General features: G+C 35.3%; 1 protein-coding gene across 1 annotated transcript; it reads left to right on the forward strand.

Annotated features, from left to right (window-relative positions):
• The first annotated feature begins 830 nt into the window (after positions 1-830).
• On the forward strand, positions 831-74855 carry LOC118204025 (uncharacterized). The gene is made up of 5 exons (XM_085821829.1): positions 831-899; positions 32566-32978; positions 43338-43747; positions 52241-52389; positions 74495-74855. Exons 1-5 carry the CDS (start codon positions 881-883, stop codon positions 74695-74697), a joined length of 1194 nt encoding a protein of 397 aa, XP_085677955.1. The 5' UTR covers positions 831-880; the 3' UTR covers positions 74698-74855.
• Positions 74856-144179: the final 69324 nt, after the last annotated feature.

Genomic DNA, 144179 nt, shown 5'->3' on the forward strand with positions numbered 1-144179 from the left:
TTCACTATACAGCAGGGTTACGTTCCGAAACTATACAGCAGCGTAAAATTTTACCTGACAGCTGTCACTGTCAGGTAAATTTGGCACTTATTACTCATGACATTTCCATGCATTTTGCTATCCCTGAGTGTTTTGGAATGCCTTGAGTGAAAATGTCCCACGGAACAAAAAATTTCGAAAACCTCTGCCTTATACTCTCACTAAGAGGCTTAGTGGTAGAGAATAGACGTAGGAGAACGTTGCCGTATCCCAGGCAAATTCCAGCCCCATTCAAAATTAGGAAGGATATTCTCCATTTTCGCAAGTGCAAAATCGGTAGTAGTGCGCCTTGTGTAACGAATGCATCGAGTTGCAAGTATTCGGGCATTTCAAATTGCAACATCGTATCTCGAAACTAACAAATATCTAGAGGAGTCAAAAATAACAAATTTCTAAATATTGCTTAAATTGATGATTTGTTATAGAACCTTCTAGAAATGAACGGTAGAATATTGGGTATTTTCATTAGGATTAAGTACTGTTGTCATCGATAACAAATGAATTATATGTTTGTATATATACATCAAACTTCTTAATAAAATTCTTATACGAGGGTGAATATGAAAATGTCCGCCTGAAAACTTCAGTAGAGTAGCAAATTCGATTGTTTATGAAAATAACACTTTGAATAAAGTGATAAAATGCGAAGAAAAAAATTATTGTTTTGTCAAAAAATTGATTGCAGCTATACGTACTGTAAAATCTCGATACTGATTGGTAGTTTAGTAAGACTCCCTCTCTAATCAAACCGAAAGTTCGTTAGTGAGGCATTATCAAAGATAAGGAGAATGTATTTATATCTACGGAAGGAAAACTACAAACATTCTTTCTTCTCTGCATCATGTTTTCGATTCTTGGTAGTAAGTGAAATTTTTACTTCTCCTTTCGCTTGCATTCTTCTTGATATTTTGAAGGAGATAAGATCAGTCTCAACTTCATGCATTGTTAATTCTTTTTTGAAAGAAAGACAGGTTAAAATCTGACCCTGAATACCTTGCTGATTTCTGATATTCATCCACACGTGCATTCTCTTCGTTTTCCTTCAGTACTCCTAAAAATAAATAAGTAGCATAAACTAAATCTCTGTACCTCGTCTATTCGTTGGCAGTAGTTTATGGAGTGTGATTTATAATATCCCCTTCATTATTTATTTGTCATCTCTGAATTCAGAAATTATACTTATCCTGAAAATGATCAGTTAATTTAATTTCTCAGATTATTATTATTATTTCCCTTTTTTCAAATGGCCGGACTCTTATTTCACAAGCATTTATAGGGAATTACCGAACCCATCGGTTATTTAGCCATTTCATCACCAAAAGCATAGCTGAGGTTGCGCAGATTAATATTCTTTGAATGTGCATTTTTGAAATTCATTCATTCGACTCTTAAGGCAATCATTTCGCTCTTTTCTGGAAATTAAAAGGGGAAATAATGTGGACACGGAATAAGATAGGACTTGGAAATGGAATATCCAGGACAGGGAGGTACAAATAGACTCTTTCTTATCTCCATGCACCAAGATCTGTTTATAAAGATAGTACTATAATAAAACTCACTTATGCTTTCTGAAAAGGAATATACTCGTTTCAGAAGAGCATAGTAGTTACAACGATCAATTAGTACCTTTATATCTCTTCTTTGAGGTAAACTTCCAGTCATAACCATAGTACAATATTCTTGTCACTGAAAAAGTATTCTACAATTTTTCATTGTTTAATTCTTTTTTAAAAAATTCATAGGCTTCTATGAATATTCAAATGCTTTTATGATTTATTTCATAGGTTTTTATGACTTATTCTCCAAATTTAAAGTATGCAAATTAATAAGAAACTTCGATTTTACACATATACCACAGGAATTAGCAATGTGATATGTAGAAACAAATAATATTGAAGACAAAAACCACTTGTAATATTAGCTGACTTATTTATACATACTTCTAATATCGTATTAATTCTTCCTTTGTATCTATTTTCATAAACGATATAGACCGCTTAATTTTTTCCTCTAATTTTCAAACAATCAAATTATACGAGGAAGTTTGGCAATCTTTTCACTATTACTCACTAGCAGCTTTGCTGTCAGCCTTCGTCTGGCTTTTAAATGTACCGGGAAAACGGCTGAAGAGAACACCAAACCTTAAATTTAAAAACTGCGTAGAATTTTACTCCGCAGAACAACTTCATAAAAAAAAGTTATTACGTATAACAAAATTACAATGAAATAAGCAATATCCCTTAATACAAATAATAACTATCCTAATAAATGAATTAACCAACTTCCCTTTGCAAAATCTTAGAACTCAAATGGTATAAAGGAGGTTAAGAACTATGTTTCCTAAAAAAATCACTCAAAACTTTTCAATATCTTAAAGACAGTGATATGAGCAATAAATAACATAAAAGAATACCCAAAAAAAATTCTGAAGTATAATTAATGATATTTTATCTTATGTTTTCAAGAGAAAAAAATTACAATGAAATAAGCTATATCCCTTAATACAAATATTAACTATCCTAATAAAAAATTAACCAATTTTCCGTTGTAGAAAAAAATCATGCAAAACTTTTCAATATCTTACAAATAGTGAAATAAGCAAAAAATAATATGAAAGAAACTCAAAAAACAAAAAATTCCGCGCAGAAATTTTACTCCGTAGAACAACTTTATCAAAAAAATGTATTATATATATATATAAATGACAATGAAATATGCCAATCTCTTAAAAAAAAACAGTGACATAAGAAATACGATAAAAAATTGTTGCCAAACCCATATTTCTAAAAGAATGAAACTATTCAAAATGATGCGATTTCATCAAAAAACAATCAACAACAATAAGAAAGGAAAACTGTTGCCAAAATCACATTTTTAAAAATGTGAGATGTGAGAAGTGTACTCGGAAGCTTCATTTAAAAATTTTTAAAAAATACAAAATATTATCATTAATCTAAAATTCTTTTTGTAAAAGCAGTCGCAAGGGTGAAAGTTTAACGTGTCCAAAAACCAAAGAAAAATAAAATGCACACTTTTAAAAATAAACTTTTTTAGAAAAAATCCAGTTGAAAAGGTGTTAAGTTCCCTTTGTTAAATAAATTCGTATTTAATCGATTTATTTTAAGTTCGTAAAATAGCTAAGTGCCTAAAATGGAGTGTGTAGAGTAAAATCTCGCTTTCCTATTTCATGCTCATTATGTCTCAAAATGACTCGATTTCGTCACAAAACATAAAATTAAAAAAAAAAATGCTAATTCGAATTTGGAAAAAATCGCTTCGAGGTGCACTGGCTCTTATCTAGATGCACCTATGTACCAAATTTCGTAGCCGTGGGTCTATTAGCCAAAGAATGTCTATGTATATTCTTTGTATTAGCTTACGCGCAGCGCGAACGAAAGACACACACACAGACAGACTCTTTCTTTTATTATATGTAGAGAAGATGGAGATGATATTAACTTTCTCCTTCACAAATCCATTTTTGGCAAAAATGGGGAAGTTTTTCTTTTATGTTGGTAGTTGTACATGCATGTGTAAAAACAAATGAGGAATTCGTAAAATTGAAATAATGTGTAATTTTCGTCCTGAATTTATGTGATACATTGATGGTCTTTTAGACGCTTATTCTCTTTAAAACTTTTTTTCTTTTTTTCCCCATGTCAGTAGTTGTAAATGCAGAACGCAGTTGTAAACCAAAATGTGAACCATGAAATATGCAGCGAAGAGTTCAGAAAATTCAAATAATATATAATTTTGTTATGAATTTATGTAATGGATTTACAGTTTTTTAGACTCAAAAAACTTTATAAAAAATTAAAATTATCTTTTTAAAAATTATCTTTGACGTCAACTATCTAACTCTAAAGTAAGCAGAATACAAATCAAATTAAATACTGTCAAGATTACACAGCCGTTTTTTCGCTGACTTCAGTGCTCCTTAGCAAGCAGTGATAATATGACTCATTTTACCTCTGGATAAGCAGGATTACTTTTAGCTTACTCACATCTTAAGAAAGTACTTAGCTTGCATCTTAACAAAGTACTCAGCGTACCTTTTTGCTATTTAATGAAGAAAATATGTATGTATAATACAGGTATAAAAAAACGTTAAATTAAATAGTAATTTTGATTTAAATTAGCGGTAGTGAATACGGTTTCAGGATTTGATTGTTTTTTTATACATAAATTTCATTAAAGATGTGTAGTGTAATGTTAACTTAGTTACGTACGACTACTTGTTTGTGGCATCGCTTCGTTTCTGGTAAACACACTTTACTCCCGAAATGTTAACGTAAATGCGCGAAACTGTTAGTGCAAATTGCAGAATTTCCGCGAATATTCGCTATTTACATCGCTATCGCCCCATAAATTTCGCTTTCCATTTTCCCTGAAGAACTTTTACTATAGCATCTTCTAAATCAGAATCTTAAATGAGTTTGGAGAGGAAAGAAGAAATTGTAGAATTGTGTTTTGCATTCAAACTGGTACCGAAATTGCTAATTTAGAAATAGTAAATGAAAATAAATCCTAAGATAATAACTTTAGAAATTTTTGAAGAGTATTGTAAATTTGATAAGCAAGGCATATGCATTATTAAATAACTCTATAATGCAAATTTTCGGTGAGAAACAGTTCAGTCCAGTTTTGTGTCAGGAAATTTAATTCCACGCAACAATTCACAAATATGGCTGTTCAATGCTCAGGATTTTCATCTTACGTTCTGTTATACATATTGTTATGAAATGTCCAGCTGCGGTAAGATAACTTCCTTGCAAAGTGGGTTTAGGGTTACCAGAAAGTTGCAAAGAAAGGCAGGGTTGCCAGATTTGGCGTGAAATCGCCCATTTGCAGACAAAATTAGGGATATGCCATAGATAGAGCGAGAACATTCTAGAACGAATTCTTATCGGTTTATCCCAGAATGTTCTCGAAGGCAGGTCAAAAGCTATATAAATCCTGCTGTACGCGGAGTAACAGCGTTTCAAGAGTGTATCGTGAGTTTTATCGTGAAGAATATCTTGAGATTTAGTGTTTTCTCGTGTAGCTGACTTCACCGTTATAGCCTGACAGCCGAAGGCTGTGTTACTGATTGTTTCAGGGTGTTTATCGTAGTTTTTCCACGATTGTAAACGTTTCTTCGGAACTCTCCTGTGAAATACTAGCGAATAAATTGTGTTTTGATTCTACGTCAAGTGTTGTCGTCAATCACTCCAAATCCACGAACACGTAGAACAGTGTTTCCCGACCTTTTTTGTGCTATGCCCCACCTAATCCTCTCTAAAATTATTAAGCTCCCGCTAGTATATACAAAATTTTCAATATTTAAAAATTGAAATGTTCGCAAAAGAAACTTGAATGATAGCTTTTAGGAAGAAATGACTACGAAATTTTGTGAGCAAATACAGTAAGTAAACTTTCAAAACATGGAAAACTGAAATTCAAGAACAAACTCATTTTAGTGAAATATTTTTTTAATATTATTTTAAGTATTAGTAATTTGTATTATTTAAATTTAGCGAGTTCCTTGCGCTTGATATTTGCTGCAAAGAGATTTTATGTCAGGTTCCAATTTAGATAACTTGAGTCTCAAGTCTCCTGGTTTCATTATATCCAACAGATTTTTTTTTAGAAGCAAATCATTTATAGCACTAAATCCGCATTCAGCAATATATGAAGATGGAAACAGTAACAATAGTTCTCTTGCAAATTTTGTGGTATTTGGATATCGGATTCTGGTTTCCTCACAAAGCTATGTCATCGCTCCTTTTATATTAAATAAAGATTTAATTGACTCCTCATTTTGCATTTCTGCGAGTTCTTCCTTTTACTGCATATTTGAAATATCAGCCAAATACACTACCATTGGCTGCATCATCCAAGTTGAGAAATCAATTTTGTTTCAGTAACAAAATCTTTTAAATCAGCCGATAATTTTTTCAGATGATCGACAATAACAAGTATAGCAGTAGTCATGTCACATTTTTAGAGCCAACGAAACTTTTCAAAATTTTTGTGGTAAATAGTATATGCCTGACATAATTCAACAAAGATAATGAAACCGAATATCTTCGCTTTTGCATCGATATAAGTTTTATTTGCTCCTTGAAGTTGTTTATTTAATATATTTAATTTTTCAAAGATATCGGCTAAATAACTCACAAATGGCTTGTTATCATCCGTTAACGGATTTTTCATTTCAGGTTTGTCACTTAAAAAATAACTAAGAGTATCAAATAGCTCAGTAAATCTTTCCAAGCAGTTCCCTTTCGACAGCCTTCTTACTTCAGTGTGAAGTATAAGTCTCATATAGTCTTCATTTTGTTCTTCATAAAATAACTTGAAAAGACATTTACATTTGGCCCTAGCTTTTATAGCATTGATACACTTAACCAGGTTTTTATAAATAACACAATGCACAAGATCCATTTCTGAATTCTCATCTTTTGTCAATTTTAAGCAACTTTTTTTCAAATTCCGTGATTTATTTTATTTTTCAACCATCATATTAGGAGTACCATCTGTAGTATAAGATGTATTATATTTTTTATATCTAAGTAATTTTTTAGCTTACTGTAAATATCTTTGGAGGTAGTGGTGCTTTCTAATGATTTACAGAAGAACATTTCTTCAGCAAAATCCCCTTTATGAATATATCTTACATAAGTAACAAGTACTGCCTCACTGTCTCTCAAAGTTGGTTCATCCATTTGCATCGAAAATTTTCTTGTTTTCAGCTTTTGAACAAGTTGTATTTCAATATCCTCACTCATTTCATCTTTCTTCTGCAAACAGTATTGTTACTTAGTGGCACAGCTTTAACGTCTTTGCAATCCTTTTCTAGAACAGTTTTAAATGCTGATATTGATGGTTTGATTAAGTTCTCCCCTATAGTACGGCTTTTCCCAGATTAAGCGATGAGTAATGAAATTTGGTAAATAGCCTCAAGAGCACGATTAAGAGTTGCATTATGAGCAGTAATTAGAGACTTTAAGGAAAATTTTTGAAAAAAAGAGTAATATTAAAGTGTGAAAATAATTCAAATCTGAATTAATATCAGCATTATGTTTCGCCTTCAAATGTGCTTCAAGACGACCTAGTTTCATTCCTTCGTTAGTCAGGCATTACTGGCATAAAAGGCAAAAGGTGACCATTTAATCGACCGGGTACGAAACCAAATTTTAAATATACCTCCGAATACTGACGAACGGTTTTCTTGCTTGCACCCCTCATTTCACTAAGGGCTGAAAGAAATAAATATAAATATAAAGAAAGCTGAAAGCAGCTGCTGTTTCCACTCAAGAAAAAAATAATATATCGATTGCCATTTCTACAGTAAAAAATAGAATTCATTCATTGGCTGAAATGTGCGAAAAACGTCTGGAAAGCATAATGTGTCAGTTATTTAAATGCCCTTTAAAAGCATTTAAATGTCCATGTCTACAGCGAAAATTCTTCATAAAATATTTAAAATGCACCGCAATTGAAAAACTTTTTACGTATGCATCACTTACATTTTTTTTATTTTGGGGAATAAAAAATGAAATTTCGAAAATTTTTGACTTCTTGAAGCATACATAGAAGTTTGAACTTCCTTTGTCCCCTTAAACTCTGGACAGTCCATTTTCGAATTGCCCCCTTAACAGTCGCATTGCCCCCTTGTGGGGCGTGGGCCCCACGTTGGGAAACACTGACGTAGAACGTAACAATATTAAATAATACAAAGGGAAATCCGTTTACTACCAGTGCCTTTATCCTCCAAATGCAAAATAATTTATCAAAGAAAGAAAAAAAATGATGATATATTCAGTCAAATACGACACAGCATACGAGAGTTATCTGCCTAAAAGGGTAAAATGCCTTGGTGGAGCACATTTTAAGGAAAACTAGCTTGTATTCATTTTAAATATGAGAAGGGGATAAGAAAAATATCCATGCATTTAGCCCATTTCCCAATTCAAACCTGGGTCACACTACCAGTGTTTAGACGTTTTATCCAATCTATTACTCGTGGTTATAGAATTATAGGAAAAGAAGGAAATGTGAATTTGAAAATGAAGTTTTGTTACTTTAGAGGGTATTAGAATTTTCCAAAAAATCATATTCATACAAATGTAATATTGTGAGTATTTTGGTGCTTACAATATTATTTGGTGAAGCCGTGAATAAGTTAAATAACTTAATAAACTTTATGCTTCTAAACTAGCAATACCTGAAATAAACTCATAAAGGCCAGTTAATTAAACATTTGCGTGATCGTAATTAAATGGGAGTAATTTTCGTTGTGTTCTATCCATTCCGGAACCGAGCTAAGTAAGGATCGGACACAAAGATAAAGGTAATTCACAAATAAAAACATAACATAAATTTCAAATTAATACCATGTTTATCAAGTCTTTTCATGTCAAAAGGAATTTCACATTATTACTTCTCAAAAGATTATCTATTATACTATCATATTTAATTTAATTAAAATTTTGGTACCAAATTATAAATATGACATACTTAGTTACTATTTCAATACAGCTATTAAGGTAACTGAAGAAGGAAATAGGTACATTTTCTCTTTTGCTTTAAACATTAACACCTGGACGAATAATTATTCCATAAAAATTTACATTATTAAATATGAGGAGCTTTCAGCCTAAATTTACGTAACTTACAAGAATAAGGGAAATAGGCGAAAATTCCAAATAATTCCTAATAAATAAAGTCTGCCCAGCATACAACTTTTCTAAATTATTGTTCATACTAATTTTAATAACCGTATGCCAATCAGGGAGATAAAAAAATAAAGGAAGACTTAACTGGTTGAAAACTTTCCCATTTTTTTAATACCCCACTGGAGATTCGTAGTTAGGCCACGTCGTAAATTCAATCCGGAGGGCTACACAAATCCTTGTGTCATGATGAGGTCGAAAAAATCACGGAGAAAAACACAATATCAGGATGCAACTGGCGGCTACCTCGTCATAGCTAGCTAGCTGGTGAAAACTGTCCTGGGTTCGTTGGAGCTTATGCTGACTCATATCTATTCCAACCGCAATGGAAAAAATTCAGACCTCGTTAGAATGGGAATCCAACTATTTGTTCCAACTTTTATCGCAAAATTAAAAGTTTTGTTCAAAATTCAAATTTTCATACATAAATCTTGTCTTTGGTTTTGCTATATAATCTGCTTACAGCACTAAATGTTATCATAGTTTATGTTCAAGAAAAATAATTCTCTTAAAAAAGACCGCTGTGAGTATTTTTTTTCCTTTAAGATTTTGACATAAAACTATTAAGAATCGAAATTGGTTAAATCAAATATGAAAAATGACGCTGATTGTAATGAGGAAACGTAGTAAATGTAACTGACATACTATAATTATATCTCACTTCTGGCTTTCTCAGATGAGACTTTTTAAAAATTGTTCCATTTCAGTCTCTGTCTATGGGTCAAAGAAGGAGAATTCCTATTTCAGCTTTTCGATCAGTATCAAGGCTACATCCAAAAAAATGTGATCGAAGTTCTCGTGACTGTGAAATATGTATGAAAGGATATCACAATGACACTCCTTAAACTTCGCTTTCAGACAATGCTTCGATACAGTACTAATATGTGACACAATAGTGATATCTAATATTGTAAACGTGGTTTTATTTTCATTTGATTACAATCCAGTATTGTTGTTATCTTGAGGCACAGCCACGTCGATCTATATATAATCACGGTTTCTATACAATAGTTTTTCAATCAGAATTTCTGTTTCTCACAAGAGAGAACACAGTTGTACACAGCTACTGTAGTCTCACAGTTGAGAACTCTACAACTGAAGAAACGAAAATTGAGGGCTAGTATTAAATATAATTTAAAAATATATTGCTGCTTCGAAGATTCATGAATATCGCAAATAATGCTCCAAGCAGTATTTTAAATAAAATAAATTCATTATTTTACTGGCTGATTTTTAAAAAGTGGTGTGGAGAAGAATGTTGAGCTATATACGGTGAAAACGATTTTTTATGACCATCTACCAAATATAGTAACTATATGATCAGGTCTAAACTTCTGAAGCCCTATTTAGGAGGTCGAGAAAGTTGACTTAACATAAATGAATAAATAAATGGAAATAAAAAAGTATAACAATTAATAATTAAAATGAAAATAATATATAGAGAAATAAAATAATATATATTTAAATAAATAAATAGATAAATGAAAATAAATAATTTACTTAAATTAATGATATAAAACTAAACTAATAAACTAAAATACTTCAGTTCATCTAGTTTGGCACTCCAGCTGGAAAACTTTTACTTAAAAACTGTAAAACACCTGAGCCAGACTTCGGTAGTCTGCAGCTGAATTTAAGCTATATATCAGAGCTGACGAAGCTTCATGTCAGTAAGAGCAGCACGTTTGAATTCAGGTATGTTCGAGAGCCGCATCAAAGTTTTCTAAAAGCCACAAGTTCATATTTCCATTATTATAGAAGTAGTGGAGGAGGTTTAAATAGAAAGAAATCCCTGATAACTTTGTAAAAAGAGTCTAAACTAATTAATTACTTCTTTTTGGACACTGAATAGTTTTAGTTTACCATGTTTCATGCATACATTTTATATGCACGAGCCGCACAAATTGCCTGCGAGAGCCATATCAGGCTGGCGAGCCGCACTTTGGCCACCCTTGCTATATATGATATTCAAATAAAGGATACATTCTCTGTTTCCACTTGAAATAAGAAGTTTTTCTTAAACCGAAGTCCGCTTTTCCATCTTTTTTTCCTTTGTTTCACACATAATTTATTTCAAATTATTTAAAATACACAAATTTTATTTTTTGATTTCTGCTTCTAAAAAGATCAGCAAGAGAGTTTTCTATCTCATAGTAAGATAGTCAAGAAGCAGAACGGATGTAATGCGCATTCAATGCAGTCAGCTCGTTAGATACAAAATACACTTTTAAGTTTGATGAATTTTGATGATTTTTTGCGGGGTAGTAACTATTTGTTTAATCTCTCCCCCACCCCACCCCACCCCCAAAAAAATTCTTCCATGACACGAAGGAAAGCCTGAATGGAACGATTTTTAATGTTCTCACCGCGAACATTTAAGGAAAGAAAAGGGCCTAAAGTGGATGCATTTTTGTTGCTACATCCAAAACGTCTGAAAGCGAAAAGGCTGAAATAAGACATCATGATTTACATATGCATGCTCACACTTTTGTCCAAAAAGTACTTTGAAACTATCATTTTTGTATCATATCCTTAAAAGGAATATTAAAATAAAAATTAAATCTCCAATAAAATGCTCACTAGATGAATATACCATTAAAATTGTGAAAATTTTATGAACATCTAAAAATTTAAAATGCGTAGTTAATCGAAAACATACACTTTTTTTAATAAGAAACCGTAAAAGAGAAGGAGGATATTTAACTACAATTTTCATTTGCATATTTACGTTTAAAAAATAAATATCAAATAATGATATATTTGAAAGAATAACTGATAAACTTTGTGAAATGCTCAAATAATAGAAAGATGATTTTTAAGAAAAATATTATTGTCTAAAATTTGTAAAGACAAATTAAAAACTATGCTTAAAATTTTTATTTCTTATTCCTAAAAGACCTTATAGACCAACCGTTCATTATACGCATATAGTTCCAGTTACAAAAATAATTCAAATACGGAATATATTCATGTTACAATATTTATTAATTTCAAAAAATTAATTTTGTAAAAATTATGAAATCTTATTTTTTGTATGGCCCACTGGTTCTTATAATTATATTTAGTAAATATTTATACTCATTCCAAAAAATAAACACAAAATATTTGACTCTATGGAAAAAGTTCCCCAGTGGCTGAGCTCTAGTAAAGATAGCAAACTTTGCTTGCCTTTATTCATGTGTTCGGCACCGGTTAAATCTCCGAAATAAAAATTGTTCTGAGGGATGTTTTATTTTGTATCTATTAACAATAAAAATTCATAGTCATGCACAAGTCACATTTATTCAGTTTTAACTAAAATAATAGGAAGCGATGGATACATTAAAGATATATACAAGTGCGCAAGGGATAGTAAAAATAAAAGGAATGAAAGAATAGAACAAAAGGATTATAGAATACAGTTTTTGTCCATGGTTGACGCGCGCCTTGGCGTTGCTAAGGTTTATTTTTCAAATGCTTGATTACTTTACAACAATTCCACCTTTAATGTTGCATTTGGAAAAACGGTGGAAATCAGATTTAGCTCACTTCTTAATTTCATAAATTTTGGTTTTGGGCAATGGCTTGGTGAAAATATCTGCAATCATGGAATTTGTATTGCAGTATGTTATCTTGATTATTTTATTTTCTTCCACTTCTCTTAAAAAGAAATATTTAAAATTAATATGTTTTAGCCTGTCATTGATTTTTCCCTATTTGATAAGAGCTGTTGTGGACTTATTGTCCTCAAATACCTTAATGGGTTGTTTTCGGAATAGTCCGAAATCTTTAAAGAGGTCTAATATCCATTTGAGCTCTTGAGCAGAAGTAGCTGCAGAAATAAACTCGGATTCGGTATTTTGTGGAACAAAATATTGAGCTGTTTCCTAAGAAAAATAAATTTCGCACGTTTGATCATCTAGTGGTTAAATCAGATGCATAGTAAGCATCTGTATAACAGGAAAGTGTTGGTGGGCTATCAGAGTCAATTTTAATGTCCTTTGTAGAGTTTAGATATTGAATCACTCTTAAAACTTTTTTCCAGTTCTTCTGATTTAGAGATTCATTTTTCCTGCTTAATAGATTCACTCCTAGAGTAATATCCGGTCTGATTACAGTGGTTATGTGTAGTAAGGCTCCGATGGCTTGCTTGCACTTGGTATTATCCTCTGGTGAAGAGGCGTTTTCTTCCTTTGGATAAGAAGTATCCATTGGTGTGTAAGATGGCTTGTGGATATCTGAACAAAAAATCTTCAATTTTTCTATTTTTGATTTTGGGTTCAATAGGAACTTGTTGTCATCTCTTTTGATGTTGATTCCTAAGTAGTTTCTGATTTCTCCTAAGTCTTTTACTTTGAAGAATTCGTTGACAGATTTGATTAACCTTTTGTTTTTATCTTTGCTTTTGCATGCTATATCGTCGACATGGACAATAATCATTATCGTGTCATTTCCATCTTCTTTAAAAACAAGCATGGGTCTGCCGTACTCTGGGAAAAGTTACTGCTCTTTAATACTTATTCGATCCTTTTATTCCATGCCCCAGCGGCCTGCTTTAATCCATAAAGAGATTTTTCAGTTTTCAAACCTTTTCTTCTTGTCCTAATATAACTTTGCCTTTCGGCTATTCCATGTATATTTCTTCTCCTAAATTTCCATGTAGAAATACTGTAGTGACGTCTATATGCCTCACGTGCATTTTACCATATGACCATATGCTGCGACAGCAAGAAAGGTTCTGTTGGTTGTATGTCGAACTACTGGTGCAAAGGTATGATTGCAGTCAGTTCCGAATTTTTGGTATAACCTTTTGCGACTAGTCGCGCCTTGTAACGAATGACTATTCCACCTTCGTTTTCTTTCAGATTGAAAATCCATCGACAGCCAATAGTTTTCATTCCTACTGGAAGCTCAACTAGTTCCCAAGTTTTATTTTGGGGTGAATTGACTTATTCTATTTCCCGTCGATAGCTATATATCATAATCAAATAATACCACACATATTACACAGTTTCAATACATTTATTTTCCATAGCGACACTCTAGCGCTAGGTTTCACCTCACAAATAAACATATAAATCGCAACTTCCAATGTACCGCATAAATCAAGTTTCTCACAGAATACATTTCAGTGCCAATTCCGGCGGCGCATGCGCCCTTAGCCAAGATTCCGCTCTGGCGCCAAGCATTTCTCAGCTAATACAAAACACTCCCGGCGTTGAAATTAACAATTTCAAAACTATTATTTCAATAAATGTAAATATAAAGGCACTACAATAAATTACTTCACAATAACAAATCACAATATTGAAAAATATACATTCAAATTATTACAACAAATACCAGTTTATAATAGAAATAAACCATCATTCTACAGGAAGTATACATATATCTCGAAAATTTCGTTTCCAATGTACCGATTGATACATTGATTAAGACTGCCTAATCAGCAAATGCTGATTAGGCAATCTTACAGTTACTACTCTTATTTTGTTATCCCTACCATGAAAAACCTCAGTTATTCTCCCCACTAACCATTTGGTTGAAGGCAAATTTTCATCTTTTATTAATACAAGAGTTCCCAACTGAACGTCATCCTTTAAAAATTTCCACTTGTGACGTTCTTGTAAATTATTAAGATAATCAAGTTTCCATAATTTCCAAGTTTTTTTGTGTATACTTAGTGATTCTTTGCCATTTAGAAAGTCTGTTTTCATTTATGTTGGATAAATCTGGCTCAGCTAGAGTTGTGATAGGTGTACCAACCAAAAAGTGACCTGGGGTCAAAGTTTCAAAATTATTGTAATCAGCTGAAATTGGAGTAAGAGGTCTTGAGTTCAATACTCCTTCAATTTCAGTTGAAACAGTTAAAAATTCTTCTAAAGTTAAACACTGATTACCAATAACTCTCTTCAAACGACTCTTAAATGATTTAACCTCGGCCTCCCAAATTCCACCGAAATTTGGCGACTTTGGAGGAATAAATTTCCACTCTATACCTTCAGTGGTATAAAAACTCGCTAAATTATCATCTGGACACTCAACCAATTTTTGCAATTTTTTGAGTTCTACACTAGTACCAATAAAGGTTTTAGAATTATCACTCATTATACTAGTACGTTTTCCCCTTCTAGAGAAAAAACGTTTAAAGCTCGAAATAAAAGATTGGCTAGTTTGGTCTGTCACAAAGTCTAAGTGTATGGCTTTTGTACTCATACATACATATACTACGACATAAATTTTGTTCAAAACTCCCTTACGTTGATTCTTAAACTTTATTGCAAATGGGTCGCAGAAATCAACACCAGTTATGTTAAATGGTTATGATGGTGTGACACGCTCTTTGGGCAACTTGGCCATTATTTGTTGAACTGTGATGGGTTTGTTCTTAAAACATGTCACACATCTGTAGATGATCTTTCGACAATTATTTCTGCCATTGAGTGGCCAGAACCTTTGTCTTACCTGATGTAACAGTGATTGTGATCCTAAATGAAAGTACTTCAAATGAAAATGCTCTAAAATAATAGTAGTTAAACAATGTTTACTAGGTAAAACTATAGGGTGCTTACTATTAGCGGGTAGGTCCGAATAGGGCAATCGCCCGCCCACTCTAATTAGCCCCATGTTATCAAGAAACACATTCAGCTATGCTAATTTACTTTTGAGGTTTACACACTTACCTCTTTTTAATTGATTTATTTCTTCTAGAAACTCACTTTTTTGGGCCTCTAATAAAATATATTCCTCAGCATTCTTTTTCTCTTCTAAAGTAAGTACTTCGTACCTCCTTGTCTGAGGGTTCTTAAGATTATGGATAAACCTGAAAATGAAACTTACAATACGAATAAGTTTAGTATAATTAGAAGACAAATTAAGAATATCATTAAAGAGGTTTGGTTCATTAAATGCAATTAAAACTAAGTTAGAATCGTTATGTAGTTCATTGTACTTTTTAAGTTTATTTGGACACACTTCTTCAACTACCTCAAATGATAAGCCCTGATGAGGAATTTCTGAGCATGTTAGAAAGTCACAGCATGACCACCATTTGGAACAGTTCACAAGAAAGTCAATTTGAACACCACGCGTCATAACATCTGCTGGGTTCTCTTTTGTTGAACAATAGAACTACTCTGTCGGCTGTGTTAACTTCCTAATCTCGTTAACTCTGTTGGCGATGAAAGATTTCCATTTGGTACTGGTACCTTTAATCCAGCATAGCACTATTTTGGCATCAGTCCAATAAAATATTCTCGAGGATTTCTTTTGATCGAGCAATTTTTTCACTCCAGAACCTAAACGCGCAGCTAGTAATGCACCAACTAATTCAAGATGAGGTAACGTAATTCTTTTCGCAGGTGCAACACGACATTTTGATGCGACGAAACTCACAGAAATTTCTTCTTGCTTACGCAGTTTTACGTAGACAACAGTACCGTACGCACTCTGACTGGCATCTGAAAAGCAATGGATCTCTATGGAATCGGCTTCGGGATTCAAAATGAATTTTGGAACTGCAATTTTACTTAGATGATGACACTCACAGCACCACTTTGCCCACTCTTGACTGATGTCTGTAGGTAGTTCATCATCCCATGTCAATTTTCGAACACAAAGTTCTTGTAGCAAGAATTTAAGTCTAACAGTAAATGGAGTTAAGGGATCAAAAATCTTCCCGGCAGTTTTCAAGATGAACCGTTTCGTATTACGCTTATTCTTAAGGAATTCCATCAAAATGTCTGTGTCTATACTCAGACTGTCTTCATTAGTATCCCAAGATATTCCCAAGATTTTAAGTGTCTCGTTTGAGTCATTGATTTTATGTGGGTGGATCTCGAACTCTTCTTTTTCTCATTTTCTCATCAGCTCAGGATCATTGGATACCCATTTACGCAAGTTCATATTTGCTGCACTCATAATTTGTTTAGCTGTACGCGATAAGCTTAGAGCCTCATCTATACTGTCCTATCTAGTAATAAAATCATCAACATAAACACAAGAATTCAATATTTCAAATACATCTGGCTGCTCATCTCGATATTTTCTAATGTGTTCTTTAATTGTTGCAGCCAACAAAAACGGACTTGACTTAATCCCAAAATTTACGCGCTTGAATCTATATGTCGCTAGTTTTAGATCATTTAATTGTGTGTTTTCCACAAACAGGAATCGCACTGCGTCTTGATCCTTTTCTGCCAAAGCAATCCGCAAAAATGCTTTTTCTACATCCGCTGAAATTGCAGCTTTGTTTAATCGGGAATTAATTAACAGATGGAACATATTAGGATTTAAATTTGTCCCTGTCCATATACAATCGTTAAGTGATAGCTGCTCGAACTCATGTGAGCTGCTATCAAACACTATTCTAGTCTTCGTTGAAGCACTGGTTTCTCTAAATAGCGGTTGGTGTGGTAGGTAAAATACTGGTTTACCGATAGGTATATTTCCATCTGACTGACACTCTTTCAATGATACCTTGCTTGAGATAATCATCTAATATTTCACTATATGTAGAAAACAGTGTTTTGTCATAATTCATTCGCTTTACAAGAGTTTTTAATTTATTTTCCGCTACTCGGTAATTATCAGCTAATTCCCTCCAGTCCCTTTTCCAAGGTAAAGTAACCTCGTAGAGACCAGCTTTAAAACAAACTGTATTATTAAATATTTCCAATGCTTTGTCTTCCTCATGACAGTAAGGATCATCTTTAATTCCTAATGATTCTAGTTCGAAAAACATTTTCAATTCACTCTCTGAATTATCATTTATTAACCCACAATACGATAAATTATTTCTCCGTGAATCATTTACATTTCCACTAACTATATATCCAAACACACTATTTTGTAATATCAAGCCTGTATTAGGAACATAGATTTTACCAGCTCGTAACATATCATAAAAGACTTCCGCGCCGAGCAACAGGTTTACGTTCTCTGGTATATAAATTCCGGATCCGCTAAATTCACCTTCTCAGCAATCGCAAGGTTACTAACATCGATAAACTTTGCGGGAGTTAAACTTGCTATTTTTGGAATTACCAAAACCTCTAGTTTCCTTTTATACGTTTGTTCCTGATTACAGATAAGGGCAACTGCTTTTCTTTTTATCGTAGTTGAAATACCTGATATACTGCAAACTCTGAGTTTGTGGTTCTGATCGGCATTTCTCAGCTTATACACTGACTACCAATAAGTATTTTGACACCTATGCAAATGACGATATCTGCGGTCCTAAGGTACGTCACGGACTCCGCCTGTATATATCGTGTAGGAAACAGCATCGGCTTTAATCGCATGCAAGATGCCTTGCAGTTCGGAGCTCTCTGATTTCGAGAAAGGTATAATTATCGGGTATCACAAATGTGGCCTATCCTTAAGGGACATATCTAGCGACCTGAAGTACCCAAAATCGACAGTGGGCTATGTGATTAAGAAGTTGAAGGTGAGCGGTGATTGTCGGAATGTGCCCGGAGTCGGCAGACCAACGAAACTGGGAGATAGAGACCGACGAGTGCTGTCCAGAGAAATTCGGAAGAACCGATGGCCGATACAACCGATGGCCCTCATCCGCGAGGAGTTTCAACAGGCATCCGGGAGTATTGTTTCAATAAATACCATCCGTAAGGAAGCACATCTGCTTGGTTTTCATGGTCGTGCTGCTGTCCATAAACCTTTGATCACAAAGTCCAACCGCGCTGCTCGGTTAATGTGGTGGAAAGCACGTCGAAATTGGACCTACGGTCCAAGAAGGGATCAGTGGAAACGGTTTTATGGAGTCACGAATCAAGGTTCACCCTTTACCGTTCGGATGGCAGGGTCTGAGTCTGGCGTCTACCTGGAGAACGTCTCCTGCCAGAATGCATTGTGCCAACAGTCAAGTTCGGCGGAGGTGGAATTATGGTCTGGGGGTGTTTCTCCTGGTATGCGCTGGGACCCTTGGTCCCCATTTCATGCTAAGCTCAACTACGATGTCTACTGCACTATTTTGGATGACAATGTGCTTCCTACGTTGTGGCAGTTTTACGGGTTGGACTCCTGTTACTTTCAGGACGACAATGCCAGTAGTCATGTTTCGACGTTAACCAAGGCTTAGTATGGTGCCAATGAAGTTCATCGAATGGACTGGCCTGCCCAGAGTCCAGATCTGAACCCTATCGAGAAGCTCTGGGACGAGTTGCATCGCCAAATTCAGGGGTGCACTACCCGTGCAAAATTGGTGAAGGAACTTCTATGTCTTCTCCAAGCCGAGGGGAAGAAAATACAAATAGCTGTCATACAAAGACTTCTGGAAAGTATGCCCCGGAGGGTCCACGCTGTAATTACCTCTCGTGGAGGCTCTACAAACTATTAATTTTGAATAAAGTTAGTTTTTCTTTTCTATCACAGGTGTCCAAATACTTATTGGTAGTCAGTGTACAAAACATGGGGTAAGGAATTGATTTCTTCGTCAACTGCTAATAACCACTTTTCCTTTTCTTCGGAATTCCATTTATCCAAGTCTAAAATTCTCAGGTATGTTTCTGATTGTGTGTGTTAAGAATCATAGGGTTCTGGTGGTTTCCTCTTCGTTTTCCTTTCTGATAGTCTTGGCTCTTTTGCGGATACAATTTTTTGTCTTTTCTCAGTTTCTTTGTCGTTTCAACGTGTTCATTCAACCTTTGCATGTAGGGAAATTTCAATATTTTTATTGGCTGATAATTCTTCGACAAATTTTACGCTTCTACTGATAATTATACGGTTTTCGCTTTTGTAGATCATATACCTCTTTGATCGTTGATCGTAAGCGAAAGAAGTTTCTTCATTTTATGTCTGATCTATTTTTTTTTCGGTTTTCTTTATGCATAGGCTGTGCAACCAAATTGTCTCATATGAGCTAAATTAGGTTTCTTCCACTCCATAATTCATATTAAGTCTTTCACAAGCTCTCGCCGGAAGACGATTCTGCATGTAATTTGCTCTTCTGGCAGCTTCACCGCAGAATTTGTTCGAAAGTCGGCCTTGGGACAGTAGTCACCTGGTCATCTCAGTAAGGTCTCTATTTTTTCTTTCGCTCATACCGTTCTGAAGAGATGGAAAGGGAACAGTAAGTTGATATTTTATGCCTTTATTCGATAGAAATTCCTTCATTTCCTTGCTGGTATATTCACTGCCGTTATCGGTTCGAAGGGTCTGTATGGTTCTTCCAAATTTATTTCTTGTTATACCGACATTTAAATTTATTAAGAACTTTATTCTTTTTAGTAAGCATATAGATGACAGTGTATCTGGTAAAGTCATCAATAAAAGTTACGCAATAAAGTTTTCCACCAATACTTGCAGTAGGCATAGGCTCGTAAATGTCACTATATATAAGTGGTGTGATTGTGCGAACACTAGCAGCTTTTGGATAAGGATGCTGCATTTATTCTTTATGCATTCTGAACAGCTATCATGAGTGCAATTATCTGATTTTATTCCTTCGACAAGATTTTTCCTTACTAACGTCGTATTGCATCGTAACTTTGATGGCTGGCATATTTGTATACAGTTTTTATTTTTACATTCTACTGCAATATTACCGTTTTCTGGAAATTTTGATTAGAGCAATTTCATATAAACTATTATCATCAGAATATGCGCGCATAATTATTTGTCTATCCTTTCTGACAAAACAATTTTCTTCTTCGAAAGTTATAGAATATCCCTTACTAGCAATTTGCTTAATGGAAATCAAGTTGCTCTTTAAATCAGGAACGTAATAGACATTAGTCAATCTAATTTTCTGTGATCCGCATTCATCTTCTAAATCAAGGTCAAAAATCCTCTGCCACGCGAATGTAAAATTTTCCATCCGTTAAAATGATTTTGCTTGAGAATCGTCGTATATCAGTTCTGTAAACAAACTTTTATCTCCTATTAGGTGACTACTCGCGCCGGAATCGACGTACAATATTTTTTTATATATATATTTTGTTCTGAGCAATACCGTGGAGTAACAGTACTTTGGTCTAGTGCCGATTGAGACCTGACCCTTGATTCACAGCTTCTTTTATCGGAAGTCTCAGAGTTTCAATTTTCCGACATGTTTGCTCACTCGAAGTTTTGATTTTGAGTTGTCAGGACAAGAATTGTAATTTTTGTTTTGTAATATAAAACAACGCTCACGAGTATGACCATTGCGTTTGCAAAAGGTATAAAATTTTCCTGGCCTATTATTATCAGAATTTCTTTCTTTTATTGCAGATTTAAACTCCGTTGAAGAATTAGAACTTTTGTCTGCTTGTTGTTCTAGCCTTCTGTTCTATTCGTCAGCGGATTTCGTTTTTAAGAGATCTGTAGTTATAAGGGTTTCTTCTCTGGATTCTAGGGCAGTTATAAGATTATTGTATGATTCGGGAATTGAAACTAACCAAAGTGCGGTTATATGCTGATCCGGAACGTTCTCACCGATAGCTTTCAGTCTTTTGACCAAGTCCATCATGTGAGTGATGTGTGCCATCATACGTGTTCAAACATTTTTATTGAATATAATTTTCTCAGAAGGTACAATTTTCTGCTCAAACTGGAGCGCGTATAAATTGACTTTAATTTATACTTAATAATTAATAATTAATGACTTAAATTAAAGTCAATTTATACGCGCTCCAGTTTCATCACTGACGTGAATAATCTGAGAATAGCCGTTTCATCTCTGACGTAAATAATCTGAGAATCTTCAATGTATAGGTTTATTATAGCTCGTGCTTGTTTATCCCTCTTTAAAAATTCATCGTCAGGTTTAGAAAGTGGAAGAGAATAAAGTAGGTCATCCAACCCATCGTTCATTAAAAGCATTTGAATCTTGAATTTACAACTAGCATAATTTTCGGAATTCAGTTTCGTTATTTGGGTGGAATCTTTCAGACCTGACTACGCCATTATTAATTCTTGTTTAGCAGTTTCCGAAAGTTTATATTATTATATGCACAGTTTTAAATTTTAGTTTCGGGATTTATAACATCAGTCTTATAATCAATTAAGCTAAAGATAGCAAACTTTGCTTACCTTTTATTGTGTCCAGCAGCGCCGGTTAAATCTCCGAAATAAACCTTGTTCTGAGGGATGTTTTATTTTGTATCCATTATCAATATAAATGCATAGTCATACACAAATCGCATTTATTCAGTTTGGACAACACTAAAAAAAGCGATGGATATATTAAATATACATACAAGCACACAAGACATGGTTGTTAGAATAAATGAGTTTCAAAAGATATTTTTCAAATGCTTGACTAATTTACAACACGACCAGGGCTCAAATTCCGCCGAACGGGCTGGCACTTGAGAGATTTTGTAGTTTTCCTAATTGTAGGGTGGATATGGACCAATTTTCGTTAATAATTATTCTTTATTCGAGGAGGTAATGTGTCGGTTTCGAAATATGTTTTATTAATAAGAGTAACTTTCAAATATTTATAAAAACGTCATATAGATGCATTATAAATTATATCACTTGCATGTATTACAAACCATAGCAATAGGATATATTAATTAAAAATAAAAATTTAAACTATTAAGGCACTTATCACTCTCGGTTTGCTCGGAAAAAACAATTATAATTTGAGACCTTAGGTCTTGTGTCACAGTAACATTTTCAGAACTACCTACTTGGAAATCCGTATGAGTGTTAAACACTCATACGGCCTTTGTGCGTCTCATAACATAATGTAAGGGCCGCCAAATTGGTAAAATTAAGCTACAGACTTTCTAATGCCTAAACTAGAATGCGGCAAACTTTACATTCGGTAACGGAATAGAAAATAATACAGTTATTTTCTAAACAGTACCTTTTCCTTTTACTTTTTTCTTCTTTTACTTATCTCAAGTGAACCCCTTAATTTTGAAGCTCCTGGCTAGAATTTTCTTTACCGAAAAGGTGAGGTAAAATTGAAAAACTAAAATTTGGAAGGAAGAAGAGCAACAATTAAGAATCTGCATAAATAAAAGCCAGGAAAATTCGTCCTGTTAATGTTAATCATTCGTTATTCGCCTCTTCTTTGCCTATCAAAGTTCTTCAGCGCGATCTCTACTAAAAGAATCAGTTACAGGGCGGAAATTTCATTAATTTTCTGTAGCAATCCCGAGGATTAGTCAAACGTTCGCAACACGAAACAGTTCAAATATCGAAATATTTCACACGGGAGTTCTTTTGTGATAGCGGTAGAGTATTTATCTGCGATGTAATACATCCACAATCAAATCCTAAGGTCGTTCAACGTTGCCAAGTACATCGGTAATGCGTACGCTGCACTTTCCATCTGTGCTGATAGATGGCAACACAAGCGTTAAACAACAGACCGTGAAATACAGGCGAGCCCATAGAGTATAAAGCCTTTCTAATTTGTGGACGAGCCTAACTACAGAGGCGGATGCATGAAGTAAAACATTGGTGTCGGAAGTGGCGGATCAGTATAAATGCATCTAAATCCCAAATATTGCTTTTAGGGCGCCACCGAAGAAAAGATATACATGTCGAGCTGACCTTATTCAATGAAATGATTCCAAAAGTCAGCAAAGCAACCTATTTAGGGGTTCGCTTTAATTCCACCCTGACCTCGAACCCACATATTTCCGCAACCATCGGAAAAGCAACTGGGGGGTTGCTCGAAAGCTTAATTCAAATATTAACCCATCATCATCATTAGACCTAGCGAGGAAAAAGAGAATTTATACAAGTACTCTCCGGCTTATTCTGACATACGCTTCCCCGGCCTGGTGTACTGCCTCCAAAACTGACTTTCTCAAACTACAAACATTTCAAAACAACTTCTTACGGAATATCATTACGAAAGAATAAATCTTACGAAAGATTTATTCGATGCGAAGATTTGCATAAAAATCTCAAAATTGAAAATATAAAATCTCACATTAGAAGGATAAATAATAATTTTTTCACTAAAGCATTCACTAACAACACCGTACACTACGCAGACAACTTTAAATATGAATTGCTTGACAAAGATTTCAACTTAAGACTATATGCGACTCATCTATTTACATTTGACATTTAATCTTACCATAATCTCACATCTGAGTGTAACACCAACACAGGTCATACAGCCAAGGGCCTTATTTTATACACTTCCTAAGGAAATTCGCCCATTAGCGGCAAAATAAATAAGGTTATACGCGCGTGATATACCCATTATGGGGCAAATCAGGTGCTGGTCAAAAATGTAGTTGTCGAGCTGCTTAGGCTGGTGCATCGCGCTGACACCATCCTAAGCAGACTAGTATCATAGTATCTGTCGCGTTTGCTTACTAGAACTTTACTTCCACGAACGCCCTCTGGCGAAAGAGACTAAAAGTAGTCAGTTGAACGGCTGACGCGTCTAACAGATGTATAACGATAGACCGTCTCCGTATAAAATATGCTTGTAATCATTATAACTTGTAAATATTTTGTAGATATCTTTCATACGAATTAAAATTTCTTAAAAAGTTTATAGCTGTGTTTCGAAGTGAATCGAAGTTCATCATAGAGACGGATACCTACAAGAAGGAAAAGCAGGCAGTTCAGGGCAGCCCTATTTAGAAGGTAAGTGAACTTTCACTTATCTATTTAATGATCAAAAAATTTTAATAGTACAAAGTTGATAAAATTTTTTAACATGGCGCCCGAACAGGGACTGCCAGTAACTGCTGTTTTCCTAACTATTGAAACTGTCTAAATTGATATCAGTTATATAGATAATATATAAGCATAAATAATTAGTGAATTGCTGATACTTGTTGAATTATTGAATATTAAATAATGACGGAATTCATCGATACATTGAAAAGGAAACGCCGCCACATAAGGGCTGCCGTTACAAAATTAATTGGCCGAATCGAAACTGAATTACCAAAAACAGAAGTGAATGTAGAGGAGCTAGAAATTTCCTTAGAACTCTTAAATGAAATATCGAACGAGTTAAAACAAATAGATGCCGATATAGAAAAATTAATAGACATAAATTATCTTGACCAGGAATTAAACGGTGTTGACGAATATCGTGAAAGAATAACTACATTTAAATACAAATACAAATAGCTAACAAAAAATTGAAAGAAATTAATATAGAACAACAAAAATTTAGTGTTTTAAGAAGCACTGAACAGTTAAGTGAAAGTATAGAAAACGTTAAAATTGAAAGTCATAATGTGAAGCTTCCTAAACTTAGGATTCCGAAGTTTTATGGCGAGAGCTGCGAATGGCTGACATTTTGGAACACTTTTTCATCAGCCATACACCAAAATAAAACGCTTGACGCTATAAGCAAATTTAATTATTTGAAATCCTTTTTGGGAGGCACTGCTTATAACACCATTGACGGTTTCGATTTAACCGAAGAAAATTACGAAACTTCAGTTAAACTCCTCACAGAAAGATTTGGAAATAAAGATGTACTGATCAACGCCCATATAGATAAATTACTGAAAATAAGACCTCTAAAGGATTCTAATGACATTCAAAATTTCCGTAAGTTATTCAATTATATACAGAAACATATTCGATGTCTTGAATCATTAAATATTACCTCAGAAACATATGGAGCTTTATTAACACCTATTTTGCTTAAAACATTGCCCGCAGATTTGGTTTTGGAGTATAATAAAACAGTTCGGAAATCAAATTACGATTTGAATCACCTAGTGGAATTTCTTTCTGAACAGTTAGTTGCGCGGGAACGTACATTCCAGACGGTCCAGCCAAAGGCGGCGCCGCAAAAGCATAACAAACTGAGTGAAACCAGACCTACTGCGAAACACACAGCTTCAGAGTTGACGAACGCAAGTTTGCGGGGGGGGGAACAAACACCATGTGTTTTCTGCGACTCTTCTGATCACGAGTCTATAACGTGTAAACAAGCATCTTTATGGTCTACTGAGAAAAAAAGGGAGAAATGCAAAGCGAAATTAATATGTTATCGCTGTTTACACCCACGGCATCTTAGTTTTAATTGCACTTCTAGAATAAGGTGTGAATTATGTAAACAACGACATGCCACTATAATGTGTTTTAAAAACGAAAACGGAGAAATTAAGGAAGAACAAATTGAAAATAAGGCCTTAACGAATAATTCATCCTATGAAAGCGTAATCTTGCAAACTTTAATTGTCAGTGTTGACGGAGATGGTGAAAGCAATTTTATACGAATAATTCTGGATACCGGAAGTAGCAGATCATATATCAGCACATTTCTTGCGGAGAAATTAAAACTAAAATCTTTAGGTCAGGAAAGTGTGACTCATGGGCTTTTTGGAGGAATAGAAAAAAGGGAAAATCACAACAAGTATCTGATTATGTTAAATAATCCAGATACAGGATTCACATGTGGAATGGAAGTTTTGAGCCAAAATACAATATGCTCACATATTCCAAAATTGGAGGATAGGGACTGCATAAAGAAACTAAGAGGTTACAAAATTTTTCCCAGTGATGTAACTAATGAGAATTCTTGTTTATTTGAAAAACACCCTAACGAAATACACATGCTTGTAGGAGCAGATTATGCCGCAAAACTCTTTACAGGGGAAATAAAACACGTAACGGAGAGTTTAGTAGCGATGAATACACACCTTGGTTGGACAATATTAGGGAGAACAAAGGTAAAGGGAAAGAATTTTAATGAAGTTCTTTTATCACTACACATTAGTGACAGAAAAATTTGTGACTTGTGGTCTCTTGATTCTAACGGAATAACTGAACCAGCTCTTTCGCAAACAAAACAAGAAATAGAAAAGGTTACAGAAAATTATTTTATCCGTACTTTAGAAAGAGATGACACTGGAAGATATCAGGTGTCTCTTCCATGGCTTCAAATTCATCCTGAGTTTCCACATAATAGAATCCTTGCAGAAAAGCGTCTGAAGTCTTGCGTGAAAACCCTTCAGACTAAGAATTCCCTAGAAGCGTACGAAACTGTTTTAAAAACTGTTTTAAAAGATTGGGTAAATGAGGGAATAATTGAACCTATCGATATTTCGGAGGCAGAAAAGATCAAAGGGCATTATCTGCCACATAGAGCAATGTTTCGGGAAAATTCGACTACCAAAATTCGACCAGTGTTCGACGCATCTGCAGAGGAGAAAAATTCGGTATCTCTGAACGACTGCCTGGAAAAAGGTCCTAATTATCTTGAATTGATCTCCAAAATTTTGATAAAATTTCGAGAGGGGAAGTATGGAGTAATTTCGGATATAAAAAGAGCATTTCTTCAGATAGATGTGAATCCAGCGGATCGAGATTTTCTCCGATTCCTATGGTGGGAGAAAGGACAGCCTGAAAAACTGACTATATATCGGCACCGAAGGGTTGTATTCGGCGTAAACGCCAGCCCCTTTTTACTCGCTGCCACGATTAACTACCATTTGGAAAATGTACCAAAACATCATCAGGAAATAGCTTCAAAGCTAAAGAAAGCCATGTATGTGGATAACTGCGTAGCGAGCGTGGAATCAATTGAAGAATTAAACTCATTTATCAAAGGATCTCGAGAAATAATGGCTACTGCAAAATTTGACCTAAGAGTTTGGAAACATAATAGACTTAAAAATGAAACTTCAATTCTAAACCTTTCTGATAAAGATTATGAAGATGTGTCAGTATTGGGATTGAAATGGGACTTGTTTGACGATACTTTGTCTTGTCACGTAAAATATGAAGAAAACCCTGTATTGAGCAAAAGATCTGTTCTTTCCGAATTGAGTAAAATCTTTGACCCAATTGGGTTTACTAGTCCAGTTACTCTCATGCCTAAACTGATTCTGCAAGAGTGCTGGAAACAGAAAATTAACTGGGATACTAATTTGCCGAATGATCTAGCAAGGAAATTTTTCATATGGTCATCTCAGTTAAAATATTTGAAAGACATCAAAATTCCTAGATTGCTTCCCAAAATAGACGAAAGTACCACTCTGCATGTATTTTCGGACGCAAGCAAGGACGCGTATGCGACCTGCATTTTCCTTAGACACAGCGGTGAGAGTGGAGTCACCTGTCAATTGATACAATCTAAAGCGAGAGTTGCTCCGCTAAAAGCACTCACCATACCTCGACTAGAGATACTCGCTTGCACTATTGGAGCCAGACTCTCTCATACAATAAGAGAAGACTTTAAAAGAGGAATTAAAAGAGGTTCCAGTTTTTTACTGGACGGATTCCACAAATGCTCTCTTTTGGATAAAAAAGAAAGAAAATTGGTCCACTTTTGTAGCCAATCGAGTAAATGAGATTCGAAAATTGAGTAACCCAGATCACTGGCATTACATTCCCGGAAAGTTTAATCCTTCGGATTTGCCATCTCGCGGTTGCTCTGCAAAAGAATTGAAGAAATCCGAATGGTGGAAAGGACCAGATTGGATTTATCGACCTCCAGAAGAGTGGCCTATTGCAGATGGTGAACATCCTGACTTCGATATAGTAAATGGAGAGAGAAAACGAACTGTGGTTTCAGCCAGCAATAACACGAATACAGATAAATTTAACCTTTTTGACAATATTTCAAAATTCGAAAAGATCATAAAGGTCGTATCTTGGATCTTTAGATTTATTAAAAATGCTACAACACCATCATCTGAAAGAACTCATGGGAGAATTTCAGTCGAAGAACTAAAAGGAGCTGAAACAGTGGTTTTCCGACTCATCCAACGAGAATCTTTCGAAGGATTGAAAGATAAAAGAATACGTGCTCTAGAACCTATCATGGACTCCAATGGCCTTATAAAAGTGAAAACACGTATCTTTCAGAGAGACGATGATGCTGACTTTCGTTACCCCGTGTTACTTCCCTCAGAACATCCATTAGTATTAAAACTGATCAAATCTGAACATGAAAGGCTAAGTCACGCTGGAGTACAATTCGTTATGTGCGCTTTGCGTGAAAAATATTGGATCATAAAGAGTAGGAAGACCGTACGCAAGGTTATCCAAAACTGTGTACGATGTCGAAGGTTCGACTCTGATTCATATAAGACTCCTCAAGCGCCACTACCTGAAGACAGGATAAGAGATGCTTTAATTTTTGAGATTATTGGTGTTGATCCGATGGGTCCCTTAATTTTAAAAGGAGGCCAAAAAACATGGATCGTCATTTTTACTTGCGCAATATATAGAGCAGTTCACTTAGAGCTAGTCTCATCTCTATCAACCGAAAGTTTCCTGCACGCGTTCAGGCGATTCATCGCTCGAAGGGGTAGACCTGTCACTGTATACTCTGACAATGGAACCAATTTTGTTGGATCAAATAATTTGTTTAAGACCATAGATTGGAATTCTGTCTTAGAAAATGCAACAGTTAAGAAAATTGAATGGAAATTTATTCCCCCTTCCTCGCCATGGTGGGGAGGGTGGTGGGAAAGATTAATTGGAGTACTAAAGAGAATTCTTCGAAAGGTACTAGGAAAATCTTCTCTGAACTACGAAGAATTGTTGACAATCATTTGTGATTGCGAGAGCATTATGAACAACCGTTCTCTCACGTATTTGTCAGAAGACGTAAAGGATTTAAGAGCTCTCACCCCAGCAATGTTTCTAACAGAAATTCCACAGACTGGAGTTTCTGAATTAGATCTTTTGGATTCTAAATCCATCAATAAAAGATACCTTTACAGAGCCAAATTGAGAAAAGATTTACGAAAAAGATTTCGATCAGAATATTTAGGACAACTAAAACAAAGCTCAAAATTCATCCGCGAACCGTCTTCTGTGAAAGTTGGTGATCTTGTAATTGTGTCCAACAACGGAAAAAGGATAAACTGGCCCTTAGCTAGAATCGTGGAAATTTTTCCATCCCACGACGGACACATTAGATTAGTGAAACTGAAAACTGCACAAGGGGAGATTATAAGACCTACTAAGAACCTCATACCTCTTGAACTCAACTTTACACCTGAGTCGGATATGCAAGTGAGGTACAGAACTCGACGTATGACGAAATCTCAAAAGACTTGAACTACAGGTCAATTGAGGTCCATCCTCTGTTGATACTGGACCTCAAGGTGGGAGTGTCGCGTTTGCTTACTAGAACTTTACTTCCACGAACGCCCTCTGGCGAAAGAGACTAAAAGTAGTCAGTTGAACGGCTGACGCGTCTAACAGATGTATAACGATAGACCGTCTCCGTATAAATTATGCTTGTAATCATTATAACTTGTAAATATTTTGTAGATATCTTTCATACGAATTAAAATTTCTTAAAAAGTTTATAGCTGTGTTTCGAAGTGAATCAAAGTTCATCATAGAGACGGATACCTACAAGAAGGAAAAGCAGGCAGTTCAGGGCAGCCCTATTTAGAAGGTAAGTGAACTTTCACTTATCTATTTAATGATTAAAAAATTTTAATAGTACAAAGTTGATAAAATTTTTAACAGTATCATAGACGAGCCTAACGCCTCGGGACTGCCGCAATGGATGACTTCAAACGTTACACGAACGCCCACCTCCCTTCACTGGGGGAAAACGACAAACTACGTCACACGCGCCGCAATGCCACACTCCAGAGTGCACAACGGACCCAGATAGGCCAGCACCTACTAACAGAAGGGTAACTTTCTGTTAGAAGGTGTTGGATAAGCACACCTATGCTCTGGAGCTGCAGCTCACTAAAACAATGATCAATCACATCAACACACAAGGCTTGCAACCACGCCCACAAAACGGGCTCAAAAATAAGTCTCACCTCTTCAAATCTCATTAATTCTTTGAAGACCAAAACGCCTCAGACGACCCTTCATTCAAACGAGCACAACAGCCCGAAATTGAAGTTCTTTTTTTCCCTCCCCCTAAGGTTTGCAGTAGCAGGCTCAGTTTTCCCAAATGCTTTGTATCATTTTATTGCAGACAGCTTTCCTAAAGGATTTATTTGCGGTTTCTTATCTTTATTTGTTAGAAACTCACTAATTAAACTCTATACCCAACCCGTGAACTAAATCACACTTTGGGGACTGATACAAAGCATCAGTCAGTGTCTCCCTAAGATGACAATTTTACACTCCTGCTGGGCTCAAGGATCCCACAACCAGCAATTTTTAGGCTTCCTCTTTCCCACCGCTACACACGGGCCAGTCAGAACCACCGTCCCGGCCGGACCGAGACCACGGTAGGGTGGGCATGAGAACTTGGAGTGATGACTGGCCGTTCATTATGGCTACCTGCCAGCATTACACGGGATGCCCCTCTCCTTAGGCTTTACACGGAATACCAAGGACGCAGTGACCAGGTGGATGAGGACTTACACCTCCCGGCCATGAAGAGTGAGTATAGACCCACCCCATGGACCATCGGGAACCGCTAAGTTCAAAATTTTATACCCCCGTGGCCGAGACTGCCTAGGTACAAATCCTAGCCAGTACTTCGCAGAGTACTCTACGTCGACCTCCGGGGGTATTTGTTAGAAAGAAGAAAGGATGTGATTTTAAATTTTCACACCTTTTTGCGCATTAATGGCTAGGGAGGGGAAGAAACTGCTATGAATCTCGAAAGGCATTTCGGGTGCTTTGGTATTTATAGCATAGAGGTTAGCGAAGGCTTTGGTTTAACAATTCCGACGGCCAACCAAACACGGGTACCACAAAGTAGTTCAAATATCGAAGACTGTCTCGGCATATCTTTTGTGATAGCGTGGCAGTATTTAACTGCCACATAGGGGATCCATGATCGAATCCTAAGGTTGTTTAACGTCTTCAAAGACATCGGGATGCCGCACTTCTCATCAGTGCTGATAAACAGCGACACGAGAAAATAGAAAAGCACTAGCGAATTTTACGCGTCTGGAACCGCCATACTCTCAAAGACCCTCAACGTATTTATTGAAGCCGATTGTTAACAGCTTCTTTCATCAGCTCAACAATTACTGAAACTGCATCAGGTGGTTTCAAAGGAGCCCGAAATAGAGTTTACCGAAAGCCCCATTTTTTTGCTGGAATTTTCATTGAACGTGAGACATTTTGCTCGAGGTTTTGCCCTGCTGGATATATATCGTTTGCTTTGTCCAATTTTGAAATCCTCTCTCTGAAAATTTCTAGAACGTTTCTTTAAAGAGAGTTGACTTTTTGGTCTTTTTGCTGAGTTTTTGCACTTGCAGTTTGCCCTGATAATAGCATGCAAATCCATAAACACACTAAAAATCGCTCAATGCATATTCAATAAGAGGCTGGAAATTCCTTTGTTACAATACAATGGAAATAAATGGTAGGAAATTTTATACTAAGTGTTGTCTAGTCTAACAACATGTTTCATTGACTAATTGCTGAAATATTCTACAGTTTTCGAGGACTGGCACATATTTTCATTTCTAGACACACGATTATCGCCGATGTAATATTTCAGTTAGTAATGCAAATATTTATAAAAATTATGGATTAGATAGAGCATAAATTTATTACATTAATCAAATATTATAAAAAAGAGATAAAAGTTTTAATCATACATTATATTTGCACTACAATGCTATGGAATTTACATAAAAATTAAAGATCTTCTCTATCAAGATGTGGCAACGCCAATTTATGAACGTGCGAGCTGGAGCAGGGAAAGCTTTCTTATGTATTTCAACATTTGGGAACTTATCGCACATTTAAAAAAAGTGGGGTATTTTTGGGGAGGGGGAGGTGCTGTCTTTAATGCGAAAGTACCGATTTACACATATAATTCGGTACTTTTGGGCTTCAGGCTATAAGAGTTATGTAGAATTAAGTAGAGTTATAAGAGTAATTAACTATAAGAGTTTCAAAACTTTAGCCTATAATTGTTTTGTAGATAAAAGATATATGAATACATCTGCAATAAGAAGCATGCAATTTATATGACCTCTTTTTGTAGCAGGTATTCTTTTCTGTGCTACCATAATTTGGGCAGGTGACCCTTGCCCACCAAAGGCAGAGCTACCTTTCTGTACTTGTACTCGCACATTAATAAAGGAGGCGTCTCCCGAGTATAATATGATGCTTGGAAAATGGCCGCAGACTGAGATGACCACAAAATCTACGCTATTTTTGACGACAACTGAAATTCCAACACAGTTTCCAGAAAAACTGAAGAATGGATCATTTTACACAGTAGTACAATGTAAAGTACCTAAGATTTTGACTGTCTTAGAAGAAACCGTTCCATCGGCTCTGAACAGAAAACTGGTGGATAAATTAATCCTCAAGGAAGTTCCCCCGAGCAAAGAACATACTTTGGCCAGATTACCAAACAATTGGCTTAAAAACGTGCGAATCAAGCAGTTTGAGGTGAGTACTTTGAAATTCTGTTGTCTTCTGCTTAAAACTGGAAACTCTAAAACATACTAAAATTAAGCTTTTTCCAAAAATGTAGTCTCTGAACTTTTTTAAGAAGTTAACTTCATAACACTTCTTATTTTATTTTTTATGTACAGGAATTAACTTCAAAATGTTGAAGTTAATGTTTGTAACACTCCACCATTTACTCAAACAAATATTTTGCTAAGTTAAGTTAAAACGTAAAGATGGAGCTAAAACGTTTCGTCATGTGCATATGGAATTTCCATTTATTTTAAATGCAGCCTTAATCGAACTCAGTGCATAGTCAAGACGTTAATAATATTAGCTTCGAAATAATGATCATGTGCGATAGTTCGATGTGCAACATTGGCTTCACCTCTAACCTGAAAAACAATGTGTGTGATGAGTGTGCTGCTTAAAAACGGTGTTTCAACTGCAAAATTTAAGCTAAAATCCACTTTTCAATCATTCGTCCAGTTGTTTCATGAGGTCAGATGTATCAGTAGCGTTTTATTAACTTGATATTGCATTACCCAAATAGATTTTCCCAACCTTAATAGAAGTCTGTGTTCCCGTTGTTCTCCCTGCATACAAAACGAAATTTGCTCCATATACGGCAAGCATCTTAGTACCGTTCAAACTGTCGCTTTTGGTTGGTAAAGAGCATATAGAAACATGTTTACTTATTGAAGATGCTTGGGGTTGAAACATTATTTTCAGGCAGCACATTATCAAACGTGCTTGTCATTTGATGGAGACGAGCTAGTGCTATACATCACGATAGTGCACGTGATTTTTTCTCGCTGTGTGATGGCACAAATCTAATTCTATCCTGTAACATTCGATAAGATGCATTTGAAAATAGATGGTTTATTAAAGGAAAAATTTTGGGAAAAATTTTAATGCCATTGACACCTTTTCATTTGACCAAACTATACATTGTTACAAGCTACAGGTTCGCGGATGTGTCTTCAAATATTCACTGGGTGAGCAGAGAAAAGAAAATTTATTATAAATAATAATGACACATAGCAAATTAAATAACAACAAATAGCTCAGGGCAAATATTAAACAGTTCCTCCTCAACACATTATCAGGTTCAATGTTTCTTCTAACCTTCTTCGGAAACATACAATGACCTGACTAGAACAGAGAGCTTACTAAAGCTATGTTCACTAATTGTAGTAAGTAGACAGGATACTAACGAAGGGTATACAAAACCCTTTATTTTTTTTCTTTATATACAATGACTTCCGTACTTCGGAATACAATGACCCTCCACTCGGGGTCTAACTTAAAAGATATCAAAATAAAACTAAACTCTAATTTAACTTTAGAATAAGATTGGCCTTATAATAACAGGAAGCGTATGTAGCACAGAGACTGTGAACACTACAATACGTTTAATTTATCAAGAGGATTAAAACCTCTGGCCTGGAAGGCAAAGTAGCAACTGCGTAACTTCTAAGGTAAGCGGCCTGCTTCGAACTCACGGCTTCCTCTCTTCTGCTTGGCAAAAAGGCCACACTTAAATACTTGGCGTTCGCCAGACAACTTTGCATAAACTCCTTCACGCTTATAATTCTGGCCGGAAGTAGAAAATAAGAAGTGATAGTAAAGATTTAAAATAAAATAAACGTTAGTAAAACTTAAGATCCTTACATACTTCCCGCCAGAGTTAATTAGTTTGAAACTGAGGTCTAAAACGACCTTGTTGAAAACTTTTAGCTCTAGAAACTAACGCGAGGCCAACCTTTTACAATCATAACTTAGCTAGAAACTAGAAAATTTTAAAAGAAAGAAATTTGTTACAATAGCAGCTCCCGGAATATACAACAATCTTTTTTCTTTTTCATCTGTACTGCATCAAAACAGGAGCTTTATTCAATTCTGGTTCCTTCCAGAGATCTGGAAGGAAAACTAGTTTAATGAAATGTTACAGAATGACATTGCAAATAACATATAGAATATACTTTTCTTAACATTCTTATTTCATTCATGACTATTTCAATTATCTCTCCCCGTGCTCTCTGACATGTGTTGTAAAAACACCAAACACGAATGTGTTTCTGTCTATGTGTTCAACACTTCCTCCTACAATCAAAACACTAACGTGTTAAAATTCAACATACGAGACCTCTTAACACACCCTAATTTCAACTCTAGACCCTGAGGTACTATTCTGAAAGTGGCTAACTCTAAAGTGTAGCGTCAGAGAGCCTAACTACATCATTCAACCTTTAACACATATTCAGCATGATTTAATCTTTACAGTCACACGAATAACAAATTTTTTAACATTACTTTCACTTTTACCATATCACGGTATTTCTAAACATTCAAAATAACAGTTCACATGTATACAAGAACATATCAAGATGCCGTTAATTTTACACATTTGAAAACATACATTAGTAGTACATTGTTAACTTCTATTCTTTTCAAAGCAAGTGCCAATTCTTTCTACATTGAAATAATACTACATTTCAAAACGTCTTTCAGACTAAAACTTCTTTCTTGTTAGAATGTTTTAAATAAAATTTATACAATAACTTTTTACAATATTTAAGTCTTTATACAACGCTATTATACATCAACTTTAGTTTTACGCGCGAGTAATTGAAAAACATAATAAGAAAATCGGTCACAACTCATTTCTCGCCCTTTTGGCGATAAAGGTAGACCTCGCATGAGGTAAAACTTCTTGAAATCTGCCACTTGCAGTAAGAATGAAAGATTAACTTAAGTTTGTAAAGTAACATAAAATTTTACTTATCTTTAGTAATATTCAGACATCCTTTTCTGGGCCCAATCTTTAAAGGTGCTGCAGACCGTAGCTTGGTTGATCCTCCTTCTTGTACGGGCTCGCGTTTCAGTGCTTTCCTCTGGAAGCTTCCGTTTTTCACCACTACGGCCACCCTTGAACATCTTCCTTCTGTCCTCTGCTTGTGGTCTTGGCCGTTTGAAGGCAGCTGGTCTTGGTGGAACCGGGAAACTTCTGTCGTGATCCTGCTTGGACCTCGTTGTTGGCCGTTCAAATTTTTCTTGTACTTTTTCCTCCGCCGCTGATGGCCCTTCCGCAGTTCGGCGACTTTTGTTGCGGAGAGTTCTGTCGGATGAGTCAATCTTCCGTTTCACAGCCGGGTTATAGTTGCCGTCCTTTCTCCCGGTCTTTTCCACATACGTCGTCCTTCTCCCTTCTTCATTCTGGGGGTGTTCGTGAACTCTGTTTTTTGGACGGTGGAACGGCTTCTTTTTCTTTGTACCTTCAATTTTTCCGCGGGGCAATTTTCTTTTCACTTGCTTCTGTCTCTCATTGGCTTGCCCTTGTACTTGTCGTTTTCCCACCTCTGGAACTTGTACCTGCGGTGTCTGCCGTACCGCAGTATCCATATTTGCGGAACAGGTTTCACCATTTCTTGCCTTTAACACTACAACAGCGTGAGTTATTTTTTCTATAACATATGGTCCTTCAAAGCGTGGAAAAAATTTGGCAGTTTTATCTTCTGGTGCTGAAGAAAGTGAATGCTTAATTTTTAGTACTTCATCCCCTACTTTATAAGTTACTCCCCGTCGTTTCAAGTCATAATACAATTTTTGTTTTCTTTGTGCTACTTCCGTATTCTTTTTTGCTTCTTTTATTAGTTTTTCTATATCACCCATTTTAAATTCTGGGGCTCTTTGTTGCACATAAAGTAGTTTATCTAACGGTGTTATAACCTTTCTGCCTAGAAATAACTCAGCAGGAGTTTTGCCCGTTGTATCATGTTTTGCGGTCCTAAGGGCGAAAGCAAATTCATTGACATAGTTATCCCAGCTTTTATGAAAATTTTTAACATAACTACGGATAATTTTCACTATATTTCTGTTGACCCGTTCCGCTATATTTGATTGCGGCCGATACGGGACCATTTTTAAATGACGTATGCCCAGTTTTTGGCACATGTCTTCAAATATATTACTTACAAATTGAGGACCATTGTCCGATATAACTTTTAGGGGCGCCCCGTATTTTAAAATATATTTATTTAAAATAGAATCGGTAACTAATTTCGCGGAGGCTCGTTTTAAGGGAACAATTTCGGTCCATTTACTAAAATGATCAACTATAACAAGGAGATAGCGACTTTTGTTTAACTGACTTTTTGGGAAAGGGCCCAATAAATCGATGCCGATTATTTCATTTGGAAATTCGGATTTAATACTATTTAGAAACCCGGCCGGGCGGAAATTAATATAATTAACGGCTTGACATGTTGGGCAGGACTGGACATACGCCCTTGTTAACTTTTGCAGTTCAGGAAAGTAGACTGCCTCGCGTACGCGTTGAGTAGTTTTTCGAATACCAGCATGAGAAGCTAAAGGGCTGTCATGGAGCTCTTGCAGGATATTTAATCTAAGACTAGCTGGGATAACAGGTCGAAATTCGTTGTTGGAATTCGTAGTTTTTGTATAAAATAATAGACCATCTATTAGTTCGTAATGGGCCGCCCTATTTCTTATCGCCACAATATCTTGGTGGCTAAAATTTTCAGGATCCTTCAAATACTCATAAATACTTCCAAACTCAGGATCCTTACCCAGTTCGGTTATTACAGTTTCTCGGGAATTTATTGTACACGCTGTCAGCATTGCAACTTTTACGGTATTACCCTGTTCGTCTAATTTAATTCGTGACAGGGCATCTGCTACGATATTTTCCTTTCCGGGGGTATGCTTGATTACCAGATTATATTCTTGCAGCTTGAGTGCCCATCTTATTAACCTTGGGGATAAATTTTTTCCAGAGTACAATCTAGTTACCGCCGCATGATCAGAATATACTGTTATCGGCGCCTTTCCAAAATAGACTCGGAACTTTTGCACTGCTAACAGAACTGGAAGTGCCTCTCTCTCGGTCGCGGAATAGTTTCTTTGTGTTTGATTTAAAGTTCGGCTAAAAAATGCCACTGGCTGCTGATTTTGCGAAAGTACCGCTCCTACCGCATAATCCGAAGCATCCGCTGAAATTTCTAAATTTTCATCCTTTTCAGGAAATTTCAACACAGGGGCTTGCGTTAATGCTTGTTTTAATTTTTCGAAAGCACTATTGGCTTCGGCCGTCCACGAGAATCTTGCCTTTTTCCTTTTTAATTTTAACAATGGCTCAGCGATAGCCGCAAAATCTTTTATAAAGGACCTATAATATGAACAAAGTCCTAGAAAAGAAGAGAGCTTCTTTGCCGTGTTTGGAGTCGGATACTTTTGTACAGCGATTATTTTTGATTCATCTGTCTCGATCCCTTTTTGCGATATTTTGTAACCTAAATATTTTAATTCAGGGGCTGCAAATTTGCATTTTTCGACATTAACTTTTAGACCGGCCTCATTTAATAAAGAAAACACCTGTCTTAAATCCTGTACATGTTGGTCTAGATTATCACTAGTAATAATGATATCGTCTAAATAGATAAATGTGGACTTTCCGAGAACAGGTCTTAACACAATGTCCATGCATCGCTGAAATGTTGCTGGGGCGCCTGAAAGACCAAACGGCATTCGCAAAAATGCATAAGTGCCAGACTTGGTTATAAAAGCAGTCTTAGGCACGTACTCAGGCCTGATCCCTATTTGAAAATAACCATTCGTTAAGTCTAAAGTTGTCATAAATTTGGTTGATTTTATGTTCCTTAAAATTTCTTCTATAATCGGTAACGGATATACCGGATATTTCGTTATGGAATTTAATTTACGGTAATCAATAGCGAATCTCCACCTTTTTGGATGCTCCAAAGGATAATCATTATTTTTCTTACATAAAACCACCGGACTAGCATAACTACTTGAGATAGGCGTTACGATCTTTTTACGTAGCATATCGGTAATATGCCATTCTATAATTTTTTCCTTATTCTTATCATACCGGTATGGTTTTTGACGAACCGGCATTGCATCTCCGGTGTCAATACTATGGTTAGTAACCTGGGTAAATCCTGGAATATCACTAAATAAGGAAGCAAATTCACTTACCACTTGTCGGATTCTATCTTGCTCGTCATTAGGCAGGTGGTCAAGATTTAACCTCGGCGGTTCAACCTTTTCTACACGCACTGGTTTCATCGTCAGCTTAAGAGACGCTTCATTAAAATCCAGTGTAGCTTGTGCGTCTGAAAGAAAGTCTATTCCTAGTATTAAGTGTGCTTGCAAATTCTTTACTATAAAAAACATCACCTTTACTTGTTCGTCCTTGATACGGATGTACAAAGGTACTTTACCTACGCACTTGCATTGTTCTCCTTGCGCCGCTAATACTGTTGTATTATCCGCATTATATATGCGGGATTTGCGAAAATACTTTCTAAAAAAGACTTCTGCCACACAGGAACACTGCGCGCCGGTATCCAGGAGTGCGGTGGCCGGGATATTATTTACCAAGACTTCAATCTTCGGAAGAGTTAAATTTTTCACCATTACTGTATTTAACTTGTAGGAAGAGGGGTTTTCGTGGCCTTCGGATTTCCGCACACTCTCGTCAGCAGGAATCCGTTTTAGTTTAAATTATTTTTTCTTTCGGTGCTTTCCTTCTTTCTCCACTGGCCTTGAGACTTTTTTCCTGGGTTGCTATTGAACTGTCGACGTTCGCCGGCTGTTTTTGAATGCTCGGGTTTCCTTGCCCACTGATTCGCTTTTTCTCCGTAGCCATGTGCTTGAGTTTGCTGTAGTCTTGGCGTACCAAATTGGTTTCGCTGTTGATATTGACGTCTTCTTTCGACGTCCGCCGTTCTTCTACTTTCAAACTGGATTGCTAGCTCAAATAATTTTTCCAGTGTAGTCGGATTTCTCAATTCAATAAAGTCTTGCACTTGGAGTAGTAACCTCGGCAAAATCACTTGAATTATTTCAGGATCCGGACGGTTTCCATACAAGAGCTGAAAACGTGAATTTTTCTTAAAATAAAACTGGAGAGGTTTTCCATTCTTTGTTCATATATACTGAAAAGTTCTGTTTCTAATTTCGCACGATCCCTTACAACAGGGAAGGCTTTTAGTAGGGCAGTCTTGAAATTTTCGTAGGTATAGGTGGGACTTCCTGCTTGACCCAAGAGACTTCTGCCGATACATTTGAACCAGTTAAGCGCTTGGCCCCTCAAAGCGCTGGTAGCTAAGGTAACTTTTTGAAACTCGTGCACGGGGTAGAGCATGAAGTGGTCATCCAATTTTTCCAAAAAACTGGTTACCTGTGAGTTTCCATTAAACGTTGCTTCTGGTTTCATCGAAGCGCGCATGGTCTGGACAATATACCCAAATCCTTCCAGGGCGGCAGCTGGCATTTCTGGATTCTGAGCTGTTTCTGCAGGCAGCACAGGTTCTTCTTGAAACTCGGCCATGGTTATTCTTCGTCGGGCGCCACTATCAGGTTCAATGTTTCTTCTAACCTTCTTCGGAAACATACAATGACCTGACTAGAACAGAGAGCTTACTAAAGCTATGTTCACTAATTGTAGTAAGTAGACAGGATACAGACGAAGGGTATACAAAACCCTTTATTTTTTTTCTTTATATACAATGACTTCCGTACTTCGGAATACAATGACCCTCCACTCGGGGTCTAACTTAAAAGATATCAAAATAAAACTAAACTCTAATTTAACTTTAGAATAAGATTGGCCTTATAATAACAGGAAGCGTATGTAGCACAGAGACTGTGAACACTACAATACGTTTAATTTATCAAGAGGATTAAAACCTCTGGCCTGGAAGGCAAAGTAGCAACTGCGTAACTTCTAAGGTAAGCGGCCTGCTTCGAACTCACGGCTTCCTCTCTTCTGCTTGGCAAAAAGGCCACACTTAAATACTTGGCGTTCGCCAGACAACTTTGCATAAACTCCTTCACGCTTATAATTCTGGCCGGAAGTAGAAAATAAGAAGTGATAGTAAAGATTTAAAATAAAATAAACGTTAGTAAAACTTAAGATCCTTACAACATAACACAAATACCATATATTCCCAAAATCTATCACAAAGCAAATTGCAAAATTGCAAAACCCAATTCAGGTAACTCTCTTTGAACCACTAACTCTCAGATCTGGTTAATAACTAGCTTTTCTGACTCATGGACCCATATTTATATGGCGTTGCACTATTTTCTGAAAGCTTTAGAGAAGTCCTAGGGTTTTGAAAATAGGTTCACCGAAGTTTCGAAAATGTCGCCAAGTTGCTGAGAAATCGTCAGATATCGATAATTTGGTAATAAAAAATTACCACAAAGGTCCTATAGGAGTCTTCTTGCACATATCATGTGTTCTAGGTAAGGTATTTTAACAGTTTAGACATCGTTGGATTTAGAATTGAAAGATCTGTAATCATACTTTGTAAGAAATAAATACATGGCCAGAAATTCAGCTACACACAAAGTAAACCCTAAAACCTTTAATCTAAACGCAATACTTGAACAAATGAATGAATAAATAAAATAATACGTAGTACACAAAAACAATAATATCAAAAAGATATAAGTGTTTGCAAAAATGTATAATATTTATACTGAACATGATTAGCGTTTGCATAATTCATAACATTATGACTCAATATTCCAATTCAACGTGCTATGGAAAACTCAATCTCGGGTCAGATTCTTTGTGAAAAAGGCTAAGATCTTAGTTCAGAACCAGACTAATGCTGTTCATCCTTTTAAGCCAAGTAACGGCTGGCTAAGAAATTGTAAGTACAAGCACGGTGTCCGTCAAACAGTTTACTTTGGCCGAGATGTTCAGCAAACAATGACTTTCAGCACTAGCAAGTACTGTACAGTACGCTACATAACATGTACGTAAAAGTGTTGCCTTTTCATTTTGATTAATAAAAACCTCTTTTTATTTAAAAATAGTTTTTTCTCACATTTTCAACATACAGTACCTACAGTAATTAGTTAAAGTGTGTGTAGACCCCTTCTTCGAAAAAAATCTAATTACCAGAAATTTTGTTTATCTGAATGGGGGAGTCTGGTTCCTATTGATTCAGATAATTGGAGTTCTGTTGTACTTCCTTTACTTCGTACAAAGAAGTAAAAAATGAACGATCATAATAGGTGTACACAGTCTTTTATTCAATTCACATCCTTTTCGCGTAATCAGAAGCGTGTACACGATTTATATTCTTATATCTAGATATATCTACATATAAGGGGCTAAAATGTGTGTTACCGATAGTTTATTGTTGCCACTCGGAAAAATGAGCGCGGAAATTAACGTTTTCACAGTTTTTAATTAATATCTTGGCCGATTAAAGTCCTACGAAGATGAGAATAAAACGCTTATTTCTGCATTTTTAATATTGATTTCGGAGAGATACAGTGGGTCATAAATTCAAAGCATGTTTTCCTCTTAAAAACCATAATGCTTTGAAGATACAAAAGATAAAAGATATAAAAAGTAATTAAATCTAATTGTTTCTGATTCACAGATTTAAGAAATTCTATTTTTAGCCATACATTTTTTATTTAAAAAATTTTAAATGGTACATTGCAAATTAAATTATGCTTGATTAGTTAGTTACAAATCACGAGAAAAATTACTTGGAAATAGGGCGGTGAATACTGAAGTTAAATGATACAAACAAATTTTAATTGCTATTTTTTCAAATAATATTATATTATTTTTAAAACTATAAGATTCATTTATGATGCATGATACAATAAAAATTATATATGGAATATATAAAAGTAAATCCTAGACTGCGTATTTTGCGTAGCTAAAAATGAAATCGCATCATTAGCGATTCTTTTATAGAATATTAGATAAATGTGCATTCAGACTAACATGGGAACGTTATATAGCTTCTCATGTTTAAAAAGGGAAAAAATCTGTAATATAATTCTATAAAATATTTAATGTTTTTAATTAGATAATTAGATGATGCATTTTTATTTAAATCAATCAACGGAAAAGTAAAAATGTTCATAAGAACTGAATCTAATTTGCTTTTTTCTACCAATGGCGGGGACCTGCCTTTTCGACATTGGCCATTAGACTTCATTAGACCGGTTTGAAATACGCATTCGATTGAAATGACCAAACAAGATGTACCAAGCAAAATAACCAAAAAACTGTTTCCTTTCCACATAGTTTTTACAAATTAATTTTACTGTATCTCGTGTGAAACACAAACAAGACTTCAAACTTAATAGTACGATTTTTATACGTTAGTGTTTGTATTACCTTTATTTTAAGGTTAGGGTGTTATAACAAATGAAATCTGATTGTCGAATGCACTGTTTAGGCTTTTCGAAACTTCTTTTGGAGAAAAGCAGAGGTAACATGAATACCTATTTCCTTACAAAATTAACGACAATGAAATTTTCTTAATTTAGGTCCTCAATTCTGTATTATCGGGAGATTTCATCTGGTACGGGAATCCTTTTGAAGAACAAGTTCACAGTCTTGTTTCGTTTACGGCTTCTCGCTGCTACCTCACCGGTGCTCTCACATACGACATGGCCGGAACTATCAATACTCGTGGTCTGGATTCTCTTTCTCGTATTGAAGTGATCGATTTCTCCTATAATCACCTGACTGTAGTTACAGGATCGGCCTTTCTGAAACCTCCCACAAACTTGACCACAGTTATTCTGTCTTATAACAGCATTGAAAAGATCGAAGGTAATGCTTTCCAACATTCACCTTTACTAAAACATGTGAACCTGTCGCACAACCTCCTGGAATCTGTCTCAAGAGCTATATTTGCTGCACCTGCTAGACAACTGGAACATCTGGATTTAAGGTAATTGCTTGATGTGCTTAATATGAGTTTTTATTTAGTTCACTCGTGGTGTTTCATTGTAGATGAAATTTTGTCATCGATTTTGAACCTACTTTCCTGGGTCACCGCTTTTTCGGATGGCACAGACTGTCTTTTCACCATCGATGGGGAATAATTGATATACTTTGCACTTTGTAATCGATTACGAAGTCTCGATTCGTATTACGTTTTATGCAGAACTAAGGTAATATTGTACATAGAAAATCTCGCAGAAAGGAAAAGAGCTTACCTTTATATTTAATTTTTTCCTTGTTATGTATGAGACTGGACGCAATACGAATAAATCTCTGTGATACAGTCAGTCGTTTCCATTATTCGAGTTAATTCATCGAGAGATCTTTCTAAGTCTTAACAAAAAGAAACTGGCTCATATTGCTGATACAATGATTGAAAGTATTGATATGCTTTGTTTAGTTCTCTTGTTAATTAAAAAATCGCAATTGCCTATGTAATGAGTCTAAAAAATAAGGAAAATTAATATATGTCTGTATTGTTGTTTAAGCAGAAATAATGCATGATTATAAAATATATATTAGAATCTAGTGATTGTATATGTACGATTTAAAATAATAATTACGTATATTGAAGCACAGGAGGAAAGCAATCACTGAATTTTATTTGTTTTAAAGCTTCGTAATCAATATACAACGTCCACTTGCTTATCGATGCTACTGTCTTTTGATGTTGAAGAACAGTTTGTGCCATCCGAAAAAGAGGCGAACTACTTCTTCCTGGTAAATTATCGAGCTCAAATTTTGTATGCACAACTGTTTTTCGATGACAATGCAATATGGTGAAGCAATTTTTCCAAAATTAAATTGAGATTTTTACTTCCTTCTACGAAGTAAAAAGGAAGTATTGTAATTTCGAAGCATTTCTCGTATCATATTTCAAAGAAAATATCCATTCTGACCGCTATAAATGCAATTTAACGATGTTTTTGCGTGACATTTGTACGTAAGAACAGAATAAAACACTCTTTTTCCCCCGAAAAAATTATAAAACTGATTTAAAATGAACGCTGAAGAGATTTGTTTCCTGACGTCTGTACGTACGTATGTATCTTGCATAACTCAAAAACGAGTAGCCTCAGAAAGTTGAAATTTTGTATATAGGACTACTATAACAAGTAAATGTGCACATCATATTTTGGTTGCAATCGGTCGCACCACAAGTATATAAATAATATCCACTCTGTTACTCGGCTTAGCCAGCTCAGTTTCTTTATTCTTATATGTTTGTAAATTGTGCATTTTTTGTTTTAAAAATGATTGAATTGTGTTGTTCTTATTTTCCGGGTAAGGTTTTCATGCCTTTAGTTAAGCTGCATGCAATAATTGTGGCATTATCAACAATTTAAAGTTTTTGAAGTGCGGCTAAGCCTAATTTTTGGTTACCATAGTAGCTATATTTGTTTACATTTGAAAGTTAGCAGAATATTGGATTTGTTACCAATCTAGAGAAACTAAGCTTCACAACAACAAAGTAACATCTTCTTTATTATTGCGAATTAAATTATGATTAATTAATTCTGAAATTATCATTTAAGTTATTAGCTTGGTTTTACGTAGAAACTGTAATTTTAATTGTAAAAATTGTTTTTACTTCCTTGTACGAAGTAAAAAGGAAGTATTGTAATCGCGAAAAATTTCGGTTACCATATTTCAACGAAAATATACATTTTGACCTCTATCGAATACAATTTGACGATGTTTTCCCGTGACATCCGTACGTAAGAACAGAATACAGGGCTCTTTTCCCCCTAAAACATTATAAAACTGATTTAAAAGGAATTCTGAACAGATTTTTTCGTGGCGTCTGTACGTATCGTACGTACGTATGTATGTATGTATCTCGCATAATTCAAAAACCAATATCTCAGAACGTTGAAATTTTGTATATAGGACTACTATAACATGTAGACGTGCACCTCGTATTTTGGTTGCAATCTGTTGAACCAAAAGTATATAAATATATATATATATATCCATTCTGTTACTCGGCTTAGTGAACTCAGTTTCCTTATTTTTATACGTTTGTAAATTGTTCATTTTTTGCTTTAAAAATGATTGAATTATGTTGTTCTTATCTTCCGGTTAAGGTTTTTATGCCTTTATTTAACCTGCATGCAATAGTCGTGGCATTATCAACAATTTAAAGGGTTTTTTTTAAGTGCGGCTGAGCTTCATTTTTGTTTAGCATGGCAGCCATATTTGTTTAAGTTTGAAATTTAGCAGAATAGTGGATTCGTTGCCAATCTAGAGAAACTAAGCTAGAGAAACTAAGCAATGAAGTAATGTCTTGTTTTATTATTGCGAATTAGATTATCCTTAATTCATTCTGGAATTATCATTTAAGTTATTAGCTTGTTTTTGCATAGAAACTGTTTTAATTGTAAAAATTGTTTTTTTAATTGTTTTAACTCTACTTGGTATTTTATGTTTTTCTATATCTTTAAATTTTTAATGAAAATATTTTGAACTTTTATGTATTTTTGCCTTGCCGCGAAGTGAGGACTGAATTAATTAGTAGAGCATGCGCATTAGGTAAGCGTCGGTGAATCGTCTGTGAAAAACTGTTTCTTTTTTATTTGTTTAATTTATTTAATGCACCATTTTAGATTTATTATAGTATTTGAATAGAACAGGTGACAGGTGACGGAGGACGAGGACGCCTGATGTTTAACAGAGGTAAACAGGCATATGCCCCGCGTCCTCCACTATCTAGTAGCAACAACTCCCTGGAGCCTCATCTGGCTGCCTCGGGAGTTTATTTGGATCTTAATGAGAAAGTTACGTGGCCATACAAGGGCGGTTGACATAGTCTACATTACGAGTGATGTGTATGACATTTGAAAGTTTTAAAGAAACTCTTAAGATACACAGAAGATATTCACAGACTACTAAGTAGAGTACTAATAATGCATTCATATGATGCTGTTAAAACATATAATGCTGGGCAAATGTGATACCATGTGATATATATAGAAACGTGTAATAATACTGGTAAGATCACAGGATGCAGAGCAGAGATAAAGCTGTGATACTAGTGAGAACACATGGTGCATGCCAGATATAAAGCACGCGTGTAACATTGTTAGATATAAAGCACGCGTGTATACTAATTAAAACACATGATGCAGGGCAGTTATAAGACAAATAATAGCATAAGTTGTAAATAATTATTAGCAATGAACTCTTGGTGTTACATATGAAACAGATGGTAGTATATGAGTAATAATACTTATGGGGAGACAACTCATAGTGCATGAACCTAGGCTAACACATGATAGGAGTGCATGATGCAGAGCAAATATGTTAATAGTATATACACATGATACAGAGCAAATATAGAGCTAATTACAAGGCATGATGCAGGGCAACTATAATACTGATAAAAACACATGATTTTGGGCAGATATGATGCTATTTAAAAGCACATGATGCAGGACAGAGATAATACTAATAAGAAACACATGATGCAGAACAGATAAATAACTTATTGGCACACATGGTACAGGGCATATGTTATACTAATAAAAACGCATGATGCGAAGCAGATATAATGCAAATGGTAGCATATGATGCAAATAAATATTAGGGTAAACAGTTGGAGTTAGAGCATATGATAGTATGTGTGTTGTAATATTTTAATGAGACAACTCATAGTGCACGAGCCTAGGCAAATACATGATAGAAACACTTTATGCAGAGCAGGTATTATGCTGATATATACACATGATGCAGAACAAATATAGAGCTAATTAATAAACGTGACACAGGGCAGATATGATACTAATAAAGCTACATGAAAATGCATTATGCGGTGCAGTTTAAGTTCTAATGAACACGTATGATGCAGATCAGATATGAGGAGAAAAAAAAAGAGGCCCTATGCCGCTGAGCAGGTATAGTACTATTAAAATCATTTGATGCAGGACAGATATGATACTGATGAATATATATGATGCAGAACAGATAAATAGCTTATAGGCTCACATGGTACAGAGCATTTGTTGTACTAATAGGAACGCATGATGTAAAGTAGATGTAATACAAATGGAAATATATAATGCAGATAAATATTTGGGGTAAACAGTTGGTGTTTCAGATAATACATATGATAGTATATGTATAAAAAATACTTATGATTAGACAACTCATAGTGCACGAACTTAGGCTGTCATACGATTGGAACACATGATGCAGTGCAAATATGATATTAATATATATACATGATGCAGAACAAATATAGGGCTAATTAAATGACATGGTGCTGAGCAGATTCAGTACAGGTGAAGAACGAGTAAATACACTTGGTACAAAGTAAATGTGATGCCAATAAATACACATGGTGCAGAGCTGATATGATACTAATAGCAAATCAGATATAATACGAATAAAACACATAGTGCAAATAAATATTAGGGTAGACAAAGATACATATGTTAGTATGTGAGTAATAAGTGCTAATAGAACCATATGATACAGAGAGCTGATATGATGCTAATAGGAGGACATGCTGCAGAGTAGTTATAATACTGACAAAAGCACATAATACAGTGCTTGTATAGAACTAATGAGACACATGACAACATTAAAGTTCATTAAATATTTGCTATTGTGCAAGACTTCTCAAACCAGTTTAAGTTTTGTTTAGGTATAAGATATCTTATAAGGTATTGCATGTGTAAATTGTAGTTTCCTGTCTAAATGCAGTGGAAAACCTTATGTTGAATAAATGGGCTGGCAGATATCCTGACCTAGTGCCGCGATAAATTTTATAATTTTACATATTGCATTAATGCTTCCTTTGTATTTGAATAGTACATGTGGTAATTCTTCAGATAATATAATGTTTGTGCACCCTGAATTTTAAAATAAATGAAACATAACGCTGTTAAGTGAACCAACTTAGCGCCAAAGTGTCGCTATGGTAAATAAATATAGTGAATTTTAAAGAGTGCATTTATTCTATTGTGGTTTATGCGCTATTGACGAAGTAGATTTAATTCAAAATTCGTTAGCTGTTAATTTAATACGTTTAAATGAAATGCAGGAAAATTGTGTATAATTTAATATTCAGTACGAGGAAGTCATGTGTTGTACACATCAGATTTATTTATTAAATGCTTAAACGATTTTTCAGACGTATATTCGTTTGACGAACAAACTAAGCATATCTAAATTTTACTATTCACACTATCGAATAGAATGGAATTAAATCTTTTTAACGAAACTTCTATGAAAACCGCAACTTTCTGAATTTTCGGCAAAGTTTTGGAAATCGGTGTTTTGGAAATCGTTTCGTAATTTGAGTGCGAGATCTTTTGGGTTAGTCTGAAGCTGAGTATTAAGATATTCTTGCGAGATGGCTTCTGTTAAATTAGGAAAAACTTTTCTGTGTTTGTTAACTACTGCTGCAAAATTTGAAGGGGAGGGCTTGAATTTCTTTAGTATTATCAACTATTTTCTTAGGACTTCCTGAGGTTTTCTTTTCTTTTCTCTGGTATTTACTTTTTTTAGTAGAAATTAGAGTAGCAATTACATATACTTTGAAGCGCCGGGTCATCTGAAGCAATTCCAGGCATCTCTTTGGATGTAGTCAATTTTCCTGAATAATTGGAATAAGCAGAATCATTATCGCTATCATAATCGCTGAAAGTAGCATGCTAAGGAATTTTTCCCCTATCAGGTGGTTCGCTATTACTGGTAAACAAGCAAAAATCATATTTACCAAAACTCAAGAAAAGCAGTCTTCATATTATAACTCAGAAATCATATTGTAACTCAGAATCTCATATTATAACTCAGAATCTCATATTATAACTCAGAATGCACAGAATTTATATCATTTGGGTTTTGTGATTTTGCACTAAATCACTATAAATGTCGGTTTCACTTTTCAAACTGTTAATATTATCAGATATTATAACTATTTCTATGTCTATGTCATAACACAATTAAGAGGCAATCGGCCTAGTGCAGCCTTTACCAATATATAAGTAGGGTGTCTTTAATGATGAGTTGAATCCAGTAGGATGGAACGTACTTTTTGCACCTAGTGCAGAATCTCTAGAAGAGAAGTAAACGTGGCCCCACGATGTGGGAGGATCTGCAGCTTGAGGATTTCTGCCGCTCGCCTATACTTGCCTTGAGAGAAACTGCGAATTAATCTTGATCTGCCAAGTTCAAAATCATCTCCATGGCTTAAAAAGTTAGGTAAAGTTTCTGCAAATTTGATTTAGCTGATTTAATTCTCTGAACTATTGTGGTTATTGATTTCATGAGATAAAGGGTTTTCTGATCTTTGAAAATGTTAATGATTTCTGCTAAATTTTCCTGTGGGTTTTTCTGCTTAACTTTGTCACTGTAAAGGTTTTTAGACATTTCTTGATTATGTCGACCTGAAGCTTGAATGAAGTCGGGGAAGTCATCTTTAGTGGGAATTTCTTGTGGTTTTTCTATCTTCTCTAAATGATTGCATCTTTTTCTGTATACCTTACAACCATGATAAGAGATATTATAACTCAGAATGCACAAAATTTATATCATTTGAAGAATTATCTAATCGTTGCCACATGTTCTATTCAAATACTATAATAAATCTGGAACGATGTATAAAAGAAATTAAGCAAACAAAACAAAAAAGAAACAGTTTTTCACAGGCGATTGAATATTTCTCATTCAATTAATTCAGTTCTCACTTCCCGACAAAGCAAAAATACATAAAAACTCAAAATATATATATTAAAAATTACAAAGTAAATTTTAAACACTTATTTCTTCGAAAAAATCCCAGAAAGGACTAAGCAAGATTTAATTCGCAATAATAAATGACGGCGTTATCTTTGTTGTTGCGAAGCTTAGTCTCTCTAGATTGGCAACAAATCTACTATTCTGCTGTTTCAAATGTAAACAAACATGTCTGCCATGTTATTTAAACATTATGCTTAAACAGCTTTTAAATTGTTGATAATTCTACAAATATTGCTTGCAGATTTCTTAAAGGCATAAAAACCTTAACCAGAAGATAAGAACAACATAATTCAATCATTTTTAAAGCAAAAAAATGCACATTTACAAACATATAAAAGTAAAGAAAGTGAGATCACTGAGCCAGGTACCAGAATATATATATATATAGATAGATACGTTTGGTGCGGCCAACTGCAACCAAAATACGAGGTGCATATCTACTACATGTTATAGCAGTCCTATATACAAAATTTCAACGTTCTGAGGCTACTCGTTTTTGAGTTATGCGAGATACGTACGTATGTACAGACGCCACGAAAAATTCTCTTCGGAATTCATTTTAAACCAGTTTTATAATTTTTTTGTAGGAAAAGAGTCTTTTATTCTGTCCTTACAACAGATGTCACGCAAAAACATCATTAAATTGTATTCGATAGCTGTCAAAATAATATTTTCCTTGAAATATGCTGCCTGAAAGTTTTCCAGATTGCAATACTCCTTTTTTACTTCATACAAGGAAGTAAAAACAACGGTACCTAGAGTCACCAAATTTTGAATAACATGGTCTTCCACCCGAGCATGGGTACCCGGAAGCCGGAATTTGGAATTTGTTTTATTGTTTGTTTCATATTTTGGAAACGTTAATGAATTTTTTATTTAAAAAAAATAAACAATTTCAAAGGAAGCAGTGGCAACACTGTAGGAAATAAAACATTTTTATCTTCAACACTCGAGATTGTCTATCGAAAATTCTAAAGATATACTGTTTTTTAAATATTTTTAGCTCAATGTGGCGGTAGCTGATATGCTCTCGAAACGTGTATGTGTCTGTAAATGAAAAAAAAAAAAAAAAAAAAAAAAAACCGCCCATTTGAGAGTAGTATAAAATCTGAAAGTTTTCAGATTTTATTTATTTATTTATTTATATTTATTTATTTTGATCTTGGTACAAAAATCTCAGCGCATACTTTGTTATAAATTCATTAGTTCAAGAAATTCATGTCAAAAGCCTAATACTGCGAATTAGAACGCTTCTTGTTTAAATTTTTAAGACGTATTTATTAAAGTGCAGTCTACATTTAAAATAAAAAATTTTAACATCTTATTTCTTCTCATCTCACATTTTTCAGCTATCAGGTCTGAGAGTAGGTCTGAGGTAGAGCTTTACACTCTACTATTAAAATATGCTAAAGTATGCTATTAAAATTATTTTCAATTTTAAATATCTTACTGGTCTTAAATTCTGAGTAAGACTATTTATTATTATTTTTTACAATTTTCTAAATTAAAAATTTTACTGCGATTTAAAATCGGTGTAATATATTGTACATCATAAAAATTTTAGCGGCATATCTGTGTGTGAAGTTTTAGTAAAATACTTTATTACTTATGTTATTTTACTAGAGTTCTTTTATATTTTCTGTTAACCACCAAATCAATAAATAACCTTACATTGCATTTATTTATCTGTTTGCAGCTGGAATTCACTCACAGTGTTACCACATGATTTTTTTAATAATATGCCAGCTTTAAGAAAAGTTAATTTAGAGAAAAACTTCTTTTATTCTATGCCAAAGAATCCATGGGCTGTTATCTGGACGCAACTGAAATACTTGGACATTACAGGTAAAAATTTTATCAAATGGTGTTAAGCTAATAGCTAAATAAATTTTTATCTAGATAATATGCCTGAAAATCACTAAATATATTGTTGATCACTACATTTAAAATTTTACTTCATCTTTGCAGCACTATATTAGGACTCATTTCGCGATAAAAATCTGTCGTTTTAGTTGCTATTTGCACACTCTGTTTTTATATAAATTACAGTATTCGCGAAAGCCTGATTGCCGTATTTCCTCATGTATATTTTCTCCTAGCTTTCTAGCGCCAATTTCTAAAAAAATTCGCTTTATTTTATTCCGAAAAAAATTAAAAATATTCACGGTATTTTCTCTGTCTTCAATGAGTTCAGAGAACCAGCTTCCTTAAATTTTAAAAAGTTCGTCCACGTAGTGATTGTTTTCATCCTACTAACAAAGACAAACCCTCGCAAACTACACGCCGAAATTGTTTCTTCTAAATATTGAACTTTGTGCCAGTCCGTTAGTATAAAATTAGGTATTTTTGCAAGATATACTATATTGGCGAGAGAAAACGGAGGTCGGGGACATTCGATTCTCACCTCAGCTAGTTGTACCTGGACAAAGGTCTAATTCAGTTAGTGCTTTATCTCGTACCGTGTCAAAATATGCTCCTGTTTCTTTTTTTATTGCCTAAATAGGTGACCCTGATGATATTAGGACTGATGATTTTATGTAAGTTATTCTTTTCAAATATTCAATTTTTAATGTCTGTAAAGATTGTTACTTTAATTCGTGTTCTGCTTAAGTTAAGCAGAATTCCCATACTTGTGAACTGAAGATTTCGTAATTATTTTGATTTATGATTTTACTTATGATTAAAACTGCGCTAAATAGAGGAAACTTACTCAATACGCCTTACGTGCTAATGCACAATAGAAGAGTTGATTAGGACACTGAGTAAGTTGATAAGTTTGAGAAAATTGCCTTGTGGAAATGCTTCTGAATATTGAAATTCTAGACTTCAAATGTTATAATGTTGTAAGATTCCAGGGGCATAAAGTATTAAAACATGTTGTTTAAAATACTAGTTACAAAGTTTAAAAGAATAACTGTAACGAATAATTATGTCTATTTTAAAAGAATCAGTTTATATAAGGAAGTTAACCGATGAAAATTATTCACCCTGAAAATTTAAAATAATAAAACTTCTAATATAAAAGAAGGTTTAAATGCTGTTGTATTCCAAGAAAAACAGGAAACTGTTTCTGATACTTAGTTAAAAAACTACCGTAAAGCTATAGCTTTAATATGCCTAAACATTTCATATTCTCAAATTATCACGTTTTGCCTAGTAAAATCTGCTGAAGAACTGAAGAAGTATGGCAGAAATTAAACTGTGTTCATGAACGTGTAAATTTAACAAACAAGTTATTTCTTCTTAGAAAATTGTATTCTATCAGATATAATGAAAGTTCTAAATGCAGGAACATATCAAAAAAGTTCTAGAATTGGTTGAAAAGTTGCGTAGTATAAGTGAAGAAATTAAAGAAAATAACGTAATAGCAATATTACTATGTTCTTTAACATATTCATACAACTCGTTAATAACCGCAAAAGAAAGTAAATCGGAAGCTGAATTGTCAATAGAATATGTTAAAATAAATTAATAGATGAGTATTGTAGACGTTAGAAACTAAGCAAGTTCAAAAATACGATTTAATTGCTTTAAAAGGTAAAAGTGAAAATAATTCAAAGGCGTTATGTTACACGATATTGTACTTATTGTAGTAGAAATGATCACACAATAAACGACTGTTTTCATTTAAAACGCATTGCTAGAACGTCCTCCAAAACAGATGTAAATAACAGTAAAGTAAGAAATTATTCTCAAAAATATAAAAGCAATGCATAAAAAAAAAAAAAAAAAAGTTAAAGAAACTAAGTATTTTGAAAGTATCAAAACTGAAAAATTGCAAGTTGAGTTTAATCAAGTTCTAAAAGTGGAACATAAACATGAAAACTCACAAAAGCAAGAATGTGTTATCGACTCAGAAGCCTTAATTCATATGAGGAGTGATATTAGCTTTTTCTCTCAGTTAAATGATTCTACTAAGCAAATATTAACTGTAGCTAATGGTGCTAAATTAAATTCTTATGGTATTGGTGAGGGCTATTTTAAAGTTCAAAATATAAAAAATCAGGTTACCCCCAAAAATTACAAAATGTACTATATGTACCAGGTTTACATAGTAATTTACTTTCTGTTCAATCTTTTACGAATAAAGGTTATATTGTTACATTTGATAGTAATAAGTGTTACATAAAGCGTAACAATGTACTCTTAGCCCACGGCGACGCTCAACAAGGTTTATATAAATTGACCGCGAGCTCAATTGACGAGAAAACATACTGCTATTGCTATTTCATGTTCTAATACAAACTGCATATTAAAATGGCATCAAAAATCAGGCCACAGAAATATAGATACGATAAAAGTGCTTGAGAAAAATGATTTGGCAGACGGCATTAAACTTAGCAAATGCACTCAGTGTTGAATGATCTACTTGTATAAAAGCGAAACTAGCAAAGAGACCTTATTCGAAAACGAGTTTTACATCTAAAAATCCACTAGATTTAGTACACACAGATGTGTAAGGGCCAATTGAAGTTAACAGCTTAGGAGGGAAAAATATTTCGTAAACTTAACCAATGACTATTCGCGTTATACTTAAATTTAATTCATTGCTTCAAAGGATGAATATATTCGACAAACTAAAACAGTATTTGTACGCATTTTGTATTTATTTAGTTTAGCTATTTTCAGTAGAATTTGTAATTCAAATTGTTTTATATACCCGTGCAATGCAGCACAAGACTTATTTGATGAGAAAGCTACACCGGAAAAGTTAAAAATACAGAAGTAAGCGCATTTAATAAATAGATATCAATGTAACTGCTTTTGCTATCCAGAAAATTCGAGAAAGTACGAGAATGTGCTTGAGCATAATAAAAAAGCTTATAAAAACTGGAGGAAAACATCTCAATTCAGCAGTTGTTTAGAAAACTGTTGTTGTTTACTGTAGCGAATTCGCGGCGAGATCGAATTAGCTTTCTTTATGTTTCTCTGTTTTTAATTGTGTTCTGTAAAACGTTTTTAGAACAGTTAAGCCAATTCATGGCAGGCTCTGTTGCGAGATGAAAGATTCTGTTAAAAAGGTAATAAAAGCTATTGAAGAGGAAATGAATGTTGTTCAAGAAAACAGGTCAAGAGGAAATGAAGAGAGAAATTATCTGCGTAATAAAAAACAAATTCGAGGCCATGGAAAGCAGAATTGGAGCTGTTGAAAATAAAGTTGGACACATTGAAGAAAGAGTTTCTTCTGCAAAAGAACAAATAGAAGATAGAGTTTTTGCCGTGGAACAACAAATTGATGCCAGGGTTACTGCGGTTGCAAAAGAAGTTGATTCCTTGAAGAAATTCGTAGCGACGACAGGGAGCAGTAGTGATGGTTTTAAATATTTACCAATGCCTGTTCGTCCGTATCTGAAGCTATCCACATACTATGGGCAGACCTCCTGGCAAGTATATAAGACACAATTTTCTATAGTTGCGGATGTGAATGGATGGTGTTCGCAAGATAAGGTCTGTTATCTCGTCGCTTCTTTGCGAGCAGTCGCTGCGGATATCCTTCAGACTCTTCCGGAAAGCCAAAGGCTAAATTTCGAAACTTTATCCGGCGCATTGGAGCTGTGCTTCGGAGAAAAATTTTTAAAAGACTACAGCACAGTTGTTGTTGTTCGCCACAGTTGTTGAAAGGCTGTCTTACCTCGCCTTTTCGGAGTGCCCGAGAGAAACTAGAGAAATCCTGTCTCTGCAATACTTCATCGACGGCATCCTGGATCCTGAAATATAGAAAGCACTGCGAATGGCGGATGTTTAAGATTTAGAAAGCGCTCTACTGTACGCCATGAAATTCGAGGCAGCCTAGCAAGCAACTCGTAGAGACCGCCACTCAGTCGGAGCTGCTCAAGTCCAGGAGGCAAGGGATAAGTAACTATTCGTCTAGAAGATATAACCATACAATTAAGTGCCTTGAGACGAAATATTAGTGACAAGAAACCGACTCTAAAGTGCTGGAACTGCGGTGCAGAAGGCAACATACGGAGGAACTGCAGAACATCCCAGAGCACGGAAAATAAGACTGATGATTTAAACAGACAATTAAATGCCATGGGACGGAAAACTACTGACAAGAAACCAAAATGCTGGAACTGCGGAGCTTAAGACCACGTACGAAGGACCTGCAGAACACACCAGGGTTCGGGAAATAAAACCATTTCCCAGCAACGACGCAGGAAACAAATTAATGATCATATCAGGGAGTGGTGTTTGAAAGATGGTGAAAAACCCCGTTTTAAAGAGCTCAAGATTTCGGCAGTGAGTGGCAGCAGTAATGGATTATGCATCCATGGGCATATCGATGGAGATCCTTGCAATATGATGATTGACACAGGAGCTAATGTTACCATCATTCGGGACGATTTAGCTCAACAATTTAAAGATAAACTCATTTGGACGTCATCCTGTGTTACCATACAGACTGCGTCTGGTGATAAAATGGACATAGTTGGGAAATTAAACGTGAACATCACGTTTGGAAGTACCGTTTACTATCACAGGGCACATGTGGTAAATATTAGAGATCCTTGCATACTCGGGTTGGACTTTTTAAGAAAACACAATTTTTCCTTGGATTTCAAAAACAACAAACTGCTTTCAGCATCAGAGGACAAAACTATCCAGCATTAGAAGGGATCATCACCTGGAAACTCAGACACCTTGTCTGAAAGACTCTGCTCGGAAAGCTGCCGCAATTGTACTAGGATCGAAGAGAACCTCAACACTACCGGCTATTCTTCATCTCAGATTCTCTTCGGTCGTGACCATCTGCATTGTGATCGTCTGTTTGATCGCCCTCCGTATGCACCTTCATCGCTTGAAGAATACATCCAAGATCTCCAGGCCCGGTTTGAAGTGATGGAAGAGAGTGTGAACTTGGCGACGGAAAAGGAGAAGACCCGATATGACACTAGAGCTACTGAACATCGATTCAACGAAGAAGACAAGGTGTGGTCATGGAATTCGACTAGAAGGAGAGGACTCTGTCCTAACTACAGTTACCTTGGGATGGTCCGTACACAGTCCTAAACAGGCTGAACAACGTCGCAGTTCGGATTCGTAAATCATCGAACTCTAAACCTAAAGTAGTTCATTACGACAGGTTAGTTCATTAATATGGCCATAGTACGTTGCGTATATAATCGTAAATAGTATAAGACCATGGTCCTTTTTGTTTCTAAATGTGTATTTGATTTGTATTTGGTACTTGATAGTATTTGATTTGATGTAAGTTACTTACTGTAGTTATTGTTTATTATAGTAATGTAATGTTTATTGTTGCCTTAATCGTAAGTTTGGCTTCCCGTCCAGGGATTGTACTGCCCGGGACGTGCAGTACTTGGGAAGAGCGCAGTGTTACGAATTTTATATTTATTAGTTTAGATATTTTCAGTGGAATTTGTAATTAAAATTGTTGTATATACCCGTGCAATGCAGTACGAGACTTAAAAGAGAGAAGAGAAAGATACGCCGGAAAAGTTAAGATACAGGAGTAAGAGCATTTAATAAATAGATATCACGTAACTGCTTTTGCTATCCAAAAAATTCGAGAAAGTACGAGAATGTGCTCGAGCATAATTAAAAAGCTTATAAAAGCTGGAGGAAAACATCTCAATTCAGGAGTTGTTTAGAAAACTGTCGTTGTTTACTGTACCGAATTCGCGACGTGATTGGATTAGCTTTCTCTACGTTTCTCTGTTTTGAATTGCGTTCTGTAAAACGTTTTTAGTAGTTTAAAATATAACTACTATGATATATTGTTAAAATATCTCTCAGGACATTTCAACATTTTGTTTTATTTCTTGTGTTAAGAATAAATTTTATTCGCTTTTCATCGGACTTGTGCATTCAATTTATTACGAACCCGTACGCACGCAACAATATGTTGCATCGACAACAAATAAATTTAGAAAGAAGGTAAAAGTTATCAGATTTGATAATTGTACCGAATACTGGAAGTTACTTAAAGAAACTTTGTATTTTTCATCCAACTTCGGTTCCTTATTGTTCGGCACAGAACGGCGTCGCAGAAAGAAAAAATCGCTCTTCAATAGAGATAACTAAAGCTATGCTAATGAATTTCAAATTACCAAAAGGGTTTTGGGCTGAAGCAGCAGCTACTGCGCCTATCTCCAAAATAGGTTACCAACTAAAGCCACAGATAAAACACCGTTGTGGAATGTAGAAAACCAAACTTAAGTCACGAATATTTGGCTGTAAAACATATTATTAGGTGAACAAACAAAAGCGGCGAAAATTCGACAACAAAGCGTAAGAAGAAATGCTCGTAGGATGTGATTTACGAAGCAAAGGATACAGGATTTATGTAGGTGGAAGGAAAATAATAGTAAGTAGAACTGTTAAATTTTCAGAAAACTCGCCTATATCTGACAAACATGTAGGAAATAATGCTGAAGATTCGGAATTAATTCATTTCGACAAATCTCAAAACAATGAAGAAACGTCTCTTGGCGATGATTTTACAGAAGATTGAAAAGCATGTGAAGAGTTAATTAAATGTCAAGAAAATGTAGAAAGAAGAGTTTCTAGCAGATCAAGCAAAGGGGTCCCACCGAAAAGATTCTCTTATGAAGCAGAAGACGAAGAATCAATCTTACCTAAAAAAATAAAGATCCAGAAAGCTATGAAGAAATTCTAAACTTACCAAAACGTGAACAAGAAGCTTGGATCAAGGCTATGCAAGAAGAAATACATTCTCTAAAAGAAAATGAAACCTATACACTTACAGAATTACCACCAGGAAAACATGCAGTAGGCAGCAAATGGGTGTTTAAGACAAAATATGATGAAACTGGTAAAAATATAAAATACAAAGCACGCTTAGTAGCCAAAGGATTTACTCAAAAATACGGCAGTGATTATGATGAAACGTTTTCACCAGTAGTGAAACACACTACGATAAGACTTTTCTTAGCATGGACAGCGTAAGCGTAACTTATAAAGCAGAAGACGAAGAATCAATCTTACCTAAAAATAAAGATTCAGAAAGCTTTGAAAAAATTTTACGCTTACCAAAACGTGAACAAAAAGCTTGGATCAAGACGATGGAAGAAGAAATGAATTCTTTAAAAGAAAGCGAAACCTATCAAATTACAGATTTACCACCGGGAACACATGCAGCAGGCAGCAAATGGGTGTTTAAGACCAAATATGATGAAACTGGTAAAAACATAAAATATAAAGCACAAAACGGGTAGTGACTATGATGAAACGTTTTCACCAGTAGTAGTCCCACTACAATTCGAGTTTTCTTAGCATGGACAGCATATAATAATGCCAAGGTACATCAACTAGAAGTTAAAACAGCTTTTTTGAATGACAAGTTAAATGAAGAAATATATATAGGGAATAAGCAGAAGGATTCGTAGTTCCGGAAGAAAGACATGAAGTTTGTAAATTGCAGAAGTCGATTTATAGTCTCAAACAAGCAGCTAGGTGCTGGAATGCAGGAATTGAAAGTACATTGAAGAATCCTGAGTTCAGTCAAAGGAAAGCAGTTCCGTGTCTTCTTACAAAAGAGGATTGTCATTGAAGAATTTATTTCATCATGTATGTTGATGATATCCTAATAAGTTCTACAGAAGAAGGACTAATTCTGGAATGCTATAAAAAATAATTAGATATTTAAACACGACAAAGCATTAATCTCTACAAATTTTGTCAAGTGATAAACCTAATCTTACAGTTTAAGTAATTGAGGATTTAAGGAAACGTTATCAAATAGCACATCTTGGTGAAGTTAAATATTTCTTAGGCATGGAAATAAATAGAAAGGAAGATGGAAGTTATGTCTTATCTCATAAAAATAAAATATATCAGCTAGTCAAGCAATTTCTATTTGAAGAAGCGAAACCCGCTAGTACACCAATGGAAACAAATTATTACAGTCTAAGCAAGAAGAAAAATCTCCTAATTTCAAATGATAAATTTCGCCAAGCTATTGGAAGACTTTTGTATACATCGTCTATCACAAAACCAGATATCACAGCTTCAATTCACATACTTAACATAAAGTGTAATAATCCACTTCTAAAATACTGGAATGCTATAAAAAATAATTAGATATTTAAACACGACAAAGCATTAATCTCTACAAATTTTGTCAAGTGATAAACCTAATCTTACAGTTTATTTAGATGTTGATTGGAGATAAGATACTGAAGATACAAAAATTTACATCAGGAAGTATAATTTTATTGGGCAAAAATTGTATTTTATGATTTTCAAGAAAACAAACATGCGTCTCATTATCTTCAGCAGAAGCTGAATACGTTGCATTATCGCAAGAATTACTATGGCTATTAAAATTAACAGAAGATTTTAATCTACCCCAAACTCTGCAGATAATGTTTTTCGAAGATAATCGGTCAACAATAAAACGTGTAGAATCTGAAAAGTTTAGTTCGCGCACAAAACATATTGATAAAAAATTTCATCATATACACGACTTGCATAACAAAGGAATAGTAAAACTTTCTCATCTTTCAACAGAGCAAATGGTTGCTGATATTATGACTAAACAACTTCTTAAAGCTAAATTTCAATTTTGCAGGAATGAACTGCAATTGTTATGAGTTTCATTAGCAAAAAAGGAGCACTGTTAGCATAAAGTTAGGTAATTTTGCATAATGAAACTCAAAAGCATAAAAACCGAACGTGCGCCAAGATATATATTGGCGAGAGAAAACGAAGATCGGGGGGGGGAGGCATTCAATTCTCACCTTAGCTACTTGTACCCGGGCCAAAGGTCTAATTCAATTGGTTCTTTCTCTTTCAGATACTGTACCAAAGTATGTTCCCGTTTCTTTGTTTATTACCTAAATAGGTAAGCCTTGATGATATTAAAGCTGATGATGATTCTATATAAGTAATTCTTTTCATTACTTCAATTTTTAATGTCTGTGAAGATTGTTACTTTAATTGGTGTTCTACTTAAATTAAGCAGAATTATCATGCTTGTTAAATAAAGATTTCGTAGTTATTTTGAATTCTGATTCTTTGATTAAATTTGCGCTAAACAAAGGAAACGTACTCAATACGCTTTACGTGCTAATGCACAATACAACACAGCCTAACACAAAAAACGACCAATCACAGTGAAGCAAACGTGAATTGACATTCAGTCTACTATTTTGCTAAGTCAGCTGCACATTTATCTTCTCTAATTATTTATGGATGATTTGAGGCTCAAGATTAGAATAAGAACTTGCGAGTTCAAGTTAAAAAGAAATCGAAATGAAGGTATCTTATTAGATACTGTAATATTAATATTACTATGTATTCTTATTGGAATGTAGGGTTTCATTTAAGGAAATAATATTGTGATAATTACTTGTTGTTTATCAATGACTACTTTTTATTTGTTATGTTCTTAATTTACAAGGTAACCAAAACGTTTCTTCCCGTTTTCGACAATCAAAAAGAAAAGTCATAAAACATATAATAATAACCGCTAATCCTCAAAGTAATCCCCATCGGCATCCAGTGCCTTTTGCTAACTAGCTGAGTAACTTTTGCTGAGTGGCCAGCTGTGCGATGCTATCTCGGTAAAACTCAGGAGTCTTGGACGCAAAGAATTCCGTGAGGGCCATTTCCAGATCTGGACGGTTGTTGAAGGATTTCCCTCGAAGATGGTTGTGCAGGGAATGGAAAAGGTGGTAGTCTGTTGGAGTGAGGTCTGGGGAGTATGGCGGATATGGTAGTGTCTCCCAGCCCAATTGCTGGATGGTGTCCCTGGTCTTCCGAGCCACATGTGGCCTCGCATTTTCATGGAAGAGGAGTACACCCTTACCATTGACCAATGTTGGCTCTCAATGCATCAGTGCCTGATGCACACATTCCAACTGCTGCGAGTACAGGCCTGCCGTGATGGTTTGGCTCACTGGCAGGAGCTCATAGTGTACCACTTGGCGACTAGTCTACCAGATACAGAGTATGATCTTGCGTGGGTGGAGAGAAGGTCTCGCAGTGTGAGGCACAGGGTCCCGTGGTAACAACCAATGTCTGGAACGACTGAGTGTGTCATACTGGACCCACTTTTCATCGCTGGTAGCAAGCTCACCCACGTGTTTGGCTACTGTCACTCTCTATGGCTGCTCTCAAAGCCTCATCGTCCCGCTCTTGTGGCCGATCACAGTGTGGTGCATCACTAAGAGACAAATCCCCTGACCTGAATTTCTGGAACCGTTGCCTAACGGTTCGTTCGTTAACGACATTATCTCCAAAGGCCTGGCAAATTTGTCAATTTGATTCTGCTACGGACAGGCTTACTTTAAAATCATGCAGCAAACAACTCCGAACAAGCCTTTTTGACGCTTTCATTTCAATCAGTCGCTGTGTGAGTTACGTTTGAAGTTCAAAGTTCCTCCTACTGCCGCGATTTTTGCCTCTTATTACCTGTAAAGGTTTGAAGTACCGATACAATGCGCTTTTATACTCTTGTCAATGTCCGGACTCCCATCCTAAAAACTTCATCGCCAGGTTTGGCGACTATTTTTATGTTGGGTTTAGTCTTCTAATGTCATATTAGAAACGGCAATAACTTTTTTGGATACCTCGTAACAGCGTGCTTCGGAAATTAAATTATTCGTGTAATTTTCCCCTCTCGATTTTCGAGTAGTAAAATTAATTATAAAAGGGAGATATATGCTTGAAAATAAGATTTTCGTTGTTCACAATGTTCGACTTCGCAATGCTTTTGAGTTTTCCTTAAAGTTCGATTTTAAAGAACTTCAAAACAATCCTCTAATTTCTAGTTACCGGTGAAAGCATTAATAAAGAAAAACTAAAGAAAAAGCTTTCTTATTCAAAATACTAAAACAAAACATCATGACAGAAAATAAAACTGAGGACAAGTAAATGTATAATTCAGATATTTAGATACACGGCAATTCGCAACAGATAGAAAAGAAAAGAGACCTAAAAATTTGCAATTTTGTTTGTATAATAGAGCTCTCTTGAAAACCTAGAATCCCAGATTTCATTAATCTACCTCTTAAAGTTATAGAATTATTAAGGTCGGAAAAGTGCCATTTTTATCACTCACTGACTGACTCACTCATCAAAAACCTTGACCACTTCAAAATGACTCAGATATTTTATTTATTTATTTATTTTGATCTCGGTACAAAATCTCAGCGCATACTTTATTACAAATTCATTAGTTCAGGAAATTCATGTCCAAAGATTAAAACTCCGAATTTCAAGAACGTTATTCAATTCAAATCTAAAACTTCAAAAAACTGTAATATTATCGAGGTTAAAACAAATAATACTCATAACGAGCATCTGATAACGTTACCAAACAGATAGCGTTGCACCGATCGCCGGTTTCCGCTCCACTCAGATGCTTATCAACTTTGCCGAAAGTGAAAGAGGGAAGAAAACCTCTTTACAATAGCTGAAATGATAGCCCTGCGGTAGAGTGCAGGACCATCTCTTTTTGTTTTGTTTGCTTAATTTTTTTTATACATCGTTCTAGCTTTATTATAGTATTTGAATAGAACATGTGGCAACGATTAGATAATTCTTTAACTGGTATAAATTTTGTGCATTCTGAGTTACAATATGAACGAAATATAATACTGTTAAGTGAACCTAGCGCTAGAGTGTCGCTATGGTAAAACAAATAGAGTGAATTTTAAAGAATGCATTTATTCTATTGTGGTTTATGCGTTGTCGGCAAAGTAGATTTAATTCAATCCAATAAGTTTAAATGAAATGCAAGAAAAAATGCGTATAATTTAATAAACCGTACAAGGAAGTCATGTGGTGTACACATCAGATTTTTTCATTTTGGTACGAAGCAGATGTCAGATGCAAATAAAACAATAGAAAATAAAAAAGGAAACGTGAATCTATTACTGTTACGGATTTTGTATTTAGTTAGCTATTTTTACTAGAATTATAATTAACATTGTTTTATTCCCCTGTGCACGAGACTTATTTTAAGAGAAAGCTACGCCGGAAATGTGAAAATACAGGAGCACGCGCATTTAACATTTAATAAATAGATATTTCGTAATTCTTCTCTTTTGCTTTTCAGAAGTCTTGAGAAAACGGAAATTGCCAGAACATTCTCGTGACTGATTAAAACGCTTTAAAAAGTCGGATTGAAACATCTCAGTTCAGTTATTTACTTAGTTGCTCTTGTTTACTTAGCTGCTGTAATTTTGAGATTCGATTAGCTTTCTCTGCGCTTTAGATTGCGTTCTATTTAGCGTTTTAGTAGTTTAAAATACCGGGTGGGCATAATTAAACTGACAGTGCTCTGTAGCGCGATCTATTTGCGAAAATGACGCCACATTTTGTAGGAAGATTAAACAAGACGGGGGACGAAGGATTCTGCGAAAGAAAAATTAGTTCCAAAATTCACCGCTAGGGGAATATTTGGCGCTGTGTAATAAAAAATAGAGTGTTAACAAATGCAAATTAATACGGAATAAAATTATCTTTTATTATGGATATGCCTTATGGAATATGGATATGCCTTACAGTACGGTATGGAAAATCTTACGAAAGATTATCAACTTCTATCCGTACAAGATCAGCCGTGCATAGGAGTTACTGTACACCAACCATGATAAGCGATTGACTTTTGCTCTCACCTTTCTTGCCAGAATGGAGGTGGATGATGCTAGGCCGTGATGGATGATATTATGGGAAGACGAGGCCCACTTTTACCTGAATGGAACTGTGAATACCCAGAACTGCCGAACTTGGGATGACAAATCACCACATGCAGTCACAGCAATTCCCTTACATTCACCAAAGGTAACTGTTTGGTGTGGGTTCACAGCGGAATTTATCGTAGGTTCATTCTTCTATGAGAACATTACCCCGACAGGACCGGAAACCTGTTCTGTTACCGGAGAGAAATATCGCCATATGTTGAACAGCTTTGTTATTCCGGCACTTCAGTAAAGACAATGCCTGGGGGAAATCATTTTCTTGCAAGATGGAGCCTCTCCACACGTTGCTGTACGGGTGCAACAGATGCTACGACAGAAATTCACAACAGAAAGAGTCATTAGCCGCTACTTTCCAACTGCATGGCCACCTCGGTCTCCTGATCTTACCCCATGCTATGGGGTTAACTTAAGTCCAAGGTCTATCAAGGAGTGGCCCAGGCCCTGGCTACGTTGAAGGATAACGTATCACGGACTGTACGGGAGATTCCTACAGGCATGTTACTTTCTGCTGTTATGCATACTGTGCACAGAATGCAATATGTGGTCCACAACAACGGCAGCCACATTGAACCTCATTTGAATGCAAAATAAAAGGTAATTTCCGTATTGATTTGCATTTGTTAAAACTCTATTTTCTATTACACAGCGCCAAATATTTCCCTAGCGGTGACTTTTGGAACTAATTTTTTTTTCGCGGAATCCTTCGTCCCCCGTCTTGTTTAATCTTCCTGCAAAATGTGGTATCATTCTCGCAAATAGATCGCGCTACAGAACACTGTGAGCACTGTCAGTTTAATTATGACCACCCGTTATAACTACTGTGTGATATTGTGATAATGTACGAATATCTTTGAGGAAAAAACTAGTGTTTTGTTACATTTCTTGTGATAAGAATAATTTTTATTAACTTTTTATCGGACTTATGCATTTAATCTATTAGGAAACCGTACGCACGCAATAATGCTTTAAAATAAGATTTGAACATTTATATTGTTTAATAATTAAAAGTAGCTGTTTAAACTTATTGTTTACATCTTTACGTTCCTTTAAAAATCAAAAATTTCAAAAGACTACATTATTATCGAGGTTAAACCAAATAAAGTTAAAATCCCCAAACAAAAACAAACGGTTAATTGAAATTATAAATAATTTTTCAGCGATGCCAGACAATACGGTGTGTTTGTTTGCCACTAAAAATATGTGTAACTACTTCAATAATGCAAAGTTATTAGGTATAGAACAGTCAGAAACCAAATTAGACGTCACAGATGAAATAGATTGGCTGCGGTACTTAACTAAACGAGCAAGGGAAAGGAAATGACGTCGTAATCAAAATAGGAGCGCATGTAATGCTGCGTAGGAACACAGACGTTAGCAAGGGGCTGGTAAATGAATCGATCGGATAAATAGAAAAAAATACTTTAGGACGTCGACAACAAAAAGCAAAGGAAGAAAAAATTAAATTCAGCCATAACATAACATACGAATTAGAACGAGTGAAACTAAGTTTCAGATAATGAATAACGCATATGCTCACCGAAAACAATTCCCTATTTGCTTGGCTTATGCAATAACAATCCACAAACCACAAGTCCGATGAAAGGTTAATGAACTTTATTCTTATCACAAGAAATATAACAGAACGTTGGATTTTTCCTCAGAGATATTCGTACAATATCACAATATCACGCAGTACAATCAGTAGTTATACTTTAAACTACTGAACACGTTAAAATACAACGCAACGCAAAAAGAAAGCTAAATTCGATCTCTCGCTAAACTGTAAAGAATTACAACAGCAGCTAATTAAACAACTACAGAGCTGAGATGTTTCTCTCCGGCATTTTAAAGCGTTCAGTCGGTCGCGAGAGACTTCTAGAGACTTCTTTGCTTCTAGAGATTTCTGGAAACCAACAGAGTAGAATTATAGTTACAGCTAACACAGTAGCCAATTACATTTATTCTATTTTAATATAAATAAAAGAGATATTTATTTATTTATTCAATGTTAAATGCACGTGCTCTTATTCTCTTATATTTTTACTTTTTGGCGTGGCTTTCTCTTAAAATTTATCACGCATTGCATTGCAAGGGGAAATAAAACAATTTTAATTATAATTCTATTAGCATCAGCTATCTAAATACAAAATTCGTCACAATATCATAAGACCAATATAAATGTGAAAAAATGGCCAAGTTCGGGTGAAATGTATCACCGACAAAAGTCGGTATCACCGACAAAAGAGGTCTAACGGATGGCAAGTTCCATAACAGTTCCTTTAACCCTTTTACAGGTGGGGGTAAATAGCTATAGGAATATTCATTCTTCTTCAATTCATTTAAAAAACAATTTATTACTTTCTTTGGTATCGAATTTCTAACTTGATAAGTTTTAATTGCCAATAAATTACGTTAAAATTTTTTTTGACTTCTCCAATTAAAACGTCAGTGCCAAGTTAGAAATCCTATTCAAAGAAAGTAATAAATATATTTTTAATGAATTGAAAAATTTTGTACATTCCTTCAGCTTTGATTAAAGGAACTGCTATGGAACTTGACATTCGTCAGATCTCGACACTTTTGTCGGTGACAATGACTACACCAGTGGTCGCCAAACTTGTGAAGCTTCTGAGTTACCATACCGTTTTTAAATCCTACTGTAAGCTACCCAAAAGGAAACACCAAATTATTTTTTAAAAATTCTTATATTTGTTTTTTGCTTATAAACTTACATTTCTAGTAAATTTGAAATCAATTTTAATTAAACTATATATAAAAAAATAAACTGAAATTGAATTGTAAATAAGAAAGAAATTGTAATTGGTAATAAATTACAAATGTAACAACAGACTTTTTTTTATCAAATTGATTAACAATAATGAGAAAGATGGAACTCTTTTTTTTTTTTTTTTTTTTTTTTTTTTTTTTTTTTTAATGATCAACAAGTTTTTAAATGTTGGGAGAGTAGGTAGTGACTGCCATTCGACTACAGTTGTCCAAGTGTTCATCAGTGACTCTGTTTCTGTACTTATTTTTAACAAATTCCATACTAGGAAAAGAAATAACACATAGATATATAGAGCTGAACACTGCCTTCATATTGAAAAGACAAACCTGGATCAAAATTGAGTATTTGTCTCAAGGAACAAGAGACCAAATATTTTCATAGCTTGAAGAAAGCGATTTTACGGATAAATTATTTTGAAAATCCATCAGTTCCAACTTCACTGCAGCAGCGTCTTCTTGTCAGCGTCAGCTCAGTGGAGGAATCAAGGTTAGGCAACCAAAGATGTCTCCGAACCGGAAGATAGTTGACCGAAAGCAAAGAGAAAGCTCGCGATCGAAGGTTTGGCGATCACTGGACTACACCTAACGCCATTTCTCCCGACCCTGGCCACGTTTTCACATTTATGTTGTTGTTATGATATGAATTAACAGAAATATTAATTATAATCTCTTCATAACTTTTAATTTAACATATTGCATTTTCTGTATAGCACAGTTATAAATAGTAACACTGTCCAAACTGAACTGTAAATTGCATTTACACATTGAAAGGTACAGATAAGAGCATCGTAATAGGAATATCGCGTTGAAATTTCAGCATCTAAGTTACTTTAGAATCAAAATACACCTCCAAATGCACAATATGTAATATCCCTGAGCCACACAAACGTGTCGAGAATAAGGTTGGAGCCACTGCGGTCAATGCAGTGACAACACTAGCAGTGCAGGGCCGAGCGATTAGGTCACTGAACATCGGTAGTTCAATCTGGGATTGATTCCAGGCGAACTGGATTGTTGCATGGATGTTTTCTTGATTATTCCCGTGTGTAACTCCGTGTTCTTCATTACCTCCGTGTGGACAAGAGCTAGTTTCCCTTAGGAACTCTTCCATGAAGGCATCCTTCTTCTGAAACAGATAGTCCTTGCCTATTTTACGATAATCATATAAACTAAACCAGTTGTTTCTGTTTCATCACAAAAAATGTTTAGCAACAGCGTATTGTGTTTGGTCACTTTGCTCCACTAAGGTAGGTAAGTATTTATTTGAATAATTATTATGAGATATCTTATTTTGTTCGGATTTTATGATGAAAACATTTTTACCAATAGATAAATGATTGAATTCGAGTACCAGAGATAATGTCTCAGATGGCAATGCTACAAAATCTCTTCAAGCGGGATCTCGTAGTCAGAAAGATGCATATGAAATGCGAAATAGAAATTATGCTGCGACATTTCTCCAGTATGGCTTTATATTCAGCAATTGTGATGGTAATAAACATCGTTTTTGTTTAATTTGCAATAATGTTTGAGCTATGAAGAGTAAGAAATCATCAAAATTAAAAATGTGTGTGTGATTATGGCAAAGCCTCGAGGGCTATCTGCCTAAGGGGAGGGATGCCTTCGTGGAGGACTTTCTAAGGGAAACTGGCTCGTATACACGTTACACATGGGGAAAACCACGAAAACGCCCATGCAGCCAGCCCGTTCGAGGGATTCGAACCTCGGACCGAACTACCAGTGTTCAGTGACTTTACTGCTCGGCCGCTGGTGGGCCCCAAAATTAAAAATGCATCTTGAATCCAAGCATCCTTCGCACATCCTGTAAGTTAACAAAAATTTCGAACGACTGTTAAAGAAAAATGTTATTTTGAGAAATTTATGACTGTTAGAAATAAAAAGAGAAAAATATTCATTTGTTTCAAGCGAAGTTTCATACATCATTTCTAAAAATAAAATCCCATATACCATTGGAGAAGATCTTGTATTACCTTCTGCTATTAAGATAGTAGAAATACTTTACGACGGGCAATGGAATTAGGAAAATTTCTTTCTCTTTCACCAACAGAACTTCTGAAATTAGCAAAGATCATTAGAGCAAATTATTAGTAAATTTAAAGAAGGCAAAAAATTGCAGTTCAGTTGGACTACACAGCTGATGTTTCAAAAATATCACTCCTAAGTGTATGCCAGATAAATGTATAAAAAACAGTCCGATGAAGAATTGTTATTTTGTCGTCGTTTGGAAAAACATATAAGAGAGAAAGACATATACGAGTATAGTTAGAGTTGACGAATTTTTTCTAAAATTGAAGGTTTATAGGATTTAACTCTTTTTGGCCACATAAATTCATCTAGATCCTATTAATGAAACTGGTGACTTCTCGCACAGGCGTAAGAGAATATCAGCATAGAAAAAGGTGAAAATAACTCTTTATTAATTTTCAACTATGAACAGAAAGGCACATACTTCATGCTTTATAATAACACCGACAACTTGCGGTGGAACTTAAGCTTTCTTACGTAAATCAATTCAAAGTCTCAAAAGAATAGTGCTGGACTAGCACCTTTAAGTTACGGCTAACTAGGTTGACTCGATAACTTAACAGGCGTGATAATTATTCAAATGACCAAAAGGCGGGTCAACAACTCCGCGTAACAGTAAGAACAGAAAGGAAACGTGCGTTGGCTAGCGAAAACACAATGAGAATAAACCCCAAGATTAACCCGTTTAAATACTCACTTCACTTAACTTTAAATTAGCATCCTGGTGAGAAAATGCTAGGGGAAGTTGAGGACAAAAATCTAAATAATTGGTTATTTGAACTAAGGGAAAATTTTGGGAATAGATTGGAAAATTTGCATTGGAATACGCGCAGATGGCGCAAAAGTGATGACGGGGGAAGATTTTGGTTTTAAATAATTTGTAAAAACTGTTGGTAATGATCACGTACGGAAAAGTTACGTAACTTTTCCACACTATCTGAGTCACCAACAGGCTCTACCAGCAAAAAAAATCAGCAAATCAAGTTAAACGATGTTCTTCAAGATGTTGTCAAAGTTACAAACTTTATTAAAAGCCGCGCTTAGCAGCTTTTCAAATCGCTGTTAAGGCATGAACTCTAAAAATTCATTATTCATTATTACATGCAAAAGTTAAGAAGGATTACAAAGGGCAAAGTTTAAGAAGATGATTTTTTAAGGCAATATTGTTATATTTTAACCGAACAAAAATATCTGATCTTATTGCTATTTTTCAAAATGACTTATTGCTGTCAAAGCTGTGTATTACTTAAATATTGATGCAACCACCTTGGCGCAATTTGGCAACTTTTTTACAGATGAAAAGGAAAAAGTTACTTATCGACTGCAAGTTGGTGGTTTTCACGTCTTTTTTTTTTTTTTTTTTTTTCTTTTTTTTTAAGAAAGATTCCTAAACTATCGATATTTTTTCGATCAATCTGTGAACATTATCAACATATGAAAAGCAGTCATACTTTAGAGATTTAAAATACAAATTTGATTTATTAAATACAGATTGCGGGATACATTAAACTAAACACTTACATTCTTTTTCAAAAATCTTTCTGCAATTTTTTTTTTTTTTTTTTTGTGTGTGTGTGTGTGTGTGTGTGTGTGTGTTATTCATCTTCCTAAGTAAAGAGCGATCAATTTTCGCTTAAACAACATGCGAGAATAGCGGAGATTAGGCTTCAGGTAGTCCTCGTTAACCATGAAAGCCTTGAGCACCATACAGGCGACAGTACGACTTTGTTCAGTCCTCCCCCCCTCCCACGATTTTGGTGGAGAGCACACCGGGAGAAAGAATCCGAGGATCTCCTACCTCTCTTTCCCTACCAGCAACCTCTCGAGAGAAGTTTCGTCTCGCCGCATATTTAGAGTGCCTTTATGCTGGACGGACACTATACATTTACAAACATCCATGCCTACTCCGGGATTTGAACTCGGACCTTTCGGTAAGGCAGCCAGCGCCGCTAACCATATCCCGGTTGGGCAGCCGCATTTCTTCACTGTTCCATTTAGAAAAATGGCAGCAAAATTGTGTTCTTGCAAAAAATTTATCGCAGTTTCTTCCACTGCTGGCGCATTCCACAAACTCAGATTTTAAAGCTAAGGGGAGGGGCGAATCACGATTTGTTTGGGAAAACGGTTGGAACTTGGAATACAACAAAAATGAACGTTTCCAAAAATGCCAAGGTTGCTTGACAAAAGAGTTGTTATGAGGATGGTTGCCAGAAAAATAGTTATGCGCATGGGTTCCAAGAGTTTGGCATATTCTGAAAATCTGGTGACTTCTACTAAGGCGGTTGCTTTAATACGTAAGTACTAGCTGTGCTACTTGGCACAGCTTTGATGCTTTACGTTCATCAGTATTGGCAGATATTTTTAAAAATACTAAACAATCTCAACTTATCTATTCACTTTAAAAATTACATATTATGTCTTCGATCATGAAGGTCGGCTACTGTTCAACCATGAAAGTTAGTGGAAATTTTGCCAAAGTTGTGTTAATCATTCCTGCGGGATTCTGAAGGAACTGATGGTAATATCCCATAACATTGAAAAAATCCACTACATGTTGTTTTGTAGAAGTCAGATCTCAGATCTCCTTTTTCTTTTCCAAAATCCGAAAAAATACAACAGTAACAGTTTACATCCTTACTCATGAAACCAAAAGGTGGCTGATTAACGAATTGTAGTTACATCTGCGTTATCGAGAACCAACGGAAAGTTCATATGTTATGAGTCTGTCGACCTTATCCATAAATAGCGCTAAATCGCCCTGCTTGGCGATAGTTTCACAGTCGACGGGGTAATATGTAAGTCCCAAAACAGCTATATATTTGCTCCGAAAGGCAAAATTGAAGGTTTTTATTAAACAAATGGAAACTGGAAGTATAGGGTGGAAAATCATTCATTTGAAATGTTTTCGGCTGTCGACAATTTTATAATTGATAAAAGAAATTTCTAAAACATTTAATTTCAGAAATGATTCTACGTCATTTAAAATCCATAGAAACGCAGTTTTGTAACTTTTGCAGAAATGGAATGATAATTAAATATGATCAGCCCAATCTCTGCGCTCCTAAATTCTGCCGCCTAGTACCTCATCCCTATCCCTTTATAAACTAAAAAAATTCTGCCTTTCCTAAATTCTGCCACCCGGTGCTGTCGCACTGGCTCTAGTGCCGACCCTGGTATTACTGTATGTTGAAACTAGGAGTGCGGATACTCAGAAAGCTCTAAAAAAAACTTTACATTTGATTTTTTTTATTAAAAATAATTTGTTAAAATTCAAATTTTTGTCTTAGTTTCATCTGTTTAGAAAATATCGCAATTGATGCACATAAATTTCAGAAATCGATGGTATATTAATATTGCTACGAGCTACGGATAATATGAAACCTTCCTTCGCAAAGGAGAAATATTGTAAATTACCGACATCATTCTAAAAGTAAGATCTAAAGCGCAATTAAGATAACTCTTCTTGAACTGCGGTTCTTTGAGACTTGAGTAACAACTGCCTCAACGACTCTTGGATCATGCAGCCATTGAGTATACAGTGTTGCATGGATTTCTGGAAACTTCGGAAAATATTCGTCTTAGGCCTTCAAAATGCGTTTCTCGGAAATTTATAAAAAGTAGCGCAGATTGGCAAATAATCACCAAATGTCCTTAAGGCACATCAGGAGTATTTTTGCCCATAGCTTCTAGTTGAGTATTTTAAACATTTACAGGTATATTTTGTATGAGAAACACACAGATAAATACAAAACCTGCAGCTAAAAATTCGATTACTCAAAATAAATCCTAAAAGGAGGACCATAAAGGTAAAAATTAAACAAATAAATAAAGCAATACACAATATCATAATAATGCAATCAAAAGGATTGAAATATTTGCAGAAATTCATATCAATAATTTTAAGGCGGCCATTTTTATCGACACTTATGAAAACACACGGAAGTACAATTTGACAATCAAGAAATAAATTTAATGTTACGTTTAATTCTAAAATGCAAGTCGTAAAATTCTAAATAATCATGCACTATGAAACTGGAAGATAAATACGCCAGTGAAAACTTTAAAATTAGATTACAAACACAGTCTTACTTTGGCGTAGCTTTTGAATAAAGCTTAATCGATTTCGAGAGCAATCAGACATCGGTCTCTCAGCTCCTGCAGCAAAATCTAAATTTTTTCCCTCCGAAGAATCTACGCTAAGTTTTGGTTGATTTGCCTAATTTCAAGTCATCTACTAACTATTTTATGTTTAATTAATGCGCTCTAGTATAGCTTTATAAAATTAAATATACTTTCAGCCGTTACTTACATTTCTTTCTTTCAACTTTTATTTACATGTTAAGGCTATTTTACGGTCGCAAATGATGAGTTTCTAAGCATACTCATAAACACTAATGAAAGTATAAATCTTTTATTTGCAGGTAATTTTATCGAATGTGACTGTAACTTACTATGGCTTCTGCCCATTATTTCGCCACCAATTGCTAACGTCACCTCCACACCTGCACCAAAGCCTCTACCTGGGCAAATTATTCGAGGAAGCTGTGCTCGTGCAATGAGGCCCAAGCTCTTCTCTACGAACTATGACTTAATTTCATTAACTAGAGATCGCCTAATGTGTTGATCTCCTGATCAGTGAAAATAAAGATAAAGGATAGTGTTTAAAATACTGCGCTTACAATTCTAAATTGGTGGGAAAAGTTTATTGAAAGATTCCATCCAAATTTAATATGCTGATTTTATTTGATGTATAAAAAATTGATAATAAAATTTTGCTCAGAACTAAGTTTATAGTAGAAAAGAAATGAGTGAAGCTCTAATTAATGATAGTGATTGGTTTTCTTGGGCCACCCTGGCTTTCAGAAGTAGATATTCGACATCACATAAACGAAATGAATACCGAAGCTGACTTGCAAAACGTTAGTGAAGAACGAAAATGTGTTACTTTGAAAACACTTGTGGAATCTACAGAACCGTTACTAAATCTTGAACTGTACGGAAATTTAAACAAAGTACTGGGAATAATGGCTTATGTTCTACGCTTCGTAAACAACTGTAAATCCGCTCGTGAAAAGCAATCTGGTGTGCGTACCGCCTATGAGTTACGGAAGGCTTCAGAATTTATTATAAGAAATGTTCAACTTAATGAATTTTCAGAAGAAATTAAGGCTTTAAAGACAGAACAACCGATTAAAACTAAAAGCAAAATCATTTCACTTAATCCATTTCTAGATGAAAACGAAATTTTAAGAGTAGGAGGTAGATTAAGAAACGCAGAAATTACCAGAGAACGTAAACATCCCATTATATTGCCAAATAATAATCACTTCACAAAATTAATGATACAGCATTATCACGAAAAACATTTACACGGAGGGTTGCATTTAATGTTATCCGCAATAAGACAGAAATACTGGATAATAAGTGCAAAGAATGAAATTAAAAAATGCATTTGGAAATGCATAAAATGTTGCAGAGTACGAGCAGTAACATCTATTCAATTAATGGGAGAACTACATGCAAGTATAGTGATTCCAAGTAGAACCTTTTCAAAGGTTAGCGTTGATTATGCCGGCCCATTTTCTGTGAAAATGAAAACGGGACGAGGTATAAGACCAATTGGTTGATCTTTACATTATGGTAACTTGGCGATTTTCTGGCGAAAATTTGGCAACCAACTCTCCTACAGCAACCCTTTATTTTTTTTTCCCCGCCGCCATTTTGTCTTCACGAAGTAAAGACATGTTTCTTTTCTTCTTATCTACTGAACACTTCTTCCAAAAATCTACTAGCCGAATTACACTTATGCTAGAAATTTTATCAAACAAAACTGCTTAATCATGACAAATATTCACTGCAAAATTGGGAAAAAGTGCACAATACCATACTCCTTACGCGTTTTTCAAAATAACACATACACATAAACCATGTACACGCCGACTTATTTTTACTTAAAAAAACATCCCAGAATTGCACAAAAATGGCATTGCGCACACTCTTCACTATATCCATGTACACTGCTTTTTTCTCATAAATTAGAAAAATTTCACGAAAATACATGACAATTTTCTCAATCTTTAAACCCGGTAAAAAGAACATATATGAAATTACCTGATCGCGAAAAAGTATTTACCCTTTACAAATATGAACATTTCCACATATAAAATAAATAAAATATCCAAAAACTTTTACCTCTAAATCATCTATTATATTATACACGTCACCAACGAATTCATACCGCAAGTATTACAAGTACTTAGTATCAAATATTTACATTATTTCCATGCACGTTTATTTCAACTTAAACGTATACCAAATTCCTACAAACATAAAATTCACAAAATAACTATCATTTCATTAAAATATAAATTAATTCAAAAACACTACTTAAAATATAAATGAGCACATACATTAAATTAATAAAAATTACCTTACAATCCTAATTACTTTAAACTAAATCATTGCTAATAACATTTTTTCCAATAATACCAAATTCCTTTCCACCTTACATTTAGAACAATGCATAAAAATAATATCCTCAAATAATTAAAAATACTAACTTACCTAATCTTCTTCAGAATCTTGATTACGTGGCGGATACACTTTTCTAATTCATTCAATAAAATTATTGAAAGATGTTTTCTGCGAATTTTTCCTCCATACTTCCTCCGCTAAATAAAAAGCAAACTTCTCTTTATCACAATGCCTAAATACCCATTTCGAATTCACTTTACTTAGGGCCATGAGATCCAAAAATTACACAACACTGCTTCACACAACACAGAATAAAGCTAAATACAAAATTTCCACATTTTTTCCCGATTTCCCCCCTTTTCCGATTAAAGAACCGTAATTCGTCCATTAATATCACATGACATATCCCATGATCTCTCATTTCTCTCACGCAAAATAATGCGTAATCGGAACTGAGTACTGCTCACATTATTACCAAAGTCCCAGGTAGTAACCTTTATCGCCTCCAAAATGTCGCCAAACTACCAGTTACCATATTGTAAAGATCAACCGACCAATTAAATGTTATATCTGTATTTTCGTTTGTTTAGCTACAAAGGCTATTCATTTAGAGATTGCTAGCGACTTATCAGGTGAAGCATTCCTAGCTGCTCTAAAACGATTTGCTTCGAGGAGAGGAAAACCTCAAGAAATAAGAAGTGATTGTGGAACTAATTTTATAGGTTCAAATAAAATCCTCAAGGAAGCAGTTTCATCTGTCCAGTCAACCTCAGAATTTCAAAGGTGGTTAGCAAATGAAAACATAAGGCTGCTCCACATCATGGTGGTATATGGGAGGCAGCTGTTAGATCTATGAAGCTGCATCTAAAGAAATGTGTTGGAACTCAAATTTTGACTTATGAAGAGTTTCTAACTCTAATTGCACAAATTTAAGCATGCTTCATACTGATAATAAATAAGGTGAGCACTTGACCCCGAAAGGAACTCGATTGTGTTGGAGAACTTGTAAGTTGGGATTACCGTGATCGAGATTTGACCCTTCTTCATTTATCCCCCAAAACTTTAAAAAATCCCTATCTTCTTTAGCTAAGCCTACCTCTAAAAATGCACGCTGAATGTCGGCACAAAACGCAATTGAATGTACCCTGAATTTAATGATAATCTTTAGCAAATCAGGATTTAAATTAGGTCCGCTTTCCAAACAATCATTAAGTGATAAATTTCCCTTACTTTTAGAAGAAGCGTCAAAAACTATTCGAACCTTTGTAGAATCCTTCTGTTCGCGCACTACCACGTGATGAGGCATGTAATACCCCGTTTCCAAATTACCATTTAAATACGTATCTACCCGTTCCACTATACCATCTCTCAAGTGTTCATTAATTATCTCATTATATTTTAAATATAGCTCGCTATTTTTCTGAAACTTATTATTTAAAAATTGTAAGTGCTGTTTCGCGATTTCATAATTGTTATTTAAAACTTCAACACCCTCTTTCCACAATAATCGAGTTTCATACCTTTTATTCTTGTAAGTTGTATTTCGTTCAAATGACTCTAAAATTTCTTTATCTGATAGAGATATTTCTTTATCCGAACTTATCCCAATTGCTTCTAATTCCCATAATTTTTTAACTGTTTCATAATCTAAGTCCTCATTTACAATGGTTATATGATTAACTCTTGCGTCCTTACACTTTGATCCTTCGTCCTTGCCTTGAATCACAAAACCGAAAGTGCTTTTTGTTGCGACTAATTTTTTACAAATCTTCACGTTTCGTTCTCCTAAAATTTCCCAAATATAATCCGAACCTATTAATACTTGAATTTCGTCATTTGTACCAGCATCTGCTAATTCTATTCCCTTCTCAAACGCCATCTTTCGTATCCACGGAGAAGAAACTTTTACTTGCCCTAGTGTTATAGAATTAATGACTATTGCGTTAATTTTTATCTTTTTACTGGGATGGCTTACATTTTGCAATACGATTTCTACGATATTATACAAGCGCGCTTTTGCATCTTTGCATCCAAATGTGAAAATAATACGCGCTTCTTTATTAATAATTTTCAACCCCAGTGAATCAACCACTTCTCGTAAGATAAATGACTTTGTTGACCCTGAATCTAGCATACAACGTAATACCTTTTCGTTTCCCCCTTTACACATAACTGTTGCCGAAAACGTCTGTAAAAGAACGGAAGTCGGTGGTTTAATTTTGTTATTATTTTCATTACATGAGAGCGAAAGAGAAGCTTCAGGGATTGGCGTTTGTTTTGTCTGATTGGAAGTATCCGTCTCTAAATCTTTCGATGCGGCGTCACATATTAACGAATTATGTAAACATTGGACATTGCACAGTCTGGATTTTTCATCTTTATGAGCACAGAAACGCCTTGGATGCCCTTTCGAAAAGCAAATAAAACATAAACCTCGATCCATTAATGCCTTTCGGCGAGCCTTTAAATCAAGTGCGCAATCATGATTCATATGACAAGCAGATAAACAAAATATGCAGACATTTTGATTCTCTTTCTTAGGCGGGGTAGAGAACTTTCGATTTTGATTAAAATGTGATTTTTGAAAGTATTTAGAGGGAGTTTCGCTTTGACTAGTTAATACCGAAGCGCCTTGCTTATTCGTACTGTAATCATTTCTTTTAGAATGCATGTAAGATTTATTTTGATAACCTTGATGGGAACTTTTGTTTCGTATTGATGTTTCATTTACATCAAAATTCTTAGAACGCGCTAACATCATTGATGTTTACCTACATTCCACTTCAGTTTTCAAGAACGTTAGTAGTTCATTAACATCGAAAATTTGTTTATCACTTCTTTTCCTAGTGAATTCTAGAGTTAAATTCTCGGGTATTAACTTTAACAAAATAGGGGATAATAAATGTCCATAAGAACCACTAGTAACATTTAAAGAATTTAAATTCCTTATTTGTATTTCTATATCGTCATAAAGCTTCCTCAAAGAAGCCGTATTTCCGGAATATTTTACAGGTTCTAAACTCAACAATTTATTCATATGCGCATTAATTTGCAGGTCATCTCTGCCGAAACGGTTTTTTAGTATATCAACAGCCACCGTATAGTTTTCACTAGTAAAAGTTAATCCACTAATAGCATTTAAAGCTAAACCTCCCAAAAGCGATTTTAAATAACAAAACTTGTCAACCGAACTGAGACTTTCGTTTAGGTGAATGGAATTACTAAACTGATTCCAGAATTCAAGCCAAGAACAAGGATCACCGTAATATTTTGTAATCGTTAATTTTGGCAATTTTAAAGTATTAACTTCACAAGTTTTCAACTTCGGAGATATAGTTTCCTCACTAGAATTTCTAGATTCAACTTTACACGCGTTTTTTCTTAATTTTTCCTGAATTTTACATTTAAAACTTATAATTCTTTCCTGATATTCCTGCGCGGAAATTACTTCTGTTTCCAACTCCTGTTCCGTAATTATAAGTTTTTCAATCTCAGAATCGTATTGTTTCAACAACTGCGATTTTTCAAGTAACATTTCGAGTAATTCTCTTAATTTCTCATCCGCGGTTTCACCCTCTTCTAACAATGCAGAATCTATTTTACTCATCAACTTAGTAGTTAAGCTACGCGTCACCGTACGCAACTTCTTTGCCTTATTCATAGCCTCCATTTTACCATTAGATTCTATCAACTATAATAATCACCAAGATTTTTATTCAACAATTCTATTCAAAACTGGAAAAATGAAAAAGGTCCTACCTCGAATTTCTTCGCGTTAAATCCTGGCTTTTCAGTCATGAACTCACTAATTTTCTTCATTCTTCATCTCCACAAATCAAGTCCGGTGTCACCAAAAAAAATGTACGTATCCAAATGATCAGAAGGTTGTTGATGTTTGTTCCTTGATCTATTGCACCAAGATATTTTACTGTACATTTATTTACAATTTATTTACAAGTCGTATGCCACCTGGCATGTTTACAAGCGTTATGCCTCCTGGCATGTATATGATAGACATACTCTGCCACCTGGCATGTGAATTGATACATCATACTAGTTTTCTGCCACCTGACAGATACGATGCAATTACCTCAATTAGCGGTAATACGCCCGACATTTTGGCGTGTCCGCTTCCCTTACGTTCTGTAACGCAACTAACTTTTTGCGCGGTGCGCCCTCTGGGCACAAATCACCGCAATCACCTACGAGGCCAAAACAATGAGAATAAGGAATATAACAGTAATATGAATATATACATAAAATTTGGAACATTCTACCGAAAGCTAGGCTGTTTGATTTATTTATTTATTTTGGGGCATAACTTGAAAACAGGTTATGGACCAAGGAAAAGATGAAATCAGAATACATTAAAAATTAGTAAAATCTTAATACATAAACTACATAAGTATACATATTAAAATACATCGCTAACTATTTTAATACAATATGCTAGACCTTATTTTATATTAAATGGTAAAAACCGAATAGCTATTAAGTAATGAAATAAATTAAAATGAGAAATTTTCCCAATTTATTGGTCAAGTGTCACAAAATACCCATTAAAATACTTGAAATTTAGTTTATAAAATATGGACAATCCAAATATTGTTGCGTTGCACGGGTTCATGGATTTGGAATAATTGATGTTAATGCTTGATGAAGAATCAAAACATAATTTATTCACCAGTAAGCACTATTATACAGGACAGTTCTAAAGACACGTTTACACTCGTCGGAAAACTACGACAAATACGCTGAAACAATCAGCAACACAGCCTCCAGACTATAACAGTGAAGACAGCTTCATGGCAAAGCACTAAAGTACAGCTCTCAACTCGGTCGATCGCCCTCAAGCTAATCTCTGAACTCAATACACTACTTTCTCCCCGTACAGGCAGGGTATATTATTACAATTCTTTAAGAACTGGAGGCTCCCTTCAGCCCACCTGGATACGAGTGTCCCCATAGCTCAAAAGAAGGTGCCCCGTATCTTCACAAACGAGGGCAGCCAGTAACCCAGTCAACCCCCAAACAACAAACAAAAACACTAAATCAAAAATAAGTAAGCACATCTAACACAAAATTACAGACCAACAAACAAACAAAACAAAAAAATCCATAAACACAAATTCACAACATAGAACACCACAGATATCTAAAATCCATATAAATACAAAATTCAATTTTAACTAAAGATTCCTACCAGCTCTCTATTTTCATTGATAAACTTCATTAGAGCAATAGAATATGATTTTAAAACTTTAAAATTAATGACACTTACATTAAAATCAGTAATGTTAAAAATCTGTCTAATAGGGGCTGTTAAACTACAATCAACCACGAAATGCCTAGCATCACCATCATCATGACAACTATTACATAATTTATTTTCCTGCAGATTAAATCGGTTGAAATAGAACGAAAACTTACCATGTCCAGTTAAAACCTGATTAACATCAATATTGTTCATACATTTCATTTTATTCGTGATTTTAATTAGTTCCATAAATCCTTTGTTTTTAGGTGAAGAGAACCACTGTATTTTTTATTTGTTAACATAAAATTTTTTCACTCTTCGAATTGCAATTCTCTTCGAACCTGTTACTTCAATATCCATTGCACTGACATTTGAGACCGCCTGCTTGGCTAGGCTGTCGGCGCTCGCATTATCAATAAAGCCTATATGGGCTTTAACCCAATGTAGCTTAATATTTAAATATGAACTCAAAGTTTCTAAATGACTCTTAATTTCGACAATTAATGGATTGAAATTGTCTGGGCGGGAGAGCGCATGGAGAAGTGACAGGCCGTCAGTGTAAATATTTACAGACGTGGGTATAAACAAGGTATTTTTAATCCATAATAAGTCTTGTTTGAACGCTTCACTTTCTGCTTGGAAAACTGAGTTATATATATTCAACTTAAACATTCTATAATCCACCTCAGTTCCATAGTAAAAAACAACAAAGGCAGCTCCTACGCTCCTTCCGACCCCAGAACCATCTGTATAAATATCAAACACATCAGCAGTTGGATTACTTTTATCAAAAACAAAAACAAATCTATTGGAAAGATGTATTAAATGAATATTAAATTTTTCAAAACCATGCTTTGTAATTAAATAATCTTCATGCATTTTCAATTCCATTCGTCCAGTTCTAAATAAAAATTGCTCATAATAAAATTCGTATAAAATTGAGAAAGGAGGCAGCCCAGCCAACACAAAGACGGCCTCGGTAGCCACCGTTCCGCAAGGTATATATAGCTCTAATTTACCTTCCAGATTATTCCCCAGAAAACCGCCAGACGATTTCGCGACAAATCTGATAACCCTACCTTTTTCGGCCATTTTCTGACTTCCCTTACGCCGCATTGCGGGGAAGCTGCTCAGCTTGTGAGCATTTCGCAACACTGTCCCCTCCCAACGAGTGCACGTGTCCGGCAATACAATCCATGGTCAAGAGGCAAATTCAGTACAAGCAGACAAAACAATCAAAAAGGTAACAAAACAAACAAAGTAAAAAAAGGTAAAAGAAACAAATACTTATACTATTCACGAGTAACTACATAACAAGTTATATACATAAATTATATAGCAAAATTAATCTATAAGAATTATGGGGACCACTAAGCATAAAAACTACTAGGTACTATGGCTATAGTATGGTGCTAGTCTGTTATAATGGAGGACTTTACGTTTGAAACGGGGGGACTGAAGGCCAGAGTGACTGGGCTCCATTGCCTGACAGTCGTGGGACTGCCTTACACAGATTAAAGCCCAGACCTCCGGATATTTATTTGTACTAAATCAAAAAAAAAAAAAAAAAAAAAAAAAAAAAACCACTTTTACATGGGCATACAGAGCCATTTTTCTTTACTGATTTATGAGTAACATTATTCTGTTTTGGTCATAATGATACTTCTTGACATGACATTCATAACATTTCAAACTAACTTTATACTTTTACAGGCTAATATTTCAGAAACACTTGGTAAATTTTAGAACATTGGAGATTTTTTACAGCACATGATACATTTTACAACACTTTTTACAACACATGATGCTTGATCATATATACTTAATTGAATCAAACAGGATATGATTCACAATGCTAATGAGTAAAAGGTGTTACCTGCCTTAAAGTAGCTGTAATCTTTCTGCATGCTAACATGGAGATTGACACTCGTTAATTTGACTTGATTTTACAAAACTTGGTACATATTAGAATCTTTGATACTTTTTGGAACACTTGACACATTTAATACATTTTAACAACACATTTTACAACGCATGATGCTTGATAATATATACTAAATTGAAACAAACAGGGTATAATTCACAGTATAAATGAATAAAGGGTTTTACATGCCTTAAAGTAACTGTATTCTTTCTGCATGATAACATTGAGATATATTTCAATGTATATTGACTTGCATATTACTGGCACTCGTTAATTTACACTATTTCACAAAACTTGGTACATATTATGACCTTTGATACTTTTTACAATACTTGTCACATTTGATACTTTTAACAACACATTTTGCGACACATGATGCTTGATTATATTTAATTAATTGAAACAATCATAATATGATTCACGATGCAAATGAGTAAAGTGTATTACATGCCTTAAAGTAACTGTAATCTTTCTATATACTAACATGAAGATATTTCCAAATACGTAGACATGCATCTTACTGACACTCGTTAATTTAACTCGCTTTTACAAAACTTGGTACATATTATGACCTTTGATACTTTTTACAATACTTCACACGTTTGGATACATTTAACAACACATTTTAAAACACATGATGCTTTATTATATATATTTTATTATACATATTTTATTATATATATTTTATTATATATGTAGAATTTGACTTGATTCACAGCATGAGAGCACGAAGTAATATTTAAATGGTTTATTTAATAGAAAGAAATAAAAGTATATAAAGAAAAGTATATAAAGATGAAGTTAACGGTATGCAGGATTAACATAATGATGTAAAGGCATAACATCGAAAGCACAATTAAAGTTCATAAACTCTTGAAGACGTGTGAACCGTCTGCTCACGTCTGCCTTCCACTCTCGACCAGGTCTCAGCGCTGTCTGGGATGATTCTTACTGCGCTGGGTGATGCTATACTGATGACGTCATAATCCTGGTATTCTAATTCAGCATTGGACGTTGATGACTCCCACAGCTTCGGCCAGCCTGAAGAGGCATCGTCCTCGATGTCTGTTGAATGGACATCACTATCATGTACCTGCAAAGATAATAAAAAAAAAAAAAAAAAAGAAAAGAAAAAAGAGAGTATCAGGTCCTTAGGTTTTGAGCTGATACAAGCATGGAATCAATTTCTTGTTGAATTGTTTTCGATTCTCTTCTTGTATCTTCAAAATGTTGTTTTTCGCATCTTCTCTCATTTCGTCACGTTCTTGTATCAATTGTTTTAGATATTCTTCATTCAATATCTCACTAATTCTCAAATCTTCTTTATTCTTCATTTTCGTGCCTATGAGAAGCTCAAACGGTGAATATTTCGTACTTCTCGTAGTTGTACTGTTGATTATTCTCTGAACATCTGAAACATATTTAAACCATTTCGTTGAATCTTCATGTGATAATTTTGACAAAACAGGAATCAAAATTCTATGAATTCGCTCAATTTGTCCGTTACCTCTTGGAATACCGGTAGTAATTTTGACATGTTCTATTCCTTCTTCAGTACAATAAGCTGAAAATTCTTTCGATGTAAAGGCACTACCTCGATCTGAAATGATTCTGGCTGGATTTCCAAATACAGTCTGTTGTTGCTTCAATTTTGAAATAACTTCTTGTGTAGTTGGTGATTTCACTGGATAGAACCAAGTAAATTTCGTAAAAGCGTCGACAACAGTTAGAATGTGTTGGTATCTCTTGTTCGTCGATGGAAGAGGTCCAATAAAGTCGATATGATACGTACTCAAAGGAACGTTTTCTTTTGGTACAGGATGAAGAAATCCTTCTGCTTTTCCTTGCTTCTTGTTGTACAGTATACATTCTATACAGTTAGCAATTACTTTTTCAACTTTACATTTCAGTCTGGGAATATAGAATTCTTGCTCTACAGCATTCACAGTTTTATCTACAGCAAAGTGACCTTTTTTATGTACCTTCTGTATGATTTCATTCTGTAAGGATTCTGGCACTAGTAGAAGATCTTTACCATTTTCAAATTTGTACAAAATATCATTTCTCACGAAGAATCCATTTTCTTCTCCCTTCTCAACTAAATTCTTGATTAACTTCACATGTTCATCTTCATTCTGTTGTTGTGCTAACCGAATCTTCTCAGTTACATCGGATGTGTATGATGTTAAAATTAGAGCATCTCTACTTAAAGCATCAGCATGTTTCATTTGGCTTCCTGAACGATGTACAATTTCGTAATCGAATTCTTCAATAAACATTGCCCATCTTGCAATTTTAGGAGTTAAATCTTTCTTATCTAAAGTTTTCTGAAAAGCACTACAATCAGTTACAATTTTGAATTTAGTCCCTAACAAATAGTTTCGAAATTTCTTCAGAGCTTCTATTACTGCAAGGGCTTCTAATTCGTAACTACAGAGTTTCTCTTGCTGCGGTGAAGTCTTCTTACTCATATACTGGATTGGGTGATAATTACCATCATCAGACAATTGGAGTAATACCGCACCAAAGCCTTGACTACTAGCATCAGTATGAAGTTCTAATGGATATCCTTGCCTAAATATGTGTAGAATAGGTGCCTGAGAGAGAATTTCTTTTAATCTGCAAAAAGCTTCCTGTTGTTCGGAATCGAACTTAAAACCAATACCTTTTCTAAGTAAGTCACTAAGAGGTTTAGCTATTTTTGCATACTGAGGAATGAATTTACGAAAATATCCCGTTAGTCCTAAAAAGCTTTGTAGTTGTTTACAGTTACGCGGTTGTGGAAAGTTTCGAACAGCAGCAGTTTTGGAAGGTGATGGTCGAATAGTTCCGTTTTCAATTACATGTCCCAAAAATTCAATTTTACGTTTTAAGAATTGGCACTTTTTGAAATTTAGTTGTAATCCATACTCCGAAGCAGTTTTGAGTACTCTTTCTAATTTGTCTAAACATTCAACTTCATCATTAGCCGGTATGACTATATCATCCATATAAATAATTAGTACACCTTCATTTAGCAAGTCACGAAATACTGAATAAATGTACCTTTGAAAAACATTTGGACTAATACATAAACCAAAAGGAGCTTTAAGAAATTCGTAAATACCATTATGTGTTACAAATGCGGTATATTTGGTGCAATTTTCGTCTATGTCTACATGGAAAAAGCCATTTTTCAAATCTAGTGTCGTGAAGACTTTGGACTGTTCTAAGCGATCAAGTACTTCCGGAATTAAAGGTAGTGGAAATTTGTCTTTAATAATCTTCTTATTCAATTTCCGATAATCTATACATAAACGTTTCGAATTATTACGCTTGTTACACAAAACAATAAGCGCCGAATAATTAGAATTGCTAGGCTTTATTATGCCCTCTTTCAACCATTCCTTAATTTGATCGTCAACAATTTTTTGTTCCGCGAAAGACATGTATCTTCTATTTTGACAGACAGGAGTATCATCGCATAAATTTATTTGCATCTTGAAGTCAGATTGTTTATTTTTCCGTGGTTGGTACGAATTAATTAAATTACACAGTCTTTCTTTATGTTCTGCATTTGAAATATGCGATAAATCAATCTCGTTGACAGAAATAGCATCCACCAGATGTGAAAGGTAATTAAACGTCGCGCTACTTCCGCTTTCGGGACTTTTGTTTACATTAACAGAGACGCCAGACGATTGCGAAGGATCATAAACATTCTTCAATGAGACAGCAATATTCAAATTTCCCATAACGCAACGAACGTTAGAATTTCGAGATGACTCAGCAGTTATCAAGTTTACATTACTTTTATTCCGATGAGAAATTATTTGAAGGCCATTCTCGGTAAAAGAGAAGTTAAACTGACTCAATACACCCAAACCTAATACAATTTGATTACATAATGACTTAACAACATAAATTTTCGTACGAAGTGAAAACCCATCAATTGAAATATCAGAAATGAAAAAGCCGATGGGGTACGTTTGCTTTGATTCAATTCCGTTTAATGTGATATCGCTACAATTTAAATTAGGAGAACCAATCTGCTTGTGTAACTCTACGCTGCATATCGTTACATCTGAACCAGTGTCAACTAAACTATCAACTAAATGATTATTTATCTCTACAGTCTTCCTAATTCTATCCTTGTCACAAATTCGTTGTAATAAAGCTGCTTGTTGTGTCTCGGGGGTCTGCTCTGGACAGTTCGTTGAATAATGCCCGAACTTCTTACATTTTATACATTTTACACCCTTTGATTTGTTTACACAATGCTTAGAATAATGCCCTAATTCCTGGCAATTAAAACATTTGACCTTATTAACGTTAGATTGATTTCGGTTTGATGACGAAAGCTTACTTCTATCTTTGACTTGAGTGTCTACTTTCGTTTTCGGATTTTTAAACTTATCATTGTCCGATCTCATTTTATCATAAATTTTAAGCCTTTGTTTAAATTCAGATATTGTTCCGCAACCATATAGTATAGTTTTCCTAACCACAGAATCGGGAATACCATCAATAACATATTTAATTAATGAAGCATCTTCAATGTTACCTCGCGAACACATTTCTTTCATTTTCAAAAAATACTCATCTAAGGATTCATTAGGCATTAATTTACGTTTACATAACATTTCATGCAACTCAGCAGAATTAAAAGCTTTACCATATTCAGATTTCAAAAGCTTTTTTAACTTACACCAGTCATTAACTTTAGATTCACTCTGAATAAATAGTTTCGCTTTACCTTTTAATGATCTTTTAGCAAAAACTAATTTATGCAAATCACTCAATTTTAAAGAATTTATAACATCTTCAAATTCATCAATCCATTTATCAACATTTTCATATGCATTACCAGAAAAAGGATTAACAATACTTTCAATATCAGAAAAACTAAGATGAGGTTTAAAATGATCTTGAATTGGAAGCTGCATACTGTTATTTACTTGAGACTCGGTAAAACCAGGATTGTCTCTTTGATTATCATCAAGCATTACTTCAGAAAATTTATTAATAGTTTCATCTTCAATATCACTATTTTCTTCATGCAAAATATTTTCAAATAATACAGATAAATCACATAGGAAAGAGACAATTCGGGTTACGACTTCCGTTTTTAAACCTTCTGAATTTATGCATAGTACATTGCAAACTTTAATTAACTCATTCAAAGTAAAACTATTCTGCACTGCATCTATTTTCTTATTAAATTCTTCAGAATCTGGTTTAAATATAAAGCCAGAAAATTCACGTAATCTTTTCCGGTTATTTCGATCTCCATCAGTATTAAAAATAAGCTTATGCAAACTTTTGATTTCAGAACTTTTACTGTTCTTTAAAGCTGCTTCCAATTCTGGAATTTCTTCTAACTTCATATTGGAAAGAAAGTTTTGTACTCACCCGACAGATGATCGTCGTCAATTGGGTAATCCACACTTTATACGAGTAATCCAATAAATCGAATAACTTGTGACAACAGTTCACTCAGTTCACAGTTCAAAGCACAGTTCTAGTACTCGCACATTTTGGAATTCGAGGCCGCACGGTTGGTCGCCATATTTTTTTGTAGAATTTGACTTGATTCACAGCATGAGAGCACGAAGTAATATTTAAATGGTTTATTTGATAGAAAGAAATAAAAGTATATAAAGAAAAGTATATAAAGATGAAGTTAACGGTATGCAGGATTAACATAATGATGTAAAGGCATAACATCGAAAGCACAATTAAAGTTCATAAACTCTTGAAGACGTGTGAGCCGTCTGCTCACGTCTGCCTTCCACTCTCGACCAGGTCTCAGCGCTGTCTGGGATGATTCTTACTGCGCTGGGTGATGCTATACTGATGACGTCATAATCCTGGTATTCTAATTCAGCATTGGACGTTGATGACTCCCACATATATATATACTGCTTTATTATATATACTATACAAAACAGAGTATGATTCACGGTACATATGAGCAAATGGTATTGCATGCCTTAGAGTAGTTGTATTCTTTCTACATACTAACATAGAGATATTTCAGAATACATTGAAATACCTCTTACTGACACTCGTTAATTTACTCTATTTTACGTCACATGGTACATTTTAAAATATTTAACACCTATTACAACATTTGACACCTTTAGCAGAGTGCAACACGACCAAGAGTTCAATATACTACTCTGAGCTTATCATTACTATACATATTGCCTGGGATATACATATACATATTGCCTGCATGTAATACGTGATATGCAACCAAGACTTACAGTGCAGCAAGGAGGACTTCACTAACACAACACACGATGCATAATACAGTACATAAGGCATTAACACAAGATTACATTATTCAAATACAATACTATACAACCATTACATGGTATACATAATTTAAATACGATTCATTAATGCCATATAAAATTACAATACAAAGCAGCTAGGAGTACAAAATGTAACCAGCTCTGATCTCTACTTTTTATGCTGCATACTTGTACTACTTAAAAACATTGGAGTGACTAGCCTGTTGGAAATCAGTTAGTAACGGCTGGTTACTGTAACAAAGGCAGAGTGTCTTATCACTCACTCTCTTTACTCAGCATGAGAATCAGGAAAAAAATTTTTTTTCCTTTTTTTCTTTCCTTATTTCGGATGGAACTTGGCATCCTGCCAATCATTGAGAATTGAGTAGCTAATTTATTTTGGTTGTGACATTTCACCTTAATCAGCAGTGATGGAAAAGGTAGAGAATCAGTCAGATCTTTGTAGTAGTTTTAGTGAGTGCTTCCATTTGGAGCATTACTTATTAGGCTGCAGTGCTGCATTATGTCTCTAGGCTTCCTATAATCAACTGCATTCTTTGTTAGGAGTTCTGCCCATTTTGGCTTATGGACTTCTAACGGCTTCTTTAAGTGGATTGGGCTTGTGTTTGGACAATGGAAAAGGTAGTGATCTGGATCACCGACTTCTCCGCAATGACACTCATCCGTGATTCTAAGGCCGAATCTGTAGAGGTAAGATTGGAAGGGTCCATGGCCCGAGAAGTACTGAGTTAAAACGTTTGTGGTACTTCTTTGCTCTAGCTTTACTTTGGGAAAGAATAAGTAGACTCGTCTGCCTGTTTCTCCTGTTGACCACCGTCTTTGCCATTCTTCTACCAGGTCTTAAAATGTCTGGTTTTTCATGTAGGATTTGGGAAGTCTTTCTGGAGTTTCGATCCTATTTGTAACATTGGCTGCCTGTTTTGCTAATTGGTCAGCTACTTCATTTCCATGGATGCCTACATGAGCTGGAACTCATGCTAGGTTTGGTCTTTCAGCTTCTGATTGTGTTAGGAAGTTTCTCTGAATGTCCTGGACTAACTTATTCTTGTTTTCAATGCTCAGAATGGCCTGTAGACTAGACAATGAGTCACTTAATAGTGTTGGCTTGCAAATGCCATACCTTCTTGCATACGTTATGGCGGCCTTGATTACTGATAGCTTTGCCTGGTAGACGGTGTTCCTGGCATCTATTTTACGATTCCCTGTGTGCACTGTACTGGGACCTTTTAGAACACAGTATGCACAGCCAGTACCCTCACTTATCTTGGACCCGTCGGTGTAGATTGCAAAGTCAGTGTGGGCAGGAGCTTCATACATATAGTGGTACACTTCATACATATAGTATTCGCTAGATTGACGGCTGCTGGGAGTCCAAGATTTGGGGGCCGCATTACTTCATAATCGATGGCTTATTAAGTAGTGCTTATTCCATAATTTTGTACCTATACCAATGCGGGTGACTCTTGCAATCGCTGCTTCCCTTTGGGCCTGCAGATCGAGTGGAGGGATCCCTGCAAGAATTTGCAGAACTGTTGTTGATGTCGTCTTGTAAGCTTCACAAACAAGTATGAGGTGCTGTCTTTGTATTGAGTTGAGCAGGTTTTTCATATTTTGAGTCTGATTGAGGCCCCAGATCGCTGCTCCATAAAGTAGGATGCGTTCTATCACTGTTGGATACCAGTGTCGTATTAGTCGAGGAGAAGTCCCCCAGTTGAGATCCATTAGCTTTGTCATATTGTTTGCAATTTTGCTGCATCTTTGTTTTAGGTCCTTGATGTCCGGTATCCAGGATAGACCGTTGTCTATGAGGAAACCTAGATATCGTAGAGTATTAACACGTTAAATGGAATGATTGTTGATTTTGACAACTGGGTTCCGTCTCATTCTGCCTTTCCTTTGTTTTTCTTTGTTTTATTTTCTGCTATGTGCAGCTTGTGAATCTTTGCCCAGTTTACAAAAGCATCGACTGCTTTTTGCGCTCGTTGTTCTATACCTTTGACTCCTGATACTATGAGGAGAAAGTCGTCCGTAAAGGCTTGCAGCTTAACTTGGTTCATACCTGCCAATACCTCAAAGGCAGTGTTAGCGACCAGGTTCCATAATGTGGGTCCCAGGCATAATCCTTGCGGACAACCTCTTTTCAGCTCCTTCGTTACTATTTCTTTGTCTATGGTAATTAGTACTTTTCTGTCTTCTAAGTAGCTTCTGATGAGTTTTAAGAGCTGCTTTGCGCTGTGCGCTTTTTCTAGTTCGCAAGTGATGTCAGGCCACCAAACTGTGTCAAAGGCACCTTTGATGTCCAACGACATAATGAGAGTATGCCTATCCTAAGAAGCTCTATTCTGCTTTATGTCATCCAGAAGGTCCTGTACTACCATGTCTGTCAAGATTCCCTTCCTAAAGCCGTATTGTTTTTCACTGATTACATTGTGTTTTTGCAATAAATAGTTGAGCCTATTAAGTATTACTTTTTCTAGAAGTTTGCCTGCTGTTGGCAGTAGGCTGACTGGGGGTACGAGGCTAGATCTCTTGGGTCATTGCCTCTTTTATTGAATAGTGCAATTTCTGCTACCTTCATTGAAGTGGTCTGAAACGTTGGTAATGAATCAGGAGGATTGATGGTGCAGAGTCTGCTCGCTGAGATAAACTCAATTAATTTCGTTGCTCTGGCCATTTTCTGTTCTGGCGCCCCAAAGAGGACTGGAGGCATTGAAATCACATGCTACTAGCGCATAATTCGCTTTTTTCAATTGTGCGTTTAGCTCCACCAGGTTGGTTTCCAGATCATCAGAGGGTGAAAAATACACATTAGTAATATAGATGATGCTGTTAAGAATTGTAAGTTTATCATTACAACATTCAAAGAGTTTGCCACGAACAGTGGTGTCAGCGGTCCATTGTATATTATTAGCGACTTCTGTGAGCCTTAGAAGTAGGTTCTACTAGTTTGTGGGAGACCCGGAATATTACCTTCTAACGATAGGGTTCTTGAACTAAGACGATGTTTATGTTTTCTTGTTGCATGACCTCTACAAACTTAAGTGTTGCAGCTTTGGCTTTTTGTAATTTGGCCTGGGCGCATCTAATGCAATCTTTCTCCTGTATGTTCACTATTTGTCTTGGTTCACTTGTATTGTTGCACCTCCTAGCCTCTGCAGTTCTTTTCTGTAGACTTGGCATATTGAAAAGTTGGCTTTGTGGCCTGTATCAAAATTTGTGCTTTGAGACCTGTTTGAGTGATCGCAGTTAACGCAGTTAACTTTGTCCTCTGCGCACTTTTGTAACAGGTGGCCACTACCACACTTCAGGCATGCAGGCGGAAACTTACTATTCTTCCCAAGGTGTCCAAAGGCTTGGCAATTAAAGCACCTAGTTACTCTAATGAATTCTTTATAAAAGCAGGAAGCACAGCCTATGTATATTCTATTAAACTCTAAGATGGTACTTGCTTGATCTTGTGCTATTTCCACTATCCAATTACAGGTGCCGTCGTTCCTGAGCCTTGGCTTCTTAGAAAAAACAAATTGCTCATTCAGCGATGGAATCAGTTCTTGAAATGCTGCTCTCAGCTCGTCAGAGGCGGTGTCTTGTGGGACACCAAAAACAATCAGCGGAGTTCTTGGAGCTTTGGGTATTCTAAACTCTAGATGTTCACTAAGATTGGATGAGTCCTGGATTGCTTGTTTTAGCTTAATTAAGTGATATTCCTCTTTGCAACGCACTAGTAGTTCTCGAAATCTCGTAGGCCTGACCTGCTGGATATTTATACCCAGTTTGTGTGGCTTAGTGCACTTTATCTAAATCTTGTTCTTTTACACTTGTCAGTGAACGACTTGCGTCTTTTGACTTGCGTCTACCTTTGATGAGCAGCACGTTATCCTGTCTGGGTTGTGGTTTTTTCGCTTGTGGCTTATTTTTCTTCTTCCTAGTAACCTCTATAAATCCTTCCTCGTCGTCGATCTCGTCTTTCGACTGAGTGTTAGAATTAACTGGATAGGAACTTTTTAGTTGGGAGTCAAAACTGGCTACTTGTTCCTTTAGCTGAGTAAGCTGCTGCTTTAGAACTTCTATTTGCCCTTCCTTATTGGCCAAGAGAGTTTCCTGCTCAGTGGCTATGAGAATGATTTCCTTAAACCGGGAGGTAAAAAGATCTGTGTCAGCCTTATTAAGTTTCGCCCTGTCTTTACTGTCAGTTAAGTAACCTCTGATCTGCCAAGTTATGTTCGTTAGTTTTTCTAGTCTCGATGAGGATATCGTCGATATAATAGGGCTTGTCTCTCTGGAACTTGCTGTTGCCGAGTAACTGGGTAAGGCGTCACACAAAATAAGAATGATGTTGGTGAACGCTCACTTTGCAAATGTACAAAGCCGTACAAGAGGTTACAAGTAGAAGACATATTAACAATTTCATCTGAGTAAGTGAGGGTGTGACACTTTGTTATCGACGATCTTCTTACACGGATGCTTATTCACGTGTCCTTCGACGAACATTGCGTTATCTCCGATACTTATTAAAAAGATCTGGGGAACATTCACGGGAGCTCTCTGGCGGTCTTGGTTCACGTGACAGTTCCTGCGGAGGTGTCCTTCCAGTCCGCAGTTCCAGCATTTGATTGTTTTCTTTTAATTTTGCTTGTAATTGGCCTTCTTAACACCTCTCGAATCTCTCTTATTTCTTCTCTCAATTTTGCGACATCAAAATTTGGGTCTTCTAATGAAGCCGCTCTCATTGGATGGCAAGCTTCTCTAGTCGCTTGAGCCGACTCGAACTTCATGCCGTAGACCAAGGTGGATTTTAGGTCTTCAGATTCGCCAATCTGAGAGTCTACTGAATTTCCGGATCCTTGACTGCATCGACGAAGGGCATCAGGGCCAGATTTTTGCGGGCATCAGGTGGACAGTCCAGATATACCTGACGCGCCAAGTCCGTTACGCAATTTTCCTCGAATCTCAGCTGCAGCGCATTCGACTGGGCGTCGAAGTTTGAAATCTGGTCTTCGGATAGCACTCGTAAGATGTCTGCAGTATCCTCTACGAGCGATGAAGCCAACTGAGAGGCCTTATGATACTCATACGCATATACTCCATGATGATTTTCCATCCTATGTGCTTGTTTCGATTACCGTATGAGAAGAAACTGAGAGAACCTCAAAATCTTCAGGTGCACAAGCTGACAGAAAGCAAGCAAAAGTTCTTGTGGATAAAAGAATGCGAGGATGCATTTAACAACTTAAAGGAAGCTTTAACATCTCCTCCAATCCTGACGTATCCTCCGCTCGACAGACCATTTATTCTCGACACGGATGCAAGCAATGAAAGTCTTGGTGCTGTTTTGTCCCAAGAAATAGACGGCCAAGAACGTGTAGTGGCTTACTGGAGCAAGTGCCTGTCTAAACCGGAGAAGAATTACTGTGTCACCAGGAAACAGTTGCTCGCCATAGTCAAAGCCGTAGAACATTTCCATCATTATCTATACGGCAGAAAATTCCTGCTCGGCACTGATCATGCATCGTTGATCTGGCTTTTAAATTTCAAGAATCCCGAGGTTCAAATAGCAAGGTGGATACAGAGACTCCAAAAATATGACATCACTATCCGTCATCGAAGGGGATCATCACACGGAAACGCTCATGCCCTGTCTAGGAGACCTTCCCCAGAAAGCTGCCGATATTTTCCAAGCTGGAAGCGAAATACGAGCCGTTTAATTCAGTCGCACGACAAATTACAGCATCGACATCGGTTGATCGAGACCCGTGGAGTGATGATCAAGTCAGAAAAGACCAGAAGGAAGACATTAAACACATAATTGATTTAATGGAGTCAGCAAACGGAAAACCTACCTGGCAGGACATTTCTATCTATAGTCCTACAACAAAACAATATTGGGCACTCTCGGATTCACTTCACATTCGAAACGGCATCTTACACTGGAAATTCGAATCAAATAATGGAAAAAAGTTCCGATGGCAACTGATACTTCCAAGATCCCGGATCCCTGAGGCTACAGGAGGTCACTTTGGAATAATGAAGACCTTCCAGACAGTTCGTGAGCGATTTTATTGGAATAATGCAAAGGATGACGTGAAAAAGTGGTGCAGATCATGCGATGCCTGTGCAGGTAGCCGAAGCAAGCTGCAACGTTACAACGTAGGTGCGCTTTTTGAACGTCGCCTGTGACATTTTAGGACCTCTGCCACGAACTGATGATGGCAACAAATACATACTCGTTGTCATTGATTACTTCACCAAGTGGCCTGAAGCGTATCCTATTCCTGATCAAGAGGCTGCCACAGTAGCTCAGGTGATGATACAGCACTGGATTTCCAGGTTCGGAGTGCCTCTTCAGTTACATTCCGATGAGGGAAGTAATTTTACCTGAGCAGTAATCAAAGAACTCTGCAAACTACTCGGCATTGAAAATAAACCAAACGGCGCCATTACTTCCCCAGTCGGACTGCATGGTAGACAGTTTCAATCGAACCATCCTTAATAACCTCTCATTAGTGGTTTCCAGAAACCAACAGGACTGCGACAAGAAACTATCACTGGCTTCCCGCAGTGCTGTCCACGAGACTACCGACTATTCCCCATCACAGATACTCTTTGGTCGTGACCTTCGTCTGCCTTGTGATCTCTTGTTTGGACGCCCTGCGGATGCTCCTTTATCGCCTGAGGAATATATTCAAGATCTGCAGGCCCGGTTTGAAGTGATGAACAACTTTGCACGTCAGCCAGTCAACTTGGCGACGGAGAAGACGAAGACCCGATACGATACAAGAGCCACGGAACATCAATTCCACGAAGGAGATAAGGTGTGGTTGTGGAATCCGACTCGACGGAAGGGACTCTTTCCGAAATTACAGTCACCTTGGGATAGTCCGTACACAGTCCTAAACAGGCTGAATGACGTCGTGGTTCGGATCCGTAAGTCTTCGAACTCTAAACCTAAAGTCGTTCATTACGACAGGTTAGCTCATTACTATGGCCATAGTACGTAATATAAATAATTGTAAATAGTGTAAGACCATGGTCCTTTTTGTTTCTAAACGTGTAGTATTTGATTTATATTTTGTATTTGATTTGTATTTAGTATATGGTTTGTATTTAGTATTTGATATGATTGATTGCATTTATTGGTCATGTTGTGTGTTATCGTAATGTAATGTTTATTATTGCATTTATGCCTTAGTTGTAAGTTTGGCTTCCTGTTCAGGGATTGTACTGCCCAGGACGTGCATTCCATGGGAACGGGGCAGTGTTATGAGTTTGGTATTTAAATATTTAATGTTAGTTGAATTATAAATTAAATTGTTTTATTCCCCGTGCAGTGTAGCGCGTGACGACTATTAAAAGAAAGCTAAGCCGGAAAATTAAAAATTCAAGAGCACGTGCATTTAACATTTAATAAATAAATATCTGTTTTTGATTTCGAGAAAGTTCCAGAAAATTCTCGCGCGAGATTTAAAATCTTATAAAAAGGAGGAAAATCTCTCAATTCGTAGTTGTTATTGTATTTAGTTAGTTTGTTGTTGTTTTAAGACTTTGTTTAGAAAACTGCTCTTGTTGACTGTAGCGAATTTGCGGATTAGCTTTCTCTAGCTGTTTTGAATTAAGTTCTGTTGAATGTTTGAATAGTTAAGAGATAATTACTGTGAGATAGTGTAATACTGCACGAATATTTAAGGAAATTTAAGCATTTTGTGATAATAATAAATTTTTGTTCATTTTTTCATCGGACTTGTGCATTCATTTCGTAACGAACCGCGAACCCGTACGTACGAACAATATATAATAATAAAACACATATTACAGTAACACAGTTTAACAAACTTAAATGAAAATAATTATAACATTATGAATACAACACAATTGCAATAATACACCATATAGTCTAACTATTGATTTCGCAAAATACATATGTGCCGACTACTTATTTCATGAAATTTTCCATCTGGTAACCGTAAATTGACAACTCTTACCTTTCCGTCCTTGCCCGGAAATATCTCAGCAATTCTAGCAACCAACCATTTAGTTGGTGGAAGATTCTCATCTTTTGTAAGTACAACAGTTCCAACTTTATTTTTATCAAACTGCCATTTTGATCTTTGATGTAAATTACTAAAGATAATCTTATCGCCACAACTGCCAAATTTATTTAACATAATTAGTTATTTTTTACTACTTGAAAAGTCTGTTTTCGGGGATACCTGTTAAATTAGGCTCAGGTATAGAGGTGATTTCTCTGCTGATAAAAAAGTGTGCGGGGGACAAACCTCTAAAATCATTAGGATCGGAACACATAGGAGAAAGAGGGCGTGAATTCAAAAACTCTTCGATTTGTATTACAATATTAAAAACTCTTCAATACTTAAATCAGTATTTCCTCTGACGCGCTTCAAATTGTATTTGAATGACATTACGCCGGCCTCCAAAAGACCACCAAAATTGGGAGCCTTGGGAGGGATGAACTTCCAGTCAACACCTTCGGAAGATAAATATCCTGCAAGAAGTTCATCAGGAGAATTCACCATATTAAACAATCTCTTTAACTCTGCTGCCGCATCTACAAACGTTTGTGCGTTATCCGTAAAAAATTTTCTAGATTTGCCTCTTCGGAGGGGAAAAAAACCTTTTAACCCGTCAGCACAGGCGTTGGGGTAAAATCCACCCCACGTGTAGTCTTTCCTTAGAAAATAAGGGAAGGGCGTGCGTGACCTTCTAGTACTTTCAATATCAAGGTTAAGAAGGGGTCGTCCAGAGGAATTTTTTCTGTGTCCTTGGGATTTTGCTTTTCGGGGAAGGAATGTGCAATGGGATTGTAGCTACTCCGCGCGTGTACTAACATTTCACTTCTAGAGAGACATTCTTTGAGATGAGTGCGTATGAGCGAGAATAGTAACGACTGCGGGTTCTTCTCGCTAGTGTTGAAACTGATAGCGAAATTGAAGATTCCGATTCTGAGTGCGATTATATTTCTGAAAGTGTTCACGAAATTTATTCTGACTAGTAATATGATGATTCACATGATTTAGGTAGCATATCTTCTTTGACATCAGATGATTTTTATGTTTGAAAAGATGGAACATTTTGAAGTAAATAATTACTCTCGAAAAACGTTCGGACAGGGCCGCACAATATAGTGACACATTTACCTGGTGTCAAGAAAAGCTTTAGAAATTTGAAAATTCCAAATGAGTGTTTATTGCAAATTTTTGATAAAGAAATAATGGAAGATTTAGTGAAATCAACAAGCATTTACATTTCATCAATAAGAAATAAATTCTCTAGAGAACGTGATGCACAAGAGACAAACGCAGCTGAATTGAGTGCGTTGTTTTTCCTATTAAATTACTCTGGAGTGCTGAGAGCAGCACTTCTCAAAGCAAAAATTTGTGGACAGCTGACGGAAGCGGAATAACTGTTTTTAAATAACAATGTCTATTAACCGATTCAACTTCCTGTTGAGGTGTATGAGGTTTGATGACATAAATTTACGAGCAGAACGAAAGATGACGGCTAGACTTGCACTTATTAGATATGTTTTCGAAATATTTATCAAAAACATACGAAAAATATATTGTTTATCTGAATATTGTACTATAGACGAAAAAATTAGAACCTTTTCGAGAAAGGTGTCAATTCAGACAATATATAGAAAATAAGCTCCCAAGATATGGAATAAAAACTTTTGCTTTCTGCGATTCTCATACATTTTACGCATATAACCTAGAAATTTAGGCAGGTCAGCAGCCTGTCGGTTTATATAGACAATCAAATGTGGCATTGGATGTTGTACAAAGACTTATTGCACCCATAAGTGGCACTGACAGAAATATAACTATGGTAATTGAGATAATTGGTATTCCTTTGGCCAATGAATTATTGAATAAGCACCAATTGACATGTTTGGGACACTTCAAAAAGATAAGCCTGAAATTCCAGAAGAATTTCTGCCAAACAGAACAGACTTCTGCATTCTTCGTGTTTTCACTTTAGAGGTAAAGAGTTAACTCTTACTTCAGATGTTCCAAAAAAGAGTAAATTGGTTCTATCACCCATGCATGAGGATAATCAAATCAATCCATTGTCTAAAGTGCAGCTCAAGCTCGAAATGATACCTTTTTGCAACTCTGCAAAAGGTGATGTTTATACTGTTGATCAATTATGTAGAACTAAGTCTGTTCTGTTTCAAGAAAATGCCGCCCCTGGCCTCTAACGGTATTTTTCGGACTAATGGACATTGCAGGTATAAATGCTTTTATTATTCATCGATTAAATAACGACCAAGTGAATTTGAACCGTAGAGCTTTTCTCAAAGATTTAGCATTATAGCTTGTAAAAGAACATGTCCTAAAAGGGGTTGCAATTCGCTCCTCTCTTCAAAGAATTCAAAACTGGAATAAAAAGGTTGGCAGGAATAGAAGATGCAGGCAGACCTTCACCCTAAGAAATTGTTTGTAAAAATGTTTTGTCTCACATGTGACGATTGTTCAAAACGAGATTATTTGAATAATTAAACTCAGGTAGGAGCGGGGCAGAAAACCTGTGTGTTATTTATATTTTTTTTAATATTCGTATTTAGAATCTATTCTTTGATATGAATAATTGTATGATATTATATTGAGTTTTAAGGAAAAAAAGCTAATAAGAATGCAGCCTTTTCATAATCCTCTAGTGCTTTATCAAATCACTCTGTATAATAAACACTTATGTTCAAAAAAATATGTACATATGAAAACTATTTTTTCTAATATAAGAAATCATATATGTAGTTTATATAAGTTAGTAATTTTGCATAAATTTCGATTTTTATGCCTTACTTTAGGTAACCAGTTAGGAAATGTTTGTATAACTTAAAGTAAGATTATCTCGAATTAAAACTGGAAAAAAAGGTTTAACAGAATTCACAAAGCTATTAGTCATTTATACATTCGTTTAAAACGAAAATGCATTTATTTATATGTTGGGGGGTGAACTCCGAAAAGCAAACACTGGGGTAAAATTTGTCCCGCGCGTGTACTAACGTAGCGCAGTGATGCGCGTGTGCTGAAGGGTTAAGACAAGAAATAAAAGTTTGCGTCGTTAGATCTATTATGATTTCAAAATGAATTGCACGGGTTGCGAGGCAAACAAATTCGGCAACATAAACATTGTTAAATACACCCTTAAGCTGGTTTTTTTATTTCACAAGAAAGGGTTCAGAAAAAGCGATTCCTGTATCATTAAATGCAAAATTTTCATTAACACACTGTGATGGCAAAATTCCAATTGACTGAGAAGAAGTAGTAGGATTTGCCTTAAAACAAACAACGCACTGATGGCAAATCTTTCTGCAAATATTTCTCCCATTTATGGGCCAGCATTTTTCTCTCACATAATATAATAAATTTTGCGGTCCCACATGAAAGCATTTTTTGTGAAAATACATTACAATTAAGACACAATAACACGCCGAATAAATACTAATTCAGAAGTCAAACAACAAACTGTGAAAATTTTGTAAATATAACGCTGATTTTTGTTGTTTGACTTCTGAATTAATACATTACAATTAATTTTGTTAAATGATTTTTCGGTGAAAGCACCACAGGATGTTTTTTACAGAAGTACTCAAGAGTAGAATTTTGGAGGCGACCACCAAATCTAATAATAGAATTTTGATAAATAAAAGGGGCTAAACCTTTTAGCTTACTACTGGGGGCTACCGTTTCACCCTTAGGTAAACTTTTCAGCTCTGCCTAAAATTCTTGAGATTGTACTTCTCTGATTAAGAAAATCTCTGCTTGCTATAGTTCAGCTAGCGGTTACATATCCTGACCTTTTGGTACTCGGGTTTCTTGCATTATAGATAAACCTGAAAAGAAAACTTAAAACACGTAAAATATGCATAAAATCATTAGTTAAGTCATAAATACGATTTAAAAAGTTAAAGGCCTTTGTTATACTAAAAGGTTTCAAAGAGGCAATATTATCACAGCCTTTTTTTTTCTCCCCAGTTCATTAACACTAAGTTCTGGAGGTTCAGGAATAATTTCCTTTAGGAAGGCAAGTCCAGTCCACCATGTTGAATTATTTAGAAGAGAATCACTACTTGCACCATGGGTAAGTAAATCAGCTGGATTAGCCGTGTCTGGACAATGATGCCACGTAGCATCAGTTGTCAAGACTTGTATCTCTTTCACACGGTTTGATACAAATTGTTTTTACTTTTTACTTGGACTTTGAATACAGTATAACGTGACCTTCGAATCCAAAAAAACTTCTCGATATTTGTTTTTTTGTCAATAATTGGTTTCAATTCACTAGCTAATCTTGCTACAAATAAAGCACCCATAAGCTCAAGTCTTGGCAATGACAGCTTCTTTAAAGGAGCCACTTTGGATTTTAAAAACTGCGAGAATGGTTAAGATTTCATTCTGAACCTTTAACTTAACGTAAAAAACTGCTCCATAAGCCTTAATACTAACGTCCGAAAATGTATGAATTTCCAGTTCTGCATCTTAACCAATAAAAAAACCAAGTATATATCTCGGAATCTTTAAATTTTTAAGTTGTGGAGCTTCTTTATACCACCTCATCCACTTCTCCTTTATCAGGAGGTAAAGCTTCATCCCAAGTAAGTTTTCTTTGCCAGATCTCTTGAAACAGGCACTTGAAACGGATAGTAAAAGGAGTCACCATACCCAGCGGGTCGAAGATTCTTCCAGCAGCCATTATTAGGAACCGGTTGGTGTTCATTTTCTGTTGGAAAAATTCTAGCAAACTATTAATTTCTAAGGATAGGTAATCACTACATGGATCCCATAAGAGACCAAGAACTCTGTGTAATTTATCCTTTAAATCTTCTGGACATAACTACGCAAATCCCACAGCTTTCCACTCCCTTATTAACTTTTCAGAATTTGAAATCCACTTCCTTAAGGGCATCCCAGCGTCTCTCATTATTTTTTGAGCACTTTTAGAAATTGCAAAGGTAGATGGAATGTCGTCATTACTTTTGATAAGGTCATTGGTTTGAGGTCGCTGGTTAGACTGTATACTAAAGACAATTTTACAACAACAACAACAATTTTATTTCGTAGACTGTATCATAACTAGAAATCTAAATCGAAAATGATAAATTCCCGACCATACGGGATCGAAACACGTATGCTACGCTAGGAGTTCGAATCTTAACTAACTAAAAGTTGCGCAGAAACAATGCGCTGTACATACCTTTGAAGTTACGCAGAAACAATGCGCTGTACATAACTTATATTGCCGCGTAGGAGGCAACATACCGCCCCACGTTGCAATATCTATGATATGCAAACTAAATCTAAGCATACAATTCAATATCAAATGCTAACAATTCAGCTATTCATTTTTTTAAGCATTTACAAAAGACTTAAAGTTAATAAATCATTTACAGAATGAAATAAACAATTCAGAAAATTCCATAAAGTTTGAACATTTGCACATTTTTCCAATAATTATGGTAAGTATATCAACATTTCAAACAGTAAAAAACAAAATTCACAGTTTTTCATTAAAATTACCAAAATATAAGTGTAATAAAGAACAATGTATATTTTATGAACAACAGAAATTAATCCTTGAAGTTATCCTCAATAGGCAATAAACAAATTTTTGATACTGGCCTTTTAATTGGACCAAACTTTGTGTTAATGACTTACTCGTATCTTACCATTTTTACCGGGAACTGTCTCATCAATTCTTCCTAGTAACCATTTAAATGGTCACTAGGTACATTTTAACTGATCATCTTTAATAATAACTATTGTATTTTTCTTTATATTGTCCTTTGAAAAATACCATTTCTTTCGTTGTTGCAAGTGATTAAAATAGTCAGTTAATCATCGTTTCCATATAATCTGTATCATTTTAGTTAATTTTTGCCATCTTGACAATCTGCTTTCTGACAAGTCCAAAATTTGAGGTTCTACAATTTAGTTTATGGGTCTGCCTATTAAAAAGTGACCTGGCGTCAAGGGTTTGTAATCTGAAGGTTCAGACGATAAAGGAGAATGAGGTCTCGAATTTAGTATTCCTTCAATTTGATCAATTACGGTTAAAAATTCTTCATAGTTTAGTTTAGCATCGGAAATAGTTCTTTTAAGATGAAATTTGAAATACTTGATTCCGGCCTCCCAAATTCCACCAAAATTGGGGGCACGAGGAGGAATAAATTTCCAAGAGATATTTTCAGATGCCAAATACTTACCCAAAACTTCATCAGGGACAGTAACTTAAAGAAGCAAGTTTCTTTAACTCTTTGTGAGCTCCTACAAAGTTAGTTGCATTGTCACTAAACAGACATGAGCTTTTACCTATACGCGAGAAAAATCGTTTTAAACATGCAATAAAGGCTTCAGATGTTAAGTCAAATACTATTTCTAAATGAATTGCTTTTGTAACTAAGCAAACAAAGATTGCTATATAAACTTTATGTAAACTACCTTTCCTTTGATTTCTATATTTGATTAGAAAAGAGCCTGCAAAATCTATCCCTGTGTTATGAAAGGTTAGATTTGGATTTACACGTTCAGGAGGTAAATCGGCTATTAATTGATCTGAAATGATAGGTTTATGATAAAAACAAATTACACATTCGTGAACTGTTTTTCTAGCTAAGCCCTTGCCACCAATGGGCCAAAACCTTTCCCTAACAAAATGTAATAATGCTTGAGGACTAGCATGAAAATTTTTCAAATGATAATGAATAAATATTAGCTTGGTAAGCTTATGATTTTTTGGCAATAAAATTTGATGTTTAGAGTCATAATTAGTTGTGGCATGAGTTAAGCAACCGCCCACACGTAATACATCTTTTCCATCTAAAAATGGATTTAAAGTTTTTACCTGACTTTTGATTACTCTCTGATCTTGAAGTGATTTAATCTCCTCTGCAAATTCTATTACCTGAACCATTTTTATTAAGTGCATTTCCGCATCTTGATATTCAGTGCTACTAATGGGGCCTGTTTTCTTCACTGGACCTTTCAGATTGGACAGAAACCTGAAAATAAGACTTAAAATTCTAATTAGTTTAACATAATTATTTGTTAATTCAAAAAAGGTATTCCAAAACAAGTTTAAATTGCAGTTCAAATTAACGTCTAAAGTTTTTTTAAGTTCATCCTGATAAGCAGGAGAATCTATGAGAGTCTTGTCAAGTTCAAATAAAGAAGCATCACTAAGTTTGTTCTGTTCAGGACCATTCCACCACAAGGAAGATGTCATAAGTTCATGAGGATAAGCACCACAAGAAATCAGATCTGCCGGATTATTTGCTGATGATACGTGCTTCCAGTGTCGCGGCTCTACTAGTCTTTGGATTTTGGAGACTCTATTTGCAACAAAGGTCTTCAAAAGATGAGGAGAAATCTTAAACCATGACAGTGCTATCGTTGAATCAGTGCACAGAATGATGTCATCTAAATGCATCTTCAATGAGTTGCTAACTTTCGAAATCAGATGAGCCAATAACTAACATGCACAAAGTTCCAATCTTGGAATAGATAAGGTTTTCAATGGAGCCACACGAGATTTGCTGGCTAGATGAGCTTTAACCACATTATCACTTTTGGAGGAGAATGAAAGCTCAGAGCTTGTAGAAGGGCTATCCAACAGTTCAGGAGAATTAGAGTTCCATTTGTGCAAAGTCATTCCAAAACTATGAAAAAGCTGTATAAGCTGATTTTTCAATTCCCTTGCTGAATCTAAGTTCGATGAACCAGAGATGATATCATCAACATAACAGTCTGACAAGACAGCTTTGGCAGCTTTAGGATATTTATTCATTTCGTCATATGCAACTTGCTTTATGCATCTAATGGCTAAAAATGGAGCACTTTTAGTACCATAAGTCACCGTTTTGAGTCTATATGTCACAGGTGAGTCGCTAAGATTTGTCTTCCATAAGATTCGAAGTAAGTCTCTTTGGAATTCATCAACCAAAATTCGCCGGTACATTTTTTGTATATCCGCAATAACTGCAACTTGATGTTTTCTAAATCTCACAAGAATATCAAAAGTATCTTCTTGGACTGCTCGCGCTAAAAGTAAATCATTCAAACTTAATCCATTTGAGCTTGGGGCACTAGCATTAAACACAACTCTTAATTTTGTACTTGACTTCTCTGGTCTATATACTCCATGATGGGGGAGGTAATATTCAAGTTTGGTTTTGAATTATCATCGACCCTTTCCATATGATCCAAATTTTCATATTCTGTTATGAAATCTTGATATAAATGTTGCAATGTAGCGTTTTTGCTAAGACGTTTAACTAATTGACTGAGTCTAATGTTGGCTAAGTGTTTTGAATCTCCTAATTGTTCGTCTTTCATAGGCATTTTTACGATAAATCTGTCATCTTCATTTCGTCTGTAAGTGTCTTTGAAATGTTGTTCACAGAATTCTTCTTCTTGGCTAAGCATTGGCTTTTCTTCACCAATATTTTCCACTAACCAAAATTTTTCTACCAATCAATCAATATTATCAACATTACCGATAAGTCCACAATAATTCTGACTATTTTCAAAGGATGTTTTCAAAGAATAGCTATTTAACCAAACACAGAATTTCTGAAAACGAGTGATTTCGTAGAAGATTTAACTTGGCCATTAATAAAAATATCATTAAATATTTCTGCTCCTAAAAGCAGATCTATACTAGATGGAGTGGCAAATTCTGGATCAGCCAAACTTGATGTATCAGGAATATCTATATTTTCAATATTTAATTTTGTAGAAGGTAGTAAATCTGTGATTTTATTTACAACTAAAAAATTTAATGAAGCAGAGAACGAATTATTTCCATTAAAAATAGAAGCAAAAGTACAAGATTTAATGTTTGAAATTTGCCCATTTAAACTAGAAACGGGAATATTTATTCTTTCCTTTTTTAAATTTGCACGCTGACAGATTTCATTTGTAGCAAAATTTGACATCGAGCCTGAGTCAAGAATTGCCCTTGCTTTAACGAATTGGCCATAAATATTTCTAACCCGCATTATTAATCGCAGTTGAAAGGAGAACAGTTTTATTTTTCGAAAAAGGACACGCCGATAAGGCTTTTTCTGTTGATTTATTGCTATTCAAAACAGCCTCATTTTTGCAGTTCTCTGGGGAGGTCGTACTTTCACTTTGTTTTCCCCCACTTGTTGCAGACGACATGGATCCGTCATTCGGATGAAGAAGTGAATTATGTTTTAATTTGCAAACCGAGCAAAAGTGTCTAGACTGACAGGAAGTTACTTTATGATTTGAATGTAAACAATTAATGCACAAAGAAAGCTTTTTAATCATTTCGTATCGTTCCATTGGATTTAATGCTAGAAATGTTTCGCATTTAAAAATTGCGTGATTATCTTTGCAAACCGGGGGGGGGCACATAAATTTATTATTATTATTCGTTTTTGTCACTAACGATCAAACCTTATTTGGAGGATTTTTTTTTTTTTTGCAAATACAGTTTTGTTTTGCATATTTTTTAACATCTGGCATCGCTTTTGAAGAGATGTCATGAAAGAATAAATCACATAAATCATTACTATTTAATGACATTTCAAATTGCTTACGTGATTCTTTATCTATTTTATTGAGAATATAATATGTAGAATCGGTACTTACTGTCTAGGAATATGATGTTCGTAAACTTACTTCCGATGTGGCTGTCTAGGGGCTAATAAACTAGTCCAATTTACAAATAACTTGAATATTTAATGAAACATGAATAGTTGCTACAAACTACAAAGTAATTACATACATAGAAGGAAATAGATGAGATTATTTACAAACGAAGAGAAGGAATCGCATTTTACAAGCAAACATCTTTGAATCGCGTCATCGTCTTAATGGCGGAATCGTCTGCCTTCGTCATCGAAAAAGGGAAAGATTTTCTCTCACAGCTTGTCGCGTCATCCGATTATGAATGAACGATGCCAACCCACAACTGCTCGTCCATCCTGATAGAATGCGGCCTCGCATTCTCGCAGCACCACTGTCTACATCTAGGGATCTGAAAAATAAAATTAAAAAAAAAAAAAAAAAAAAGAGATTGTTAGTTACTATTGATGGAAAAGTCGTCTTAAATGGTTTATTTCAGCCATCTTTTCTCATCATCTTAACATCCTCAGAAATAACAGCGTTAGCTCTTCTTAAATGCTCTTTCAGTGTTCGTTCATCTTTAACAGTCTATCTGAATACATGTATTTTACAAACACGTCTTCCTTTGATGTTTTCTGGAACAATTCATCTTCGTATTTACGTCTTCTTAAACATCATCTGAATACGTCTTCTGAATGCGTCATTTTAGATACCGTCTGGATACGTCTTCTGAATGCGTCTTAGATATTTTCAAGATCCGTCATTCGAATGCGTCTTCTCAAAATCATCTTCTTTAAACCGTATTTCTTCATACATTTCATCCTTAGACATCATCTTCAGTCTTCTTAAATTAGTTCACGTCTTTAAAATAATAGTCCAAGTCCATTAGTCAAATCGGGAGAAATTTGTCAACCTGGGGAAAAGTTTATAACCAGGAATCATCAAAATTGGTATCTCATTATCAAAGATCGTCTGTCCATGGTTTCAGGTATTCAGCACAGGTACTAGTCTTGAAAGGTCCTTCGGTAAAACCAACCTTCCCCACGTCGTATGTGTCATTAGGTTTCACCTTGGTGATTTTGTATGGACCTAAAAACTTGGATTTTAGCTTTATACCTGGCCCTAGTTGAGTGCGTTTAATAGCTACCATATCATTGATCTTGTATTTACGAGGGAGTTTTCGACTTCGATTGTAAGTCTTTCGATTCTCTTCCTGGATCTTCCGAATCTGCTCTTTCTCCTCTTTACGTAGATTTTCTCTAGACTCGATAAAGTCCCTCTGAATTTCAGCTTCTATTAGTTCTTTAACCCTTTAACTGCTTAAGACGTGTTTAAACGTTTTTGGAATTTCTTTAAAAATGCTTAAGACGTCTTTACACGAATTTCAAATCGCACAAAAAATGCTTAAGACGTGTATACACGAAGCCCGAATTTCGCGAAGATTGCTTAAGACGTGTTTAGACGACGCGATCTGGTCTTTCTTCCCCTACCTTTCTGCAGGCGGCTGTCAGTTAACACAAAGCTCTTAATAGGGTGTGAAGTCTCTTTCAAAAGAGCACTTTAGGAAAAAGTCCTTAGAGTGAAGTATCTTTGTCAGACAGCAGGTATATATTATCTGTGTACCGACTAAAAGTTTGCGAAAGAAGATAAATCGTTTTACAACTGTTTGCCTTGTGGTACTTTATACAAATGAAAGTCAAACAGGATCCGACGTTGTTATAGTACATTGCCGAATTTTAGTAGAAACAAGAAAAAATAAGAATTGTAACGGAGGACGAATTTATGCCTATATGTTATAGAATCAAATATTTTATTTTTGTATTGAAAAATGATTACAATTTCTGATTTGTCAGGAAACAATATAAAATGTTGCAACCAGCTTTCTTGTTTGCCTTCGTATTTCAAATGCGCGGTATTAAAATGTTATATTCTTCTTTTTACATTCTTAAATGTTAAAACTGTGCTTTCAGCATGCCTGAGTTTTGTACTCGTATGTGTGGCTCTATGCTCCGTAGAAATGGCGAACTGACATATAAAAATTATATGAATGTTGAAAGGAAGATATTCTACTCGAAATTTCAACTAAATGGAATAAATGAATACGCCGAAAGAATTTCTAGAAATATTTGTTTTAAAAATTTTATTATTAAGATTTTAAATACAAAATGTTTTGAAATCTAAAGAAAAAAATATGTAATCCTTGAAACATTTTTGGAAAGAAATCTATCGATATAAAATCTCTTAAAATTAATGGAGTGTAAATTAATTAAAACAGTTAGTGTACGGAAGGGTTAGATATACTGCGCACAAAAAATTACAGTCAGAAGATCAACTATTTAAAGATATAAATTAATTACATTAAAAGAATTTAAAATAAATTAACATCTGTCCAAATGTCAATGCTAACAGCAATAGCACGAATGAAAGTTATTCTTTAAATTCCGAACTTAGTTCATCCGTCGGTACGCAATGATTGTGTCTTTGCGATTACTTTTCTTATAGATACTACAAAAGGCCGCCAACGAAGTAGCGGTAAAATCGTTGAATACTACTAGTGTGAAGAGGGTTCAAATCCTGATGAATGGATTGCCTGCATACCAGTTTTAGCAAATGTTTGTTGCGCATGTTTAATGTGAATATGAGACAATTTATTTAGCTTTTCATGATGACGTGCCTTGACTACGAGTCCTCGCTCGGGTTGTGTTTGGTTTGGCTTGTTATATTATTAAGCACGTGAAGGCGATCTGTCTAAGGGAAGGTATGCTTTCGTGACAGATTTTGTAAGGGAAACAATCTCGCACTGCAAAAAGTTAAAACCATAAAAACGCCCATGCAATTAGCTTGTTCACGGGGGTTTGAATGCAGCTCAAACTACCAGTATGTTAAGAGAAGCGATTCCAAGAATGTTTAATTATTTTATTTAGTTTGTCATAAGCTAAATAAAACAATTAAACATTCTTGAAATCTCTTCACATTACTGAAATGGCAATAACTTCGAATTATACTATGCTACTACTTTTCCTCTAATATGAAATTTTGAACTTTCCCGTTATCGGACAGCCCACCAGGGACTGAGCGGAGTCTAACGGAACAACCGAAGGTTCTGTCTGAGGTTCGAATCCCGGGAAACGAGCTGGTTGCCAGGATGATATTCTTAGTTTTCCATATGTTTAACATGTATGCAAGCTAATTTCCGTTAGGCAGTCCTCTAACGAAGGCATCCTTCACCTTAGGCAAATAACCATCGAGTACTTTGCCATAATCAAATAAACCTTTATCCATAACATGCTTCAAATATTTTTATGTTGAAAAGTTCATGCGCCAAAGTTGGCCCCCGTTGAATGAAATATGTTCTTTATTTTTCTTTGTTTTTTATAACAACAATGTTCTTGTTTTCAGAATCTGAATTATCAATAAAATTCTTTTAATAATATGCGATTCTATTTTGTTTTTTTGTTTAATGAAAAATTAATTTAAGCGACAAATCTCTTACATTTAGAAAAATTTTCGATTTTCGAAACGAGTTGCTGTCAAAAGCGCATCTTCTCGTTGCTGCATATATTTATTTAAAGCAAACTGCTTGGCGCGTGTGCTTTTATATTTGAAAAGATTCAGAGAATTTTCAACAGGCAAATAAAGTTATTAATTTTACTGAATTTTGTGGATTCTTTGTGTTTTGAGATAAAAGTCAAACCATCAGATATGTGATAACCTTAAAATAAGGGTATATATAATCAGGATTTTGGGGCCAGACATTCCCAGCGAAATAAATTACAAAAAATTATCTATGTAGAATTAATGTATATTCCGTTTAGTATTTTAATTTATCAGTGTTATTAGTCGATATTAGTTATTACTCGATATAACTTACACTGATAAACATCAGTTTATCAGTGTAAGTTATATCGAGTTTTAGTTGTGTTCGATATAAGAATTTTATTTGGTTTATATAAATCCGATTCGTTTAATAATATTATATTTATTAAATACTATTTATTAGGTTTTCAAATCTGTCAAACCCAATCAATGGCCTCCTGGCTAAGATATCTGATTATTGCTATTTCGACTCGTATTCGAACCCAAACAAACGAACTGGTTGAATTTTGTGATTTTCCCTATGTGTAACATGAACATGAGTACGTTTTACTTAGAAAGTCGTCCATGGAGACATTCATTGCTTTCGACTGATAGATCTCGTTTCCTTTGCCATACTAAAAAAATCTAAAATTTTTTCAAAAACACTAACAGATGCATATAAAAAAATAAAATTAAGTAAATGCATATAAGAAAGTAAATTAAGTAAATGCATATAAAAAAAACTGAAGTAAATGAATATAACGAAAAAAAAATGAGGTAAAAACAAATTTTCAATAATTTTTCAATACAGTAGTTTTTAAATTGCTTGTTTTGATGTGAAAATGGAGTGTGTAGAGTAAAATCTCACTTTCCTATAGCCCATTATGTTTCAAAATGACACGATTTCGTTAGAAAACATGAAATAAAAAAAATTCGAATTCGAATTTCGAAAAAATCGCTTCGAAGTGCACTGGCTCTTGTGTAGATGTACCTATGTACCAAATTTCGTAGCCGTGGGTCTATTAGCTCACGCGCAGCGCGAACGAAAGGCGTGCACCGGGCACACACAGACAGACTCTTTCTTTTATTATATGTAGAGAAGATATGTAGAGATAAGATTGTTTAAGGGAAGGAAACTTTCAAGTTTCGCAGCTGTAGCCTGCAGCATTAAGACGGACATCACGGAGAGTCTAGCCTTTTGCAATTCTCTTGAGAGCTCACAGGTACTGAACAATATATAGCAATCAATCTCACTTAGCGGAATCATTGAAGTAAAATTCTGGGAGGGATGGGAAATAACAAAAGAACTGCTTGACAATTTTCAGAAGTTTAGGGTTATTTTCGCGACATTTTACGGGAAGTTTGGTCCAAAACTAGTGACAGTTTTAAAGAGATTCGCAGATAATCACTCGACAGGCTAAGGGTTAATCTTCCTGTCTTTATTCGTCTTTATCTTCGTACCAAACAAAAGCTCGAAAGGTATCGAATTGATACTCCTCTGAAAAGTCGAATTAATTATTTGCTGGACATCATTTACGTGTTTGTACCATTTCGTAGGGTCATCTATAGCCAACTTAGAAATGACTGATATGATAGTGGAATTCAACCGCTCTACTTGTCCATTGGCTCTTGGTAATCCTGTTGTGATTAAGGATAGATGAATATTTTCCGTAGTACAATAATCAGCGAATTCTTGAGAAGTAAATGCAGTACATCTGTCAGCTACTATATTGCAGGGATTTCCAAATAATGATTTTTGAATTTCAAGTTTAGCTTTTACTTCTTTACTAGAGGTGGTTTTAGTTGGATGTAACCAAACAAATTTTGTAAACGAATCAATAACCGCGAAAATGTATTTATAATTCTTGTTAGAACTCTCCAAAGGTCCTAAATGGTCTATGTGGTAAGTGTTTAGAGGAATATCTTCTTTAGGTAAAGGATGTAATAATCCTTCCTTCTTTCCAGATTTCCGGTTGGCCAGTATACAGGTAATACAATTTGCGATACATTTTTCAATTTTCTCTTTAAATTTAGGGATATAAAAATGTTGTCTCACATGTTGTTCAGTACGTTTGGCAGCAAAATGACCTCGTTCTTGTGCGTCTTTAATTACTTCAATTTGCATAATCTCAGGTACTACTAGTGCTTCAATTCCATTCACCATTTTGTAAAGCACGTCATTCCGCAAACAATAATCTTCATATGGCTTAGACTTCAAAACTTCTTTTATAACTTTTATATTTTCGTCAGTTTCTTGAGCTTGAATTATTTTAAAGGTTATACCATCTTGAATTACCATACATACAGGATTTCGACTAAGAGCATCCACATGTCCTATACGGGTGCCAGATCTGTGTTCGATTGTGTAATCATAATCTTGTAACATTAATGCCCATATAGATATTTTAGTACAAATGTCTTTCTTGCTTATAGTTTGTTTGAATGCATTACAATCTGTCACGATTTTAAATGGTATGCCTAATACGTACACCCTGAATTTTTTAAGAGCTTCTACTACTGCTTTAACCTCTAATTTGTAGCTCGAATATTTACGTTCAATGTCTGTCGTTTTCCTACTCATATAATAAACCGGATGCATCTGATTATCAATTAAGGATTTCTGTAACAGAACCGCACCATAACCGTCAGCACTAGCATCAGTGTGTATTTCGGTTTCTGCTTTCGGATTATAAATACACAAAACATGTTCTGATGTCAATATGCGTTTCAATTCGTTAAAAGCATAAAGTTCTTTAGTTTCGAATTTAAATTTAGAATCTTTCTTCAGTAAATTACTAAGCGGTTTTGCAATTAATGAATAATTAGGTATAAATTTTCTGAAGTAACTAGTTAAACCTAAATAACTTTGAACATCTTTTACACATCTAGGTTGGTTGGTTGGTTGGTTGGTAACGGAGGACGGGGACGCCTGATGTCTAACAGAGGTAAACAGGCATGTGTCCCGCGCCCTCCACTAACCAAGAACAACTCCCTGGGGCCTCAAGAGGCCGCCTCGGGAGCTTTTTAGGATGTTAACAAGATCATTTACATGGCCATACAAGGGCAGATTGCATTCGTTTTACCGTTTTGACATTTGTTGTTGCAATTTGCTATGGTAATTTTGCACATTCACAATAAAATTCTAATAAAAATACAAATTAAATATACAGATACAAAAATACAGTTACAAAATAATAGGATCAAAATACAGGCTCATAGGGGAAAAAAATAAATAAATAAAAATAAAAATAAAAATAAAAATAATAAAATAAAATAAAATAAATAAAATAAAATAAAATAAATAAAAATTTAAAAAAATTAAGTATTATGCATATACAGAAGAGGAAATGCTAAATACATTTGATTGTACATTATTTGAAAGGTGTCTGTAATAGGGACTTATGTAAATTTTAGGAGTAGACTTATGTGTCTGAGAATGTGGAACTGCATGCTGACTTAGTTAGTGTATCATGTCTTGAGAGTTTTGGTTAATGAGGAGAGCACAAATCTTGGCCCATTCTCTTGAGCTTGTTAACAACTTTGCAAATTGTATTTACTGCCGGTTTGTGCTTTATAAGGAAGCGGTGATAAGCTTCACTATTGTTGATAGGAAGAGGGAGGTGATTTCCTGCTGTCAGATGGCATTCAAAAACATAGTGGTCTGGGGAGCCTTCCGCTCCGCAGGCGCATATGTCCGTGGTTGTTATGCCATGTCTATTGAAGTAGGTCGGGAATGGGCCGTGTCCCGTAATATAAGCCGTAAGAGGAGCTATTGCAATGTTGCGTTCAGTGCTGACTTTCGGGAGGTAGCTGTATGTACGTCTTCTAGTTGTGCAGTGCGTCCAGTCTTCCTGCCAAAGATTTAGGCCTTGACCCCGTAATAGCCCTTTGAGGTAGGAAGGAGGGGCTGGGATTGTGATTTTTTCAGCTTCTGGATCAGTGGCTGCTTGCTTGGCCAGGCTATCAGCTGCTTCATTCCCCTCATTTTCTGCATGTGCCTTGATCCATGTTAAGGAGAGATGTTTCTGCGGATTGCGCTGTAAAAGTTGTTGCAATTTGATGATCAAGGGCGAGGTGTGGTTGTGATTATCTAGTGCTAGAAGCGTTGACATACTGTCAGTGAAAATTTTCGCCCGTTCTATATTATTATTGAAAATGTAATCTACCGCGGCTATCATTGCTTGCACCTCCGCCTGGAACACACTGTTGTTTAAGTCAAGGCGTCCTTTCCATACATGGATGATTCTTCCTTTGTCATAGAGTGCAAAGGCGCTGCCTACTCCATCTTCCTGCTTAGAGCCGTCGGTGTATATTTGCGTATCCCTTGAAACTCGCGTCATTGACAGTGGCTGTATCCGTGAGATGTTAATTCTTATTCCTGTGCCTTTACGTGCAGGATGAGTGTGAAGAGTGTTACCTCGGCTTTGAAATTGCAGAGGGCTGTATGTTATGTTGCCAAATGTTGCATCTTTGCGGAGGTATATGAGGGTGGTGTACACTGCCTCTTGTTCTGTCCGTATGTGGAGTGGAATGAGCCCTGCAAGGACTGTCGCTGAGCTGGTGGCTGTGGTGCGGTACGCTTTACAGAGATTCAGGGCGAATGGTCGTTGAAGAGATGTAAGATGTTTGATCTTTCGTCCTCCCATCGGTTGGGCCCATACAGCAGCAGCATACAAGACTATTTTTTCAGCTACCACATGGTAGAGGATCTTCTGAATATGATGATTCTGATCCCAGTTTTTACCTTGGAAGGCGCGGGCCTTTCTGGCTATAGCTGATGTTTTGTTTTTTAGTTCTTGGATGTGAGGGATCCAGGTTACTTTTTTATCCCAGATTACACCTAGGTATTTTAGCGTTTGGACAATCTTTATGTTGGCTCCTTGTAGTTTGATGCAGGGGCGGCGCGTTGGATTCGTGCCTGCTTTGGGTATTATTATTGCTGATGACTTTGCGGTAGAGATTGTAAGCTTTAAGTTGCTGCAGATATTGGCGAGGAGGGAGCAGACTTCGGTGCCGTTTTCCTCGAGCTCCGCACGAGTGCGACCTTTGACAAGAAGAGCTGCGTCGTCTGCGTAGGCGATGACACTTGTATGCCGTGGCCAGTTTGCATCCAGTAGAGTTGAATGTTAAATTCCAGAGAATCGGTCCAGCACAAGAGCCTTGGGGACAACCTCTTTCTTTAGGTTCTGGAAAGTTAATTACTGCTTTCGTTTTAGAAGAAGAAGGATATAATTTCCCATCTTTAATTTTGTGTCCTAAAAATTTGATTTCGCGCTTCAAAAATTGACATTTCTTAATGTTTAGTTTTAGTCCATATTCCGATGCAGTCTGTAATACGCGTTTCAATTTTTGAATTCTCTGAGCTTCATTTTCGGAAGGAATAATGATGTCGTCCATATAGATTACAACAATATTGTCCTTTAAAAGATCACGAAATATATCGTAGATGTATCTTTGGAAAACACTTGGGCTGTTGGCAAGACCGAACGGGACCCTCAGAAATTCATACTGTCCGTTTTGTGTCACGAAAGATGTGTATTTTCTACTTTCTTCGTCCACTTCAACATAAAAAAATCCGTTCTTTAAATCTAGTGTTGTAAATACCATTGCTGCTTGTAATTTATCAATAATATCATCAATTAATGGCAGAGGAAAGCGACCACGAATTATTTTTTTATTCAGGCGCCGATAATCCACGCAAAGTCTCCATGAGCCACATTTTTTTCTACTTAGCGCGATATTACTTGCGTAATCAGAACAGCTTTGTTTAATGATTTGTTTTTCCAACCACTCCGAAATCTGTTTATCAATTTCACGCCGCTCAGCTGGGGGAAAGCGTCGCGGCGAGCAATAAACTGGAAGTTGATCTGTCAGCACCATTCGCATCTTCAGGCCAGATGTTTTTATTTTATTCGGCTCATAATTCCTTACTAAGTGTAGTATTTCATTTCTATGTACTCCGTCTTTGATATGGCTTAAATCAATTTCCTCGTCATTATAAATATCACGAATGCACATCAAATAGTTTTCAGGTTGCAATTTTCTAATTTCGACTCCTTTTTTTATTTACAGTTAATTCGCCTTGCCTTATAATATCAGTACCAATGATCGCTTGTAAAAACATTTCGTTTTCTGCGATAACACAAATATTTGATCGAAATGAAGAACCATCAATTTCGAATTCACTTTCAAATCTTAATATAGGCTTAATTCTCCCATTACCAAACCCCGTTAACTGTAGATCTGCCGACTTAAGTTCAGGAGAACCTATCTTCTTATGTATATCTTCTCGGATTAACGTTACCTGACTACCAGTATCTATTAAAGCATCAATTTGCAAATTACCCAAATTAACAATTTTATGCATTTCTTTCTGACAAGTCTGAGTTATTGGAGTAACAGCTTTGGCATCTTGGATATTTTTAGATGATGTTTTTGAACAATCTACGGCTTTGTGTCCAAACAAATTCCATTTAAAACACTTAAATCCTTTACTCTTATTGTTACAAAAATTAGACTTATGACCTAAACTTCCGCAATTATAACACCTTGGCTCTTTAATCTTACTAGGTACAGCGCGTGTTTTATTTTGTGTGTCAGTACTTGAATAACCCTTATTCTTCGTATCTGGAACGCGAATTTTCTCATAAATTTTTAATTTCTCTTTGAATTCAGAAATAGTTTTACAACCGTACAAAACAATTTTGTTACTACTCTGATCTGGTATCCCATTGATTACATAATCAAGAATTGATGAATCATCAACAGAACCGCGACTGGCTATTTCACGCATGGCAATTAAATATTCGGAAAGTGATTCACCAGGTTTTAAGTGTCGTTTCTGTAACAAATTATGAAGTTGTGCACTGTTTATTTTAGAACCAAATTCAGATAAAAGATTTTCTTTTAATTTTTTCCATGATATTATACCTTTCAAAGACCTAATAAATACTTTAGCAGAACCAGTAAGCAATTTTTTAGCAAACAGAATTTTCTGTAATTCCGATAACTTAAATAATTTAAAAGATTCTTCTAAATCACCAATGAAGGATTCAACTGGATATGTATCAGTGCCATTAAATTCAGAAACAGTTTCTAAAATATCACGAAAATGTAAGGAAATATTGCTAGGCATTATAATGTTTTCATCCACTGAGTTATTTATGGGAGGTGATTCTGACAGAACAGACTTAATATCATCATTTCTATCAGAATCATAAACACTTTCGTTTTCAGATAACTCCTCATCGTCATCAGTTTCGGATTTTAAAAGCTTAAAATCACAAAGACTATTCAATATTAAATCACAATTTTTATCAGGATTTGAGTCATAATTAAGATGTAACAAATTACACACAGAAATAAAATCATTTGCAGTAAAAGTTTTAAGTAATTTTTGTTTTGTTTCTTCATTATTAAAATCAGATGGAAAACCACAAAAGTTACGCAATCTAGCTCTATTTTTCCGATCACCCAAAGTTCCAAACACAATTTGATGTAAAAATTTAATTGACTTAGTAGACCCAGTCTTTAAAGAATTTGAAATTCTAGGAATAGAATTTAAGGTAGTCATCTTAATTCACAGTATCATAGAACACTATTCTTAGAAGTAACAATGTGGAAATAATCGAAACAAAACTTACTTATTTTGTAATATTCATAATGCTTCTTCCTAGGCTCATACCGGTCTGAGCGCCCAGATCTGTAGAATCGGTACTTACTGTCTAGGAATATGATGTTCGTAAACTTACTTCCGATGTGGCTGTCTAGGGACTAATAAACTAGTCCCATAAACTAGTTTACAAATAACTTGAATATTTAATGAAACATGAATAGTTGCTACAAACTACAAAGTAATTACATACATAGAAGGAAATAGATGAGATTATTTACAAACGAAGAGAAGGAACCGCATTTTACAAGCACACATCTTTGAATCGCGTCATCGTCTTAATGGCGGAATCGTCTGCCTTCGTCATCGAAAAAGTGAAAGATTTTCTCTCACAGCTTGTCGCGTCATCCGATTATAAATGAACGATGCCAACCCACAATATTAATCAGCAAAGCTTCGCTTAATTTATCCATATTTAATTCCACAACTTTTAATGCTCTTAAATGTTTCTGAACTTTATCAATTAATGAGCGTAAATCTTTAGAATTTTCATGAACTATTTTTTCAATAGAAAGTAATTCATTGATATGAGAATTTACAACCAGTCTCTTATTATCATATCTTTCTTCAAGTGCGGCCCACCAGCGGCCGAACGGTAAAGTCGCTGAACACTGGTAGTTCGGTCCGAGGTTCAAATCCCGCGAACGGGCTGGCTGCATGGGCGTTTTCGTGGTTTTCCCCATGTGTAACGTGTATACGAGCCAGTTTCCCTTAGAAAGTCCTCCACGAAGGCATCCCTCCCCTTAGGCAGATAGCCCTAGTGTGCTTTGCCATAATTAAATACACACACCTTTCTTCAAGTGCCTTAAATAAGGGAGAAAATGTATCATCTATTGTTTGTATCTGCTTTGCATCACCAATTAAACAAGACTGTAAATAAAACAATTTCTAAGAATCTGTTAATTGTCTATTAGATGAAACTAAAGCTACAAATTGGTTTTTAAATAAATTCCAGTCTTCGAAATTGCCAGAAAATTTAGGTAATGTTATTTCAGGCAATTTATAATTCAATGAATTACTTCTTGTTTCTGGGAAACTATTATTTGCATACTCATTATTTGCATTCTTACTACATAATGAAGTATAAAGACATTTCAGGCTTACCTCAACATTGGTAATATCCATCTCGATTTCTTTAAAAGTAGCTTCGATGTCTGATATTTCTTCATCTTTGCACACTTTGTAATAATCCAAGCGAAGTTCATCAATTTGTTTATTTAACTTGTGCACTTTTTCTTGCAAAACTTCTATTTGTTCGAAACCAAAATCATCACTTTTTCCACTGACAGACGACTTTAATTTCGTTATTTGTGTTCTAATACCACCAGGTTTTCTGTTCAACGTAGTTATGTTTTCATTAGCCATTTTTTATTCTAATTAGCTCGGGCTTGACGTTGACCAATGGTTTGAGGTCGCTGGTTAGACTGTATACTAAAGACAATTTTACAACAACAACAACAACTTTATTTCGTAGAGTAACTAAAAATCAAAATCGAAAATGATAAATTCCCGACCATACAGGATCGAAACACGTATGCTACGCTAGGAGTTCGAATCTTAACTAACTAAAAATTGTGCAGAAACAATGCTCTGTACATAACTTTGAAGTTACGCAGAAACAATGCGCTGTACATGACTTATATTGCCGCGTAGGAGGCAACAGTCATCTACATAAAAACAGGTATCAAAAGTTTGTACTGTAGCAGGAAAATCCTTTCTGTACTTCTCTATGAGGTTTTTAATAGTTACTGCCAATAAAAAGGGACTTGCGTTTACTCCAAAAATTATTCTTTTGAATTTATATACACATACATTATTCATATTGTCAATGAAAAGAAATCTCCCTGCGTCTCAGTCTCTTTCACGAAAAGAAATTTGCAAGAAAGCCTTCTCTATATCTGTCAAGAAGGCGATCTTGTTCAAGCGAAAGAATGTCAATAAATGAAATATATTTGGGTTTAAATTAACTCCTTGATATAAACAATCATTTAGAGATAATTGAACTGGTTCATGCGAACTTCCATCAAAAACAATCTTTACCTTAGTAGTTAAGCTCTCTTGCCTTACAACTGCACGGTGGGGTAAGTAATAGAAAGGTTTATTCACTTCCTTAACTGGGCTCATCACTTTCTCAATAATTCCCTCTCTCAAAATAATTATTCAAGATATCACAGTACTCTAAATACAGGGAATTATCACGTTTCAATCTCTTAACAAGGTTTGCAAGTCGATTTTTTGCAACATCATAATTGTCTTTAAGCTCCTCCCAATTTCTCTTCCAAGGTAACACAGCCTCATATCGTCCGTCTTTAAAACAAACTGTTTCATTGAACAACTCTAGTGCCTTATCGTCCTCATTTCTCAATTCGGTATCTTTTATACCAAGAGATTCTAACTCCCAGAAGTTCGCTAACTGATTATCTAAATCTTTGAAATTGTTTACTAACCCAAAATGATAACGCTTTTGTTTACTTAAATTCATAGACCCACTCACCACTCAACCAAACACTGTCTCTTGCAAGACGAAAGATTCCTCTCGTAATTTTATTTGATTTGGTTTGAGCAGCAGGTAAAATATATGTTGGTTTTTAAGATTGGCATATATACAGGGTGATTATAATTAAAGTTTAAGTTTCAAAACGCTATAAAAAAAGAACCACTGATGAAAATGATGTGAAATTTGAAAGGAATGTTATTGAAGAAGGCGGAAAGCGTATGGCAGAAGAAAAAATGTAGTTTCAAAAGTTAGCAACAGATGGCGCTGTAAGCGGCAGAATCACGACGAGAAACGATAAACGATTCGTACAACAATGGCTAAGGTAGAAGTTACACATTAAAACGCATTGAGAAATTAGAATTGTTGAATAATTTTATTTGCATGACTGTACATATCACATCGAAAGGGACAAATCGGTTTCAAGAGTTTTGCGGCGACATACCGCATAAGAACCATTCATCAAAGAAGTTCGGAACTGTCGCGAGAATGGCACAAAACATGTTCAATATGGTATCCACCGTTGTGTGCAACAAGTTGAAAGCGACAAACAGCATGTTCCGCAACGGATCGCAGTGTCTCCGGGGTGATGTTCAGAATGTGTTGCGAAATGCGTGCCTTTAATTCCGCTAAATTTGCAATTGGAGCACGGAACACAACATCCTTCAGATATCCCCACAGCCAGAAATCACACGGAGTAAGATCAGGCGATCGGGACAGCCAGGCTGTAGGGAAATGACGGCTGATAATTCGAGCATTTCCAAAATGGCGCCTCAGCAGCTGCTTCACGAGATGTGCAATGTGCAGAGGAACGCCATCTTGCATAAAAATGATTTCATCTACACATCCACGCTGTTTCAGAGCTGGAATCACGTGGTTGCGCAAAAGAGACGCATACCTCTGACCAGTGACGGTTGCGGTAACAGGACCGGAAGCAGCCGTCTGCTCGAAAAAATATGGTTTTAGGATGAATGATGCCGTAAAGCCACACCATACCGTGACCTTTTCAGGATGAAGTAGTACGGGGTGCGTTGCCAGTGGATTTTCTGTTGCCCATATTCGACAATTCTGGGTATTCACGTACCCTGTCAGATGGAAATGGGCTTCATCTGTCCACAAAATTTTCCACGGCCATTCATTATCCACTTCCCTGCGAGCCAGGAATTCTAACGCAAACGTCTCCCTAGCTGTCAGGTCAGGCGGAAGCAACTCCTGCACATGGCCAATTTTGTACGGATAGCATTGCAGGATGTTTCGTATAATTTTCAGCACCGTGCTCGTAGGCCTGTCCAATGTTCGGGCAATTCCTCGTGCACTGCACGGTTGCACACCACCGGCCGACCCCTCCTGTAATGCTGTGGCCACTTCTTCAACTACCGTCGAATGCACTTGTTTTCTCCCTCTACCAGATTGCACATCAAACGAACCTGTCGTTTCGAATTTTTGCATCATTTTCTTTAGACCTAAGACACTCATTGGACCAACGCTTTCTTTTATACCCTTCAGTGTACTGAATTTTTGCAGAGCTACTCTTGCACAGTCATCATTCTTGTAATACAGCTTTACCAGCAGAGCGCGGTCCTGCAGTGAAACACCCATGGCGAACGTCTGAGACGCGAAATGAGGAACAGCCTGGTACCTGGCGGCTTTATAACACTGAAATTTAACTAACATTTTAATTTACGTCTTCTTCCGCTTGTAGCGCCATCTGTTGCTAACTTTTGAAACTAAATTTTTTCTTCTGCCATACGCTTTCCGCCTTCTTCAATAACATTCCTTTCAAATTTGACGTCATTTTCATGAGTGGTTCTTTTTTTATAGCGTTTTGAAACTTAAACTTTAATTATAATCACCCTGTATAACATTCGAAAAAGAATCATCCACTTCTAACAAAAATACATTATGGCAATATACAAAAAGAAAACTTTATTAAAGAAAATCAGACATAAGAAATCCTACCACATTCTACCAAACCATAATAATGAAACTCTCTCTCTCTTCCAGATACCTTTCTAACTCATTCATTTTACAATTCAATATCAATGTTGCCAAAATATTAAAACTTAAAATTATGCTTTATAAACAAATACTATCAATTCCCCCCTTATTTGTATTTAAAGATATAATTTTAATCAGTCATTCATGTCCATGCTTTAATAGCCCATCTTTTAATTTCACCCTAGTTAGATACTTTGTTAAAATATCCGCTTCTCGATTTTGTGAACACACAAACTGAGGAATGATTTGATTCATTTCATATTCATCCTTAACAAAGAAATATTTTCTATTAATGTGCCTTGAACTGCTACTTTGTTTTGGTTTTTTAATCCAATCTATTAATGCTTGACAGTCTGTTTTAATTTCTATTGATTTGTCAATTAGATCATCTTGACCCACTTCTTCAAGTAAAAAGATGTACCATTTAACTTCACATGCACATTCACAGAATGCTAAAAGTTCAGCTTCCATTGTAGATAGAACAACTATTCTTTGTTTGTTGCACTTCCAATTTATGAAATTTTTACTTAATTTAATGCAATAACCTCCAAATGATTTTCCATCTTCAGTGGTACACCAACTTGCATCTGATGTAGCATTTAATTTCCCATTGTCTGAAGTATACACTAAACAAGCATTTTGTGTTCCTTTAATGTATCTAAATATCCTATTTACAGCTTTCCAGTGTTTCTCTCTGGGATCTTGATTATATCTTGACAAATTACTTACTGCAAATGTTAAGTCTGGCCTTGTACCGGTTGCTAAGTATATCAATGAACATAATGCTTCTTGATATTTTGTCTTCGACACAGGTGGAGAAGATGCTATGTCATCAAGATTTTCACCCAATATTCCTGGAGTCTTGATAGGTTTACATTCATCCATTTCAAAGTTTTTTAAGATTTTAGTTATACAGTTTTCTTGACTGAGTATAAGTTTTCCAGATTCTTACCGGATGTCTATTCCTAAAAATTTTTGTGTTTTAATGACTTCTCGTAATGTGAACGATTTAGATAGTTGAGAGATGATGTCATTTATCTCAGAATTTGAATTTCCATTCACCATTAAGTCATCCACATATATTGCTATGATAAAATATTTGATCTTATCTTTATAAATATAAACACACGGATCTGACTTAAGTCTAGTTAAATTCTTTTCATTAAGAACTTTACATAATTCATCATACCAGAATTTTCCTGATTGTGGTAATCCATATATACTTTTGTTTACAAGATATACTTTGTTCAGATCTGATATAAAGCCAGGTGGTTGTTCCATGTAAATTGGTTTATCCAAGTATCCATTTAAATATGCAGTTTTTACATCGAAAAATCTTATTTTGTAGTTTTTGTAAACTGCAATCGATAGTAGTGTTCTAAAGGTTTCAAGTCTCATTACTGGGCTAAATCCATCTTCATAATCAATTCCTTTTCTTTGATTAAATCCGGTTGCTACTAGTCTTGCTTTGTAAATTGTTTCTAAATTACCCTTTTCATCCCTTTTTGAGAATACCCAGCGGTTTTTAATAACTTTCTTATCGATGGGTCTTTCAACTAATTCCCAGACTTCATTAGCCTCCATTGAACTCAATTCTTCTGTCATTGCCTGTAGCCAGAATTCACTTTCAGCAGATTCTATAGTTAATTTCAGCAGATTCTATAGTTAGCTTCATCATACGTCTTAGGTAAACTTTCATTTGTTTTGTATACTACATAATCTTTTAATTTTTCTGGGGGTTTCGTAGTTCGCGCTAGTCTTTTCTGTACAGAATTTCCATGACTATCATTTCCAGGTTCTTCATTTATTTGTGGATACTCGGTTGGCTTTTCCAATGAATTGTTATCATCGTGTTCATCATCACTGTTGGATGGCAAAATTTTCTCAGCTTCTTCATCTGTTGTATTATCTTCTCTATAGTATCTGTCAGTTATTTCTGAATTATTTACATTTCCATTAGTTTGTTCCTTATAAAATATAATAAGTTCTCCTAATATTTGATTTTTATCAAATTTTAAATAATTTTCTTTTAGTAAAGGTGATCCAAGTTTCTGTTCATCAAATTTTACATCTCTCACTTCTTGAATTTTATTTAGTTCTGGGATATAAATTTTATATGCTTTTCTCTTCATGCTATAGCCTGTCATAATTCCCTTTTTAGCTTTTAGATCCATCTTTCTACGTTTTTCTCGTTTTATATGAACATATGCTTCACATCCAAATCTTTTAAGATAAGTAATGTTAGGCTTGCGTCCTTTATATAGTTCATATGGTGTAAATCTTTTATCACTTTTGTGACTCCTGTTATTCAAATGTACAGCTACTTTAACGCTTTCAGACCAAAATTTTATCGGTAATTCTGCATCAATCAACATAGTTCTAGCAGATTCAATTATAGTACGATTAAAACGTTCAGCTTTTCCATTACTTTCCGGAGTATAAGGGGTTGTAAGTTCATGTTTAATTCCCCTTTTTTCAAAAACCTCTTTTATATTTTTAGCTAAAAACTCACTACCATTATCACTACGAATTCTTTTTAGTTTCTTTCCTGTTTGTCTTTCTTTTTCAATGATAAGTTTGAATAGAGCTTCTGAAGTTTCACTCTTCTTTTCAATTGTTATCACAAATATGAAATTACTGTAATCATCTACCACTGTTAAAAAATAACAGCTTCCATCTATTGATTTCTCAACTGGTCCAACTAAATCTATGTGCCATAATCCTAAAATATCTTCAGATTGCTTAAATTTCACACTTTTATAAGATGTTCGTGTTATTTTACCTAATGTACAAGATTCATAATTGTTTTCAGAAAATTTTACATTTTCTAATCCAGTGACCGATGAGTGTTTTTTCATTTCTATCAGCCTTTGATAATTTATATGACCTAGTCTCTGATGCCATAGTACATCACTAACATAACTAATTTTAGCTTCTTCAACAATATTTCCTTCAACTTCAAATTTATTTCTATTTCTGTTAGCTATATAAAGAATGTTTCCCTGTTTATTGATCACTTCTGCTTTATTCTTGGTAAAAATTACTTTTAAATCATGATCTACAATTTTTGATACTGACAGCAGATTTTCACTTAAATTCGGTACTTGCAGAACATTTTCTACTCTCAAGATGTTCTTATTTCTATCAGTTTGCATTTTAATGTTACCAATACCAAATGATTTGATCATGGCCCCTTTTTCAGCCGTCATTATTTGTCGTTCTTCATCTTTAAAATTAGTAAATATTTCTTTATTAGTTGCCATGTGAAATATGGCTCCTGAATCAATAATCCATTTAATTTTTCTATTCTCTTGTTCATTTATTTTATTCTTTCCATCATTTCTACCTTGATTAAGATATGAGCTTTCTATTTTCTTAGATACTTCAAATAAGCATGTAGCTGATTCATATTCTCTTTCCTTGCTTGACATTCTTTAAGTTTTATTTGTTACATCTCTCTGCTGTCAGTGTCCTTGTTTAGTTTTCATTTTACATTCAGTTGATTTGTGGCCGAATTTTCCACAGCAAAAGCACTTTATACTATTATTATTATTTCGACATTCTTTTATTAAATGTCCTAATTTTTCACAATTAAAGCATCTTCTTTCATACTTCGATTTTTATCCAGTTTTCTTTTTCCTTTGAACTTACTTCTATTTCTTTTCCTCTTTGTTTATTTTTTCCTTCTGTTTCTTTTAAAGCTTGTCTAATTGAAGCTAGATCTTTCTCTTTATTGCTTTTAATAATTTTAACATCAAATTCAGATTCCTTTCTAAGTCATTCTAGTATGAAGTAAATTAATTCTTTATCTCTTATTTCATCTCCAACTTGAATACTCTTATTTTTCAGACTTATAGCTCTATTCATATAATCATCTACTGATACAGTTTGACTCATTTTCAGTTGAGCTAATTCTGTTCGAGATTTGCAAGAACTAACCGTTCTCCTTTCTCCTAATAAACTTAAAATAAAATAACTTTACATATAAAATTCTACAGCGTCATATTTATTTTCAAAATCCATAGAACTGCAACAAACTACAAGAAACTACAACAAAGATCAGATGGTTGCCACTCTTACAGTGATAAACTATGAAAAGAAAAATAACAACTGAGGCTGGGTTCTAACAATACTCCCACCTTTTGATTGATGACATATACTTAATCAATCAAAACAAAATATAATAAAAAATACTGTCCACACAAATATTAAGGCTAAATAATAAACAAAAGAAAAAATTAAGTTTTTAAATTTCTACTCTAAAATAACTCAAGTAGTGTTCAGGTTAGAAATCTAGATGGAATTTTAATTTGTCGTCCACTTCTAGTCACGACAGTCTTAATGTCCTTTGATAAATCTACAGCTGAATTATTCTTTGGTAATTTTGAGACTAAACTCTCTTCACCCTGCGTCTCAGTTTCATTTGCCTCATCTGACTCCAAAGATGAAGGTATTTCGAGAGGGAATATTCTCTGGATTGGTCGGACTAATTCTCCAGACATGGTTTTGACACGAACTACTCGAATGTTGCCGTCTTTTCCGGGATATAATTCAATTACTTTTGCTAGAGGCCACAACACCTTGCGTTTGTCATCACATTCGATAAGAACTATATCCCCGATTTTTATCTGTTGAGAAATCGGCACTGTAGATGGACATTGCACTAGTAGGCCGAGATATTCATTTCTAAATCTCTTTCTCAAGAGCTCTCGTAAATTCTGTAAATGTCTCAGTCTCTTGTTGAAATCAACTTTATCAAGATGATCTAAGTCAGGAACTCCAAAGACTGGAATTTCACCTAAAAACAAGGATGGTGTCAAAGGGATGAGATCATCAGAGTCCTCTGACACATAAGTGAGCGGTCTGGCATTCTCAGTTGCTTCTCAGTCGCACAGCACACTCATCAGTTCTTCATAATTCAGACATGACTGGCCTAGGACTCTACGCAAAAGCTTCTTAATCATTTGAACAAGTCGTTCCCAAAAGCCACCCCACCATGGTACTGCGGGTGGACTGAACTTCCAGTCGATCTTGTTTGTGGCGGTTTCTATCTCAATGGTATTCCAATTAATCGATCTCAAGAGATTATTGGATCCGACAAAATTGCTTCCCTTATCGCTATAAATTATCGATGGCCTCCCTCTACGAGCAATAAATCTTCTAAGACCAAGTAAAAATCCTTGAGTTGAAAGGGACAAAATCAGTTCCAAATGGACCGCCCTGAAAACAGCACATGTGAAAAGTAAAATCCAGACTTTTCTTTTATCCTTCAAAATTAATGGGCCAGCTAAATCAACGCCGACAATCTCGAAAACACGAGCCTCTCTAACTCTGTTTTCTGGTAGAGTAGCAGGCACAGTCTGTAGTCGTTTACCTCCATGTCTCCTGCACCTGACACATGCATATAAAGCTTTTCGAATCGTAGTTCTACTTTTCAGGATCCAAAACGTCTCTCTAAGTGTTGACATCAGTACGTGAATTCCTGCATGAGACATAGAGAGATGTTTATCAATTATCAATTTCTCCACAATCTTATGATTCTTCGGAAGTAACATCGGATAAATAAAATTTTCATGGTCTTTCCTTTCAGTCAACCTAGACCTGACACGTAAAATGCCTTCGTCATCTTTGAACACACTTATTGACTTCAGCTTCTTAATATCATCAGATGAAAAAGAATCATGTTGAATAATCTTCACGATAGATTTCTCAGCCCTTATCAATTCATAAGCTTTTATCTCTCCTGATTCTCTTTCTTCTTTCCTCTTTCGGGTATTTCCTATGAATCTGTGTATCCACCCAATCATTCTAAATATTTTCTTATACTTTGAAAAATAGCCAAAGAATTGTGAAGACATATCGCTAACATTGCTTAACGAAACTATAACTGCTTTACGTTTTTCAGTATTAACCTCTTCTTTATTATCAATTGGGATAGAACGAGGCCATTCTTCTTCCGGCAGTGCCAACCAAGATGGGCCCTCCCACCATCTTGATTCAATGAGTTTCTTCACAGAGCATCCTCTTGATGGCATATCGGCTGGGTTTTCCGCACCTGGTACATGATGCCAATTTTCACGATCCGATAGGATTCTAATTTCTGAAACTCTGTTATTCACAAAATAAGTGCTCCAAATTTCTGCGTTCTTTATCCAGAACAGTGCTGTTGACGGATCGGTCCAGTAATATTCCTTTGAAATTTCGACCTTAAGGTTCTTCTTGATAAATGATGCTAATCACACCCCAATAAGACAAGCAAGCAATTCAAGTCGTGGTATACTTATTTTTTCAAGGGAGCCAGTCGTGCTTTGGCTTGCACTAGGGTCACTTTGACTTCTTTATTTTGACTTCTCAAATATACTGCACTTGCATAAGATCCCTGTGAAGCATCGGCAAACGTATGCAAACTAAAAGATTGTCCTTCTGTCAATGAAAGTAGTCTGGGAATCTTCACAGATGTTAACAAGGGCAATTCTTTGACCCACTTCAAGAATTTTCTTTTAATATCTTCAGGTAGCTCTGCATCCCAGCTCAATTTAGTTTCCCAGCTCTTTTGCAAGTATAACTTTGGAAGGAGTGTAAAAGGGCATGTGAAACCTATTGGGTCAAAAACTCTCTGTACAATCGATAGAACGTTTCGTCTTGTCACTGAGAGATCAATCAAGTTGATATTAGGGATGTCACAAAACAAAGAATCTTCATATTTATCCCACAGAAGACCAAGTACTTTCAATGGTTCGCTCATTGTAGATTTTCCACTGTTCAGTTCTGTTTGTTCCCACCCTCTTAAGTCAAAGTTAGCACTTGCCATTAACTGAGTTGATTTTGCAATAAAGTATTCTGCTTCTTCATTCGAATTCACTGAAGTGACACAGTTGTCAACATAGAAGGAATTTTTCAATTTTGTAGCCACTTCCTTTAAAGAAGGTTCACATTGGTCTAAATGAGAGTTGATCACTGCTCCTAAAAGAAATAGACTGCATTTTAGTCCGAAGACTACTCTGCAATGGCGAAATTTTCTTATTTCCTTTTGTTCTGAGTTTCTCCACCATAGGAATCTTAGGAAATCACGATCAGATCTTCGAACAGATATTTGAAGAAAAGCTCTTTTAATATCTGAGATAATCCCTATTTTTCCTTGCCGAAATTCAAGAAGCAGTCTAGGTATTAATTCAATTAAATTTTGACCTTTTGCTAAACAGTCATTAAGTGACAGGAAATCTTTTTGCTTGCACGAAGTGTCAAATGCAGGCCTTATTGCTGTTGTACAGTTATCTTTGAAGACCGGTCTGTGGGGAAGATAATGATTGTTAACTCGTTCCTCTTCTTCTATTACTTCTTCTATTACTCCAGATTTGAGCCATTCTTTGAACACTGCATTGTATGTTTCAAATTCATCTTTCAACATGAGCTTCTTTGTCGTGGAAATCAATCGCTTTTCAGCAACTTCTCTATTACTTGGTAAAGCTTCTCTATCGTTGATCCAAGGTAAACTGACTTCATAGCGATCATCCACCCTCTTCAGAGTCTTGTGAAAGTGATCCCACACTGCTTCTTCTAACTCTGGGTTAGTTTTACTTTCTTTGGCATCTGTAATTCCCAGTGCTTCTAGCTTCCACAAGTTTTCTATGTCACTGCTGTGAGTCAACATCGACGTTATGGTTGAAGACATGGACAAGGAGTTTCTTTCTGAAACGTTATCTTTTATCTTTCCCATGACTGTCCATCCAAGTACTGATTTCACAGCATTCAGCCCATTTTCTAATTTCTGAATTCTTCCGGTTAACAGAACACCTGCGACGTCAGCTCGAATAAGAACTTCTATTTTCAAATCCTTTTTTCCTACATCAGATGCATGGATATTCTTCTGTCTTAGTTCTTCTATCCATGGTCCAGGCTGTAAACTGACTACTGGTCCACAAATCTTCGACTGTTCCAACAAGATTAGTCGTCTAGAAAAATCACCTCTTAGGCTTCTAACGTTCACTTCATAGCATTTCTGAACTTCTCTCTTTGTTGTTACTCCTCCAAAAAGTGCATGGATTAAAGATTCAGATCCAATTGCTTGGCACCCTATGTCTACAGCAGTCTTCTTTAATATGTATGAACGTTGCGATCCTGTATCGATAAGTACCCTTACTGTTTTCTGCTTTTTGTTTGCGTCTATATTAATTAATAGTGTTTGAAGAAACACTTCATCTAGGAAATTAGTGCTCGCAAGTGATACATTTTGTGTTTCCTCTTCTTTATTCTTTTCAACATCATTGCTCTTTTGATTGGTGGGCAAATCCGGACACATGACACCCCAATGTCATTTCGAGCATATCAAACATCATACATTTGTCTTGCATTGCTTGGCCTTGTGCCCAATTTTGAGGCAGAAGAAGTACCCCTTCTTTTTCTTAATTTCATCATTCTTTTGACTCAGAAGCATCTTCTGAGCAACAAAGCAATCTCGATTTTCATGAAATTTTTCACAAAATATGCAAGAATTCTTCTCACTATAATTCTTTGCTTTATTTTGGCCTGAGAATAAATCATTTACTGTAGGCACGAAATGTTCACTCTGGTACTTTTTATCTTTTCTACTTTCTCTCTTGGCACCCGAATCAATTAATTTAAATCCAGCTTTTGCCAAAGAAATTCTCTGCTCTCCTTCCACTTCATTCTTTAAAAACAATAATAATTGTTTCAATTTCTCAAAGTGAGAATTTTCTGCTGTAATTATTGATGCATAATTTCTAATCCAAACTCGTAAAATTTCCTCGGGAATGCAAGATTCCACGAGCGGAAACAGCATTGCAGCGTATTTATCGCTTGTCATTCCTATTGACTCCAACGAACGCAAATACGACTCTAACTTGTCATACAATTCTGATATACTGTATTTTCCCTTTTGATCAGTGACATTTTTAATAATCAAACCTAATAATTCACGAATATAGAATTCTACCAACAATTCTTCCCTGCCAAACCTATTTTTTAAGCTTTCTATAACTTCTTCATAATTTTCGGCAGTTGCAGGGAAGCTGTTTACAATATCCCTTGGTCTCGTACCGGGTACTGTCGCTTGAACGAGATAATGCATCTTATCCTCGTTTTGAATTTCTTTATCTTCATGTATTCGCCGAAATTGCCCCAAAAACGGTAACCAATCTTTAATTTCGCCACCGAATTGTTTTAACTCAATTTTAGGTAATTTCAGTTTCCGTTTCTTCGAATTCGGCGGAACACTGCCTATGGATAGTGTCGTTTGGCGATTGAAGAATAATTCCGTTTCTACTCGTATTAAATCTAATTTTTCTTTGTATTCTTCAATTTTCGCCCATTCACTTTCAAACTGATCATTTGAAGAAAATTCCGAATTTAATATTTGAGTATCAAATGCATTAAGTTCAACAGATAAACGTTCTAAAGTAACAAGTTTCGTTTTTACAGATTTTGCATCAGATATTTCCTTTTCTAATTCTTGCAAAATTGCATTAATTGTTCTCGTAAAAGACGCTCTGACAGGTTTTCGTTTCTCAATTAACGATTCCATTTTAATAAAAATAAATTCAGTAAAGTCAAATAGAATTAAATTCGATAAAACCAACAAAATTACCTTGACTTGTTTTACGATCACTTCCGTCGTCACCAAAATTGTTCGAGATTTGCAAGAACTAACCGTTCTCCTTTCTCCTAATAAACTTAAAATAAAATAACTTTACATATAAAATTCTACAGCGTCATATTTATTTTTAAAATCCATAGAACTGCTACTCTCAGTCAATCACGTAATTTGGGCACTGCACCGTACAACCAATCATATGCGGCGATTACCAAGAGCAACACGAAGACGGTTAACGACAGGAAATCCCTCAAGAATAATAAGAAATCTGTAAATAACGATAAAGAAGATCAATCCTCCAAAAATAAACGAAAATCAGTAAACATAGACACAGAAGAACAATCCTTTGAAGAATTCACCGGGTTCATTACTGAAATTTACCAAATTTACCAGCAATACAAGCAGGCTTCTAACCCCGACTCCAGGCTCAAGACTGCAATGACAGCACTAAAGATATTCATCCAGAATGAGCATGAATAATTACGCCCATACGGCTAATCCAAATACCATGCAACATATTAATTATGCAAAGTTTATGTTTTATAATAGTAATGGTATTAAAAATCAAAAAAATTTAATTCAAAACTACATCAACCAGCACAGTTTGGATGTTATTTTATTAAGTGAAACCCACCTCAAACCGAATGACAAATTTAAAATTCCCAACTACAACATCTATAGATCTGACCGTCTTCATAACCGTGGTGGTGGTACAGCTATTCTCATGAAAAAATGCGTAAACAGTACCATCTTTCCTCTTCCCCTTATGAGCTTTGAAGCAAATGCATGTATTTTGAACAGTGACAATAAAGAGTATCTCATCATTGCTGTTTATAAGCCACCCAACAATAGCCTCAACACTCAAGATCTTGACTATATTCTCAACTTAGGTTACCCAACTATTATTGCTGGGGACCTAAATTGTAAACACGCTAACTGGAACTCCAGGCGAAATAATCCAGGCGGAATTATTCTTAATAATTACATCATCAACAACCCTGATATCAACATTTATGGTCCAGATGAACCTACGCATCTTCATCAAATCTCAAATACTTCTGATGTATTAGACATCTTAATTACCTTCAATGTTCCTCAAATACCTTTTCTCCAAGTGGATAATGAACTTTCTTCAGATCACCTACCAGTACGCTTCACTTTATATGGCTTAAAGCATGGTCTTCCGCCTATAAAGTGTCGCATCAATTGGGAAAACTATGCTTATCACCTTGAAGAAAACATATCTGTTACCACTAAAATAACTAATAACAGCGAAATTAATGATGCCACAGTCTATCTTAGCAGTAAAATCAACGAAGCCATCAACCACGCCAAATTTATTCCAAAACAGACTAATTATACACTCCCACACAATATTAGACAGAAAATTACAGAGAAAAATAGACTAAGAAAAATTTATCAACGTTCACACTCCACCCAAGACAAAAGAAGATTTAATGCTGCCAATCGAAACCTCAGAAAACTTATCCAAGAGTACAGAAACAATTGCTGGGATAACTTCATTGAAAGTCTTTCGCACACCGACCACTCTGTGTGGAAAGTTACTAAAGCTATCCGAAGCACTCCCTCCAATATTGGACACATTCTTGATGATAATAATACCAAAATTTACGATCATAAGAAAATTGTCAACCTCTTCGCTGATAACTATGAACAACAGTTTAATATAAATAATTTCCCACACCCGAATGATATCAATATTATCAATCACGTGACCGATTTCCTCTGCAAAGATCCTGAAAATCAAAACAACCCGACTTCTCCCAAAGAAATACAGAAAATTATAAAGAAACTTAATCCAAAGAAAGCATCTGGATATGACAATATCACTAATAAGGCCTTGCAATACCTCCCAAGGAAAGGCATCGTTCTTATTACAAATATTTTAACGCATGTTTAAGACTTAATACATTCCCAAAAAATTGGAAACACGCCATTCTGTCATTAAAAAGCCTGGCAAAGCTGGAAATCTCACAAGTAACTTTAGACCAATCAGTCTTCTGCCTGCGATTGCCAAACTTTTCGAAAGGCTTATCGAGTCTCGACTCACCACTTTTATTAATGAAAATAACATCATCAAAGACCATCAATTTGGATTTCGCCAGGGATTCTCAACGACTCAGCAGATCGCCCGAATCGTAGAATTCATAGGTGAAAATTTTAATAAAAAGGAAGTAGTTGCTGCTATTTTTATGGATGTAGAGAAAGCCTTCGATAAAGTTTGGCATCACGGTCTTATCATCAAGCTGATGAACTATAATTTCCCACCTGCCATCATCCATCTAATCGCTGATTTTTTAAAGAACAGAACTTTTCAAGTTAAGATTCAAGATAATTATTCTACCACAAGAAAAATTCACGCGGTTTTACTACAGGGGTCGGTAATTTCCCCCCTTCTCTACAATTTATATATTAATGATCTTCCTAATATTGAAAATATTCTCACTGCATGCTATGCCGATGACACGGCACTTTTATGTCACTCACTTAATCCATATCATGCAAGAAATAAACTACAGAATGCCATTAATTACATTTCACCCTGGTTTAAGGGATGGAAAATTAAAATTAACCCCGAAAAATCAAAAGGGATTTACTTTAAAAAAGGAAATATCCCTCAAGACTTAGAAGAAATTACAATGGACGGACAAATCGTGTCACGTGACCACCAAGTAAAATATCTAGGTGTTTATCTCGACCAGAAGTTAACTTTCAAATTTCATGTTAATTATATCAGAGACAAAGCACAACGTGCCTTAATGAGCATATACCCTCTGATGTGCAAATATTCGAAGTTAAATATCAACGCTAAAAGAACACTTTATCTACAGGCAATTCGACCCATAATTCTATATGCCGCTCCGGCGTGGGCAGCTACTGCACGTTCAAACCAAGCAAGGCTTCAAAGTTTTCAGAGTAAAACTCTCAGATTCCTCTCGAACTCTCCGTGGTTCGTTAAAAACACTGTCATCCATAATTCTTTAAAGATTTTACCATTAGATGCTGAATTACTAAAGATTACATTCAAATTCTACGAAAAATGTGAGTCCTCCACTCACGAAGTTATTAAAAACATAGGGGACTACGACTATTTAATCGAACAGCCGCATAAACGGCCCAGAACTATACATCATAATGTTAGATGGTAGTTTTTGTATATATTTCATTATTTTCAACTATTTAATCTAGATTTTGTTTCATCTTTATCATCCTTTTCATCTTACTAATGTACGATACTGTGTCAAATATACGATAATGTGTAAAAGATATGCCAAAATTTAGTTGCTATTATAGCTTATCCAACGAAGACTTCATCTGTGGCCGATATAAGTCGCCACCCCTGATTAACTTCTTCACTACTGAAGACTTTGCACTTTGTTTATTACAAGTGCACATGACTTTTCCAGTTTGTGGAATTTAACGAACTTTTACAGGTCCTTAGGGGATTGATAAACATGTAGTGGTAAAGGCCCTCGGGTCGAACACCGCTTAACGAATGATGATCTCCGATCTCCGAAGAAACTACAACAAAGATGAGATGGTTGCCACTCTTACAATGATGAACTATGAAAAGAAAAATAACAACTGAGGCTGGGTTCTAACAAATTCTATTCTACATTTGATTTGAATATCTTCTGTTCTTGCCGCCATTTCATTTTTGATTTTCTCCCATAACTTTGCGTTCTTTTCATTCGCATATTTTAACGCTTGTGGAACTGTCATAGTTTGATTCATTATATTTCTTGCTATCGCGTTATTATCATTCCATATTTCCCAAGTTTTTATTTTATTTTCGAAATTAACATCATCTTTTTTATATGGTTTTGGTGGTTCATCAGCTTCTATCACACTTCTCCATATTTTTAAACTTCTTAATTCACTTTCAATTCTGTTGGCTCAAATAAGATAATTATCGTCACTTAATTTTTCTATATGACTCAAATTTATCATATTATATGCCATATTTTCTAATTTATATTCTTTAATTATAATACAAGTCTAATTTATCTCTTAGAGAAATTGGTGATTTTGTTAAGCCTAAAAAACATCAATGTTCTATCTGAAAGTTTATTAACAGAGGGGGCAACCAGTCTCTGCTACCATTTGTTGTGTTTTAAGATTGGCATATACATAACATTCTCAAAAGAATCATCCACTTCTAACAAAAATACATTATGGCAATATACAAAAAGAAAACTTTATTAAAGAAAATCAGACATAAGAAATCTTACCACATTCTACCAAAACATAATAATGAAACTCTCTCTCTTCCAGATACATTTTAACTCGTTTTCTTTTTACAATTTAATATCAATGTTGCCAAAATATTAAAACTTAAAATTATGCTTTATAAACATATACTGTCAATATATCAGCTTTCAGAAGAGCATCGATGTTGGTTGGTTTATAAAAATTTGGGAGTACTATTCGGTTTCGAGGGCCGTAAAAAATCGCCAAACTATTATTGATGCCAATGCTGCCAAAAATAATCGCGAAAACCCTAATAATTGCGGCAAGAAAGGAAGTATAATAGTAAATAAGTATTTAAGATTGATGTTTTAATTTAGATGAAAGGTTAATTTGATATAATACTTTTTTATTATTATAATTTATATGAAAAAGGCTAAACATGACTGAATGGAAGCATAAGAGTAAATAACTATTTCAGATCATTATTATAATTTATATAAAAATTGCTAAACATAACTGCATCGCTATTTCGCTACCGACTTATCGATAAAGCTTAATTTCATCTCGGGTTGTTCAAACGTAATTTTCTGTAATGAATGATGCCTTTTCTTTGAAAATATTCCCGTTAAAGTGGAGAATCGCTCACTTATTTGTTTGCCGCTTTTTACAAGGGTAAAACCAATTGGATTTTTGTCAATTTTCTTTTACTTTTTAAGTGAAAATAGGTCGATTTGTACATAGATAAAGTAAAGGGTGTGCGCAGTGCAATTTTTGTGCAATTCTAGGATTTTTTTAAGTGAAAATAGGTCGATGTGCATATTGATATCGAGTATGTGCAATTCTTAAAAACGCGTCAAGCAGTGGGTGATTCTGCCTTTTACCCAAAATTCTATTGCCGAATTTTCGTCATAGGCAATTCCCAAATTGTTAAATCCATAGGATATCAAAAAAAGATTTAAAATAAAAAAAGGATATAAAAATTAAACTAGTATTTCAATGGCGTCTTAAGAAATATAGAACTAAATACACTTACGCAATCTGAAATCAGCGCGTACCCTATATTTGGCGCGCTGTTAAAATGAGCGCGTTTGCTAGATTTGGCGCTTATGCGCGTACATTTTCGCTGCAATTTTTTTACGGCCCTCGAAACCGAATAGTACCAATTTGGGTCATCATAATAAATATTTGTTGGAAAACAAATTTTCTTAACATCCAATTGTTTCGAAAGAGTGAGATCAGTAATATTATCCACAATTAAAAATTCAACATTTCTTTTAGTCTCCATTCGAATTTTCCACTGACCTTAGTTTCCACTTACCTTAGTTTTAACAGTTAGAATTAAATTATTCAGGCCAGTTATAGGAGCATTTATTGTTTGTTTTTTTATTTGTAACATATCCGCAATTTGATTTCGAAGTAGGCTGACTTGACTGCCTATGTCAAGAATTGCTAAAATGTTTATTATTTCTTCGTTTCCCATTCGAACCTTAACCACAGCAGTATACAAAATCATGTAAGTTTTTCGACCTTGAAAAGGAAACCTTTGCTCTGGCGCCGAGAACGATTTATGTTCACATTCATAACTCGTTCCGACAAATGACTGATTTATGGAAGGAGTCGCATTTTTAGTTTCGAAACTAATTGCGTTCGGATTTAATTCGCTTGAAATGTTTATTTCACCATCATTATTCGATGAGAAAGATGCTTTTTGAAAATGTACGTCATGGGACGAATTATTATTTTTTTTCTCAGAGTGAATCAGGGTGTTATATTTTTTATCGCACTTAGTACATGAAAATTTTGAAGAACACGGTTTTACACTATGGTTTAAAAAGCAATTAAAACACAATACTTGCTTTTTTAGAAATTCAACCCTAACATTCACTGATATATCTTGAAATTTAGGACATTTATATATAATATGATTATTCAAACAGAAACTACACTTAGATGACTTGATATTACTCAACAGCACAGTACCTTTAGAACAATACTTTTGGTTCGTGTTCTTAGAAACTCTAGACGCTTCTAAGGTTCTTGCACGATTTTTTAGAAATTCAATTTGGGAACATTATTTTTCTTACCGAATTCGCGTTCGAACCATAACTTTGTTGAAGCATCTAATTTTTGTAACAAAACATACCCAAACATTGTATCAGCAAACCCATCAATTTTGTGTTCTAAATTTTCTAACGCTCTTGCACATTCAAAGGTAATGTCAACTAAATTTAGTAAAGCACTAGCAGATTCACTGTGAATAGGTGAAATTGACATAAATCGCTTAATGTGGGCAAAAACCTGTTCTCGATGATTTGAAAATCTTTCTTCTAACAGTGACCAAGCAACTTCATAATTTGGACCCGAAACTAGGGATTGACTTTACGACTCGGAGTGCATCGCCTGTAAGAGCTGATAATAAATATTGAAGCTTTTGTCCTTTTGACAAATTATCGTTGTTATGCACAGAAGCCTTAAATAAATGATTAAATATTATACATTCATAAACATTACCAGTAAATGTAGGTAAACTCAATTTTGGAAGCTTTACATCTGGGAATATTTTAGACCAATTATTAACACTTATTTTACCCTGTTCATTCCTAGTACTTTTCATAGAAAGTTTCACGTTTAATTTATGTAAGAATGTTTTTAATCTTACTTCGATTTTTTCCAGACGAATCTCCACCTCTTCTAAATCCGATTCTGCTTCACTAATATCCACTTTTACAGGCAATTTGAAGTAATTCTTTTGTAATTCAGCTATACATCTTTTGACGGTGCACACAGTTTCTAATTTTACTTCTAATTCGGTTATAATATCTTCACTTATCGCTTCAACCACCGATTCTACAAAGGTTTCTAAACGGGTAATCTAAACGGATAATCTTCCGTTATTATGAACACAGGTTACACAATACAATCGCTTCGGAAGAACAGCAGACTTTCGTTTTCACGAACTCATTATTTAGATGTCGCTGATTCGTTTCTAACTCCGGCTCGGCGGACAATGAATGTTCATATTCTAAATCACAACTTCTCAATAACTCGAACACACTTATAATAGTGTTGCGTGCGTACCGGTTCGTTAAGAATTGAATGCACAAGTCCGATGAAAAATGAACAAAATTTATTATTATCACAAAAAAAATTAAAACAAAATGCTTAAATTTCCTCAGAAATTCGTAGAGTGTTACAATATCTCACAATAGTTATTTTTTAACTACTCAAACATTCAACAGAACTTAATTCAAAACAGCGAGAGAGAATGCTAATCCGAGAATTCGCTACAGTCAACAAGAGCGGTTTTTCAAACAAACTTTTAAAACAACAACAAACTAACGAACAATTAAATTGAGAGGTTTTACTCCTTTTTATACGATTTTAAATCGCGTGCGAGAATTTTCTGGAGCTTTCTCGAAATCAAAAAGAGATATTTATTTATTAAATGTTTAAATGCACGTGCTCATGTATGTTTAATTTTCCGGCTTAGCTTTCCTTTAATATTCGTCACGCGCAGCACTGCACGGGGAATAAACAATTTTAAACAATTCTACTAACATTAGCTATTTTAAATACCAAATCCGTAAAACTGCCCTCTTCCCAAGGATTGCACGTCCCGGCCAGTACAATTCCTGGACAGGAAGCCAAACTTGTAACTATGGCATAAGTGCAATAACTAAAACAAATCAAATAAAAAATACTGTTGCGTCCGTACGGGTTCGTTACGAAATGAATGCACAAGTCTGATAAAAAAATGAACAAAAATTTATTATTATCACAACAAATATGCTTAAATTTCCTAAAATATTCGTGCACTATTACAATATCTCACAGTAGTTATCTTTTAACTACTCAAACGTTCAAAAGAACTTAATTCAAAACAGCTAAAGAAAGCTAATCCGCGAATTCGCTTCTGCTGTTTAGAGCAGTTTTCTAAACAACAACAAACTAAGTAACTACTACGAACTGAGAGGTTTTCCTCTTTTTATAAGATTTTAAAATCGCGCGCGAGAATTTTCTAGTACTTTCTCGAAATCAAAAAGAGATATTTATTAAATGTTACATGCTCGCGCTCTTGTATTTTCAATTTTCCGGCTTAGCTTTCTTTTAATATTCGTCACGCACTGCACTGCGCGGGAAATAAAACCATTTAATTTCCAATTCAACTAACATAAGCTATTTAAATATCAAATCCGTAACACTGCCCCCTTCCAAGGACTGCACGTCCCGGGCTGTACAATCCCTGGACAGGAAGAGAAAATTACAACTGTGGCATAAATGCAATAATAAGCATTACATTACCATAATAAACAACATGAACAATAAATGCAATAAATAAAACAAATCAAATGCTATCAAATGCAAATCAAATCAAATACTAAATACACATTTACAAACAAAAAGGACCATCGTCTTACACTATTTACAATTATTTACACTACGTACTATGGCCAAAGTAATGAGCTAACCTGTCGTAATCAACGACTTTAGGTTTAGAGTTCGAAGACTTACGGATCCGAACCACGACGTCATTCAGCCTGTTTAGGACCGTGTTCGGACCATCCCAAGGTGACTGTAATTTCGGATAAAGTCTTTTCCGTCGAGTCGGATTCCACAACCACACCTTGTCTCCTTCGGGGCATTGATGTTCAGTAGCTCTTGTGTCGTATCGGGTCTTCATCTTCTCCGTCGCCAAGTCGACTCGCTCTCGTGCAAAGTTGTGCATCACTTCAAACCGGGCCCGGAGATCTTGAATATATTCCTCAGACGATGAAGGAGCATCCGGAAGGCGACCAAACAAAAGATCACAAGGCAGACGAAGGTCTCGACCGAAGAGCATCTGTGATGGAGAATAGCCGGTAGTCTCGTGGACAGCACTGCGGGAAGCCAGTAAAAACAGTGGTGATTTCTTGTCCCAGTCCTGTTGGTTTCTGGAAACCACTAATGAGAGGTTATTAAGGATGGTCCGATTCAACCTCTCTACCATGCAGTCCGACTGGGGATGCAATGGCGTCGTTTGTTTTTGTCAATGCCGAATAGTTTACAGAGTTCTTTGATTACTGCCGACGTAAAATTCCTTCCCTGATCGGAATGTAACTGAAGAGGCACTCGAACCTGGAAATCCAGTGCTGTATCATCACCTGAGCTACTGTGACAACCTCTTGATCAGGAATAGGATACGCTTCAGGCCACTTGGTGAAGTAATCAATGACAACGAGTATGTATTTGTTGCCATCAGCAGTTCGTGGCAGAGGTCCCAAGATGTCAAAGGCGATACGTTCAAAAGACGCCCCTACGTTGTAACGTTGCAGCTTGCCTCAGCTGCGTCTTTTCGGTCCTTTCCGACCTGCACAGGCGTCGCAAGATCGTCACCACTTTTGCACGTCATCCTTTGCATTATTCCAGTAAAAGTGCTCAAGAACTCTCTGCAAGGTCTTCATTATTCCAAAGTAACCTCCTGTAGGGCTGCTATGTAGTTCTTTAAGGACATCAGGAATGCGGGATCTTGGAAGTATCAGTTGCCATCGAAATGTCTTCCCATCGTCCGATTCGAATTTCCGGTATAAGACGCCGTTTCGAATGTGAAGTGAATCCCAGAGTGCCCAGTATTGCTTTGTTGTAGGACTACAGATAGAAATGTCCTGCCAGGTCGGTTTTCTGTTTGATGACTCAATCAATTATGGTTTTAATGTCGCGGTCTTCCAGCTGGTCTTTCCTGACTTCATCATCACTCCACGGGTCTCAAACAGCCGATGTTGATGTTATAATTTGTCTTGCGACCGGAGTCAGCAGCTCGTATTTCGCTTCCACCCTGGAACAATATCGTTAGCATTTTGAGTAAGGTCTTCTACACAGCGCGTCGGTGTTCCCGTGTGATGATCCCTTACGAAGGCGGATAGTGATGTCATATTCTTGGAGTCTCTGTATCCACCTGGCTATTTGACCCTCAGGATTCTTGAAATTTAAAAGTCAGGCCAATGAGGCATGGTCCGTGCGGAGGAGGAATTTTCTGCCGTATAGATAGTGATGGAAATGCTCTACGGCTTTAACTATGGCGAGCAACTCTTTCCTAGTGACACATTAATTCCTCTTGATTTAGACAGGCACTTTAGACAGGCAGACTTCGATTTAGACAGGCACTTGCTCCAGTAAGCTACTACACGTTCTTGGCCGTCTATTTCTTGGGACAAAATAGCACCGACAATTTCATTGCTCGCGTCAGTGTCGAGAATTAATGGTCTGTCGAGCTGAAGATACGTCAGGATTGGAGCAGATGTTAAAGCTTCCTTTAAGTTGTTAAATGCATCCTCGCATTCTTTTGTCCACAAGAACCTTTGCTTGCTCTCTGTCAGTTTGTGAAGGGGTCTTGCGATGGAAGAAAAGTCCTTCACGAATCTCCTATAGTAGGTGCAAAGCCCTAGGAAGCTTCTCAGCTGATGGACATTTTCGAGACGTTTCCAAGATTTAACGGCTGACACCTTTTCAGGATCCGTGCACACACCTTCTGCAGAGATGACATGTCCGAGATAAGTCACTTCCTTTCGGAACAATATGCATTTAGCGGGACTCAGCCTCAGATTGGCTTCTTTCAGTTTCTGAAGCACCTTTCTAAGATTTTCTAGATGTTCTTCAAAACTCTTTCCGACGATGATGATGTCGTCCAGGTATATCAGACAGGCTTCGTAGGAAAGGCCTTTCGAAACAGTCTCCACGAGGCGTTCGAATGTTGCCGGCGCATTACACAGTCCAAACGGCATCAGCTTGAATTTCCAAAGCCTTGCCAACCCGTAGTAAATGCCGTCTTTTCTCGGTCATGTATTTCTACCTGCCAGTACCCACTCTTTAAATCAAGCGTTGAGAACCACTTGCTTCCAGAAAGAGTGCCTAGAATGTCGTCAATTCTAGGAAGAGGGTAACTGTCTTTCTTCGTAACCTCATTCAACCGGCGACAGTCAACGCAAAATCTTGTTGAGCCGT

The sequence above is a fragment of the Stegodyphus dumicola genome, chromosome 8, assembly GCF_044657685.1.
Source record: "Stegodyphus dumicola isolate Sdum_Otavi_A_Nest chromosome 8, ASM4465768v1".
NCBI classification, from domain to species: domain Eukaryota; kingdom Metazoa; phylum Arthropoda; class Arachnida; order Araneae; family Eresidae; genus Stegodyphus; species Stegodyphus dumicola.

Excerpts from the sequence above, each read along its gene's own strand:
- LOC118204025 (XM_085821829.1), top strand. Across the intron at positions 32,979-43,337 it reads TGCGAATCAAGCAGTTTGAG|GTCCTCAATTCTGTATTATC; the intron begins GTGAGTACTTTG and ends TTCTTAATTTAG. Across the intron at positions 43,748-52,240 it reads CTGGAACATCTGGATTTAAG|CTGGAATTCACTCACAGTGT; the intron begins GTAATTGCTTGA and ends ATCTGTTTGCAG.